This window comes from Achroia grisella, unplaced genomic scaffold (genome assembly GCF_030625045.1).
Source record: "Achroia grisella isolate CSIRO2021 unplaced genomic scaffold, CSIRO_AGI_Agris_v1 utg567, whole genome shotgun sequence".
Lineage (NCBI taxonomy): Eukaryota > Metazoa > Arthropoda > Insecta > Lepidoptera > Pyralidae > Achroia > Achroia grisella.
This window is the reverse complement of record NW_026712947.1, coordinates 323,881-435,871: the sequence shown is the minus strand read 5'-3', so window position 1 is coordinate 435,871 and position 111,991 is coordinate 323,881. Positions and strand designations below refer to the sequence as shown.

Genomic DNA, 111,991 nt, shown 5'->3' with positions numbered 1-111,991 from the left:
AAAAGAAGGTAAGTACACCATCCCTCCCAGTTTGTTACGCGCTCGTTGTTTATGAACGTCGAGGAGTTTTAGTGGGTAAAAACTCACACAGTACCCGTTTGCACCCTCTCATAAAGGCTAACGTTCTTCTAAACTCTTCTCTTCTTCTTTTTCTCTCTCTAAACTCAATAAAAGTTCTGAACATTCACCCATTATAAAAAAAACGTAGCTACACCATAATCATCCATCGAGACCCTCACCCATATGTCCCATGTTCCCTCGGACGGTGGTCTTGAGCAGTTCATTGAAGGCCTCCCAGCTGGGTCCGACGAGGCGGTCGCGGTGGTTCTGCCGCGTGAGGGAGCCGTTGGCGAAGCACAGCAGCGCCATGTACGGCGCGCCGGGGGTCGGCCCCACCAGCACGTGGCCAGCCGCGGCCGCCGCCGGGCCTTCCAGCCCCACCAGCACTGTGTCACTGGTACCCAGGCTCAGGCCCACCCAGCCAGCTCGCAGCCGGAGACCTGGACGGCCACAACACGAATCGGTGAATTGTGTATAAAATAAGAATATTGAGAACTAGGGTGAACGGTGTTCAAGTCAACGCGACCGTTAAGGTTATCGTAGATATTGAATAAAAGCAAGATTTTGTCTGATGATAAATTATCTAATTTTTAAAATTCTCGTGTCACAAGTTTCATTTTTAAACTCCTCCGAAACGGATTGACCGATTTTGATGAAATTTTATGTCTAATTTTTATACCCCTAAGTGTTTCTTCGACAATTTTTTTTAGAATCGGCCTTCTACCACCAACCCCTATTATCTAATAGTGATTTTAATTTATATGGCAAAACAACGTTTGCCGGGTCAGCTAGTAATTTATAAAATTCCTAGTCGTCAGTCTTCGTGTATGTCGCATCCGTCTGTTCTGTCTGTCCTAGTCATATGTCTTATAATTGACCGCTTATAAGTCACAATCTGATCACAATTTGTCACAAAGTGACAATTTTGTCAAAAACTACCGCAGCACAGGGTCAAATTATGAATAATATATAAAAAAAAAACATGACCATAAACATAAAAAAAGTACTCTAAAATTGTAAATTTAAATATAAAATTAATATTACAAGATTTTTGTAGGAATATCCAAGTTATAATCAAATATTATAAGGAATTACATAGTGAAATAAATAGGGATATAATACATATTTATATATTTAATATCTGCAACAAATAAAAAAGCTATAAATCTATGAGCAGCCGGGACGACGTGTCACTCGTATTAAATAAAATATAGGATCTAATAATATAATAAATTAATAATATACAATAATAAACTAAATAATCTTTATTCATACACTTATTAAACAGTTTTAAGTATATTTTTTATTACACCGACATTCATAATATAGATTTCACATATAGATAAAATTATCACAAAATATCTTATCTTTAAAAGCTATTTAATATGGATCTACCTTAAGAGGGAAGATAAGACTTGTAGCATCATGGTATCGAATATCAAACAAATTATGTACTTATAAGGCACTTTACGGTACTTTTCAACAAGATACTTGAGATTTTTATCTATATAGTACCCTACCCCAGTTAGGGCAGATATGTTAAGGGAATGTAATTTACACTGTTGAATTTTTTTTATACTACGATAGTGGCAATCGAGCATACGGCCCATCTAATGGTAAATGGTTACCGTAGCCTATGAACGCCTGAAACACCAGGGGTATCACTTGCGCGTTGTCGACCCTTAAGAAACCTTAATATACCCTTCTTGAAAAACCCCATGCTGTAGTCTCGTGGTTTCCCACGAGACTACAGCTACCTCCTGCCGAGGTGAAAACCTCAGTTCATTCCACAATCTAAGTGTACGCGGGAGGAAACTCCTCTGAAACCGCACTGTTCGGGACCACTTAGGTTCCAGCGTGTGAGGATGAATTCCCTGTCGATGGCGAGCGCTGCGGTGGTAAAAGGTGGCCGTTGGCATCATGTCGAACAATTCCTCAGAACACTTGAATTTTATAATTGTTAAGAATAAATAGATAAATAATTCAAAAAGTATATATGTTCTTTACCAGCGAGAGCTGAATTGTTGTCGCCTGTGAACGCAACAACTTTGCAGTCCGACTTGAACCCGTACCTCTGCACGTAGTAAGGGGATACGGGACCCAAAACGCTGGCGGTCGGCACCGGGGCGCCCAGCTTACTCTCCAGAGAGTCATCACCGCACGCCTGGAGATTAACACAAGAATCACTTACTATTACAATACGACCTCGATGGTTTAGCTTTAATTCCGATGATCACCGGTTCGATTCCTCGCTTATATATGATTATATGTATGTATCGATCTGGATTTTTTCTATGTATATTATGTATGAATTTACAAAAAAATCTATGTATTTATCTTCAGGTGACAGTAAACTTATAACTAAAACATTTTACTATATCGATTTGTTGAAAAGTTTTTTTTTATTTCGACGATTACTTTTAAGTTTTTTTCATATACAATAAATCTGAATAACCTATAAAAATCGGTATATTTTAATTTCCGATAACGTCACAACACTATTTAAGAATTGTAAATGTCACATTTGTCTGTGAGATAAAAAAAAGCAGACTAGTCACTATACCCTCCCACATTAATCTAACGTTCGATTATGTCCTTTACCTTCAGAGCCTTCTCGTTCCACTTCATGTTGTGTATATCCAGTAGGTTCATACCGGAGCCATCAGAGTAGTCAATAGGGGCTATTCGTCCCAGGAAGAGTGAGCACGCGAACGACGAAACCAGAGAGATGCGAGATGTGGCGTGGTACACGCGCTCCCGGCTGCGGTACATCTTGCGGATCTGAGGGCCTGTGAACCGCTCGTATGCTGTAGACCCCGTTATCCTGGCCAGCTCCTATGAACGGAATATTTATTTATTAAATTAATGCAATATAAACTTACAGCTAATTGCCAACACGTTTATATTTTAAAACTATTATATTTAAGTATATAAAGTCAGGTACATTCTTATTTTATATATTACTAGCTGTACCCACGAATTCGTCCGCGTGGAATTAAACTTTATTTTCCTTAAATAAAGATTTTTTCTAAAATAAAAGTAGCCTAAGTTACTCCTTATTACATCAGCTACCTTCCAAAAGTCACGTCAAAGTCTGTCCAGCCATTTCAGAGATTAGCCGAAACGAACAGACAGACAGAGCAAAATTATAAAAAAAATGTTATTTTGGTGCATGTACCGTATTTATATTAATATGCATGTAGGTAGTAAAAACGGTTATTTCAATATTACAAACAGACTCTCCAATTTTATATGTATAGATAGAAGGCAAGGCTTCTGCGTACTCTAAAAGAGTATATATGCTTTTTTTATATGTTTTTTTTTTGCTGATTTAATATAGTTATACATAACAAATTTTTAAGTGTAGGTCTACTCGTCATCTGCTTCTTTCTTATCCCATTTATTTGAGGTCGGCGTAACACTCGTATGTTTTTCTCTTTTTTAACTTGTGTGATACCTCAGGTCCTCCCACTGCTTCCTCGAGAGCCCTGCAGTCAGCACTAGTGCTGGAGTCCATCCACACCGGGGAGTCTGTCACGAAAGCCGTCGCGAGCTGCGTGTGCAAGAAGTCATCAGGGGAGAGGCTGTTCAGTTTAGCCTCTGAATCTTTAGACCACCATACTGAGCCGTGTTGCTGTAACATTTGATAGAAGAACATTTTATTCACGTTTCAATAGTATGATATTATATTTATTTTATTCATTTATTGCAGTTTCACAAAAATATAAAGCACATGCATACAGAGTGTGGTTGAGTTTTTACAATTTTTGGTGACGCCTTGAAAGGGCATGGCAATATGACACAACATACCTATATTATATATATATTCATATAAAACAGGACCCCATAATATTATAATTCAAATGTCAAAAATGTCTCCTATACAATATATAATAAATGTAAATTACAAAATCTCATTAAAAACTAAAACCTTCCTATTCAAAGTCAATCATTATAATGCCAATGTCTGTATTAAACCTAGTATAGGCGCTAAGGTTTTGTAATATTCTGTACTAGCCAACAAACGAAGTATTTTTTTGCATTTTGTATAACAAATATTTCAATGCAGTGAAATATATAATGCAGTTAATTAGCAAGAATTCTAAAATGAAAGTGAATTTCACGCGCGGCTTAATCTTTCATATAAAATATTCTACAAAAGGCGTATTATACTTTCATGTATAAATGTAACGCTGTTTTCGTCTGTCTTTTTATTTTTTTTTTATGTAATTGCAATGACGAACTTGCAGTCAGCTAGTAAATTGTAAATCTGCAGATTTTGACAAGCTGAAGAGAAGACACCACTAAATATGTGGTTGTAACTCACTCATGCATAAACGAAATAACTCCTTTAGAAAGTATACACACTATCCTGAGGAGATAATAACCATCGCTGTATTCTTGGGAGCAATGGTTTTAATTCCTTCAGTTGATGGTTTCCTTCAACTCTTGTCCCTGGCGGGTCTAGGAAGCGAACTTTGAAAAAGGGCTAGCACAACAGATCTCGGGCGCCACATATTCGTTCATGATGATAGGCGACGTTCTAACGAAACGGTGCACCCGCCTGTGCTAATGGTTTACGCTGGCGGGCCACCAGTGGAGAGTGGAGGATGATAAGATGAGCCCATGCTCATGCACAAGGAGCTAAGTGATCTAACCTCATGGTTAGATTACTTAACTCCTTGTGTTAAATTTGTCACGATAGTTTCCAGTGTAAACCGCGTGGAGTGCAACCTAATATGGTACACATGGTACTAGCATGAAGTTATTACTCCAGACTATTTACAATCCGCTCTGCCCTACTTATCATTGTTTGCGTAGGTTTCGGTATATGTATATTCTTTAGTATTTCTATGAATTGATAATACCCGTAATATCTGTTTAGACTAGAGGGACTATTAGGGACTAGATGCTATTGTATGAAAATATATAGATTTATAACCAACATTAACAAATTAACAAGCATACACAAAAAATAGAAAATAAAAAATACAAAGTTGGCTACTACTACTACTACTACAGGTATATAATGTAACTAGCTTTTGCCCGCGGCTTCGCTCGCGTTAATTTATCCCCTTAGGGGTGGAATTTATCATTTTGATAAATTTCGTAAGGGATGCCTACGTCATTGTAGTGCTTTATGCATGCAAAGTCTCAGCTTGATTGGCTTAAAATTGACAAAGTTTCATACAAACTTTCATCCCCTATTTTATCCCCTTGGGGGTAGAATTAATCAAAATCCTTTCTTATCGGATGCCTACGACATCTACCTGCATTCCAAATTTCAGCCCGATCTGTCCAGTGGTTTAGGCTATACGTTGATAGATCACTATGTCAGTCACCTTTGAGTTATATATATATAGATGTAAAAGTTTCAAGGAGTAACGAAAATTACCTGTGCAGCACCAGATAGAGCCTCGATGGTGGAGAAGTCAACGCCGGCCACCACCAGCATATCCATCACCATGTCAAGAGCCTTCACCCATAGGAGGGGTGGGGCCACTACCTCACCCCTCTGTTGGCCCCGCAGTACACCCCCGGCCGTCCTGTATGGACATTTTTATGGATGAATAGCTGTACCCACGACACGACCACGTCCGCATTGAATTTGAGTTTTTTTACTACAAGAAATAAAACTAGTGCCCGCGATTTTACCTGTTATTTTATTTTATTCTGTTGCATAAGTTATATTATTGTAATGTTTCATTTAAAACCAATCATTAGTTTTTGCGTGAACACTCACAAACTTCCTCTCAAATCGAATCATATATTCACCACCTTGTGTTGTGTTTATTCGCGACACTTTAGGGTACACAAATGTTCTTGTTAAAAAACATTTGTGTACCCTAAAATGCTAACAATAGGACAACCAGTCCCCTATTCATATTATTAATTGAATGTTCTTAAATCCATTTGGATTCCTATATATGTGTAATTCGAAAAGATTTTTCTTGTCGTCAACCAGATTTGAAGTCGTGACCTTCGGGTATATATCGGTGTTATTCGACAACGACGTTTTATCTTATACTATGTAACGTGTTATATATATTTATCATGCGAAATTATATTTTAGTTAAATAAATAAAACAAACTTAGTTTGTACTAGCACATTACAGGCAGGAGGTACTGATAAGATAATAGAAATGATTAAATTATACAACTTTACTTATTTAGGGATAGACGGCATTGATCAAGAGTTGCCAACTCCAAATTTGAAATAACAGGTATTGAAGTTGGAAAAATCAGGACAATTCAGTTTAAAATCAGGACGCAGTTATAGTCAAATTAATATATAGTGACTAAGTCACAGAAACAGATGGTAAATAAAATTAAATTCAATTAATTAAAATAGTCATATTTTTTAATTAATATATTTGAATATTTTCTTCTTTTTTTACTTTTAATTTTTAATAACCCTGGACTCTGCTCAAAACCTACTCCGTATGTTCCTGGACACTATAAAAAACACGGACATGTCCTGGGAAAACAGGATAGCTTACAACTCTACATTAATCAAATGTGTTGCGAGTCTGAATACTATTCAGACAACATCTCAGCACAAGAACAAGTAAGAAACTTGCTTGTTATTATTTTAAACACATACTGTGAATAACAAAAATATACTATTCAAGAGTGTTTAAATTTAAATTTATTTGAATAAACATTATTTATATTCTATTCTATAATATTTTAAATAGATAGTTACATAATAGTTACATATGTATAAATGTAGCAAAATTTATTTGTTTAAAACTTAATGTTATAAATTGTTATTATTATAAATTAAATTTCGAATTCCGATTGGTTACAACTCCAGTTAGTGTGTTAACTTTGTGTTCCACTGAAACAAATCTTACTACTAAATTAATAATCACAAGGTGTATTTTTTTAGGGGCATGCCCCTAGTTAATTCTTAGTAATGATTCCGTAACCTTCACAATGCTGTTGAATAATCACTTAAAAAAAGTTTGTAAAACTAATAGTTTATATTATATACACACTTACTGCAATTGCAAATATAAAACTAGTATATAAAACGCGTTTACATTCAGAAGGAATTATTACTTTATTTATTACTACTAATTACAAGGAGATTTTAGTTATTAATTCCGAATGTTTCTAAAAAAATCTACATATAGTAGCTTTTATACTATGATGGTGGCAAAGAAGGATACAGCCCATCTGATAGTAAACATTAACCATTACTTATGGATACTTGAAACACCAGTGGTGAAACTTGCACCTTGGTTGACCTTAAGTAACATGGTAAGATCCCATGATTAGCTAATTATACATATAAATAATGACAGCATCAAATTTAAAACAGTATATAACCCCTAAGAAATCATATATATCCTTCTTGAAAAAGGCTATGCTGTAATCTCTATAGAAAACTTTGGTAGGTAGTTTATTCTATACTCCAATTGTACGCGGGAGGAAGCTCCTCTAATACCATACTATTCGAGACCACTTAGGTTCTAGCAATGTGAATTCACTATCATAAACTACATTTTCAAAGAGTAAAATGGGCTATGTAGACTATTTATTTAAATAAATATATAACTCCATATAATAATATTATCTATGTAAAGCAGGGGCAGATTACGATGTAAGGATAGTTTTGAATATTTACCTGAACTCAGGAAGATCCACATCGAATTCAACATTGGCTTCATGTAATACCTCATAATCCTCACCGATAACAAGTGCTTTCAACTGAAAACAAATATTACATATTAATAACTAATCAACTAATTTTAATTTTATGTTATACATACATAAAATTAAAATTAGGTAGGTATTAAGTTCCATATTTTTGTATAAATTCTGTAATATTTTATTATACAAAACTGTTAGTTACATATAATAAATATAAATGATATGCTATTTAAAGAGTCAAATCTACAAAAACGTACAACATATATATGGACTGAGTTTTAAAAGTGAACAAAGTTATAGTTGCACAGACAGCGAGAAAAACTGCTAAGTTCCCCTGCCCACTCAATGAGCCGAACCTGACATTGATTTCAAGTATTTAATTTAACTCAGGAAATAGAAATACATTCTTATTTATTAGCCGACTGTTAAAATAAAGACTATTACTTAAAATAAAGTTAAAAAATTTAAACTACTTGTCTACCTAGTAATAAAACAAATGCAAAGTATTAGTTTTTACAAATAAAATTAACTAATTCCTATTGTTTTGAATATTAGAAGTTTGGGATTTCATATTTATATTTAACAAATAGTACTCGCTGTTAGTTCAATATATTCGAAATAATTTACAAGCATGTTGACAAAGGGTACAAAACAATAAACGTTGGCAGAAATAAAATTAAACTTACCCTCTGTGTACTAAAATCAAATCCTAAAAAAGTTTTTTTTCTAGTTTCGTCAGTCATTTCTTTATTTTTTTTAATGGATATTTTGACAGCCCGCGGGCAATGACACAATCCGTACGCGTTGCGTTCCGTAGACAGTAACTTTGAACGTTTCGTGACTAAATGCCGTCATACCATACATAATAATCATCATGAAATTATTATTTAACTCAGATCGCGATTTCACGATATCACTGTTCTGTTTTACGACGTCCAATTAACAGAATCATATTAGCTACACTTAAGTATTTAGAGTAATTCGATAAAGAAGCCATAATAAGTTTTTGTCAAGGTCACAGTTATCTTAATGTGTAATGAATGAGTAGGTAACAATATAATAAATATGTGATATATGTATTTTTGTTACTCGTAGCTTACAAATCACAACAAATAATAATGAAAAAGTGACCTATTTATTTCTAAAAGTGGACCGAGTAAAGCATATACCGGCAGTATATGCTTCACTCGGTAGATTCTAAATTCGATTTAATTCTTGAGCCGTTTGGAGCTATTGTATACTCTAAAATTATATACTAGATACGTATTAATTTCGTATTTCATGGTCATAGCCCAATTTATAGCATTGTAAATACCTACCAATCGACATTGTTTTTAATATATGTATGAGGTTTAGACTTAAACAAAAATTTGAATTTTAGAACAGTCCAAAATTTGAGATGATAATAATCGATAGAGTTCACTAGTTAGCTACTAACAGCCTTACTTTCTCTTCATTACCATTCTATTACCCTCCACTGATTAATTCAGCGTTGTGTCAGCTTTTTAGCTTAGACAGCTAAGGTAGTCAAGTGAGCCAATTGATTTTCATTCAGAAAATACCGCTATGATTACAGCGTGCATTTTCTGGCAGTCTTTGGACATTAATCATGCAATAAAATTTTTATTAAACTATGAAATAATTACAGAATTAATAATAATAAGCAAATTATTAAGAAACAAGATCTTTTTACTTCTTTTAATCAATAATCCCTGAATATTTTCTTCAAGCAAATAATAAGATACGATAATTTGCTTTCGTTTTTCTAAAAGCAAGCATAGTATGATTGTTTGTATTGGTCTGAGTGTTTTCTATGTATATTAAGTTCTAGCTGTACCCGCGGGTACACCCGCGTGAAATTTTAGGCTATGTATTATTCTGATGCATAAGCTATATTATTATAAAGTTTCGTTCAAATCTATTCAGTTGTTTTTGCGTGAAAGAGTAACAAACGTCCATACTTATAATATTCGCGTTTATAACATTAATAAGATATATTTACAAAAAAACAAATGTAGGTACGTAAGTATGTATATCAGTTGTCTAGTATCCATAACACAGCTTCTGTTTAGCTTGGGACTAGATGGCGCTAAGTATGTTGTCCTTTTTTATTATTATTAATTATCGTTTATATTACGATTAAATAAAAAAAATGCCTAATGCTGGTAAGTAGGTACTTATTATAATCGTATGCTAACATGCAAATTTGAACAGACGGCCATTTTCCTGATATCATGTACGTAAAAACAGTGCTTAATTCAATTATATACTCATGGCTGATTTTTAAAAACCTGTCCACAATATTGATAACTGGTGTTGTGCTCTTAGGCAGTTTTATATAACAGACGCTTTAAAGTTCTAAATAATAAATATTACATACCGATACTCCATTATTGCATAGTTCAGCAAACAATTACTTTAAAACAATTTTCAACCCGTCAGACAGATCTAAGAAACGAAAAAACTCCTAGATAATTTTTTTATAACAATTGTATGTTTTTTAATGATATTTTAAATTACAATTTGAACCTTAAATTGCTGAAAAATGGACTATGGTGGACATTATACAAAATATTAATGTCTATTATTTTATTCTTGAATAGCAATAGTTTATTGCTATTGCTGTTGTTTAAATAATAATAATCCAACCATTTATATAGCCAGGAAGAGAGAGAGAGAGAATGAAACAAAACATGTGTACATATTTCTATTATTTTAGCATTGAATAGCAAGTATAAAACTGTGTTTAAATAATAATCAAAATTTATTTTAAACAGAAACATGTGTACATCATTTCTGAGTTTATATAATCAGTACATACATATATATATATGTATATATCGACGTATATATATAATTCCAATACATACATATATATGCTATGATGTTACTTATATTACGTTAGTCTAATAAATATTACCAAAACCACAGATAACATAATATGACATACCAAAACAATTAAGAAAAAAAAAACAAAAAGAGCCTTTCCCTGCATTTGAGTCAGAGAGAGAGAAAGCGGGTAGTCTATGACATCTATATGTAAGTATGTAAGATTAAGTTAAAAACTACAATATTTAGTGTACAAGTCGTGTCAAGAAAGTTTAAAAATAATAAAACTGCTAGCGTACTGTACTCGTATTATAAAAGGTATCTAGGAATCGAAGTTCTGCTTAATTAGAGTGGCCCCTTGTCACGATTCGTTAGCGCGGATGACCCGAAATCACTTAAAAAACCTATTTGAAGTGCTAAAGGCGTAAATTGCCGTACCATTGCACGCCCTCGCTCAACGGGGTGACTGTGTAAATATAAACCTATAAAGCGCACCGACCGACTGAGCCGTGTGGATTTTCCATGAGATTAGCGATTTGCGCCCTTGTTAGAAGCCTCCACGATAACTATATGTGCCGCTTTATGTACCTACGCGGTGATTATGATGCGAAACCTTTCGGCCGTTGTCATTGAACTTTGGAATATTTTGGACTAGCTGCATCTCGCAGCGTTGCTCGCGTGAATTCGAATAAAATCGTTTTGGAGTTAGGGTATGCGTTAGTCCTTGGCGACGCGAAAGATCTTGTCCATTATACCTTTGGGTTGAGGTTGTAGATTTGGAGTAGTCAGTAGCCGGACTACAGAGAAACGCGTATGTATTTATATCATTAAATATATATTTATCCAAAGGACACAAAGTATTAATTTAATATTTAATTCATGTGTACCACATTTCAATCGAATCCATGCAGTGGTAATGTAATGTATGTTAGACTCCATTTTTCGCACTCAGCCTCTCATGTGGACTGTTATACATGTAGAGCCGAGACTACTAAAATAGCCAGTCAAGCTGTTCCCAAAAGCGCAGGTCATGTGGTGTCTTCACAGGCCTTACGGAGCGACCTCAGCGGTCCGAGGATTTGTTTTCGTTGTGTGGCCACTGCGGCTCCAGGATTATGTGAACGGCCGTTTCTTCGGCTTCAAATCAGTTCCGACAAATGGGACTGTCTGTAGCACCTATTGTGTACAAGTGTTTGTTTAAGGGATAGTGGCTCGTTATTGTCCCTGTCATTATTTTGAGATGTTGCTGTCCATACAGTGGTTCATATGTATATCCATACAGCGTGATAGTAGCAGTTGCACGGCACTAACCGCCTGATTTAATGACCCTGGTCTTCTGCACCCCCCTGAGGAGTGAAGGTTGGGGCCTAGGGGTGAGCTCCTTTTCTCCGGCATCAACTGGGGCACCGGAGGCAACAACCCCTGGGTAACTGGGTTAAGCTCCTGGGTCGGGTTCCTAAATATAACTTAAATTTTAAAATCTTAAAATTTTAGGAAAAAAATATATTTATAGTAACTTATCCTAATGTAAGAGGTAGTACCTAGGGAATGTTTTTTTATCTTTATTTTACCGCCTAATATCATGTAATGTATGTATTTTAATAGGTGAAAAACAAATGGTGCATCGGCCTGCGTGGACGGTGTACGCCGCCTGAGGGCACCCATAGAGGATGGATGAAGTTGTGTTGATGTTTTCCAAAGAGGACAGTGTGGACAACCTAACATGGTGCATGCTAGCAATGTAAGGCAATGCAAGAGGTATATCTACAGGCATCACGTGATAACGTGATCCTCATGTATTGTTGCGATTGCCGCTTACCCTCATCTATTACCCCGATTTTATTGAGAAACTCTTTCGATATGATATATTTAAAGTTTAGTTTTGTATTCTCTAATCAAAAACTATAAAACAATTTTTATATTTTTTGAATATATTTAAATATGTATCAATTTATAAATTTTTAAGTTTTATTACATATTTCAACAGATTTACAACCAAAAGCTCGTTATATAAAGTGGCCGACAAAAAAAATACTGAAACCATAGATATTACCTATACCAATTTTCAGACATCACCTCCTCACAGCAAATCGATTATGAATTATAAATTTAAGCATTTTATTATGAAGAATACTACATGTATTATTGCCATACATGTTTGTGAGGAGAAATAAATAAATCATATCAAACCAAAATTTTGTTTTAATGACGGCAGTAGTCTTGTGTATTTTTATTATTGAAACATACTCAGCGAAATGTGTGGGCGTGTCAAGTGTTGCGTTCACAAAATGGATAGTTGACAATACTTTTATATATTAAAAAAAAAGGAATAAATACATACATACAGGAATTAAATATAGGCCAAAATTGCGCCACACCGAAAGCAAGAGATATTACTTTACATTAAATATGTTTAAAAGTTTTATATAATAATAATATTTTATTTATTTCTCCTCACAAACATTGTACACATTATTATATTATATAAATTTTGTACTGATAAGATTGTAGACGATAGTCTACGAGTGTCGTAGCATTTGATAGTCAATGGCTCTACTTTATTTTGCAGTGATTTTTAGTAGTCGTATCGTGCGACTCATACCCACAATAAAATTATTCCCATTTATAATAAAATAATAACAATAACAATAATCATCTTTATTTGTCTAACAAAAACTAATACAATTGCTGTTTATATAATAATAAAATTTAAAAGTAATGAACGAGACAAAACGGTCTATAACTCAGAAGAGGCAGTGCGTCCACCCTCACTGCTATTAATGTTTGATATATTTTTCTTGGTCTATGTTATGCCTTAACTTTTAAGAAAATAGGATAAGCACCACTGAGGGTTCGAACCTCGGCTCAGGCCGTCGTAATATCGATCCCCGTTTGAATTGGACGGGGGATCGATCGGAGGGGAAATGAACTCTCTACTACTAGTGTTATAAATACACTAAGTACATGAGCAAAAGATGGCGCTGCTGATTCCGGAGCGTAATGCAGTGGCGCCCCCAATCAACTTTTTTATTATAGTCACGACAACTGACATTTTATTCCGTTAAGAAAACAATATTTATAAAAAAAAACATGATATTAGCATTTGTTTTATTTCAATCGGTATACAAAACGGTTCTGCTACAGCACAGATAACATAATATTACATTTCTACAGTGAGTTCAAGTAAATCAGCGTCTTAGCTTAATATTTTAGTTTTTTAAAATATTGTATTGCCAATCATTCCGCCCACATTTAAACCATAACCGCCAAGCACATGCCTCCGAAATCAGCCAACGCGCATGCGCCGCGCGGACCAATCATAGGTCACGACGCGCCCGCGCTTGAAACCGTTATAATGTTTAGAGAAAAAAAGAGTTTCAAAGATACTAGACTATAATGGCTACCGTTGTGATTACGTGTCTGATGTTTGTTTTTTATCGTTAAATTACTGTCATAATAACCCAAGAGTTTCACTGTAACGCTAGCCGAGTTAAAATATTATATATAAATAAAATAAATTGATATTGTATCGTCAGCCTTCAGGGTAATGATGTAATCCCGACCGATTTCGGTTACGGCGACTGTCTTCAACTCCGGTTTTGCCGTTGATGTGCTCGCCTGTGACTTATGTAGCCAATTTTGTTTCTAAAAATCCTCGCACGTTGCGGGCATGAAAGCACATCGTTCACATATTTATAGCTGATAGCCGAAGGTGGTCGGGTTTTCAGCTCGTCGCGTCTGGCATCCAGCTCAAGAAGCCATCGGTTTTCAAAGCCTTTGACGCTAGATTTAACAAGCCCTATCCACTACAGCCGTCCGGCCGTCTGCTGCTCCCACAGCGAAGGATTTATGTCGCACTGCTTCATGTGTCGCTTCAGCACATTTTTGTACCTGAGGTTTTGTCCGCCCTGCTTCCGCTTGCCTTCATCAAGTTATGAGTAAAAGATGCGCTTAGCTGTTCTTTCCTCCGTCATACGCGTCAGGGTAAGTATATGTAGGTATTTGATAATATTACGGCCTTCCTTTTTACCTAAGTGCCGTTTGACGAAAGTTTTCTGGAAATTCGTTTTATGGAAATTACGTAAGGTTTTACAACAAACTTCCAGAGCCTGTCCCCAATTTGCCAGATTTTTTTTCGGACTACTCTAATGCCGACTACTATATTGGCCGCAGTTGGCCTTTACAGCTTCAACAGTCGATAGACGGCGAGTGCAGATGGTACTTCAAACCTAACAAAAGAACTTATAAAGTGGCTGAAGGCTAACTCCCTCCTGACGGATACGACTTTATTCAGAGGGCACCGCTAGAGGTTCGGACCTCGGCTCGGGCCGTCGTAATTTCGATCCCCGTTTGAATTGGACGGGGGATCGATCGGAGTTGAGAATAATAAAATGAGCATGTAGTCACGTCAGGTAGCCCATCTTGGCAAATGGCAATTTACCACTAGTTTTCCAGGTAGATATCAACTTAACTTACTTTGCTAGTAATCATTAACAATCGCTTTCTACCCGGAATAAGATGTTTAGCCACCATGCTTAAAAAATTACTCATCCCAATTGCCAGAAAAACGATTCAAATGTCTTATAAAACATTTTCTTTGTAAAAACGCTTATTATAAAACTAAAGTATATGAGTGATAACAATGTTTTTGTAGTAGTAAGATGCCCTGATGCCAGTCCCTGCATCAGGACTGTCTTTCATCTATTCGAGGCCCTGGGGCCTGATAATGGGGCCCCTATATATGACCATAGTAATAAAGCTCTATATTGTTAGAATAGACAAAATCATTTTTTAAAATGACTCTAGAGATGTATATGGGGATGCCCTACCTTCAAAACAAACCAGGCAAAAAAAAATTTAAAAAGTCGTTATGTGATGAGGGGTTCCAGTTCTTGTTAGACATTTATAAAAAAAACAAATTGACCGTAGTCGGTAAGCAATTGTTAAGCTGATTTTCAGGCGAGAGGAGAGTAGTTATCGGTTATCCTTTGGTAATGGAGTAGTGGAGTAATGAACTGGACTACATTAGGGGGGTCCATATTATGATAAAAGTCCCTAAACAAATCTAAGAATTTAAAAAAAAGGATGTAATAAGAAGTGAGTGTAGCGTACATGCGTGGCGTCTGACGGTCGGCCGGCGGGGCCGGCGGCCGCCGCGCGCCGCTACGAGGATGCTGCGCCTCTTAAAATTGTAAACAAGAGCTTTTTCGATTGGTGGGCGGCAACGCGCACGCGCTGTATGATATGTACTTGTCACGGCGTATGTTTTTTTTATTTATTATAAAATATCCACTTTTTTTAGGACTACTCTAATGCATTGCAATGCAATGCAACTTTTCAAAACTACACTTTATAATTGGTAATTAGAAAAATTATTTTATAGTAGAATCATCAATTTTTTTGACATTTAAGATAATTTTAGTTGTTGATATCTTATTAATATTATAAACGCGAAACTTTGTGAGTATGGATGGATGTCTATTACTCTTTCATGCAAAAAAAATCAAACTAATTTTAATGTAACACTATACTTGTCTCAGTGTATGTTAACTTTACATACTAAGTAGTTTGTTACCTGTTCGCTTAGATCTTTTAAATTACGAAACGGATTTCAATGTATTTTTAGCAGTAGATAGTGATTCAAGAGGAAGGTTTATATGTGTAACACACACATATACACCCGTGCGAAGCTGGGCTTCAATAGTAGAGGAGTTTAATAGTATGAAACAGTAGTGTATAAAATCGAACGTACTCAATAACGAAATACTACTACTACCTGTATATGTAGTTTCATCACTTTATAATATGACTGATATAAAAACGTGGAAAATATTACAGACAACTAGACAATTTTTAGAGTACACATCCTATGTGGTTGTAGCTCACTCATGCGTAAACGAAATATTCCTTTGGAAAGTTTAAGTTAAGCTTGACAATAGTCTAAACTCCCCTATAAAAAAATATAATAGAATACTACCAAACTACTTTTTACTAAGTAAGACTTCCTCTTCCAAGAATAAGTAGAAGAATTATTTATAAGGCAACAATATTTAAAGTATATAAGAGTGTTTGTATTATTTCTTCTACAATGTAAACTACTATAGATGGCACCAGTGTACAACTACTTCGAATACAATTTATCTATGTTTTCATCTGTAACGCTTTCCATTTCATTTCATCCAAATTAGCTCAATGATTGATTTCATGTTCGCTATATTATTTTATAATATCTCTAACACGACAAACAGGAAGGTACAAGAATACGGACAAGGATAGATTTTGTGTAGAGACACTAAGGAAAATCTAATAGCATCGGTTCTTTTCCAGGATATCGAGAGCGACCAAAGCACAGTACAACACGAATAGAAATCATGTACCAAACCGCCTGGCTAGAGTAGATACAGAAAGCTAATTTCCTCATGTTATGGAAGAACACTTGGCACCGTGCCCAGTAATGGATGGTTATAGTACGAATATACTTGGTGATGAATACGATATTTGAGTTTATAGATACTTCGAATCATCATTCATATTGTATTTGAGCAAAATATGGGATCGAATGTTTCCAAAGATAAGAGAGGGAATCGATCCGGGGAAGCTGAACGCCGGCACGAGGTCTGTCGTTGTCGCGGAGGGCGGGTGTGCATGCGCGGCGGCGGGGTGCGGGGCGCGGGGCGGGGCGGCGGGGGCGCGTGCGCGCTGGGTCCGGGGCGCGGGCGGCAGACGCGCCGCGATGGTGGGCCGCGACAGCCGCTCGGAGAGCGCGGCGCGCCCCTGGGCGCCGCGGCATGAGTAGCGCGCCAGCCCGGCCCGGCCCGCGCGCCCGCCATGGCGCAGGCCGCGCCCGCGCCCCATCGCACCCACTCCTTCGCGAAGAAGACCTTCCACAAGCCCACGTACTGCCACCACTGCTCCGATCTGCTGTGGGGCCTCATCGGGCAGGGCTACGGCTGCGAAGGTACGCGCCGCGCATGCGCCCCACGCACGTCGATACCGGCTCCGCGCGTCCGCCGCCGGCACGACCAGCACGTTATGCAACCGGGTCCGGCGGCCGGCGACCGGCTCCGGGCGTGTCCGGCCGCGCGCCGCCCTGATCGATACCGCCTTCGTCGTTTCCGCCACGCGGGACCGCCACCGCCTCCTACCCTCGTCTCCCGATAGATCTAGATCCTCGCCGGTCCACGTGCCAGGTTATAACCCGGTGTGTTCACGAGTCTGCAAGGACACCTGTCTTTCGATGAATTCCACCCGCATTCTAAGTACATATGGAGTGTAACGTCGTAGCAGTGGACGGTAGTTCACCACGTAGAGATAAGGCATGTGACGGTGCGATGTACGGATCGATGCTGGGAGGCTCTAGATCAGTTGAAAGTCGACGGTGGCGAGCCGAGTGAACATTTTAGATCATATCGATCGATCTGTTTTGTAAGAGGTTTTTTCGTAGCGGTCGCGCGGGGCGGGGCGGGGCGGGGCGCGGCGTGCATCCCCCGCTCGTGTACCCATAGCTGTAAGCTAGATATCGTGAACGTGTCCCCACATCCCAGAAATGTGACAATGTGACGGTAAGTGACGAAGTTTTGAGTGGATGCACTGAGAACGCACATTTCCCAGTCTATGATTTCGGGCAAACAGGAGACATCTTGTTTTTACGCATTTTATTATGGTCCTGCAAGTTTTTATCTAAATATCTACAATACGGTGACTGATCAACGTCAATGGTATCCCAGGGGTATAACTAATCGATAACATTCTTATGGTTTACCTACACCCAATACTTACATAAGTTGATGCGTATCTAGGCATAGGGCTTTTGCGCACCAACGAGAACTAGCCATAACTTAAAAATTAATGAAGTGGTAACAAATTACACAATAGACCGATTTTGGAATAAGTTTATCGAACATAATGTCCCAGTACTATTGTACCTTTCGGTTTCATAATTCAGTCAATATTCAGAAATGCGATGCAATACTCACTCTAACACGTTTTCAACGCAACGTGGTGTAAATTAAAAATAAAATAGATAATTCATTAGACAATACCATCAAATTATTTATATGCGCATGAAAAATTTACTACGCAACACCATTCACATATTTCAACTTAAAAATGTAAAGTTACAACAAATAATTAAAAAGAGCATTACGCCAGTTTCTTGCTCGTTCTTGTGATGAGACAGCTTTCCGAATGAGCGATAGATTAGAAAAAAATAACTATGGCTATCTTTATTCAAATAAACTTAAGCACTTTTGAATAAAAAGTGCTTAAGTTTATTTGAATAAAGAATTTTCTATTCTCTTCAAAAACAGACACCTGGAAATGAAACATGTTTCATTAATGTAGCCAATCATCAGCTGCTTCTTCCTTATCCCCTTCATTTGTGGTCGGCATTCATATATTTTTCTCTTCCATTCATCCCTGTTCGCAGTCATCTCGTCATTTACTCGCTTTCTTACCATATCATCTTTCACACAGACCATCCATCTCTTTTTCTACCTTTCTCTGCCCTAATAACCATCCATATGTAACACCCTTTTTTCATTAATGTAGCCAATACACCGTAGTAAATTATATTCTCAAAATAAGTCACAGGAAATAGCTTTTCTTGGAAGGCTCAAACGTCTTTAAATACTCATATACTCCATACATATTATAACGTGTATGTAAAGGAATTCCATAAATAAAGGTTATAAAAAGAAATATTTTTAATCTGTATCCACATAAAGGATTAATTTTATTTCAAAATCAAAATGACTTTTTCATGTAGGTCTGTTACTGACTCTTATGATATGTCAGATCTACCGTCAGTTCTGAGTACTTTCGAGCTAAGAAGAACTGACAAGAAACTTATCCTAAAGAGCTGGTACATTTTTACAAAAATACAGATTATTTTTTAATTCTAAGAAGATAAGAGAATAGAGAGACCACCGGCATATGCTATTGCAGTTTTGTCAAAAGGAAATAGTCTAACCCGAACAGACAGTCCCTTAAGCAACTTCCGATCACGAGTACGACGGATGATGATTTCTTGGTTACAGACGTTAAATAAGCCTACTCGATCAGTAATTACTCTGTAATCTCTTATTTCTAACCTACGTCATCAACACAAACTATAGTTATTGTTCATTATGATTTTGGATGCGATAATTATAGTTTAATAACATTGCAATAAACCATAATTAAGACTAACATTAATAACAGCCTAAAATATCTGCTTTTGTTGGCTGTGTCTTATTTACTATTTTTTTTTATGTATAATAATGGAATCGTGCTCCTGACTGCGCTAACGGTTTACGCAGGCGGGGCACCAGTGGAGGATGATAAGACGAAAATGAGGTCAGGTCAGTTGGTCCATCGTGGTAAAGTCATCATGAATTTATAACGAAGGTTTCCAGGGATACCGCATGGAAGTCAACCTGACACGGTACATTGCTAGCAATGAGATTATTAATCCACATTACTAACAACCCCTTTCTGCCCTGTATTTACTATTTACTGTATTCAAGCTCATCAAATATTTTTCCTCATCATTACATAGTATAAAATAAAGTCGCTGTCGCTGTCTGTCCGACCCTATAAGCCCTGTATGCTTAAATCTTTAAAACTATGCAACGGATTTTGAAGCGGTTTTTTTAAAGAGATAGAATGATTCAAGAGGAAGGTTTATATATATAAAACATGTACACCTGTGCGAAGGTGGGGCGTGTAGTAAGTAATGTATGAAATATGACATGTTTTAGTAAAAGCGGAAAAACTTGATTTCTTGTTTGTAATGGATAAACTAAAGGAATATATATCAGGCTTTAAAAATTCATGCTGCTATAGAAATTATATAGCTATGGCCGCGGTTTCATCCGCATGAAATTTATAGCCTATAGGTTATTCTTCATGAAAATCAGTTCAGGTAGTTTTTGCGTGAAAGAGTAACAAACATTCATCCATACTCACAAACTTCGCGTTTATAATATTAATAAGATATTTTAGAAACAAATTTGGAATATAGGAACTATTTTGTTTAAAAAAGTGAGATTAGAATGGCACACTACAATGATTGCACCCGTATGAAGCCGGCGGAACAGAATAAAATTGCTTCGAAAATACTGTTTTAACTGATAAGATTTCTTGTTCACATTGTTGAAAAACATTGTAGCATATAAGATATATGTAGGTTTTAAAAAATGTTGGTCGATGGGTATTAATCTGTAAAAGTAAAGGAAATCCATTGAAAATTATCGATCTAGTCCCATCTAAGCAGAGCTTGTGTTATGAGTATTCATATAAATACTTAAATATTTATTTTGTAAATACATATATAAAATACATGAAAAACACCAAGACCGCTACAAACAACAGTACTGATGAATGATTATGCCGCAAGGAATCGAAGCCGTGACTATCGGAAGTAAATCGTTAGACGCAATTCTTTAACTGTCGGTAGTCCTCGTTGTAACATCAAATAATCATTTTAATTTCATCAATCATCCAGAAGAAATTTACATCACAACTTTTTTGGTGAGATAAAAAATATTCAGTTATATAATTAGAATTTGATTCATAAAGTTGTTGACTTTATGAATAAAATTAAAATTTATTATGTAATTTTCAATAGGTTTCATTCTTTTAGCGGTATCGCAAATTGTTTTCTCGGACCTATAGTATAAAAAAATAAATGCACTTGGCTAAGAATTGGCAACAATCCAGTTATTACTAGAAAAAAAACAAAACGTTATAGTGCATGTTTAGTAGTTGGTAATAACACAATATTAAAATAAAAAATATATAAGTTCAAACGAGCATTAGATAAGTATCACGCCTATTCTGGGCTGAATATATGTTCTAAAAATATCACACATTTAAAAATAACTAGTTTAAAAAATAAGCTATTTCACGTAATTAGAAATACAGGATAACCACAAAATCACCAAAAACAGCCTGATATCATCATTTTTAAACACTATTATTATCCTTATTCATGGATCTAACCGCTGTCAAATTCAAAGGGGGATCAAAATTACGTTTGAGCTGAGGTTCGAACCCCTAGCGATGTTCTCAGACTAAAGTCGTATGCGTCAGGCACGAGCTGGCCCTCAGCCGATCTATAAGTCTTTCCACGGATATGAAGTGCCATCTGCACTCGCTCCCTGTCGTTCGGTGAAGTTATAAAGGTCAGCTGTAGCAAGTAACATTAGATAAAAAAAGATCTTTGGGGCCAACAGCATCAGAATGGTCACAAAAATGTCTTCCATAGCAATTACTAAGAGTTATGATGATAAAATGATCAAAAATCATGAGTCATTATCAATTGTTGTTTCCCAATACTACTTTGCGTTAACATGCATAGTATCTACTACATATAGTAGTACCTACACATTTTCCTAATAACATCGTGAAAAGTATAGCAGTTGAATAAGAAATAGAAATAATAATTATTCAACTAAATGGAGTTAATTTGAATAAAGAATATTTCTATTCTTCAAGCACTTCTGAAAAGTCATATTTTTTATTCTACCACTCATTGGAAATGCAGACTCATCATAAGACAAACGGCCAAGAAACTTGTGTGTTGCTCTTTGAGATAAATATTATTTTAAATAAATAAACATACAGTAACAAGTAAGAGGCATGCGATAATCAACATAGAAACCGCTACGCACCCATTCTTAGTGCAATCAAATAATATTGTCAGCGCAGTAAAATTTAAGTATTTTCTACAAAAACATTATTATCAATCTTAAATTATCTTTATAAAATACAATATATTTGAATTTTTTTGACTTAAATTTTGTAACGAACTATAATTCGAAGTTAAATTTACTAATTTTAGTTAGTAGTTTTAGTTCACTAATATTCTAAATGTCAAACTGGACTTGTCTTTCACTTTACTACCTTTTCACAATTAAATGTGTATTATAATAATAATGAGAGTACCTACATTTAATTTTAAATTTTCGACCAATGTAATAAGAGAGGTATATTTAAACAATTTAAATCGATTACAAAAAGTAGAATACATTGTATGTAAAAAAATCAAATCTATAAACAATATTAAATACAAAACAAAATCATTGATTATTATATAATAAAGACCACAAAACAAAATATTATTTGTGTATTATGAATAAAACTACATAATAAAACAGACGATCTACGCGTAGCAGTTCGTAGCACAAGCTACAGCTCGTAGTAAGCAAGACCTCTCGTCTACACTCACGCTGAGGTCTACGTAGCATCGACGGCGACGTAGCTGTGAACCGCGTAGCTGCGTAGGTCTCCATATACTACAATAGCTTGTAACGCTTAGAGAGAGTAAATCAATTTACAACGCTACATTTTTTTAAATTATTTTGATACTTATTAGAGCTACAATAGTAATATAGTAATCTTAGGACAATTCACACAGCGCCATCTAGACCCAAGTTAATTGGCTAAAGCTTGTGTTATGGGTACTAGATAACTGATACATACACATAGATTTTTTTTTTGTAAATACATACATATTATACATAGAAAACACCCAGACCAATACAAACAATCATAATCATGAATACAAATGTTTGTGCCGGGCGAGGAATCGAACCCGCGACCATCGGTCGTAAAGCGGTGTGTTACACCGCTAGACCACCGAGGTCGTCTTGTAGTATTTAGAGAGAGAGTAACGTCATTTTTATTATTACATAGGAGATATTCATTTTAGAATTTCGCATTTTTTTTTAAAGTTTTAATATACCTGGACAATTCACACAGTATAATCTAGACCCAAGCTAAGCAGAGCTTGTGTTATCGGTACTACACAACTGATATATGTATACATAGAAAAACATATACATTTTTTGGTAAATACGTAATATACATAGAAAACACCCAGACAAATACAAACAATCATACTCATAAATGCAAATGCTTGACTATCGGAATTAAACCACTAGAACACTGAGGTCAACAAATCAAATGTCAAATCTTGATATTTGCATAAACTTTATGATATATTTATTGACTATTGACCCGCCGTCACCTGAATTCGTGTAACACATAACTTGGTGTTTGTATGTGTTAAAATAATATGTAGCCTATATCATTCTGTAATAAAATACTTTTTAATAACTATTAAAGAATTAACAGTGCAATGATTCCAGTGTTTATGTTTATTTTCCTTAAAACAAAAAGCTATCTATACGTTATATAATATAGACTCATTTTTTTATACTATGATGATGACAAATAAGCATACGGCCCATCTGATGGTAACTGATTACCGTAGCCTATAGACGCCTGAGATACTATATATACATATACAATAATACATGATGATTTCATTTGTTAAGTGGTTTTTTAAATTACAATAAGCAGTTAGTAGTACCCCAAGAGGCAATAAAATATTTTAATTACTTACAATGTAAAATTATTGTAATTTGTTACCTAAGTATATAATGTTACATGTAAATATAGATAACTGATAGGTTTATTATTATTTCAATTTAACTTGTCTTATTCATTACTATATTTTCCACTTTCATCATATATCTATACATATAAATAAAATTGAAGTGTCTGTTTGTAATATTGAAATATCAGTTTTTTACTACATGCATATGAATATATATAGGGTACATATACCAAAATAACATTATTTATAATTTTTGTCGGTCTGTTTGTTCCGGCTCATCTCTGAAATGGCTGGATCGATTTTGACGGAACTTTTTTGGCAGGTAGCTGATGTAATAAGGAGTAACTCAGGCTACTTTTATTTTAGAAAAATAAAGTTAAATTTCACGCGGACGAAGTCGCGGGAACTAGTTATAAATAAATGTGCCAAAAATGCCACGACATTATGTGTTATATATTCGTGTATTAATTTATTTTGTAGAAAGTAAAATGTTTTTGAACTTTTTTATGGAGAACAAATACTTAATCAATACGTACGTACGTAATCAGAGCTTGTGTTATATGTTATAACAATGATATAAATGCTTAGATGTTTTTTTTTTGTAAATACATGCATAATCTTAATAATATTACAAACGCGAAAGTTGGTAAGTATGGAAGGATGTTTGTTACTCTTTCACGCAAAAACTATTGAACGTATTTTGATGAACCCTTACAGTAATATATACATCAGAATCGCATGTAGGCTATAAATTTCACGCGGGTAAAACCACGGGCACAGCTAGTACACATATAAAACACCCAGACCGATTGATCAATTGACCATCGCCTCGTCATAACACTGTCTGTTCTTAATACAAACTCTTTGTTATTGTTTGTATTAAACTTGTATCTTTGTTTTGTTGAAATAAAGCAAATGAATAAACAAGATCTGACAGTGCAGAACAGTGCACACCCACACACACAGTGCACAATAATTCCAGCAACACATTATTCTGACTGGTTGACGTCCCAACACTATCTCGACAACATGTCGCCCGCCGACAATAGACAAACGCCGCAGCTCACAATATACCATAGACAATACCCGTCCGTAGTTCCGACACGCTTGAAAATGGAACAGCATTGTTGGCTCGAGAGAGATGATAAGGATGTTGTGATGTGTGTTATGGAACGGCTAACTTTATTGTTCGCGCCTTTAGTGGAGCGTTTTCTTTTGCCAAGATAGCGTAATTTTGAATGTCGGACGCTTTGCATTGTGCTGTTCTTTTCATAGGATGATGTTATTGTTATAGTCGCTTGCACCATAGATATTTTAACGCAGTTCATAGATCATAGAGAAACTGCAAGCAATGTTTTATGAATTAGAAGAGATATTCGACTCTAAATTAACTACAGTACACGAAACGGAACTTATTATAATTAAAAAACAAAAATCAAATAATTGTTGCAACATGGAGGCATCAATTTACAAAATAACAATACAATATTTTATTTTGTTACGTATTCAAGTAACAATGACTATTTTTGTCCATAACATTAATTAAAATAAAACTAGGATACTATTACATTGTTAAAAGTTAACAATAGTTTAAATTCTTTATTACTAATAATAGTAATATTATTTTATTAGTGAAATTCACGTAACTATTTTATATAACATTCATGTTCGAGTAATGACATACATACTAGTAAATAGTAAAATAAATAAAATAACTGAAAACGTATCGTATTACACGATAACTTTGTCAATACCACGCCGATTTTGATGAATATTTCATTTCCTCCGATTCTTACTACTTTCTCTTCTCAGATGTTTTTTAATTAAAAATATCATATAATCTTATCTTTCTTTCTCTTTCTATCTTTGTTATCCTTAATCTCAATTACTTTTAATGGCGTTATTCTTTTATTTATTTATTCCCTTGCTTACTTTTACTTGTAGTCTTGAATTGTTAAATTCTCATTTACTGACATTTCAAATAACGCCTTCTAAATTAAATTAGATACTTTACAGTTAAGTACATAGACATTTTATTCTAGAAGTAGCAACCATATTGCACTTGGGACTTTCTTAATTGAAAATCTACACTTCATAGAGCTGTTTTTCCTTACCGTACAAGCGAAAAACAACTCTATACGAATAACTATGAAGTAGAGAATCAAGTGCCCGGTGGGCGTCCCATATATGAGGATATAAACTAAATTCATATGTATCTTTTGTTCTATTATAATCTGCCCATAACAACGACATAATAGTGACGCATCTATTTCCGTACTGTTTATATTTACCTTATAAATTCTGAGAAAGAGATTTTGCATACCATAAAACGTGTGGGTAAACCCACATATGTAGGAAAACCTATCTATATACCTACAAATATATTAATTCAACTAACTGGACTATTTAAATGAACATGTACAAATGCTACCCCGCCTCTGCAGCGCGTCACATATGTTTGTGCAAGAGCGCACAGACGATTTCTGTGCTATACGGCAGAAGCGAATATCATCCCTATTAGGCAGAGTGCGGGCGAGTTCCAACAGTGTCCTGAAGGCAATTGCTTGTAAAGTAGACTGTCCCATTCTAAGACACTGGGTGGGACAGGTAATACGTCAAAAATTACATTTTTATTTAGTTTCCATTTTGTTTTATTTTTTATTACTAACATACTCGTAGGAACTAATCAACAAATTAACGAAAAATAAATAAGTGGTTAATATATATTTCTATTTATAATATGTATGTACAACAACCTCGGTGGTCTAGCGGTTTAGAACATCGCCTTACTTCCGGTGGTCGCGGGTTCGATTTCTCGCACAGCACAAACATTTGTATTCATGAGTATGATTCTTTGTATCGGTCTGAGTGTTTCTATAATATGTATTTATTTACGAAAAAAATATCTATGTATTTGTATCAGTTATCTAGTACCCCATAACACAAGCTTTAGCTAGCTTAACTTGGGTCTAGATGGCGTTGTGTAGATTGTCCTGAGATGATTATTATTATTATATGAGTCCAAGTTCTCGTAAACTAATAGGTTACTTACAATTGTGACATGAAATACTAGCTGCCCCGCGCAACATCGTCTGCGTCACATTTACTTAACATTTGTCATAATAGTTCGTCCAATTTACATAATATCTTATTAAATTATAGCCTATGTCCTATTCTGATGTATAACCTATATTACTGCAAAATTTCATTAAAATCCGTTCGGTAGTTTTTGCGTGAAAGTAACAAACATCCATCCATACTCACAATCTTTCGGCATTAAATTTCAATAAAAAATATAGCCTATATGTTATTCTGATGCATAGGCTATATTACAGGAAAGTTTCATCACATTCAGTTCGGTGGTTTTTGCGTGAAAGAGTAACAAACGTCCATACTTACAAAATTTCCCGTTTATAATATTATATATATATATATATTAAAGCTAAGATTAAGATGAAGTATAAATATGAAAATAAAATAGTCTAATTTTGCCTCTATGTAATATTTTAGACAATATAATACAAAGAGGCGCCGTATCGCCCGTTCTAAATATAAACCGCCTTGCACTTGCAAACAGTACCTATATAATGTAACTCCGCTGAACTACCATCCGGGGCTACGCCCGCTGTATGTAGGCCAGCAGTGACGTCACACCCTGATGACCCACTTCCAATGCCATTGAGGGACGCGCGTCAATGGTGCCCCCCCCCCTCACTCCGAAAACACAGCGCATTGCACACGGTGCTGTAGAGGACTCGGTCGGAATCGGTACGATTTCGTAATTGTTAACCGAATTTTTGCATTGTAAATTGTACTCTATGTTTTTTTAATAATAAAGTGTTTATTGCAATAACAATTTTGTGGGATATACAATGTTTCTATTGTACAGGCCTGTCCTAAATGAAAATTACATATAATATCGATTTGGTAACAACTTTTAGGATTACCAATACACCAATATTTGCACAATGTTCTTATTACTTAATTTAAAAAGTCATATACTCTATGAATGAATTCGTACTCTATGAATTAAGTAATAATCGTCATACATGAATGGACAGAATTGTAGACGGCAAAATGAACCTGTTACGAGTATGTACTTCTTGTCCTACATTAGATTAGGCCTGTCCCGATTTGATAATAACTTTTACAATTAACAGTACACAAATCGTAGCCTTAATTCCTATTACTTAATTTTAAAAAATTAGATACTCTATGAATTTTGTACTCTATGAATTATGAATATCTATGAATGAGAATAATCGTATTGAATACTACATGGACAGTATTGTAGACAAAATGAATTTCTTATGTACTTCCTGATCATAGTTATTCTTCCATTAACCTAGAATGTACGCTCCCACGCCAACAAAGTAACAAAGGGCACTTTCATTCAGCAACTGCACTCTCCTACAATACACCCGTATATATTATTTGCAGCCGCTGCTCTGGACGCCACTGTGCCGAGTTCAACGTCATACGTTGGCATATTTTGTGTCTATATTAATTCTTGTTTACTAGATATATTGACTACTCATGACTAAAACGGATTTATTTTTTGCCTAAGGAACTTAATAGTAAAAAAAATCTATCATAGAGTATGTACCGTTGAGTATTCACACATGATTATTTAAAAGAGCAACACGCAAGATTCTTGTTCATTCTTCTTGTGATGAGACAGATTTCCGTATGAGCAGTAGTTGAAAACAAGGATAACTGTGACTATTCAAAAGTGCTTAAATTAGGTTAATTTTAATAATGCATTTTCTATTCTATTCTATCTGACATTTTTGAATTAAATAATAGGAACATTGTGTAACAATTTGTGTAAGTAAGTAAGTAGGAGCTACACGCAAGTTTCTTGCTCATTCTGGTTGTGATTAGTTACTTTCCGAATGTGTGGTTGAATAAAAAATATGACTATTCAAAAGTGTTTCTTAGAATAAATATTATTTATATCCCGTAATATCATGTAGCTACCTATAAGTTAGATATAGCATGTTTATGGATTAAGTATTGCTGGTTTTTAGTCGTTTCAAAATAGCATGTAATTAGAAAGTCTTTGTTTCGTTTGGCGGGTGAGATATGTCAGTCAAATTAGGAGGCATATCATCTTAGTTCTCTATAATGGCAACGTGGCGTGAGTTGTACTACATATTTCACGTTTATGGTGTTCTTTTATAAAGAGGATGTTTGTTATTTGCCATTAGATAGAGAGGCTGTAAAGCCCAGTTGAGGCCTACAGCATAGAGTAGTCCTAAAAAATGTCATTAAGTTGTTTGCCGTTCCTGTAAAAAAAGTGCTTAAAACTGGTTGTTTCTTTAAACTCATCTACGTGCATTTAATATTGCTATTATAAAATCTTCCTATACTCTCATTGATAGTTGAAAAAACTACAAAAACAATAATTTGTTTTGATTGGTCATTAAAATAATGTTTGGCAATGAGCTATATATGTAGGTCAAACACGGTACTCGCACAATAGCTCTATTTATATAGTGTAATCTAAAATAACACGTTAGTATTCCTGTACGGACGGACAGAAATAAACGCAGTGTACGTATAGGTAGGTGGGTATGTTAGTTGTATTGAAATCGAGTTAACATAGTATCACGCCCTACTTACTATACTGCCGTACGCGTTTAAATGTAAAGGTTTAAACATTTAATATTACAATATTACCTACTGTGCTATAATATATGTTATATATATAATATATATATACATATATGTATATATAGTTATATATTATACTAGCTGACTTCGCAAAAACTTGTTTTGCCATTTAAATTAAAATCGCTATTCAAAAAGACGGGTTGGTGATAGAAGGGTGAAAATTTTGGATTGTATGTATTTTTTAATGCCACATTATAAATATATTTAAAAAAATTGACCAAAAATTAGAAATAATATGTTAGGGGTGGTTCACTTATCACTTAGGGGTATGAAAATAGATAGTAGCCGATTCTCAGACCTCTGAATATGTGTATAAAAATTCATAAAAATCGGGAGAGCCGTTTCGGAGGAGTATGGTAACTAACATTGTAACATGAGAATTTTATACGTATATAAAAATATATTAGGAAATTTCAATTAAATATTTATTTAAATTTAATTATTTATTATATCACTACAACATTAACATATATTTTAATATATAAAATACTTGTATCGCATTTTATGTTACCAAACTCCACCGAAACGGCACTACCAATTTTTATAAAATTTTGTGTGCATATCGGTTAGGTCTGAGAATCAGCCAATATCTGTTTTTATAACCCTAAATGATAAGAGCGACCACCCCTAAAAATTCTTTTTTCTTTATTTAACCAACATAATTATGTAATATACATAAACATATTATACAAAATATTAATACATTTTAACTACAATAGTATACAAAAAATATGAAATTATTCATATATTATTTATATAAAAACGATATTGTACGCATCTATCAACGTAATATTTTATCGAGATAACCAGCTTCAGATAAATTTCACATGAGATAAATATCTTGTGAATTCACTTGTTCAGAAAAGGGACGTCACGCCGTAACCAGGTCGCTCCAGCGCACCAAACTGTGTCACCCGTGACGTCAGAGGGAACGATGCGCGCGCTTCTCGCTTACGGATTAGCGTTTGCTTCGATTCCTAATTCGATTTTTAAAAATGGAACGTGTGTAATTGCATCCTATGCTATTATTTGTTTTTAAAAAACTTATAATTCATAGCGCTGACAATATTATCTGATTGTACAAAGAATGAGTGCGTCCAAAAAAAGATTCAATTGTCGTATAAAATACTTTTTTATAAAAAAAGCTTATTACAAAATTGAAGAGTTTGTAAATGATAATAATGTTTTTGTAGAAAAAAAACTTAAAATTCATAGCGCTGACAATATTATCTGATTACACAAAGAATGAGTGTGTAGCGGTTGCTATGTTGATTATCACATGACTCACTTGCTGCTGTGTATTTATTTATTTAAAATAACTTTTATTCAAAAGAGCAACACGCAAGTTTCTTTCTCGTTCTTCTTATGATGAGTCTGCTTTCTGAATGAGTGGTAGAACCAAAATATATGACTACAAAAGTGCTTGTATTGAGAACAAAGATTACTAGACTAGTTCTATTTCTACTAGCTAACCCTGCGAACTCTGTTCCACCTCAGAATTAAATATACATCAAAAGTTTTTTGAATTTTCGTCACAATAAATTTCGGAACGCACCCTGTTTGATAGATACGATGAGTTTGAATGGGAAAATAAAATTGTTGATTTGCTATGTGAATTGCTTGGCTTGGGTTTTTTATTGCTTATTAGAAATAATAATTATCATTATCAAGTTTAATTGTATATAGACTAAATTTAAGTTGATTTGTCATCTTAATCAGGTGACCTTCACTTATTTTTTTCTGAAAATTAGAAGCATGTCTTTGTTTTTTCCTCACACAAAGATGTTTGCATGGATTTTATTTATGTTTCTTTCGGGGTAGTTTTTTTTTATTAATAGAATCCGTAATGAATGGTTTCGAAAATGTTCAAATGACATATCTTATCTGTGGATCAAGGGAACCAAAATGGAGTTCCTCCTTAGAGGTAGCAAAGAAATTATTTTTTTAAATATACATCAATGTCAGCTACAATCACAGTTTTTGTAGCGTATCATCATAGCAAATGGTCCCTTTGAGTAATTTTCCTAAGAGTGGTACCTATTTCTACATAAATTATGTACATTTGACATTTGCAGTCCAAGTCCAATTTCCCAACACTACAATATAACCGTAAATATGTGAGTTTAAACGGTCCGTTAACGTCACGAGCGTCACGTTAACTGCCAGTTATTTTTAACTGTGTTTACAGTCATGTCTCACTCCATTCAAACACTATAATCTAAACTATTTATATGACCCTTATATTATTCGAATACTAAAACCAAATAAAAAATAATTACCGTCAAGCTCGGTAGTGCCTACTTTAATTAAATATTGTATGAATGCACTATATAGTAGTAGACTTTATACAAAATAGTCTGCAAGGGGTGCCCTCGTCTCACAAGTTTCATATGCCAAGGAATTAGTCTTGAAAGTTTAGCGGTTGAACACACCACTTTACATTCGATGGTCGCGAGTTCGATTCCTCGCACGGAACAAACATTTGTATTCATTAGTATTATTATCAATCTGGATGTTTTCTATGTATGTTATGTATTTTCAAACAGGATCTATGTATTTATATCACTTTCTAGTACCCATAACACAGGCTCTTACATCCCTCAATGGCTTGGTTTCAAATTTATACTATGTCTATGTTTTTGGGGAGAAAATAAATATATTTTTATTTTTTATAAAATCTTTGCACCATGCGAGAAATCGAACCCGCTACAATCGGTAGTAAAGCAGTCATTCATGTATATTGGCGATTGTTACCAGTTACAATGATGAAATTCGTTAGTTTGCCATTTCACTAAACAATATACTGTTTATTTGGTTTACTAACTCGAATTTAAGTGCACGTGTCGCATAGTTCGGGCACGTTCATCTTTTGATCGGTGCGTACGATCGTAAACCGTCAGTGTTTGTTGTTGTTACATTGTCTTCAATACTCCCGGACCTGGGATCGTACCCGGATATGGAAAGTGGTCCTTGGTTATTTTTAAATCTGCCGATTACCGGTAGTTTTAAGTATACCGTCGTAATTGTAATATGAAATCAATTTTAATGTTAGTTATATCCAGTAACATTTGTATGTTTATGCAATTAATATTAGCAATTGGTACCGTCCTTATGAGAATAGGTCAAAAATGACAATGCAATTAAGTAATTTCTTACCACTTAAGCAAATTTTTATAAAAAAATTTGTTTGTTTTCCAAACTAATTACAAAATGTATGTACCAGTAAAGTTTATTATTTTCTCAACTAGAAGGAAACGAACTGAATAGTAGGGATAGTTACAAAAAAATACTTGCTTTAAGTGGTAAGAAATTTATTTATTTATTTTTATAACTTTAATGCACATAATATTAAAGTACATATGGCGCATTATCTACCACTCAACCATGGGTGGTGCAGAGAATAATTGTTGGCGGTGCAAATATAAATATATTAAACGATATACTTAATATATATATGAATAAATAACTACATATAAATAATACACATAAACAGAAATAATTAAATATCATTGTCATTTTTGACCTTTATTAATATATAAACAAATAAAAAACTATTTATAATGAGTAAGTACCTTTTCATTCAACCGCTGTCACTAGGATAATTTAGTTTTAAATTTTTCGAATAATTATAATTTTTAATATTTGCAGGTTTGTTTTCTCTTCTTATAGCTGCTATATTTGCAAGTTGTTATTCACGTAATATTAATATTGAAAGTTTAGTCCGTATCACAAACCAATAAAACATTTTTTGTGTAAAATAGTGTACGTTATTGTTTTAAAATAAAAACAGATTGTTACATTTTTGAAATTTTTAGTTATTTGGGATTAAGGTGACAATTGTTATAAATTAAAGTGTTAATTGCTCTGTGCTCAATGTGCTAATTGCAGGGTTTCCATGGTCGTAAAAATACTTAATAAAAAAAAGATTGCAGTGTTCTCTAAGTGTCATAGAAGTACGTGTATGCACGGCCATCAAAACATTTTTTTAATTTGAATATAGTTGCAACAACTACTGCTTTTCCTAGAACACAATTCGAGCACAGTGGTGGTTAAATAGATATAAAATTGCTTAGAATCCGGGACAAATCGCATGGTACTATCTAGTCCGAAACATCTATGCGTACCAAACAACTAATCGAAATACTTGGACACATTTGTTTATGTAACATAATATACATAGAAAACACCAGGCCAGATACAAACAAACAAACTCATGAATACAAATATTAGTACTGTGTGACGAATCGAACCCTCGACCATCGGAAGTAAAGCGGTAGTTTTAGCGGTAGTTTAAACCGCTAGACCACCGAGGCCGTCATAATAATCATATTGACAGATACGAATGTTTCAAGACTTCAACAACGACCGCTAAAACCGCAAAACTAAACGGTATTACGTTCATAATAAAATATTGCTGGTTATTGAACGCAAACTAATCTAGTAAACAAGATGCAAAGGCAACCATGTATACAGCCAAAGCTCCCGATGGGATAGAGCACAGAACACCAATATCCTAGCGGAGGATAGAGGCAGAGCCACCCGCGGCTAAGTCAAATTCGAATGTGGAGGTGGGCCGCCATTGGCCCGAGCTTGTGACGTCAATGCCGACCTCCCGCCGCGCCCGCCCGCGCTCCGCGACACCCGCCGAAGGCCGCGCCGCTCGCTTCTGAAAAATAATTTTCGGACGGTATGATTTTTTTATGTTTGACGACCCTTCTTCGCTCTGTGGATAGTTTACACGATAACCACAGAATAATTAACACGTTTTGTAAGTGTTGCCAACACCCTTATGAGAATTAAGCCAAAATGGAATATATGTGACTATCTTCTAACGCGAACATAATATTTTAAAATTTTGCTATTTTTGGTTTTGAGTTTTGGGATTAGCAACTTCTCTCTAATACGTTACTACTAATATTACTACTATTACTACTAAATTGCAATTACACAGTAGTTGCGCAATCAATATTCTTTTTGATTGGGGGTTTTGTGCTATTGTCAGGTGCTTAAGACCTGTGTAACTGCGACCTGCATAGATCTATTGTGCTCGCCCTTTTCCAAAGTTCGCTGCCTAGACCAGGGACTAGAATTGAAGGATATTCTTAGGAGCGATGATTTTTACACTCCTACACTATACACTCTATACTCCTACACTCTATGTGTATACTTTCCAAAGGAGATATTTAGTTTTTCAGTCAGTGTCGTATATAAATGTTATAACGGCAGAGGAAGGCCGAAAAACAGATAAGAAACACTGTGCACTGTGGGAAAGATGATATTATGGCATGAAAGGGAGCAATTAACGAGATGACTGCGAACAGAGATGAATGGAAGAGAAAAACATATTACGCCGACCACAAATAAGTGAGATGAAGAAGAAGCAGATGATGATTATGATGATGGAATCTATACGATAACCGTGTTCACTTAGATGAACTACCTGCCGAAATTTACTCGAGAGACTACATAAATTCGTGCTTCAAAAAAGATATATTAAGATTTCGTCAGGGTTGGCAACGCGCACGTGACACCCCTGTTCTTTCAGGCGTCTATAGGCTACAGTAATCGTTTACCATCAGATGGGTATGTCAGAATGGTACGTTTGTTTGCTACCATCGTAATATTAAAAAAACCTTTACTGCTTTGAAAAAAGAAAAGCCGGTATAGTTTCCCAAACCAAATTGTTTTGTTTTAATTGAGTCGGATTTTCATATGATAATTAAACCGTAAAAATGAATAAAAGTAATAAATAAACTCAAATAATAGGTATTTAACCGATTTTATAAACTGCATATAATAATATTTTTTTAAATGTAGAGACCCTTATCATAATCGCACTCGGGCAAAGCCAGGGCACGTGTCGATGGAGATTCCTCACCAAAAAGTTATAAGGTGTTGTAATGTCATATTTACTGCATCATTATATTATTATTTTTTAATTATTGTATCTTGTAAATAAATAAATAAAATAAAAGAGGCTGTCCCCTCTTACTCTAACTAACGGACTCAATATGATAATCTAATAATAAGAAAGATTATTTGTCTTACTTTATGTTAAATAATTATAATAAATAATAATCTCAGGACAATTAAAAAAGCACCATCTAGGCCCAATTTAAGCTAGCTAAAGCTTATGTTATGTGTACTAGATAACTGATACAAATACATAGACATATATTTTTTTCGTAAATACATACATATTATACGTTGAAATCACCCAGACCGATACAAACAATCATATATATGAATACAAATCTTTGTGCCGTGCAAGGAATCGAACCCGCGACCACCGGAAATAAGGCGGTGTTCTAAACCGCTAGACTACCAAGGCCGTCACTTAATCTGTCCTTATTTCAATGAGCATAGGGTTGATATTAAGAAGTTTGCTACAATCACCCGGTAGTCAAGGGTATCAAGTGCACGCGATATCAACAGGTTGCTGAAGGCTTACTACCTTCATTATTATAGTACATAGAGTATTTTTGTTTATTTTTTTAATAATGACCGCATTGGCGCCAGTTTTGCACCATCTGCATATATTTTTTTAATTGTAATTTAACGAAATTTGTGGGAAACTAGCTGTACCGCCGTTCGTTCGTGTTATAATGACGTTGACCAAATAAAGAATAGTATAGCAATAATCTAATCCAAAACAGCCAAAATAAAAGTTACATCGTTCTAGCTCCAAAAATAATTAAATGATGATTTTCCAATCGAAACTATCATCCCCATTTTATTTTACACCCTTAAGGATAACATTTTTACATAATCTGAATGTCATATTTATTTATAGTTATACAATAACCGAAAAAATAAGTGTCAAGCTTCTAGCTTTATTTTACCCCCTTAAGGGTATTTTTTCGCAAACTTTGAATTACTATTTATTTACAGTTAATTAACAGCCTCAAAAATAAGTTTCAAGCGTCTAGCTTCAAAAATGATGATTCTTCCATACAATATTTCATTTCCGCTTTCAACCCCCTACAATCTTTTTAGCAATAAAAAGTAGCCTATGTCCTCTCTCAGGTTCTAGACAATCTGTGTACCAAATTGCATTTAAAGCGGTTCAGTAAATTAGACGTGAAAGCGAGACAGACAGACATAATTTTGCATTCATAATATTAGTAAGGATCATTGCATGGTTTACCCTAAATAAAAGGATAATTTCGTTTTTTGACAAGCTCAACAGATAATTCTTTGTGAACATAAATTATTATCAATGAAATTATTCTATTCATTCATTCATTCATAATTTAAGGGCCGCACTCTAGTCGGTGGAGCTCTATTATCCACGGAAAATAAAATACCAGATGACGAAATCTTCATAATTAACATATAACTACAATCTAATTCCTTATCTATACTATATCTATATTATTAATACTATAACTGAAGAGTTTGTTTGTTTACTGCAACAACAATTGTATTTTGAAACTAGCCGTACCCGCGACTTCGTCCGAATTTTACTTTATTTTTCTAAAATAAAAGTAGCCTAAGTTACTCCTTATTACATCAGGTATCTACCAATAAGAGTCCCGTCGAAATCGGTCCAACCATTTCAGAGATTAGTCGGAACAAACAGACAGACAGACAAACAGTCAAAAATTGTAATAAATATTATTTTGGTGTATGTACCGTATTTATATTCATATGCAAGTAGTAAAAAAGGTTATTTCAATATTACAAACAGACACTCCAATTTTGACGGCACTTTTTTTGGCAGGTAGCGTATGTAATAAGCAGTAATCTAGGCTACTTTTATTTTAGAAAAAATCTTTTATTTTAGATAAATGAACTTGAATTCCACGCGGACTAGTCGCGGGAACAGCTAGTAGATAATATATTGTGTTGTGTCGGCGACTGGGCCAGTGCTATGCAAACTGCGTGCAGCATGCGTGCACGCGTACTCTTGCAATTTGTCAGGACTCAAGAGATCTAAATATAGCGGTCTATTTACGGCCGGTCTAATTCATTGTGATTGATAATTAGCCGACTTGGACGAGGTTACGGTCAGCGGAAGAGATAATAAAAGGAAAGTCGCTATTATTAGACCTATTTTTATTACGATTTTATTATTACTTCCTGTATTATGTTATCTGCTCTATTTTTATGTCTGTGGATAATAGACAATGTGTCGACGTCGAAACTATGAACGGCAACTTACGTAGATTTGGTCATGTGGAATTTCCGAATATGACGTATTAGCTCTAATGGAAACATAGACTCAGGTCTTCGACACTGAACAAATTAAAGTTTGTATGAATACATGATATAAGTGTATTAGATTAGCTGTACACACGACTTTGTCCGAGTTAACTTTATTTTTCTAAAATACAAATAGCCCAAGTAACTCCTTATTACATCATCTACCTGCTAATAAGTGTCCCGTCAAAATAGGTCCAACTATTTCTAAGATTAGCCGGAACAAACAAACAGACAGACAAAAATTGTAAAAAATGTTATTTTGGTGTATGTACCTATTCATATTAATTCCACTCTTTAAATCTGGAGATAGATTTGAGCTAGGCAACTATAGACCAATTTCTATTTTGCCACTAAGTAAAGTATTTGAAAAGATTATGTTTAACCAAATGTTAAAAATACTTCAGGGATAACGGACTGCTTCACAGTCAGCAATATGGTTTCAGGGATAACGATGCACTTATTACACATATATTCGCTTCACAGTCAGTCAATATGGTTTCACTTTTGTACAAGCTCAAACATTATGGTATTAGAGATAATGACCTGAGTCTAATGAAAACTTATCTAGAGGATAGGGTGCAAACTGTAGATATTGATGGTGTAAAGTCTAAGGGAACTAATATAAAAATGGGCGTTCCTCAAGGTTCAATATTAGGCCCATTTCTCTTTTTAATTTATATAAATGACCTTACCTACATGGTAGAAAGTTGCAGATATAGTGTTATTTGCGGATGATACTTCGTTAGTGTTTAAAATTGGTCGCCAATGTAATCAATTAGACGATGTAAATTATGCTATCTCTGCTATACTAAATTGGTTCACATGTAATAATCTATTATTGAAAATCAACAAAACTAAGTGCATTAAATTCACGCTGCCTAATGTAAAACAAGTAAATACGCAGCTATTGCTTAATGATGAAATAGTAAATTTTGTTAATGATACAGTTTTTTTAGGAATAACAGTGGACTCGAAGTTACAATGGGGGCCCCATATTTCAAAATTAGCCAGTAGACTTAGTTCTGCTGCTTATGCAATTAGAAGGATAAGGCAATTAACAGACGTGGCGACGGCAAAACTTGTATATTTTAGTTATTTCCATAGCATTATGTCATATGGCATACTGCTATGGGGTAAAGCTGCCGATATAAATACTATATTTATTTTACAAAAGAGAGCCATACGTTCTATTTATGGTATGGGTTCTAGAGAGTCATTACGTCAATGCTTTAAACTATCTAATATCCTCACCGTTGCCTCACAGTACATTTATGAAAATATTATATATACAAGGAAAAACTTAGATAGTTTCAAGTTTAAAAACTTAAAGACTGTACAAGTAGAAACTTACGCAATAAAAATAAGCTAATTTTACCTAAATGCCGTCTACACAAAGTTAGTAATTCATTTTATGGTAATTGCGTAAGATTCTATAATAAACTGCCAGAGTCTACGCTAAATCTTACAGAGAGGCAATTCAAATCTTATATTAATCAAATGTTATGTAAAAAAGCCTATTATAAGATAGATGAATTTATAGATGATAGCAATATATAGCTAGAATAAGTTTATTTGCGGACAACGTTATAATTTTAATTTTCATACTGCTTTCTTGATATATGATAGCGTAGCGGCTTTTGTATTGATTGCCGCATGCATCCTTATGTAAAGTGCGAATACTGTAACTACCATATAGTAATTTTTGTAGCTGTGACGTGGTCGTGTGGAATGAGTAGTCATGCTCACTAAAATGTCCAGACATGTGGCGGCGTGGTGGGCCGGGTCAATGGGCTCCCTAAAATATGGTCGAGCGCAGTGATGGCTGGCTCATCCGTCATACTCGTGAACGAGTGCTGCTTGTAGGGACTGGTCTGCTCTTATCACTACGACTGATTTAATCTTATTGCATGATTATATTTGACCCAAAAAATTAGTGCTTGTTGGTAGTTTGTATTCACACGTTTCGACTTGTAAATGTAAACTTACAAGGATTATTTAAAAGAGCAACACACAAGTTTCTTACTCGTTCTTCTTGTGATGAGACAGCTTTCCGAACGAGTGGTAGATAAAAAACAAATTGTTATGACTATTCAAAAGTGCTTAAATTAAGTTTATTTGAATAAATGATTTTCTATTCTATTCTATTCTATGCATGTAGTAAAAAGCGGTTATTTCAATATTACAAACAGACACTATAAATTTATTTATATGTATAAATAAGAGCTAATTAAAATCAATACAAATAAATGAAAAAAATTACAAGTAGGTTGTTATATGGATCTAGGGGATTTGTTCCTGTAAGAAACTTCTATTTATAGCTAATTGTAGTAAATAATAATAATTCATGATAATTTTATCTTTATAATTTATATTTTTTAAGCATCAAGAGAATCTAGTCCCATAAGAAACAGAGCTTATATTATGAGTACTAAACAACAGATAAAAATACTTAAACACACGTTTGTTTAAATACATGCATTGTAGACATAGAAATACAGACTAATACTGTTTGTATTAGTCATACTCGTGAATATAAATGTTTGTACTGTACGAGGAATCGAACCTCGAATACGGTTTGTTGTTGTATGAAAGGCAATATGAAAGAGTCGAATTATAAATGCAGTAAAAACGAGATCACAATGTAATCGCCAAACTTATCATATCATAAAGTATCTAGACGATTTCTTTATGGATATAAATAATATGGTGCACTCGCCAGCGATAACGGAAGTTTGTCAGGAAACAAGTAAAAAAAAAAAATAGTTGAAAATTGGCGAATTACTTAGAATTAACCACGTTGTATTCCATAGGGCTCCAAGAGGAGGATTTGACATAGTGCATTTAGCGATTACCATAAATGTATATCAAATATTGCCCATATAGTGAATGTTTCATTAAATATAATTAATTTAAGTATGCTCTTTAAAAAATAAAAAAGTTCACTATTTCCTCAATTAACACGTCAACCTTTTTAAAACAAGAAAATCAGTATAAATTATCAATGCTGTGCTAAAATAAAAAGGCCAATTTCAATTTCCGCACTAATAAAAAAATGAAGATCGCGCGCGTTCACGAACCAAAGACAAACCTAATTATTTTTAATCTTTTAATGGTGGTGCCAGGCGGGCTAGTACCGTTGCCGAATCCCACGTCTATTCGCGGCCCCGCCCCGAGGTTATTTAAATATACCGTGACGTATTAACGTCAGCACTACACCACTAATACGTTTCCTTGATCCCCAACCGGCAGTGCCCTTCCACGATAAAAAAAGCCTCGTCTTTATTGATACGCCGCGGCAAATATAACTCCACTTTGTTTTGTATACCGTTGGACAGCGGGTGTGAGTACCTACGTCGATACGTTATGATACGTGCTAACGCGCACGCATCTACAAGTATATACCTTCACTTCCGGCTTATTTTTTCGCGCGCTATCTCATCCATCTTGTACGTAAACTTCTAAATTCAAACTTAAAAGCTCATTGAGTTCATTCCTTATTTTTTTTAATTTAATTTTTATTTTCTTTTTAGGTTATTTTTATTAATTTATGCACGTCATTTAATATACTATATATTTTAAATATGCTGTCTAGATTGGAAAAAATGTAGACATGGTTATGACACAAAAATAAATAAATTATTCTAATTATGACTATTATATATATTATTGAAGATAGAATCTACACGAAAAATTTTTGTGTCAATTTGGGAATATTTTCCTACCGTAAGACAAAGTCGAAAAGTGATGATATTTCATCTTTACTTCCGGCTTTTTTCGCACGCAATTTCATCCATCGTGTACGTGAACTTGCTTCTAAATTCAAAGTGGTACTTCCGGCTTATTTATTCGCGCGCTTGAGTTACTTCTAAATTCAAAATTAATAGACATTTTTCGTAGACATTTATGGACCACATATGGATATAATAAAATATCAGTTGTTTTGTCTCCGTAATACAGTCTCTGCTTCGCTTGGAACTAGATGGCGCTGTATGAATTGTCTATTACTATTATAATAAATAGCAACTAGCCCTAGCTTCGCACTAGCATAGACAAGAGAGTACTAATGAACAGTGTATTTGTTCCTGTTGCTTCGCGAATGCACTAATTCGGAGACAAACTACGCGAAGTTCGCAAATCTTTGGCTCCCACAGTTTGTTAAAAGCAAAAATGCCTTGCTACAAAAAAACAAGAACACACATTTGGGGGAAGCAAAACTTATAGGCATAAAGGTTATCAGCCAGTTACTGACTAGAGGAGAGGGAACTAGCTAGTCCGCAAAAGAACTGACCTATTATAAATTGATGGAACTACAATTTTATGCACAAGTCTTCAGTTTATTAGTAGATATATAATCTTCTGAAAGAAATTATACCTATAAAAATTATTATTAATTTCTATATATAATCAAAAACAAATAAACAAAAAAAATCCGTAAGCTGGTTCAAAAGAAGTTTAGGTACTTCTTGATATGAAACTGGTGGTGAAGATAGGAAAATAGATTTTTTTTTTAAATAGACACAGGAAAGCATTTTTTTTTATATTCTCTTCTCTAAATATATGAATGTAAGGGAGAGTTTTATATATTTACTCCTTTTAATAATATATTTTTGTCATTATATTATATTTTTTAAAGTCTTTAATTTTCGGTTCTTATTTGTACAATTAAGGTATATAATTATGGTATTGTATATGTATTAACTTTTTGTCAGTCCATTATCATCTGTAATATATTTATCAAAATTAATACATTTAATAAATAGCTTTATAGGGGGTGATAAATCGAACTACACAGGCCTATATCATATCGGGCTGTATAATTAACGATACACATTTTGCTAGTTAAGCACGGTCACCTGGACCATTCTAAACGATTAATGACAATAATAATTACAGTGTAAATTAGTCATGAGCATCATAGCTCAGCAGTTGGCTTGTCGACGTAGATACAACGCGCCGTAAGTTCGAATCCAGCTTATAATTATAATGCCAATAGATATTTCAAAGTAAAAAATATTTGTATTTTTTTCTAAACATTTATGTACGTCTATTTTTTTTTAAATAGTAGGTACTCATCGCTTTTTAAGATATGTCATGAAATTCAACTGGTATTTTTTTTTAATTCTAATACAAACCTAAAGTAATCCGACAGACAGCGGTAATCTCGCCTACTAGAACTATGACTCTTGACACATTTTTATTACATAATTCAAATATTACCAACGAAATATTGGGGCATACCATGCGTTGCCCTCCCTACGATGTCGATATTTAGTAATGTAACTACCCTATCTTTAATAAAAGTCGTAAATATACATATAGATGTTATATATATACATATATTTTAAGTAAATTAACTTCCGGATTTTAAGTCGAATCGATCATTTCTTCCACCGATCATCAAGTCGATCGATTATACAGAAGTGCATTGTTCTTTCCGTCGACACGAAAGTTGTGATACGCGTGATCAGTTAGTAAATGAGCGTAATACATCATTATAATGCGTATTCATTCCCAACATGAGTGTCTGGTGTCGCTAGATTGCGCCGAGATGGGGCATGCGCGCCGCTATCGATCCGACCGAGATGACTCTGAGAGGAGTGCGCGAATTGACTGCCGCGAAGCCGTGGCCACCTCACTACGTTCCAAGTTCAAAATCTGAATACAATTACGTACTCTGTGCCCTGCTGTACTTTATCTATGTTAAATACTATTTTTCCTTTGTGAAAATTAATATTGCCATGACTTTTACGGTTGTAAAATTGACAATTTCAGACATGGATGTATGGATTAGCTTTTGCTTATGCCCTTAAGAGATGAAGAGTACAAAAAAAAAGTATTTTCTTCTTAAAGTCACTCATTGTATCATAGACAATACATTACACTTTTTTTAATTATGTATACGGCTATTGAAACATTGGCCTAAAAAGATTTTTTTGCTTATCGCTCGGCATTTGCCAAGGACAACATTTAGTAACCAAGTTTAAAAAATGAATAATTTTATAGACTAAAAAGTACATATATATCCTTAGACTACATATAAAAAAGGTTCTGAATAATATTATTACTGTAAAATAAATTTATTAAATAGATCGATAAAATAATTCTTTTAATAACAAGTGCATGATAGTTCTATTATTAATAAATTATCGATTACATTTATCGATTTTTAATAATTTAAGTCTAAAATTGGTGACTAATTTTAAAGATATTGTACTATATATAATATATTGTAAAATATACTGTAAATATACAGGTGAAAAGTAAGAAATATTGTTTACTGCAACTTGCATTGACAAAAACATACGTACTCTTTAGCATATATGTTTTAATTTGATGCTGTCAGTATTTATATATAAAATTAATAAAATCACACAATCTTACCACGATTTATTTATTATTTACCCTTGATAATGACAGTTTAACATTGCCGATATATCGGGAACTCCGTACTAATAAATAAAACGTGGTCAACTTCTGTTGTTTTATTTTTTTTTTTTCATATTAAAAAATATTTATTAAATACTTAAGAAATGTATAGATGAAAAAAATAGTAAAATATCCATTTTATTGTTATATAATTGCGAAATAAAATATCTCTATCCGTTATTATAAATACATTTTTAAGACTTTCATCTCAAATATCATCTCGAAGAGGGTGAAATAAGGGATGAATGTACATGCAGACGAAGCCGGCAGCAACAGATAACATTCCATTTATAAAATATCTACCTGTAAACGTTATTTTGCCATATAAGTACTAATGTCGCTATTAAAAACAGGGGTGATAGAAGGGTGAAAAGAGAGAATAGAGTGATGCAACATTATAAAAATATACCAAAAAATAAATGTTAGGGATGGACAATCTTTATCACTTAAGGGTATGAAAAATAGATAGTAGCCGATTCTCATAAATATAAATTTCATAAAAATCAGTCAATCCGTTTCGAAGGAGTATGGTAACTAACATTGTAAAACGAGAATTTTAAATATATGTATAATAATATTAGGATAGTTTTATATATATGATAATTTTTATATTAACATCTAGTGGTACTTGGCACATTGAGCGAGTGTAACCGCAGCACATCCTGAACACCATAAACATTTTCCAAACAACAACAAACGTATATTTTCCTTGTAAATGTAAATTTCATCATATAACTTTCCCGGTAGTGTAAAATATAAATGCAGATAAACAAAGTTATTTTGATGGCTAAGTTTATGACTAAATAGGTATCTGGTTCGACCATAACGTTCAAAAGATATTCATTATTGACGGCCTCGATGGTCTAGCGGTTTAGTACACCGCCTTACGATCCGATGATCGCCGGTTCGATTCTTCGTACACAACAAGCTTTTTTAGTAATTAGTGTAATTTTTTGTATTGTATTTGTACAGACAAAATTCTTATTATTATTATCAGTAGTCTGGTACCCATAACAGCCTGTGTTATGGGTTGGCTGCTTACCTTTGGAATAGATAGCGCTGTGTGAGTTGTCCTGAGATATTATTATTATTATTAATTAGATCCCCCGTCCAATACAAACGGGGATGGAAATTACGAAGGCCTAAGCCGAACCACTAGCGGTGCCCTCAGACTAAAGTCGTATCCGTCAGGCAGGAATTAGCCTTCAGCCGCAAAATAAGTCCTTCCGCGGGTTTGGTGTACCATCTGCACTCGCTCCCTATTGTCCGGTGAAGCTGTAATAAAAGTTACCGATAAGACCTGGATACCGGTCTAGGCCAGGAAGAGGATAATTACTACGATAACCTCCCTGCCTATCTATAGGTCTTCTCAGACCAAAACTAGATCTTGTTTCAGCCGGATCTATAAGAATAAATATAATAGAACATTCTAAAGAATTTCAATGCTATTTGTCCATTACTATTAGGCCGCGTTAGAGTAGCAGGAAAAAAATCCTAAATTTCAAATAATTAAAAATAAACCTTGGCACCCTAGTAATAATATTCAATTTGTTTCAGTGTGCAACTTCATAGTGCACGAGCGATGCGTGGGGCAAGTGGTGACGCCGTGCTGCGGGGTGGCGCCGAGCCTTATCAAGGTAATCTCCACCATAACTCGTACCATATTGCGTCCAATTTACAACAGCAAAACGTACCCGAATGGTGAACGTCTACCGAGTTATGAAAAATGTATTAGGTCGCGAGTCACGACATTGAAATGAATTGCTAAGCTTACGAGTAAGCGGTGAGTGTCATGGCGTAGTGGTTTGTTATACAGATTATAAATCGTAGAGGTCGTAAGTTCGAATCTTGCTGACTTGAAAACTTTATATGTCATGTATTTTTGTAATTATTTATATGTATAATTAAGAAAATCAGACAACCTTACCATGTTTAATTGTTATAATTGATTTGCCGATATTAATCGTATATACATACACATCTGTACTAATATTATAAAGAAATACAGTTTGAAAGGTTGTAGGGGGTTAATGTCTGGATCTACTAAACCGATTTTGAAATATCTTTTAGTGTTACATAGCCCATTTATAGAGCAATGTTATGGGCTATATAACACCACGCTATGACCAAAAGGAGCAAAGCTGCAATAAAACATGTTGTAAAAGCTAGAAAAAAGTGACGCAAAAGAACATCAGTTAATTATAACATATATAATACCAAGTTAAGTTTCTGCAGCCGACTTTATACATAATGTTCTAATAAAAATATATTTTCAGGTTGCCTGTAAGCGATAAGGGCGCCTTTTGTCCAGCATATCTATGTTAACTTTTTTTAATGTGGTCAATAAAGAGATTGTTAATGTCTATGATTTACCTGACACTTGTTTTTACTATTATTATAATGTCTTCATTAATATAAATTTTTCATACATTTTATATTCTCGAAATTCAGCATTGTAGGTTAGAGTTACGGGTCATAGTTATTATCATACATTCATATAATTATTTTTTTCTTTATATTTTCTTCTCGGCATTCATCGGTATGTTTTCTATGTACGGGTCTAACCCAAGTACATAACAATGTTATATTTTTACGTGAATATATATTTTTTCTGATACAGAACCCAGTAGCACACTGCTGGTCGGAGCCGGCACACCACAAGCGGAAATTCTGCACGGTGTGTCGCAAACGGCTCGATGAACTACCAGCCTTACATTGCATGAGTGAGTACATAATCTATCTTCAATACATAACTTATTTATACATGGTTTGTTTACTTTATAAATACATAACTTGTTTAATATCAATTTTGAAAAATGATATTAAATAAGTTATGTATTAATAAAAATAAATAGTAGAAAAAATGTAGGTATTGATGTTTACATAGTATAAAACGAAGTTGTTCCGCTGTCTGGTCGCTTACATCATTTAAACTACGCAACGGAATGTAATGCAGTTTTTAGCAATAGATAGTGATTCAAGAGGGAGGTTTATATGTATAATACATGTACACCAAAAGCCGGGGCGAACAGCTAGTTATATTTAAATGTAAAATATGTATTAATAAACATACATCAATTTATTTAAAACTTAAAATTACTAAAACCTAAAGGTCCGTCTGTACATTATATTATTTTTGAACCGAAATTTTCAAAATCTCTCCCAAACATGAAAGAGAACGAAAAACTTGAAGATAGTTTTCATTTGAATCTAATATGTATTAATTAAGAACGAAATGCCTATGCTTATGTACGGTTTTTATGTAACAACTTATGTACCTGTACTACGTACTAGTATGCACAGTAAAGGTAATATTGTTTATTTTTACCCTAGAGACGTCACAGCAGGACTAATGGGGTCAAAGGTGACTGTCATGCACTGGAAAGTAAATGCTAGAAACTTAGTAGATATATGCTATTACTATACTACTGCAAAGTGTGCTATCCAAGTGTTATCCAAGGAAATTAATTTATAAATAACATATGCACTTGGGTAATTACCTCCCCATCCCCTCCTTCTCACTGTACAATGTACGAGACGAGAGGGCCACTAGTAGGATATAAAAAATAGTCTCCAAAGGGTATGATTTATATGGTTTTAACTATATGTACTGAAGAACTGTATACTATAGAAACTGCTTAGTTTGGCTAGATAGCGCTATGTGAGTTATTATTATTATGGTTGAAAAAGGAAACGAGTTGTAGTTTAGTAAATAATACTGAATACCTTATTTAATTGCTGTAATGGTTCAGATAATATGCTAATATATATCTATATAAAATAAACAATAAAAAATAAACTATTTTTTTAAAAACGCCATTTTGGATTTAAAGTGACGACTCAACAAACCCTTTTATTTAATATCCATATCATGTAAGTGCATAAAATAATAACTAATCCGCCATCTTGGGTGAGTTGACATAATAACGGTACAATTCAAGATGGCGGTATGCAAACTTTGAGCTCAATCTATTGAGGAGGAACTGCTTTCAATTTGCAGGTAATCTTGCAACTGGCATGATTTGTCATTGCAAGTTAAATAAAATTAAACTGGCTTATAAAATAGTGTAACATATACGACGTTCACAGTATGCGAATACTATGTGCACGGCGAGTGCGTGGACTTCGCGGCGGCGGACTGCAAGGAGAATGCGACGTACTGCGCAGGCAGCGAGCCCCGCCACGTACACCATTGGCGGGAGGGCAACCTGCCGGCCAATTCCAAGTGCGCCGCCTGCCGCCGCGCCTGCTGGTCCGCAGAATGCCTCACAGGCTACCGCTGCGAGTGGTGTGGCAGCACGGTGAGTCATTCATAGCCGTTCCGTCGCTACCACGCGATCATATACACACACGACACTGTTCTTGCCGGTGAAGACGACGACCTCAAGCACACCATACCGCACGATCAACCTGGCTACTGCGGGCACCCGGGCGTTCTACAAATTGATCCGACCTGTATACTGTAATACTCCTTAGTGAGAGATTTAACTAGAATTCTCTTCAGAATCGTCGTAATTCATCAGAGTAACTAGTAATTTCTGCTTTAAGAATTAGACCTACCAAGTTAGTTATATTTTTAAAAGTACTACAAATCTTCGTCTTTCATTTAACATCTTTAATTCTCCAGTAATTTCTGTGACATTGTATAACAGTCTAAAACAGTAATTTGGCATAAATTAATATAATTATCTGTTGCAGTGTCACGCCGGCTGCCGTGCACTTATCCCGGAAGAATGCAACTTCGGCATGCTACAGCCGATTTTCTTGCCTCCGTCGGCGGTGTCGATCCCGCGAACGGAGGTGCCCATGGAGGCCATCATCGGCGTCCATGTACGGCCCCCGCCCTCGCAGCGGGACTTCGGCTGCCGTAAGTGTCTGCTCCACAGCGTTGGCCGACATCGCGCCTCATCGCTTTTGCCCTACATGTGCCTCGCAATTCGCGAGCTTCGTTAGTTAGTCGCTTGTATCTTAGCTTCGGACTCTCAAGGCAGCGGTCTACTCTCGAACAGCTGAGGGGTAGCTCGAAACATATCATTGATTCTCCAATTTCTTGTAGGCGCTCAGCGCGAACATCGTCGCGTGACACTTCAACTTAGAGTCCTACATTGTTTTAAGCTTCCGTAGAAATAGGCCACGTTTAGTCGCATCATGAAATAGTATTTCCATCATCTGTAGAATTAGGTATGACTTTACGAAAACTAGCACCATTACGAACATACATAGACCACTGCATAGCGTTAAGACAAAATCCACCTGTAAGGCCGTCGTTGTGGAAAGACCTCGGCATCGATGCAGTTCAAGAGTAGCACCGACGCGCGACGCCTCTCGTACAAATGTCGACCGATCGGCCTCGGTAATTGAACGTGAATCGCGCGGCACATGAGCGTGGTAAAAGCGTGTGGGTGTGGAGTGTGAGCGGTGAGCGGTGTCTTTGGGCAGCGCGGGAGCAGCGGGCGGCGGGCGGGTGGGCTCCGGCGCGGCTGGTGACGCTGGCGCGGCGCCTGCTGCCGGCCGCCTGCAGCCCGCACGGCGGCGCCTCGCCGCCCTACTCCAGAGGTACCTCGCGCCGCCGCACCACACACCTGCACCTGGCGCCCGTCTCCGGCACGGCATGAACGTCTTACCTGCTCTAGTCAACTCTGCAGAACTATATTCATATCATTTTCCAACTACTTTCCAATTCTAATCTATTTAAATGACACATTATTTAACAGTCGCTTCGTATTTTAATGTATATAATTTTTCCTCTGAGTTTTACTAATCACACTGATCCGAGATCAATAACTAATTTGACATTTAATGTCAAAGTCATACAAAATTGTAGTCATTTTTGTATACTTATATACTAAGTAGCGACCGAGTATCATTCGATATTTACAATTTACAAGCAAGGGAGTTTAAACCACATAGTTCTGCCAAGTTTAACAGAAAACACCTACCGCTTTCGCTGTATCTATGCTTTATATAACACAATCAAGCACATAATAAAATATTAACCAAAACCCATCCACTATAATCCGCTCCAACTAATCTTAACTATTCACATAATATTTTATCATTTCCACCATTACGCATGCAGTCTACTGCTTATATGATATCTATGTATTTATTTTTAATCATACGACTGTCTGCGCCACTGTTGCACATCTCTCTAAGATAGCCTCCAGCGACGAGCCACAGGCACTGGTCTAAATCTATACTTGAAATAAACTTCTTGTCTTCCCTTCAAATTACTATTGAATCCGAATTTATTTCATACAACTACATAAAAAAAAATAAGAATAAAAATAATAATATGTGAATATTAACTTCTACTTCTTAAAAATAAGTAGATACTTAGTGAAATACAAATGTTTATTTAATTTGTATTGTTTGTATATGTATTTGTTGCTGACAAATTTTGCAACTGAATTTTAAGGCAGTCAACTCATAGAGCTTGTAATCTGCACTTTAATAACTAAATGACGCCCTTCCAAATCCAATATGGCGGAGCACCTAAAATGGCGGACTAATTATTTTGTAGTTATAGCATAGAAGTGCCATGTCAAATAAATGGATTTACTGAGGGGAATAAGAAAATACTCTGTAAGTATAAAGTGACACTTTAAATCCTAAATGGCGAATTTAAAAGCTTGTATTCAAATATTTTCATACATACCTACAGTATTTATTATTCGAAGTTAACATTCACTTATTAAATACTTTTTTATACAATATAATTATTTAAATAAAGCCAAACAATGTAGTTTTATGAAAGAGCACAATTATATTTTATTTTCAATTCTTTCCTCTCACGATAAACACGTGAAAGCCGACCAGCCCAAGAATACTCATGATGTAGTATTCCAACGGCGTTAAGGTAACATACAGACATATTGTAACCACATGGCAATCTCCTCTTAAATAGTGTTGCAAGTTAAAAATATTTTTTTAATGTCTATAATATTTTAGCTGTTGTTTTGTAAATATGTGGTTGAAGAAATCATTACGTTCTATAATAATAATGTGTAATATTATTATAGAACGTAATGATTTAAAAATAAGCAATACTTCCTAGATTCTTTTTTACAGCAATATAAATACATATTGAAAGGCTTTTTTTTGACTAAATTAACCCTATTTGACCGGAGTTGCGACATATTATTTGTATTTGCTGCATATACATCGATAGGTGGTCATGCTGTGTGCTGCTAGCATCCAAAGCTTCGATGTCTCGGACAAAACTGTAGTGTTACGTTTTATTGTAACGTTTGGTTTTAGATGGGACGTGTGTTGTGTTCTAGAAACCGCAGGATGGACTTGGCTATATATAATACATAATTAATCAATTTCATAGGAGCAGAAAAACAGGACTTACCTTACCAATTTACCTTTACCTTTAGCTTACTAAAGTGTTTTTTTACAACTAATCTAAACTATGTAGATGAAAGGTTTGAATGTTTTGTTTGTAATGTATAAACTCAAAAATAAAATATATATATATGTAGTATAAAAAAAATATCTCTCGCCATAGAAAGTGTCATTATCGGGGAGTAATATTGGAGGGAGTAAGTATTTATTATTGTCAATTATTATATGTACCGAGTTCTTATTCATTCTTATTATTTATATATGTATATATATCAGTATATGCATAGGTAGGGCTTACCTTTCTTTTGAATCTTATTGACCATCCTACGGCTTCTAACATTAAGATCTCACATATCGAGACAAATGAACTGTTTGTCGTGGCCTAGCTCACGTCAACTTGCTAATGAGAATTTTCATTATATACAAAAACTTCCACACATAAATCTAACTATACATCTATACTTAAGTACATATAGATATAGGCAGTGGCGTAACAATAAAGTTTCAGAGCGGGCAAAATATCAATGTCATGAGGCCGAAGGATCCCTGGTTCGAGAGACAGAGATTACAGGAACAAAAAAATTTACAAAAAAATTAAAGGAAGAGCCCTACCCAATTTGCCACGGGCCATTGATGGTATGTTTATACCAATACGATAGATATTCTAATGAAAATTTGATTGAGTTCTGTAGTTACTTACTACCCAACACCGATATTGGCCACAGATTCTCTAATTCCGAAAAACATAACGATTTTTCGAAAACTCTAAAACAAAATCTAATTTCTATAATAGTTCATGATAGTACCTTTCTTTTAAGCAGTTCTTTTTACAATGTTTACATATTATCCACATTGTGGAAATGTTTTCAAAAACAATCTGATATAAATATTTTATATATTGTAATTTAGGTAGTTATATAGGAATATTAAATAAAATTACTCTCTATATGTGAGATGCTATACATAATACCTTTATTAGCGTTTATTAATCAATTAATTAATGATAATAACCTACTTTTAAATAGCCACAAAAATAGTGCTTAATTAATTAATGTACCATTTCAAAATAAATATAAACTAAATAAAATTTATATGATGTCAAATTTTAGACTCTAAATACAAGTAGATATTAGACATGTATGTGTATATTGTAATACATATTATAATCCACTTCATCATTGTATAGTGTGATGTAATATTATTAAGTCTACAATCTATTATTCCGATGTTTAAGCTATATTATTGTAAAATTTCATTGAAATCCATACAGTAGTTCTTGCGTGAAAGACGTGCGTAACAAACATCCATCCACCCACACTCACAAACTTCCGCGTTTATAATATTAGGAAGATGTGGTTCTATCCATGGCATGCCATGAGCCTGGTCAGTGTTTCCAGCTTCCATATGGAAGGCTAGCGTTGGGATGTCGGGGGGCATATTTGAGCGATAGTGCATGTTGCAGCACGAAGCGTGAGCGAGGAGTTCAGCTCGGGGTGCGAGGGCCGGTCCGGATCCGGCGGCGGCTCCACGGGGGCGCCTGCCGACCAGGACCATAGACCTGACCATAAGCAACACAGGGATCGGACACCGGACGATAGAGATGAAGGTAACAACACTAATATCCTGAACGTAAAGCAACTTGTAGAACATGTTAAATAAGTCTTTTAGCGGTTATGGATCTTCTTATTTAAATAAGAACAATCAATTTTTTACAATAAAAAAAGACTCTCCATTTTGAATGTAAAAAATTACTTTAATGGCGAGTTCGATTCATCGAACTCGCACCTTCTTTGGTTTTTCTTGTAATCATGACTGGGTGTTTTCCTTGTATATATTTGAAAAAAAAACGTATTTAAGTATTTCTATCAATCACCCAAAATACAAGAACTTGGGATTCTTGGGAACCTTGAGACTAGATGGCGCTGTGTGAATTGTCCGAGGTATTATGTTATATACATATAATATATAACTCCACATTATAACCATCATGAGACGACCAATGGGAAGAATTATATTATTTATTTCACTAGGCCCATATTATAAATACCTTATAGACTAACGTACATATGAATTAATATTATAATACTATTACCTATATTGAAATTGATTCTGTGGTCACGGCACTGACGACGGCAATCTGCCACGCTTATATAGGTTTTCGCTTGTTTACTTATCTGGATCCACGTTTGCAGAAGTGGTAAAAGTGTATGATGGCGAGGCGGCGTGGAGCAGGCGTCTGTACCGGCCCGTAGTGGTCGGTCGGAACTGGAACGATCGCGAGCTGGTATCAGCGGCTCTACGCGCGTTCCACGTGGCGCGCGACCCCGAACAGTTCGAACTGACGGACGCGCTCGCCGGGGACGAACCCCCACTCCGGGACCCTACTCCCCTCGCCAGGGTCACGCGTCTGCCTAACAAACGGCCCGCACTCTTCTTACGGTTCAAGTAAGTTTCTGATTGAAATAACCAGTGGATACAGTAGTAAATATAATCTATTCTTGATTTCATTCTTAGCAATAACTATACTAATTTTAAATGTGATGGATTTACTTTTTATTCCACAATCAACGCCTGCTTACGCTTACTTAGAGCTTTATATTCTAATGCTGTACATATACTGCAGTTGGCTATTACAGCTTCACAGAACAGTAGCGGGCGAGTGCTGATGGGACTCCAAACCCGCGGAAGGACTTATGGCACGGCTGAAAGCAACTCCTACCGAACTGATACGACTTTAGTGTGAAAACACCGCTAGGGATTCGAACCTCGGCTTAAGCCGTCGTAATTTCGATCTCAGTTAGAATTGGACGATCGATCGGAGGAAAACTGCGTCATTGTCCCGTGATATTAAGCTACCATCTATAGGTCTATACGAAGATGCAATTACTTTCTATATTAATATCATTTTACGCCTCTTTTCCGTGTATAAAAATATTGGATGCACATTGCCGCATAAATAACCAACCATACTGTATTAGAAGGACAAAATTCTGACTTGCTCCCTTTACATTACTCTAAGCCATATTACTTTAAAGCTTCGCCGGATGATAGGGGGAGCAGAAACCTGCGGAACGGCTTATTCTGAGGACACCGCTAATCGTTGTAATTTCGATACCCGTGTGAATTGGACGGGGGTCGATCGGAGGGGGAGCGTCCCCATGATGGTTATAACATCAATTACACGTACAGGGAGCCGGAGTCGGGCGGGGGCGAGGTCCGCGTGTTCCCGGGCCGCGTAGCGGGCGCCGGCGAGACCTTCGTGACGGTCACGTGCTGCGGGGATGATGCGGTCGCCGACCTCATGGCCGCCGCTCTCGAACGGTTCGGACTGGACCCCGCCCGCGCCACGCACGACTACCGCTGCTCGGAGATCCTACTGGATCGTGGTGGTATGTTTTTTTATATACGACAATCTATCTAGTCTAGCACACCGCTTTTTCAATTATTTGCTCAGAGTTAGGTGATTTTTGTACGTGCATTTGTTTCTTAAACTTGCCTTGTTATTTACCAATCACACGAAGATGACGATAAGTCTGAAGTCAACTTCTGTTTTGGGTACATACGTGTGGGATAAAAAAATGGTCTTCGGTAAACGGTAAACATATACCGTAACTGAAGAGTCAGGTAAGCTATAAAATCTGTCCACATCTCTCTGATTCCTACCGATAAAAGATGCCGATATCTTTTATATGCGAAGTCAGAGAAAGTGAGAGACTATGAAATCAAGTCAGTAAGTGCATGCATCATGGGAAATTCTCTAGGAATGAACCACGCTGCTTACCAAGATGACCATGTTAAGATCGATATCACTTGACGAGACAACATTCGCTATTCTCTAGAACAAATTGGGCAAACATACTATCTTTTATGCACTGGAGACCTAGAGCTACATATCAGGTATAGTGAAATCTAACAATTGCTTGATACGATTGTTTAAGGAATATGTTCTTCCCGCAGTATCAGAACGAGTGTTAGAGGAGGAAGAGCGGCCTTGGCGTATCTTGGTACGCTTGGCCCGCGAGTCCGTGCGGCGCATGGAGCTGGCGAGGTTCTACCTGCAGCCGAGGCAAGACCCCCACGGGCCAACCCTCGCGCTGTTCGTCGGCTCTCTACCCCCCGGACTGTCACAGCGCAACTATGAGAACATGCTAGTCGAGTTTCTAGGCGCTGGTAAGACTTGTTAATTTTAAGTACGAAAAAATTTCTTTGTGTGTTAGTGAAATATTTTTAATTGCAGTTTAAATTAGAAGTGCCTAAGCCTAAAGATGACTGGAAACTTACCTGCAATGCCTCTGGTGTTGAGGGTGCTGATGGGCGGCGATAATCACCATCATATTGCAAGCTCGTTTATCCCATTATCCTGTGCCATTTTTTTAATAGATGACAGTGGTATGGCACCGCCTCTGGCGGGGCACCAGTGGAGAATGATAGAAAGAGCTTGTGATGTCAGATCAGTTAGCCGTAAAACGTGGTAAATTCACCAAGAATTTATCACGATTCAGGGAGAACCGCGTGGAAATTAACCTGTCATGGTACATTTCTAGCAATGGGGTACAAAGTATTAACAATTCCCTTCCCTCTACCCCGTGTTATTATGTGGTGGTATTTTGTTTTGACAGAAAACAAGTTCAAATCCATCGGGCCTATTTATTACGAGTATGGTTCGATGGTGATTACATACGAGGACGCCAGTAAGGCGGTACGCGCGTTGTACGCGCTCAGAGAGGCCAAATATGAAGATAAGCATTTATTAGGTTTGTATTATCTTATATTTTTACACAGTTCTCAGTTGGGTACCTCTTACCTATTCCTTGCAGTAACCTCTTCAAAGGAACAACATAAGGAGGATTTTCGTCTTCAGGAATAGCAACGTATGAGCGACTTTAAAGAAGTAATCTTTGTACATGTCGCCATGCAGCTTGCTTAGTATATGCTTTGGTTCGAGAGTAAGGTATAAGGCAGTGAAATTCCAGGAGGCATGGCAGCTAGTCTGCATTCGTTATGGCAACACTTGGGTGATATCATGGGTGCCACACCACATAATATTTTATTTACATTTGGTTTAAGATCAATAGTAATAACTCAGGACTATTCACACAGCGCCATCCAGTCCTTAGCTAAGCAAAGCTTATATTATGCGCACTAGACAACTAACAAAAATACTTAAAAACATTTTTTTAAATACCATAATTACCAGACAGATACAAACAATCATAATCATCATAGAGCGAGAATTCGAACCCGTTATCTACGGCAACAAAGCTATGTGCTAAACCACTAAACCACCGAGGTCGCCAATTTGAACATGTCGTGGTGTTGCAGTGATGCTGCTACCCAGCATCGAACCGTCAATGGTGCCAGCGGGCGTGAAGCCGCTGCTGGTATTCGTGAACGTCAAGTCCGGCGGCTGTCAGGGGCTCGAACTCATCTCCTCCTTCCGAAAACTCCTCAACCCCTACCAAGTGTTCGACCTTGAGAACGGTGGACCGCTGCCCGGGTTTGTACCTACCAATTTTGTACTAAATATTCTGTGCCTACACTTGTAATATTTCTGTCAACACTCGGCACCCTTCCATTAGTTTACATCTCAACATAACATAGATTTAACTCCAGTGTAAAGTCCACGTTTTTTTTATTAGGGAGTTTGGGCTATTGTCAGGCGTTAGGACCTGTAACACTGCGACCTGTATACCGTGTGTATTGTGTTTGCCCTTATTCAAACATCGCTACCTACCCGTACAAAAATTGAAGGATATTCTTAGGAGCGATGGTTTTTATCTCCTCAGGATATAGTGTATACTTTCCAAATAAAATATTTCGTTTATACATGAGGGGGCTACAACCACATAGTGAGTCCACGTTTTCAAACATTTTTCTGGTAATATTATACAGATATAAAGAGAGATAGATGTTTTTTTATACATAACATTAATACTGTTTACAAGTCATAGAATTTAAAAATAATGCTTAAACAGCAAATAGCCAGTTCTTATGTATATATAAAAATTGTTGGTGTTGTCCAGGCTGTACGTGTTTCGTCACATTCCCAACTACAAGATCCTGGTGTGCGGCGGCGACGGCACCATCGGCTGGGTGCTGCAGTGCCTCGACAACGTCGGCCAGGACTCGCAATGCTCCAACCCACCCTGCGCCATCGTGCCGCTCGGAACCGGTCTGTACACCAACCTACGCCATATAATTACTCTGTGATTACAAATATTACTCCTTCTTAGTAAATATACAAATATTACTCCTTCTTAGCAAATAAACCACAAATTTCATACAGAGTAATTTATCAGCAACTTGGAAATAGTATCACGTATAGAGCGTTACGCGATTATTCTTAAAAACTCGACTTTGACCGATCGGATTTTTTTTGAGTGGTAAACGATGGAGGCCTGACAGTCCACCTTCAATAAAATAGACAAGCCATTTCGGAGGAGTATCGTTACAAAGAGTGCAAATCTGATCTCTAAGATTCATTAAGTATTGAAATAAACTTCCGCAAAATAATACCTAATATTTTTTAATGTTACAATTTGAAGTAAACGTTGCATACTTAAAAATATAGATTTTATAAACTCCTCGACAATTACATCTTCACTTGCCGAATATCTATTCAAACATAGCTTTTATTTAAAATTAGGACAAACCATTTTATAAGTAGAAATACTTATTTATTTACTCTTTATTGCTACAGAAGTAAATTATAAAGAATACAAATATGTGCCTACACTTGTAATATATCTGTCAACACTTGAGACCCTTCCATTAGTTTACGTCTCCACTAACATAGATTTCAAGTCTACGTCCCGAGTCCGCATCGATATAACCACCGCGCTAGAATTAGAAATAATAAGGAACAAAATGAGACTGCATTTTACCTTACTTAATTTTTTTATGTACCTTAATATTACTAATATATAAATAACTAGCTATGTGAAATTTATAGTCTATATATGTTATTCTGATGTATAAGCTATATTACAGTAAAGTTTCATCAAAATCCGTTTAGTAATTTTTGCGTGAAAGAATAAGAAACATCCATACTCACAAACTTTCGCGTTTATAATATTAATTAATAAGATTAAGTTTGTTACCGTTTGACGTCATCAGGTAACGACCTGGCCCGCGTGCTCCGCTGGGGCTCCGGGTACACCGGCACCGAGGACCCGCTGTCGCTGCTGCGTGACGTCATAGACGCTGAAGAGATCCGCCTCGACCGCTGGACGGTCGTCTTCCACCCCGAGGACAAGCAGGATGAACCCAAGGAGCTGTCCAAACAGTTGCCAGGTTGGTGGTTATAACAAGTCTGCATGCCAAAGCAAATATGTTGGATTGTACGCTCCAGAGACACTGCATTGCTGCGGACCCATTACTTCTGGTCGTGGACAGACATAAATACTTGTAGGGCCCGCGGAAACGGGCATGCAACACATGCGGAGCATACGGGCGCCTCGTCGAAGGGGCTGCCATCACGAGATTCGGATATATACTATAATTTTATTAAAATATAGAATCTATAGAATACTTAATAAATTATAATAAATAATGTAACTTACCTATAAATACGGAGACGTAAACCGCGATAGATAAAAGTTGCATGTGGGCGCTGAGGACTCTAGCGCCGGCCCTGAACATGAAGTCGCTCCATAAGTCATTCCGCGGGTTTGAAGTGCCAGCTGCACTCACCTCCTATCGTCGGGTGAAGCAGAAAGGCCAGATGCGACCAACTGTATTTGAGTAGCCCGAAAAAAAAAGTCCGTAACCATTATTTTTTATTTTGTTTTGTATTTTGTTACAATACAAAATAAAAAATAACGGTTGACTGACTAATGTAATTCTTTTTCTACTTTTTATTTTTGTTGTTAATATAACAGTGCCTTATGTCTGTGCCTTTACCTTTATCTATTTATCTATCTATCTATACATATAAATAAAATTGGAGTGTCTGTTTCTAATTGAAATAACCGTATTTATATTCATATGCATGTAGTAAACATGCATATGAATATAAATACGGTACACCGTTTTATATTTATATATATACCAAATAATTATTTATTTATATTATACCGTTTACCGTTTATATTATACCGTATTTATATATACACCAAAATAACATTTTTTATAATTTTTGTCTGTCTGTTTGTTCCGGCTAATCTCTGAAATGGCTGGACCGATTTTGATGTGACTTTTTTGGCAGGTAGCTGATGTAATGAGTAACTTAGGCTACTTTTATTTTAGAAAAAATATTTTATTATAGAGAAATAAAGTTAAATTCCACGAGGACGATGTTGCGAGAAGAGCTAGTCTACAATAAACCCTCTGACAATCTTTCCGGCCCGTTGCACAGTACGAGATGTAGTCGGCTGACTGTACCTTATGGTCATATTACAGCGTCTGTGAGTACAGGGTCGCAGAGCGAGGATAACTCGCAGATCCTCGTGATGAACAACTACTTCGGCATCGGGATCGATGCTGACCTCTGCCTCGACTTCCATAACGCGAGGGAGGAGAACCCTAACAAATTTAACAGCAGGCAAGTGTACTACCAACATATACCTACTTAAGACCAGCTCCATCTTCACATTAGCAGTGGTTTTTTTTAATTAAATACACTCCATGTACCTACATACAGTCATTCTACCTCAGGTAGACTGTACAAAGTACACTGCCTAACTTCCAGCGATCGTAGGTTCGATTTTCTCGCGCCGTACAAACTAATCTATACATATAAATAAAATTGGAGTGTCTGTTTGCAATATTGCAATAAGCGTTTTTTACTACATTCATATGAATATAAATATGGTAAATACAACAAAATATCATTTTTTACAATTTTTGTCTGTCTGTGTGTCGGTCTGTTTGTTCCGGCTAATCTCTAAAATGGCTGGACCGATTTTGATGGGACTTTTTCTGCAGGTAGCTGATATAATAAGGAGTAACTTAGGTACTACTTTTATTTTAGAAAAAAGAAGTTGAATAATCACGTGGACGAAGTCGCGGGAACAGCTAGTACTAAATAAAAATTCCTGAGAATGATTATTTGTATTATTCTGGGTGTTTTCTATTTATTTATTATATTTATATATGTATTTAAAAAATGTGTATAAGATTTTGTATCACTTGTCTAGTACCCATAACACGAGCTCTGCTTAGCTTGGAACTAGATTGTGCTGTGTAAATTGGCCAGTGCCAATATTACTTGATAACGTGATATCTGCAGTGCTAATCATGTACATAGGCGACGGTTACCACTCACCATCAGGTGAGCAATTAGCATGTTTTACCAACTACCTACCATTATCTTGATCACTACATAGTATAAAACAACAAGCTGTGGAAGTCTGTCCGTCCCTAAGATTTAAATCTTTAAAACTATGCAACGGATTTTTTAAATAGATAGAGTGATTCAAGAGGAAGGTTTCTATATATAATACATCTACACCTGTGCGAAGCCGGGACGAGTAGCTAGTATAAAATAAAATAAAGTTTACCATTGTCTCAACGAATCACGGTGGTATTACAGGTTACGCAACAAGGGTGTGTATGTTAAAATGGGGCTGCGCAAGATGGTAGGTCGTAAGATGTGCAAGGACCTTCACAAGGCCGTCAAGCTGGAGGTGGACGGCAAGCCAGTCGAACTGCCTGCCGTCGAGGGCATTATAATTCTGAACATACTCAGGTAAATCTACTATTTTTTTATCTACTTTGTGATAAAGGACCGCGTGGGGGCGGGGGGGGGGGGGTCGTTAGTAATGTGGACTAATAATCCCATTGCTAGCAATAGCATTGCTATAATCCTTGGTGAATTTGTCACGATGGGCTTACTGACCTGACTTCATGTTCATCTTATCATCCTCCACTGGTGCCCCGCCAGCGTAAACCGTTAGCGCAGGCGGGTGCACCCTTCCATTATCATTCATAAAAAAAAATGACCGCGTGGGTATCTCTGTTGCTCCTCATTTAGTCGCCAAGTACTTTGCTATGTAAGTCGTGATTAGAAATAGAAATATTATTTATTTAAATAATGTTGCTGGCAGTTTGTTTATCATTCTTTTTATATACATTTTTTAATCTCTTTTTTTTTATATCACTTTTGACTAGTTCTCTGTGAGCCCTTTTTGAAAATATACACTTTTATTACAAATGATTTGAGTTTTAAAATAGTATTAATTTTGTTAAAATAGTAGTTGTGTTCCCTCTCCAGTCACAAATAACCTCAATACAAGCACTTTTGAATAGTGATATTTTTTATTCTACCACTCATTCGGAATACAGACTCGTCGCAAGAAGAATTATCAAGAAACTTGTGTGTTGCTATTTTGAATAAATGTTATTTTAAATAAATAATTACACAAAAACAATTAAGAGGCATGCGATGATCAAAATAGAAACCTTTAGAACTCATTCCTTGTGCAATCAAATAATACTGTCAGTGCTATGAATTTAAGTTTTTTCTACAAAAACATTATTATCATTTAGAAACTCTTCAATTTTATAGTAAGTACTTTTACACAGAAAGTGTTTTGTACGACATTTTAATATTTTTTCAGGCAGATGTAGAATAGGCTCTGGTAGCTTGTTGTAAAACCTTACGCAATTACAATAAAACGAATTGCTGACTTTAGTTAAGCAACATTTAGGTATAATCAGTTTGTTATTATTGTTACTGTTTGCAGTGGCGCAGTTAGGTAACCAAGAACCCTGGGGCACCCTACATTAGTTACCTACTACTTACCCTAGTTATTTAAAACGCACATATCGCTTTCCGTCAAATTGACAACACTGACAACCCACAGAAAGAATTTAGGGGAATTCCGAAGGCATAACTTACGAATATCTGTCAACTGAGTTGCCATTAAAGTCAGGTTGCAACCTATATATAGTATAGTCATATTTATTTTGAAAATGGGAGAAATTTAACGTTCAGGTCGAACGATCGAGATTTTCTGTTAAGGGTTCGAGGGCCCTCTGAGCTTGAGGGCCCAGGGGCACTGCCTCGCCTAACCCCCTAGGTAACTACGCCACTGCTGTTTCGGCTGAAGGATGAGATACTATATTATATATTACTGATGACAATTTTGTCGTAGAAACAGATTTTTTAAACGAAACACCAAAATATTATTAATATTATTATTATATGAAATAGAAATAGAAATAGAAATAATCTTTATTCAAATAAACTCATTACAAGCACTTTTGAATAGTCATATTTTGATTCTACCACTCATTCGGAATGCAGATTCATCACAAGAAGAATGAGCAAGAAACTTGTGTGTTGCTCTTTTTAATAGATGTTTTTTTTATATAAATAATTACAGTATAACAAGTAAGAGGCATGCGATAATCAACATAGAAGTCGCTACGCACTCATTATTAATGTAATCAGATAATATTGTCAGTGCTATAGATTTAAAGTTTTTCTATAAAAACATTATTATCGTTAACGAATTCTTCAATTTTATAGTAAGCTTTTTTGCAAAGGAAGCTTATAGTAAGCTTTATATGGAAGTATGGATCCCTAAATTAAAGTGTATGTACCCGTCCGTCAGCTGGGGCTCCGGCGCGAACCCGTGGGGTCCCGAGAAGGACGACCAGTTCAACAAACCCAACCACTGGGACGGCATGCTCGAGGTGGTCGGCGTCACCGGCGTGGTACATCTCGGACAGATACAGTCCGGACTGCGCGGGGCCATGCGCATAGCACAGGTACATAGAATAGAACAGAATAGAAGATCATTTATTCATATAAACTTACATTGAAGCAATTTTGAATAGTCATCAAATTTTTTCAATCTACCGCTCATTCGTAAAACTGTCTCATCACATGATAATAGGGCATATAATCTATATATATATAAATAAAATTGGAGTGTCTGTTTGTAATATTTACTACATGCATATGAATATAAATACGGTACATACACTAACATTTTTTACAATTTTTGTCTGTCTGTCTGTTAGTCTGTTTGTTCCGGCTAATCTTTGAAATGGCTGGACCGATTTTGATGGCACCTTTATTGGAGGTAGCTGATACAATAAGGAGTAACTTAGGCTACTTTTAATTTAGAAAATTCTCTAATTAACTTTTTTGTTAAATTCCACGAACCGAAGTGGCGGGTACAGCTAGTATAGTATAAATTTGACGGCCTCGGTGGTTTAGCACGCTGCTTTTTCTCCGATAATCGCGGGTTCGATTCCTCGCACGATGCAAACATTCGTATAATTGTTTGTATCGGTCTGGGTGTTTTCTATATATATTATGTATTTCTATATATATCAGTTGTCTAGTACCTACCGTGGGACTAGATGGCGTTGTGTTAATTGCCCAGGGTTATTTATTTCTTATTATTATAAAACATTACAGGGTGGACACATCAAGATCAACCTGAAGAGCGAGATCCCCGTGCAGGTGGACGGCGAGCCGTGGGTTGCGGCGCCCAGCGAGGTGGTGGTCCTCAAGTCCGCCCTCAAGGTATAGTACACGGCCCTCAGTCTGTGTGTTTGTGTGTGCATGTGCTCGCTTCCGACCGCGGCCGATCAGACTGTAACCAACCAAATCGTTAGATGTACATATATATGTACCTACGGGACATTCGCTTCATCAATTGATTGATTCTTTTTTTTTATTTAGGATCACCAATTGTTATAATCATACAATTTATTACATGTAATGGGTTATGATCTAAATGAACAATTATTTATAGGCGCAAACGGCACGCAAAATAATATAGGAAAGTTATACAACAAAAAAAATTACTGTTTCATATTATGATTATGCTTATTATCTACTACTGCGTGTGTGTGTGTGTATGGGTGCGTGCGTGTGTATGATAATAAGTTTCATTTGTATTTTAGTACATATGTGTAGGTAGGTTTAATTGCAGAATATTTAGACCAATATAGTGGAATGTGAGTCTTTACCCATATTGTGTAGATGTACACCATATGCCACAGCAATAAAATATGGCTCATAGATTTGGAGAATCACTGACAGAGCAAAACAATTATTTTTAACTATGATGAGAGAGTGGTAGTTCATATTTACGACAATTAAATTAGGAACTTAATATTGACGAAAAACAAACATTATAATAATATATAAACATAATAAGGAATACAAAATGTACTTTAACCATTTAAAAAATTCTTTAACTTCTATACAGCTATATTATCAGATAGTATCATAGAGTTTATTTTTTTAAATTAGTAATCTGTGCCATAGCTCCGGAAGTCAAAGCTGTAATTCAGTTCAGCTGTAAAATCAATCTGGGTAGAACGCATACTATAGCTGCAGGATGTATGCAAAAATCATGACTTGATTTTATCAAGTATGTGTTGTATTCGTATTTATATCAATTAAGTATATATAATATTACCATGAACAAGGGTTGATATGATATGTAGTGATGAATTTTATATAGGCTGGCAATACTATAGTCTGCTTTTTAAACCCGGAGACAAATTTGACGTTTCCGATGTTGCCAGGTTTTTGCATTTTTTAAATAAGGTTGTGGCACTATCGGATATTAATATTAATTACCCATTTTAATAGGTTATTCAGAAATAATGTGAGTGTTTAAATAAAACGCATTAACATAAAATTAATAAAGTATAGGTATTCATAAATATATGGTTGTGTATTCTATTCTGTCATATATCATAAAAAAACAACAATTTAAATATTTTGTTATTTGAAAGAAAAAAATATACAACATTTTTTTCTTTCAAACAACAAAATATTAAATGTAGCTTAATACTGTAAATATTACTATTTGCACGGAAACGAAAAAAATGTATTTTTATGCTGTGTACTACGACGATAATAATGGAAACACTAGTATATATACGTAAATATTAAAATGATGTTGTGGAAACGTCATTTAAAGCTTTAAAACTAATATCTTAAAATAAGTTTCCGAATAAACAAATCGGTATCACAGGTGTATCACTGCTCCGCTATAGGTGGTAACATTATTTGAAGTCAATTTAGTCTCCCGGATTAAAAAACAGACTATAATTAATGTATTTAGATTAGACCCGGTAGATAAAAAGTAGTTGATTAAAAATATATATATGAGATAGATATGATTTATATAAATAACGGTACGATTGATGAAGCGGCTCCTACGGATGATACCTGATATTCAAAATTCCCGAGTCACGTAACGCCCGAGCACTCAAACTCCACGCAGCACCAGTACTCCACTAGTTCATGGCCGCGTCCCCGGGCCGCCGCCGCCCGGACCTCGCCCGGATCACGGCCGAACCGGCCGACGGCGGCCCGGCGGACGCGGCAGGACCTCAGTAAAAGTTCCGACTCACTGCGTGCATACCCCAGACACTCTGGCCCGTTAGTATAGGGCTTGTATAATTTAAATCAGACACATGATTGCTGATTAATAGACTATCATTACGATAAATAAACTTAAATTTTGGAGATTTTAAGATTTTGGCATATGTAAAAATAATTCAATAAAAATCGACCGTCAAACCGTCCGGCAAAACCGCCGGACGGACGGCGACAGCCCTGGAGGCTAGACGGCAGAGTGTCGGGGGAGTAGCGATATACGCGGCGGAAAGACAGCGCGGGCGGGTGCGCGGGTGTGCGGGCGGCGCGGGCGTCACGTGACCGAGCTGTTGTGTCCGCTGTCGGCAGGCGACCATGCTGAAGAAAATCAAGCGCGGGTCGGGCGCCGGCGCCGGCGGCTCGGCGGCGGCGGGCCCGTGACGCCCGCGCCCCCCGCGCGCCCCCCTGCTCACCCGCGCCCCGCGCCCCGCGCGCGCGCAGGCCACCATGCTGAAGAAGCGCGGCAAGGTGCGGCGCCGCGACACCGAGCCGAGCCTGCCCGCGCCCCCCCCGCCGCCCCCGCCGCCGCCGCCGCCCCCCCCGCCGGACTCCTGAATCTGGCTCAGCGAGCGCCTCATCTAGCGCCCGCGCCCGCCTCGGGCTCAAGGCCGGCGCGCGCGCTCGGCGCTCGCTGGGAACCCGCTAGCCGGACCGGCCACCGCCGGACCGGACACTGCCGGACCGGACACCGCCGGACTGGCCCTCGCTGGACCGGCCCTGGCTGGACCGGACTGCACCGGACCGGCCCTCACTGGACCGGGCCTCGCTAGACCGGACCCCGCCGGACCGGCCCTCGCTGGACCGGACCCCGACGGACCGGATCCTCTAAAAATCGCCCTAGTTGTAGTCACCGTTCGAAAGATGTACTATGACACAGTGTAAATAAATTATTAACAGAAGTAATATATAATAAAACTTATAATAATAATAAATTTATAGAACTAGTATTTGTTTTATTTTTTAGTCTGATATGATTTGAGAATGTGTAAAAAATAAATAATGAAATAATATTTTGTCTTTGATTTCGTTCCGTTCTAGTATCCCCACGACGCCCATGTGCACACATTTATATATATATAAAGAGGAATAGTTACATTCTTGGTATGTTTGTAAAGGACCAACTCGAAAAATAATTTACTAATTAAATAATCAGACTTTGAACAGATTCAATATTACATAACTGTATATATAAAACTAGCTCGCAAAGGATATGAGTGTATGCTGGGACGAGGTTACGATGCTATATTCAACGTATAACTTTAGATATATACATATATAATGGTATAAAATAATTAGGCGTATAACAGTCAACAAATATATAATACTAACGTATAAGACATTGGACTGTGTGAAAGATATGATAAGAAAGGGAGTAAATAACGAGATCACTGAGAACTGGGATGAATAGAAGAGAAAAACATATTACGCCGACCACAAATAAATGGGGTAAGGAAGAAGCAGATGATGATGACCAACGGACGAGACATATGTCGCCTACCGAATTCAATTGTGTTTTCCCACCATCCGGAAACCCATTAAAATATGAAACCAAAATTTCATCCAGTCTTTAGGCTTTAGTCTTTTAGGCAATCCATGCATTATCAACAGTCCATCTTACTAACATTATAAACGCGGAAGTTTGTGAGTGTAGATAGATGGATGTTTGGTACTCTTTCACACAAAAACTACTGAATGGATTTTAATGAAACTTTCCAATAATATAGCTTACTAGCTGTCCCGGCAAACGTTGTTTTGCCTTAAAATAAAAAAAAAATTAGGGGTGGACTACCCCTAACATTTAGGGGGATGAAAAATAGATGTCGGCCGATTCTCAGACCTACTCAATACGCTCACAAAATTTCATGACACTCGGTCAAGCCGTTTCGGAGGAGTATGGGAACGAAAACTGTGACACGAGAATTTTATATATAAGATATCAGATTAACATAAGCTATGAATTTCACACAGGCACGGCTAGTATATTATAGTAATGTACCTATATTTAATATATCACTATGATGTACCTATTATATGTGCAGATAAAAAAACAATATAGACAGGTATTCAGTAAAACACATTAGATTAATTGAAAATATCTTTATTTAAATTATTACTTAACCTAAGGCATTAAGTCTCACATTGCTGTGACTAGCTACGTTTCCTTCACTGGTTTCAAATTATAGGAAAACAACATATCACAATGTTTTAAATAAAACTCGAATAGCAAAATAAACTAACATTTGGCTTCAAGTATCTGATACGTTCTCAAACCAATAACTGTATATAATAATATGTTGCTATAATAATAACAAAAAAAATACTTAAGAACTAAGTTTTCGAGTAATGTTACCAACAAAAACTGAGTTTTTGTTACTCGACACTTAAATAAGTGAGCTTCGCGGTCAATTTTGCACAGCCACTTCATCCGCTAAGAATTACCAAAATAATTTCCTCATTTCCAACCCCACATTATATCCATCGTTTTCTTACATAAATCGATGCCATAATAAACATATTTATTATTAAGATATATATCTCCTTTTGATGGAGAGGTAAACTTGTCTTTCGTTCTATAAAGTTGCCAAACAATGACAACTATAAAACCATAATAATAATAATAATTATTATTATTATAAAAGTAATCATCAAAACCACCTTATTATTATTATTCCTAATATTATAATTAATTATTATACAATTAACCCCTTTTAACATAATAATTTTATGGCAACACTTATGGATACGTTGTTTTGCCATGTACATATAGTATCTACTAATATCGCTATTTAAGAATAAGGTAGATGGTAGAAGAGTGAAAATTTAGGGCTGTATGTATTTTTATTTAATACCATATCATAATAAAATAAATTAAAAATAAAACTAAATATTTGAGGTGGCACGTATCACTAAGTTTATGAAAAATAGTCTAGTTCCTATCAAACCTAGTGAATATACATACAAAATTGTATAACAATCGGACAGCCATTTCGTAACCGTTACAAATACTGTCTTTATATCTCATAATAATAACAACCCTGAAAAATATCTAGTCCCAAGATAAGCAGTTTTTTATGGGTACTACTACAATTCTTTAACGGTACATAAATGTGTCGGATAATATACTTGATAGGGTCTGTTGGTCTATTTACTTGTACGTTATAACTAAACTGAAACACTGTCATTTACTTCAATATGTTAAAATTGGCTAATAAAAATTTTATCTGGTAATACTATTGGCGAAGATTATTAATTGGCATAACTTTTATATGACGGATAATCCGTAAAATTATTAATCATTCCATATAAAAATAAAAAAAATCCGTATCCTGAAGTTTAATAAAAATATATAAATATATTAGATAAATATCCCTTTAAAAAAAGGTTATATCCATTACATCATAGTACTCTGAATGGTAACGATTAGTGACAGATACCACTTAGTGCGGTCATGTAGATAGGCTTATCTGTCATTCCAAACTACAGATTTTGAAAAAATATCGTTTAGATTGCGCTGGTATAGGATAATATCGGATAGAGCCAGTCTCTTGTGTTAAATCCTTAAAAATAATGATGACCAATGATATCGACTCCATGTAATCCATATCCGTATCCGTATCCGGTGTAATAATCATATGAATCCTGTCAACATCTTCTGACGATCCGCAGTATAATATAACATAAACTTATTCTTCCCAACCATTTTAGTAAATCGAGTTGCAAATACAAAACTATAGTACTCTTCGTTAGTCATTACTTATAATGATGATTCCGCTGTTTACAACAAGAACGATCAAGAAAATTGCGTATTGCTATTACTATAATCTGAATTGAATCTGAACAAAAATAATATAAACGGCAAAGTTTTTTTGCTCCTACAATGTCAAAACCGAGTCAAAAATTGGTAGTAAGTATTTTAAAAACCCAAATGTAAGAAACTAATTTAACAAATCCTCGGAAAGTTGAGGTCGCTCCGTGAAGCATGTGAGGACACAGGCTTCTGCGCTTCTGGGAGGAGCTTCGCTGGCTACTTTGGTAGTCTCGGCTCTACACGTACAACGGCCCAGAGAGGCTAAATGCGGAGAATAGACTCCATATTACAGTACAAAAACCTAAGTCCAAAATCAAATCTTGGGCCCCTTAAAAGAATTTGCTACAGCCATGTCATAACCCGTCCTGCTTCACTGTTAGTCAGGACTTGATTATGTAAACCAGTAGCAATGCAGATGTAAATCGAGGTAGTTGACATACATAAGAATTTCTATAGTAATAGTTTATGATTATACATATATCTTATTAATACACGCGAAAGTTTGTGAGTATGGATGGATGTTTCTTACTCTTTCACGCGAATTTTGATGAAACTTTACAGTAATATAGCTTATACATCAAAATAACATGTAGGCTATAAATTTCACACAGGTGAAATCGCGGGCACAGCTAGTAAAAATAAATATTGCAATTACAAACAATGTTCCGATTCGCAATTAAAACTGTTAAAAGTCAAAATAAGTTATTCATTTAGGACCCTTTTACTACGTCAATATTATTTAGCACTATCCCTACCGTCCATTTCAGCTAAATACTTAAATTGAGAACAAATTAAAGAAACTCTTGTACATTTTATGTACTGGAACATTTTAATTAAGGCTGTTTAGATAAGTTAGTTTTAAAACTAAAACCCGACTACTCAATGATCTCGCCGAAATAACTATAAAACAGGGAAATGTAAAATCTGATATTTATAGGTATATCGTATGCATTTTACACTAATACAATAATGCAACAGTAGTAAACGATAATAAATTTTAGGGCAAAGTTCATAACGCTATACAAATAGAGGGCACCATATGAACATAATTATGTGAAAGTATAAGACCTGTATGACAGTTAAAATATTCCTATGTTCTATTCCAACGAAAATCTGTCTTACGACGGCCTGAGCCAAGGTTCGAACTCCTAGCGGTGCCCTCAGACTAAAGTTGTTTAATCAGACAGGAGTTGGCCTTTAGCTGTTCTGTAAGTCATTCCATGGGTCTGAGGCGTCCTCTGCATTCACCTCCATTATTCTTAAGTGAAATATTATAGACCAGCTGTCTTATAGCACTAGAATAGTTCGAAAAAAATCATAACCCTTCATTTTTGCTTCGCCGTAGTCGGGTAAAAGTAAAATAAGACTCCAACAACATTACACAATCAAGCCTCAACGGCAGAAACTTTAATGCCTGTTAGTACACTTAAGTATATTAAGCTCAGTATCAACTACACATAAAACGGATAGCTCTTCTACCGGATACCGGATATCCGGCCAAAAATATCCGAACGCCGATTTAGAACATAGCCAATAGGAGAATCGCACAAACGTAAACGTTCATAGATAACGAACGAGCGCATTTCGGATACCGGAGTTAGCTTTACAACTATTTGAAGTCTATACGAAAATGACATTGAAATAGACCATTTACCTATCAACGTCATTTTCGTATTAACTTTGACACATGAACATTCATTTTTAAACATTTATACCAGAACTATTGTTACCAAGAATAGAATGAAAAGATAGTCCAAAAAGGATTCTGTTAGTGAACATTATGAACACAATTTTGTAGCACAAAGAGTGTAAGATACACTAAATCTCAGCGTTAGTTTGCCTCGACGAAATCTCTCGCTGCCTATACAATATATTTATGTACGTATACAGCCATAGAGATATGCACATACATGCTCACAGTTTTCTTAACAACAATCTTTTAAGATACACGTTCAATACAGAATATACTCGTATGTAATTATTAAGAACTGTAAGAATTACGGATGGGTACATAGTATTCTGACTAATATTAATATTCCAGGACGAATATCGAATTTTATGAATATTATCAGAAATACATTTAACTTATATATTAATATTAATTCCATGCCGGATATCCATTTAATGAATATTACCATACATACATTTCATGTAATTCTATCTACAATCTAAATATGCAAGAATATATTAATTATAATAATAACAACCCTGGACAATTCAAAGCCGCTGTCATCTAGTCCCAAGATAAGCAGTTTGTTATGGGTACTAGACAACTGAAATATATACTTAAAAACAATTAAAATACATACATACTATATAAATAGAAAATATCCAGATGAATACAAACAATATTCATAAACACAAATGTTTAATCCTGCAAAAGAAAAAAACCCGCGGCCATCGCAAAAAGACAATGTGTCCGAGGCCGTTAAATATATAAGAAAAAAATATAATACATAAAGTTATCCGACATTGATACTTATTATAGAATAATTGATACATATTCATACATAGTATAGAATAATTGATACATATTATATATCAACATTGCAAGACATTTCATGAACTATTTTTAAACTGGTAATCACATCAAGTTACTTATTTTCTATATTATTAGATGTCTTTTATTCGACAGAAGTAAACATTCTACTTGAAAGGTATGAGTAGATTATCACTATTTGACGATGAACACTGTTTAGCTGATGACAGTACCTTAAAAGAAAAGATTTTATTAATAATAACACTTTCAGTTAGGGGCTGTCCATTAATCACGGTCGGCAAAAGTCACGAAATATCACAAAAGGGGAAAGGGGACTGTAGTAACATATCACGTGTCATTTTTCGTCAAAAGCACGATTTCTAAACGGAAAAGGGGCGTGAAGTGGCCTGACTTTTCTAAATGGATGGAATTTTATTACTTTTTCGCGCAAAAAAACTTCCGAACGGATTTTAATTAATGTTTACAGTAATATAGCTTATATATCAGATTAACGCATAAATTTGTGGGTAAAATCGCGGGCACAGTTAGTATACATTGATGATACTTTACAGTAATATAGCTTATACACCAGAACCACGGATAGTCTATAAATTTTAAGCGAATAAAACCGTGGGCACAGCTAGATAGTTTTTTTTTCAGACTACTCTGTACCGCAGCTGGTCATTACAGCTTTACCGGACGATAGGATGCGAGCGCAGATGTCACTCCAAACCCGCGGAAGGACTTATTAAGCGGCTGAAGGCCAACTCCCACCCGGCGGATAGGACTATAGTCAGAGGGCACCGCTAGGGGTTCGAACCTCGGCTCGGGCTCTCGTAATTTCGATCCCCGTTTGAATCGGACGGGGGATCGATCGGAGGGGAGCTGGTCAGTATACAAGGTTATTATTGTTTTGGTTTGGGCTATTGTCAGATGCTAATACCTGTAATACCGGGACCTGTATAGATCTATCGTGCTCGCCATACATACCTAGGTGTAGGCGTGCGTGTTGAGCAGCGGCGCCTGCGCCTCAGTGGTGTAGCCGCGCACGCGCGAGAACGCGAACGGCGGGAACTTGCCCGTGCTCAGGTCGAAGTGCGTCCAGTGGTCGCGGCACTCCCGCGGCGAGCACACCGAGTACCCGCGCCACCACAGCTGGAAGTTACGCCGCGACTTCACGTCGCGCAGCTCCAACTCCTGCACACGACCTACTCATCACCGATCGGTAGTATTTACATTCGTGTACCATTACAATGGTAGTGTATTATTACAATGTTAGTGTATTATTACAATGTTAGTGTACTATTACAATGTTAGTGTACTATTACAATGTTAGTGTACCATTACAATATTAGTGTACTATTACAATGTCAGTGTACTATTACAATGGTAGTGTATTATTACAATGTTAGTGTATTATTACAATGTTAGTGTACTATTACAATATTAGTGTACTCTTACAATGTTAGTGTACTATTATTACAACGTTCATATAATAATAATCTCAGGACAATTCACACAGCGCCATCTAAACCCAAGTTAAGCTAACTAAAGCTTTTATGGTTACTAGATAAGTGATACTAATAGATAGATTATTTTTCGAAAATACATACATAATATACATATAAAACACCTAGACTGATACTATAGTGATACCGATAGTGTGCTATTACAACGTTCGTGTATTATTACAACATTCGTGTACTATTACGTTTTGATTGAAGAGTGAAATAAGACTAACAATACATTTATTTATAACAATTCATCATTTATGTATCAATCACAGAGCAATCCATATTACTTGATAAAAAACGTATACCCGCTAGCTAGTAATACTTACAATGTGGTAGGTCTGCTCGAGCTGCTCGTGGGGCTCCTTCCGCCGCGGCCGGAAACGCGTGTTCGTGGCCTGCGCAGGCTTCTTCTCCGCATTTGTCTTTTTTACCACAATCACCACCTGACAACCATATTTTCATACATTAGCGATTGTAACGATTAATTGAGGAGCGTATACTTGTAATATTTCTGCCAACACTCGGGACTCTTCCATTAGTACTTCTCCAGATAACAAAGATTTAAGTTTAATGTAAAATCAGTCCACGTGACGACCCCGCGTCGAATGTACGCTTTACTAAGCCATGTGGCACACTAGCAAATAAACTTACTAATGTACAATAAACAGTACAATTATTTTATCTGTATACTCACTACCTACAGACTACACATAAACAATATATTATGTAGGGAGACCTCATCACATCATATATAACGATACAGTGGTGAGCTCTAACTACCGCGCTGCAAGGGAATGAAATTGATAGTAATGTGTAACTAATTAACTCATTGCTAGCAATATACCATTGTCAGGACCTCCACGCGCTTCTTGTTGGAAACCATCGTGAAAACCATGGTGAATTTACCACGATAGGCTAACTGACCTGACCTCATGTTCATCTTATCATCATTCACTGCCCTGTGCCCAGCTAAAACGGTAGCGCAGATAGGTGCGCCTATCAAATTCATCCATTAAAAAAATATGACTACATTGTAATACATATGTATTTATATATATATAGACGTAACTTATCCAGCTAGGTAGATCCATTTCGAGAAAGAGGTCAATCGTCGAATCCAACTCGGATGGGCAGCGTTCGGGAAGCTCCGATATATCTTTTCGTCCAAATTTCCGCAGTGTCTCAAGACGAAGGTTTACGACATTGGTCGTGTTGCCAGTGATGACTTACGGAACAGAGACGTGGTCGCTAACTATGGGCCCCATCAACAAGCTCAGAGTCACTCAGAGGGCAATGGAGAGGGCTATGCTCGGAGTTTCTCTGCGTGATCGAATCAGAAATGAGGAGATCCGCAGAAGAACCAGAGTGACCGACATAGCCCGAAGAATTGCGACTTTGAAGTGGCAATGGGCAGGGCACATAGCTCGTAGGACAGATGGCCGTTGGGGCAGTAAAGTCCTCGAGTGGCGACCACGGACCGGAAGACGCAGCGTGGGAAGGCCTCCAGCAAGGTGGACCGACGATCTGGTCAAGATCGCGGGAAGGCATTGGATGCGAGCAGCGCAGGACCGATCGTCGTGGAGATCTTTGGGGGAGGCCTATGTCCAGCAGTGGACGTCTTCCAGGCTGCGATGATGATGATGATGATAGACGTAACTTGAATCCCCTCCAAAGAAACACATTAAACAATTAAAACTTTTGTCATATCAAATCGCGGCTGAAGTAGAAAAATCTATTAATATACATATACAATGAGAAATGAAACACAACAGAAGAAAAATAAAATATGACTTTAAATATAAAATGTACCTACCCTATCACCAATAAGCCGGTAATGTCCGGTCATGATCCCGAGCGAGGCCTTCGGCTGCCTGTAGCGGAGGTGCGCCACGCACGCCGCCGGCTCCTCAGCAGTGGTCCACATCAGCACCAAACCCTCAGGGAAGAACCTGCCAACAATAGCAACGTTAACGTTAACAGCAACCGTTGGCGTCCGAACCCCTCTAACTCTTTAGATGTTTTTATTATTTTTAAATTTATATTTTAGTTATTTTTCGGACTACTCTAATGCTGTTGGCCGCAGCTGGCTTTTACAGCTTCACCAGACGATAGGGGGTGCTTATGGCACTTATGGAGCGGAGCACTTACTACAAACCCGCGGAAGGACTTATGGAGCGGCTGAAGGCCAACTCCCGCCTGACGAATAATACTTTAATCTGAGAGCACCGCTAGGATTTCGAACCTCGGCTCAGGACGTCGAAATTTCGATCCCGTTTGAATTGGACAGGGGAACGATCGGAGAACGTGGACGGGGATCGATCGAAGGAATATTTTTTGAACTGTTTTTATAAATGTCATATTTTTGTGATATATTTCCCATAGTTGTTTTGAGTACAAGATGAGTTCTGATTTGACTATAACGGTCCTACCTACATACTGTCTTTAAATAGAACCAATAGTGCACAGTTCAGTTCGGTTTAAATTTTCGAAGTGTAAAGTAGGTACATATAAATAAAAGAAGTTCATAGTCGTCATGTTACGTTTGTTGCCGCTACGGAACATTAGGTATCAGATCCAACCAAAGATAGACTAAAAGTCGTGGGTGAGGTACCCAATGGTTAATCTATATCAGCCGCCAAGCAGCTTGCTTTATAAATTGTATTTAGATTGCAGGATGAGTTTACGCTGTGAAATCACATCATAAAAGTCATTACATTTTAGTGCTCTGGCATGGCAACGAATGTTTGGTATCACTGGTAAGATATCCGATGGTCCGTCACCTTATTTGGCATTCCAACTACATAAAACAATATAATACACTTAACAGGACCTAATAGATTACATACAGTATGGTTTCAGAGAAATTTAGTGTTAAAATACATTTTTAACCGCTGTTAAAATCGTTAATAACCGACTATGCATCTATAATCTCGTGATAGTCACCTGAGGTACCGGTAGTAGTCGATGAGGTACCACGGCCGGTAGAACTGGTCCTGGAACGAGTTCTCCCCGTGGCGAATGTAGGTAGTCTTGCTGATGTAGCAGCCGTGGAGCAGCAGGCGTGGCCGCTGCACGTACATGTCTCGCCAGGATTGATAGCCGCCGCCGCGGGGCAAGCCGCACTCAATACCCCATGTCCTGCGTCAACATGCCATCATCAATCATCATCATCATCATCGCACCGCCCGGACTAGTAAAACTAAGGGGTGTGATCTTTGACGCCCTCGGTCGTCTAGCGATTTATAACCGCTTCACATCCGATGGTCGCGGGTTCGATTAATCGCAATCGTTACAAATGAGTTGTTTTTTTTGTATCCACTATTTTTTTTTATTTAATTCAGGATTTTGTATTATCCCTCCACTTTCACTTAAGAATGACATGTTTAAAATTAAATTAATTAAGTTCGTTAGCCCCATGTTCTTTTTTTGAAAAGTAATAAAATACATTGAAACAAAGAGGTTGATACTCTTGTAAATAACAATAACTAACGTCTTGGACAGTGATTGAAAAAAATAGCGCAATACTCACTTAACACACAGCGTGCGCCATATGTCGGGCTCCCGGGCCGCGACGTAGAACCCGCGGCAGACGGCGGCGGCTTGTTCTAGCGACATGGCGTCCAGCTCCGAGCTCACCACCCATCTCAAGATCAGCAGCACCACCTCGTACGGCAACCACGAGAAGTGAGCACCCTGTATACAATGCATTTTCTTTGTTTTGTTTTATGGTTGATAATAGAATGGTGCACCCGCCTGCGCTAACCGTTTATACTGGCGGGGCACCAGTGGTGGATAAGATGAGCATGAGGTCAGGTCAGTTAGCCCATCTTGACAAATTCACCAATAATTTATCACGACGGTTTTCAGGGGGAACTGCGTGGAGGTCAACCTGACATGGTACATTGCTAGCAATAAGATCATCAATCCATTTTTTAGGGGAGATTATCTGAAATGAGCAGCCTGTACATAATTCATATATTTTTTATAGATGAATGGAATGGTGTACCTGCCTGCGCTAAAGATTTACGCTGGCACCAGTGAAGGATAATAAGATGAGCATGAGGTGTTTCAGTTCAGTTAGCCTATCGTGGTAAATTCACCATGAATTTGTCACGATGGTTTGAACCGCGTGGAGGTCAATCTGACATGGTACATTGCTAGCAATAGGGTTTTTGGGGTTATTAATTGGGTCCACATTACTAACAGTCCCTTTCCCCCGGGGAGATTGCTTTACATAAAATTAAATAAACCTTAGTAGGGAATTCTGGCACGCAAAATGTGCCTTTTCTGGCGAGGATCCTCTGCAGCCGTGACATCAGGTCCTCGCCCTCCACGGCGTCCTCGTCGTCGCTAGTATTCGCATGTTCCACTGTCAGCACCTCTTCTGTTTCTAATTCCACTAAACAGAAAAATAAATAAATAAATAATTGACGGTCTCGCTGGTCTAGCGGTCTAGCATACCGCTTTACATCCGATGGTCGCGGGTTCTTCCTCGCGCGGCACAAACATTTGTATTCATGAGTATGATTGTTTGTATCGGTCTGGGTGTTTTCTATGTATATATTATGTATGTATTTAGGAAAAGAAAACTATGTATTTGTATCAGTTATCTAGGACCCATAACACAATCTTTTATTGAGATTAATAGATATTCTTCAAGAAATCAACTTTAACATATAAATCCATGTAAACTTATATATTTTATATATAATACATTAAATCTATTGAATCGCCTTCAAGTACATATTATGCTATATTTTTTCGGATAGTAAACAACGTCATCTAGATTTTGTGTAACTGAAGATTGCGGTTAACAAAAGTGAGAGCAGATAGCGACATTTCTGGCTGCTGAACTTGCGGAAATGGCTCGGCTGTAGCACAAACTCGCTCTTTAGATCAAGAGCATCAAAAATTAAAATTGCCCTGATGTTGTCCAACCTCCGATAGGAGTGGAACTAACTTAACTTCTCTCTCTATCCCGGCCTTACTTAGCCCATCTTAATTAGGGTTGTCTCTCCTAATCATCCTTTGCCAGAGACATTGTATCTGGATCGTCATTGGGTCTAAATTTTCACGCGTTAGGTCTTTTTTGATGGCGGCTATCCATGTGTCGAGGTCTTCCACGGTTCCTTTGTTTCGGATTGACGTTTAGTATCTTAAAGTGGATCTACTTAACTTAAAGTTAGAGTGGATCTAACTTAACTTAAAAAAACTAAATTTTCTATACCTTCCGGTGTATCGCCTCTCAGTTCTGAGCTCTCGTACAGTCGAGTTTCGATGTCTGGTAGAATCTGCATGGCCCTCTTGTAATGTTGGATGGCTTCATACAACTTGCCGCCGCGCTCCATCTCCACACCTCTCAGGAACAGTTGTTTTGCCTAAACCACATGTAATTTTTGTGTCAATAATACTGGACTGTCAAATCTACTATCAGTTCAGAGTGCTTTCCAGACAACAAACTCAGCTTTTAAACTTTTAAAATGAGCTAGTAAAATACAGTACAATAATATTCATGAATATGTAAAATTATTGAATAGTTTAGAAACACAATTTCACATATTTATTATTCCTTACCTTTTCTTCATCAGTTTGGGGCTCAACCTCAACCTCAGGTTCAGGCTTTGGTTCCCGCGTCGGAGTCGGGGTACACTCCAACTCTCTCTGCCATTGTTGACGGAAAATGGTTAACTCATCTTCACCATCTTTGAACTATTAAAAAAAATAAAAATTAAATGTTAAAGTAATCCACAAAAAATAACAGATTGAGAATGATAGCAATTGCAAAGAAATCATTAAAATCAGTGGAAAATTAGCCCAGTTATTATGGTATAAGAAATATATTATATATACATATAACTAGCTGTGCTGTTATTCTCATGTATAAGCTACATTACTATAAAGTTTCATCAAATTCCGTTCAGCAGTTTTTGCTTGAAAGAGTAACAAACATCCATCATCATCATCCATCCATACTCACAAACATTTGCGTTTAGTAAGATTGTTAAGAGCTTGAATGTTGATATATTATTGTTAACGGTTTTTATATAGTTAAGTACAGGAACTATTCGTCAGATTTTTGTGAGAGATAGAAGTAGACTTTCCATATCATAAATACAGGGTTATTGTGAACGATATATGATCTATCTATGCATCCGTCTATACTTTCATATTCACAAACTTTCGCGATTATAACATTAGTAAAATTCATCAACTTTAAAAATGATAATATATATCTCTCTATAACTCTATCCTATTACCTGGGAATTATCCTGTAATTCCAAAGAGGAGAGCTTGTCACTTGCATCCTCAAAGTCTTGTGAGGAGGATGGGTCCTCCTGCTCTTCTCCCTCGCAGTCGCTACTGCTGACACCGGCTCCCGAAGCCACCGATGATGCCTATAATATGCATTTTTTTTATTGCAGTGACAAACAGTATTATGGCCAATCTCGTGAGTGGTAAATATATAATAAGGTAATCCTCTACGTTACGTTGGCGGTCCAGTAAATCTATACATATAAATAAAATTGGAGTGACTGTTTGTAATATTGAAATAACAGTTTACCTACTACATGTATATGAATATAAATACGGTACATATTCCAAAAAAATACTTTTTACCATTTTTGTCTGTCTGTCTGTCGGTCTGTTTGTTCCGGCTAATCTCTGAAATGGCTAGACCGATTTTAACGGGACTTTTTTTGGCTGGTAGCTGATGTAATAAAGATTAACTAAGGCTACTTTTATTTTAGAAAAATAATATAAATTCCACGCGAATGAAATCGCGGGAACAGTTAGTTTAAAATAAATATACACAATTACATTCATCAGTTCGTTTAATGATAAAGAAATGGTGGACGCGCCTGCGCTAACGGTATACGCTGGCGGGACACCAGTGGAGGATGATAAGAGTATGAATCGTATCGTCACCAGGAACTTATCACGATAGTTTCCAGTCAACCTGACATGGTACATTGGTAGCAATGAGTTTACTACTGCACATTTCTAATACACATATCGGGGTCTAGAATAGTGGATATTGGTTAGTTAACAATCTATACATATAAATAAAATTGGAGTGTCTGTTTGTAATATTGAAATAACTATTTTTTACTACATATGAATATAATTACGGTACATATACCAAAAAAATTTTTAATATTTTTGCATTTCTGTTTATTCCGGCTAATCTCTGAAATGGCTGGACCGATTTTGACGGGACTTTTTTTGGCAGGTAGCTGATGTAATAAGGAGAAACTTAGGCTATTTTTATTTTAGAAAAACAAAGTTAAATTCCACGAAGTTAAAACCAATTGGACTAAGTCGTGGGAACAGCTAGTATATACAATATAGGTACAAACAACGTATGAGTAACATAATGTGTGCATCGCCGATTCCCAGATATTGTCCAGGGACTTAGAAGGATACACGCAACAAGATTACTGCAGTCAATTAGCAAAATTACATTGTCATATCTCAGCTTACAACCGAAATTCAGCTTTCAAAGCAAGCAGCTTCGTGAATGAAGATGAGACAAAAATGGCCACACAGTCAACTTAATACAACATCATGTAGGTATATTATATACAGTATATTAAATAATATTGATATATAGGAAATGTGTTTATGCATATTTCCACATTTATATGTTCTTCAACATCATGTTTCAAACAGTTTCAGATTTTATGTATGTAAACCACCAGAGGCTCATGAATATGAATGTGGCAAGGCAGGAATTGAACCCATGAATAAGATGCAACCATGCATTTAATTTATCTTTTTTGTAAAACATCTTGGTTAATGAAATAAAATTTATTATTATTATTATTATTAACCTATTACATTTTTACATTTGACATATTATTATATTTACCAAAACTAAAAGGTAGATGAGAGGTTGTAGAAACAGAATAGTTTATGTAGATTCTATTCCTGATATGTACATTTATTTTTAATCAAACAATTATAACCAATTGGCTCTTTATGTCATTATCTAGGGCTGATTAATAATGGAAACTCAATTTTGAAAATACAATCTCGCACATCATGATCAAATTGATTTGAAAATTTCTTAGGGTAATGGTACTTTTGTATTTTATTTTTAATGAATAAAAGATAATATAGATAGTAATGGTATGTTGCACCCTGTAATGTTGATGGTACAGGCTGATAGAAATAAAGTCTTTAATATATGTATACTACCAAGCTTAACATACAGATAGCAAACATGGTCAAATCAAAGAAGCATATAGACAAAGACATGCCAAATCACTATAGAAAGGAATGGCATCGGGGTAAAATTATAATATTGTAACACAGTGGGAGATATAAAGAAATAAACCAGATTTATAATGTAGTAGTATAATGTTTTTATAGAAAAACTTCAAATCCATAGCACTGAAAATATTACCTAATTACACTAATAATGAGTGCGTGTTATACTGTAATTATTTATATAAAAAAATATCTATTAAAAAGAGCAACACACAAGTTTGTTGCTCATTCTTCTTGTGATGAATATGCATTCCGAATGAGTGGTAGAATCAAAATATGACTATTCAAAAGTTCTTGTAATGAGTTTATTTGAATAAAGATTATTTCTATTTCTATAAAACTCGATTTAAAAAATATTCCCCCCAGTTGGTATAAAAATAATACGGCTGGGCAGGACTGGTTTCTGGTTTTAAATGTTACAAGACTGTTTAAAATGATGTCTATTGTTTATAATGTTTTAAAATAATAATAAAAAAATATGTATAATTAATGATTGTGTTTATTTATCTACCGTAACATCGTTGATGATGTAACAACTAGCCCCAATTGGGAGGCAAGATGTTACAATCGACTTGTTTAGTTAAATTTCCAAGTCGTGAAAAAATTACATACATTTTAATAATTTTTCAGTCATATTTTAATAGCTGAATAGACATACTGACTTTAGAAGTAATCAATGTGCAATGTGTAATTTGTTTCATAGCTTTTGTCATATTAACATTTATCTAAAAATTGTATAATGTACCCCCGTCCCCTACAGTAAAATATCTAAATTGGAAATGGACAGGACATACAATGCAATGAAGGGAAAATAATTGGATATAGTTGGTAAGGGTTGTGTATTCTAGACAGACCAAAAGAATCAGAGGAAGAACACAAAAAAGGTGGGAAGACAACTTAAAAGAAATAGCAGGTCCTTCGAGAAGGAAGGCCAAGGACAGAGAATTAAGAACATCTCTAGAGGAGGCCTATGCCGGTTGACAAACTGTAGATAATATTTACATTTAATCATTTACACAACTAGGTACTGAACATGAATATCATAATTAATTATTCTTTTTAATTATTATGTAAAAGATGAGTAAAACCATAAGAAGTATGTTGAATATTCCATATTAACAAGCTTATGTATATATATATATATACATTGTTACTTATGTATTACGGAATATTGAACATACTTTTGTATATAGACCACTCTGTAAAACAGGAAATACAATGCTAGATTAAATGAACACATATATGAACTGGCTGCACAACTGCAGTAAGATTCTCTCGACTTAAGATGTGACATCCAAAGCACTAGTGGAAAGATTATCAGACAGCACTTTGGAGTTGACTCATTGGACTAGCCTCATATATTGAAATAAATTCAAATAATTTTAGAAAAAGAATCATCTGATTGGACTATTGTATAAAAATAGATGCCAATTAGCAGTATTCAAAAAGAAAAAAATGTAATAGAAGTAACAGTTATAAAACCTATTATTATATTATATCAAATACTACAGATACTTGAGAATAATATATGGTATTTATTATCAATTAATATCATTGTGATTAAACAATAATTTTATAAGTTTTTACTCTATTAAATTTATTTTAATGTTTATATAATTTGTTAAACTTATTATTTTTCCCAGTCATATGTAAAATTTATTTAATGATTGAAATTGAAACCTTCAATAGATTGTTCAAAATATTGAATACAATTGTTGATTAATATTATTGACAATTTAAATCATACTGCTATTGTCATCACTAGACAGTCTATGGCCAGGTTAGAGACCTTATTAGTAAACAATAAGGTCTCTAACCTGGCCATAGACTGTAGGCCCTTTCTGTAAGTTTTATTGGACTGGAGGATAGGAATGATGACAAGTCCCCATTACTAACAATAGCCTTCCTAACTAGTTAATGTTATTTAAAACAGATTTATATAGAAAAGTGCATCCATCTGATAATAGAAAGAATATGGAGTCAGTCCAATCTGGTGAATTCACTCAGTATTAACAATTAATGCTTTTGAAAAGTAAACCATACGCAAACCAATAAATACAAACAATTTTATCATTCCCAGGTTTTTTTCAGGGTGATGGGGATTATAAAGGAAAAAAAGGTTCCGTTCAAAACAGGATGTGTAAAATTGTAACTAATAAAGTCCTAATACTTCTAAAAAATACAATAGTAATTTCACATTTCTATTACTGTACTGATGTTTTACTAAAATATAGAGTAACATTGTAACAATACAAGAGCATGAAATAAGCCATATTTTGAAAACAGAAAAATCTATTTGCAAAAAAAATTTACGTAAATGTTTATTTTGTGGCAACTGAAAAAAAATATAAACATGATTCTCACCATTTTTATAATATTAAATTCTTATTACTTTTCTATTATAAAACGTGAAAAATCATTAAAAGTACATAGAATTGAAATAGAATTTAAAAAAAATTAAAATATTTGGTTTATTAATTTATGGGACACAGATGGCTAAATGACAATGACATATTTTCAAAATGTGTAAGTATATAGACTGTCAATATAATTCATACCGTCAGTCAATATCGCACATTGCCAGCCTTATCTGTGCCTACTCTATGATTTTAAAATATGCAGAAAGTACTCTGTGATTAATGACGAAATGAAGTCATACATTATATAGAATTTATCAATTTATTCAATTTACTGTATTATAAAGGAGAAAAAATTAAAACCTTGTTATTTTTTTTTATAAAATGAAATATTCGCAAACAATAATAGATAGTATATATATCTATTGAATTAAATAAACATTCCATTAATATAGATTGACCTGCTTGAGAAAATATTTTCAAAATGGTAAATACTTAATATATTTATTAATATTTTCTTTATTAATAAGTTTTTTTAATTCTATCTGTTACTACGTTTTGAGTATTAGAGGTATATATATTAATATTAGTATGACACATTCGTTTATCATTTTTTTGTGATATTTTACAATTTTCTAGATGCAATTCATGCTGTTATTCAGCCGCCAAGGTAAATTGCGGTTGCAGAAATGGTACGTGGCACATCCAGATAAATTGAAGAAGAAAATCACACGTGAATTAATCACCACTGTCCTGGCTAGGAAACCCAAGATGTGTTCCTTTTTAGAGTGGAAAGATGTCAAAGTTGTCTACAAAAGGTAACTTAATTTCAATTTATACAAAAAAAAAATATATTCGTAACATTTTTTTGGTATATTAAAGGTAGAATATGCTTCTAGGAATAAGGTTGCTTGTACCATGTTTTTTTGTTGTTTAAAATGTTATTTAGTTATATATTAATGTACATAGAAACCAATACAGACCATCATCACTCATGAATTTAAATGTCTGTATCATGAAGAATTTATAAGAACCCATACAGGGTTTTCATTGTAAAGCAAGGAGGTATGCTAAACCACTACACTGCCAAGATCAAAAATGTTCATATCAATAAATTATGATATTCAATCAATTCAAATTCAAAAATCATTTATTCATGTAGGACATTTTAGCTGCTTATAAACATCACATTTTTGCATTCTAATTTTAATTTTTTCCCTACTGTCTGCCAAGATCAAAAACTATTTTTTTTAAAGTTCATATCAATAAATTTTATATACAGATGTTTTGAATTTATTTAAGGGTAATCAATTCAAATTCAAAAAATATTGCTCATTTTTGCCATTCATGTTGTTCATTTTAGCATCCAACCTCTTCAAAACCTTGCTTAATGATAGTATTTTTATGTACCAATTTTTCTTATCCTGTGATATTTGATGGTCTGCAAACATATGTATCACACAGCTTATGTCTAGCTATGTGTTTTTCATGGATGATTATGGAATGGGCCTCCCATCTCCATCATATGATGTCAGGTCAGTTAGCCCTTACAAATTTACCAAGAATTTAACACCAAGGGGAACCACATGGAGGTCAAGTCGACATGGTACATTGCTAGCAATGGGATCAACAGTCCACATTATAACAACAATCCCCTTCCCCCTCTCTAAGTCATGTAACAGTTTTTTTTCTTTCGCTAAGTCAGGTCAGAAATGTATTTTAATTTAGAAGGGTGTTTTGCCTCTAAATTAAAACACATTTACATACAAACAGTGAAGTAACACTATAATATAAAAGTATTTATCTACAAACAATGAACTATGTGACTGTTAATTTAATTTTTACCTGTTGAGGTATTGTCTAATTAAAATGACTCTAAAATCTTTTTAGGTATGCATCACTCTACTTCTGTTGTGCCATGGAACAGGAAGATAATGAGCTACTCACTTTGGAACTCATCCACCGCTATGTGGAACTCCTTGACAAATATTTTGGAAGTGTAAGTAGTAATTCAAATATAGAATACTTCATATATAATAATAATAACCAGGGCAATCCACACAGCGCCATCTAGTCCCAAGAAGTGTGCTGAACAGTCTCTAGAAGAATCTAGTCTCTCTTTTAGTATTACAAACTAAATAATATACATATTTTCTTCACTTTCTGGTATTATCCTGTTTACACATAACAATTCTAGATACTTTTTCCTTATATCATTTATGTTTTGTAATTTTCATTTGAACATACCTCTGTGATAAAATATATTTTACCGTTTATTCCCCTTAGCATCATTCCACTGCCTTCTTTAAGAATGACATAGATTTTTCAAATTCAAAATATCCTTATTCATGTAGGTCTATTACAGACTCTTATCATATGTTAAAAAACTACCGTCAGTTCAGAATGATTTCGAAATGAGAAGAACTGACAAGAAACTCAGCTCGTATTCTTTTCAAATAAATGTTGTACATGTTTACAATAATACACAGTCATTAAAATTCGAATTTGGTAGAATAGAACGACCAACAGCATATGCTATTAAAAAAACAAAAAATCTAATCAGTGTTCGCAACCTGAACAGACCAGTCCCCACAACACAGCACCCGTTCACGATTATGACGGATGAGCCAGCCATCATTGCACTCAACCATATTTGAGGGAGCACATCGACCCGGCTCACCACGCCGCCACAAGTTTGAGCGTTATAGGGAGCATGACTGATTTACGATGACATGTATTTAAGATGGGAAAGCCCAACATATACTGCAGATTCAGTTTTCAAATGAGAAATTTCTGTAATCTCTTACAACTTTACTATAACTCCCTTTATAGTTTACATACTAAACATATTTTTCTGTGTCCTTCCAGGTATGTGAACTGGATATAATATTCAACTTCGAGAAGGCCTACTTCATATTGGACGAGCTGGTCCTCGGTGGAGAGTTGCAAGAGACCAGCAAGAAGAATGTTCTGAAGGCAATAGCTGCACAGGATCTGCTGCAAGAGGTCAGTAGCCAGGATAATGAACTAGTCTAAAAATAATATCTCTAATTCGTCCCTGGAGATAACCGCTCCACTAAAGTATCATCTTATTTAATTGAAAAATAAAACATTTCTATTAAAATAATAGTAATTTACAACAGGTAACAGAATTTGAGCATTCATTTGTTTTTCTTGCTAATTTTATTTGAAAAAGAGCTACAAATCAGTAACAATATTTTTTCAATTATTCTTAAATAAACTGAAGGCTAAAATTTGCAATAATTAATAATATATTCATACTAGTCAAAAACTTTGCAAATATTTTATATCATTAAAAGATGATTGTCAATTAATCATTTGTACTATTTAAAAAAAAGGACAAATAAGCAAAAGCAGACTTTAATACTTTTCAAAATTGAATTAAACACATATTTATAATTTTTATCTTAAAAGTTACAGCAAATTAATTTAAAGATATATGTATATGCAAAACTCTATAAATATAATATAGTTTGTGCAAATGTGGATCAGTTCTTATTAACTTTTGGATTCAAATCATCCAAAGGTCTACTCAATGTTTATTTATTTTGAAAACATCACTTGTAAGCACCCACTTTGTTGATTCATAAACATGATATAAATGGATTTTCATAATAATACTGGCAAGTTAATGAAAATATGACGTGTCAAGGAAGGATCTAAGGTTGCAGTGATGTTATTTAACAGTGACTTAAATAACTATTGTCTCCCAGTAGATCTTCACCATTTTGTGATCTCAGTATTGATATTGAGTATATGACTATGAGATCAAAGTCTCTCTTACGTGTAATATTTAACTATTAGATTTTTAATTAGAATATACTTTAGTATTTACATATCTTGCTGTTTTTTGTAGTGAGAGTTGTGATAAAATTTCTAATGTTAAATTATTGTAATGTATTAAATTGGACCAATAGGACAGTGGCCTCAGTAGTGCCTTTTCATGTTGTATTAGAAGTTTCTAGATTGTTAGGTGCACTGCATTTAAGTGTAACAATTTGATGTTAAATAAAATATAACATATCAGCTAATAATTGTTATGTATAACCACATATACAGATTTTCTAATTTCGTACCACAAGCCTGCATTAGGAAACGTCTTTAACCTTTTTCTGCGTTGTGCTTTATGATTCCAATTTTATTAAAATAACCTTTTAGAAAAATTTCGGATTTTTTTTCTAATATTAAATATCTGTTCTTTTTCGATCAAGATTAACTCAATCTAAGATCTTGTCTCACTAATATATGGATATAATACATTTATGATGGACCAACATTATTTTTTGTGTATTTAGATAATGATTTTTAATATTCCATGTACTCGAGCACAGGTAACTTCTACAGTTTGAATATAGCAACAATATTACTTCTTAATTAACATCTAACATGTATGTTGTGTTTATTTGCGTTTCTATGACCTCTTTCTAACTGTAAGAATATTTTAGGCCTGATGACTATTTTAATAAACTGCCTATTGCCTATATATTAAATCCATTCTAAAAGACTGCCACTGTGTTGCTTATGTCTTATTAAACGTTATTTTAAGATATTTTTCTAATGCCGGCGTTATGTTATCGAATTTTGGAATAATCTGTATTTAACATTAAAACACTCCACATGATATAAATATTAAATCCTTTTCTTGCCTTATTAATACTTAGTACAAAGTTCCCACTGCACCAGAACACTAGTCTTAAATCGTCTGGAGTTCTAGTTTAGAGCTTGCCATACCAGAACTAAAATTAGTTGTGATGCTTTCTAGTGATAAGAGTTAACAAAAAACTAATTTTCAACGTGTAATTTATATTTTATTCATTTTCTTTACTAACTGCATATTTGAAACTCGTTAATAGCTCTCAAATTGACAAGAAATTAAATTGTACTTAGGAAAAAAGAAAATAGCTACAGAACGTTGTTATTGCGTGTCCTAAAACGCTTGGGTTTTTTGTCTATTAAAATATTCTCCGAAATTGGACAATATTTTAATAGACGCTACGTTTAAGGGTAAATATAACATCGAACATGTTCCTTAATTTTGTGACCTGTCCGTTTACTATTTATCGTCTCGTCAGCAGGGAGTGGCTGAGTAGATATACCTTGTATTCTGCACATTGCTAATATGACTTTTTGTTTTCGTGTGATATATGCATGCTCTGGTGGCGGGCAGGACCTGAACGATGGGTTGTTGCACTGATGCAGTCTTGCACATCCCCGGACACTGACGGGAACAAACGCTAACGTGTACTCTCACTGTGTGCTCATACGCTTGCTTAGTACAGTCACCACCGAATATGTAAACACTTTTGTTATCTAAGACCGCCGCTCAGAGTTTGGCTTTCTGACAGGTCGGGATCGACCAATCAACTGTTCGTTTTGGTATGTGACCAAATAATCTCGAACAACGCAGTTTGATGTTGTTTGACTTTTAAAAACTATTGTTTTTATATTTGTTAATAATTTTAGCCCAAAAATAATACGTGTATTGTAAGTTGGAATAATTTAATTGTTAATGTTATTACTCTTTAATGAGGTAAATAAAAGATATTTAAAATTTTACTGTTAATTGTACGTCAGTTCAAAGTTACTTCGTCCATTCGATCCCAACCTGTCTGAAACAAACTCTGAGCGGCCGGACTGTATATTTTCGTAATTATCTCATTACTAGCTGATACGCGCAATTTCGTACACATCATGCTTACTTGACATTTATCAATATATTTTGCCCAATTTACATAATATCTTTTTAAATTATTGTCTATGTGTTATTCGGATGTATAAGCTATATTACTGTAAAGTTTCAACAAAATCCGTTGAGTAGTTTTTGAGTGAAAGGTAAAAGAGTAACAAACATTCATCCATCCATACTCAAAAACTTTCGCGTTTATAATACTAAGTAAGATTTCTCGTATGTATCATATATACCTATATGGTTTTAGAGTTAATTTAATTTTGTGATAGGAATTACAAGTATTTTTTGAAATGGTTTTCATCCTTAAAATATAGTAAGGCATAGAGGATATTGGTATTACAATAATGTAAAAGCAGCTAAGCTTGAAACATAGTAAATTTTTCTCGTATAAATAAGAAGAAGAATGAAGAATCATGAGGCGATCGATGACTTTAGTACTTTTTCAAAATAACATTGTCGACAACTTAAAACATTTTCACATATTTAAGAAATACTGTTACTAAGACAAGGTAAAAGTGTTTACATATTATAGGTCGCGATCTTAGCTAGAAATGCATTTTGTATAAATTAATTTTGGCTTTATCACAAATTAGACATAGACAGCTTTTGCAATTTATATTTCATTACACTCATATACAAATAATTTACAAACGCTTTACTAATACATATTATATTGTACAACACCAATGCAGGTTTATATTCACTTTCTTATATTGTATTAAATTTTTTGTATGCATATATATAATTTAGTTTTAATGTGCAGAGCATCAAAATAATTTTCACTTTTTTATTACCAACGGTATATAAAATATAATATTTTTATTAATTCTTGACATATAGTCTGTCGATTTAGACACCCTCTTACATCCGATGGTCGCAGGTTCGATTCCTCGCTTGTATAATTGGTAGATTTGGTATAAATATTCGTATGTATTGGTGTGGGTAATTACTACACATTATGTATGTATTTACAAAAATATGTATTTAAATATGTCTATCAGTTGTTCAGTATCAGTAGCACAAGCTCTGCTTAGTTTGCAACTAGATGGCGCTGTGTGAATGTCCTCAGTTATTAGTGTTATTTTTGTTGAAATGAAATAGTCTTTCTAGTAATTATAATGCGAATTCACCTTATATAAAAACTTGACTCTTTTACTACATTAATAATAAATCAGATATATATGTTATTAAAATCTTAATATTCATTAAACAGTTGTCCAGTTCATATTGATATCTCATAGATGTCATAGGTGTATCACATATGTAAGATTATTTGTAGGTTAATGTAGATGCGTCCATTGTAATTTAGTTGTTATATATAAATGTTGCTTTATATTCGTGTTAGTGATATTATTGTATTGAAGGCAAAATTTTACCATTTAACTAACTACGATATAATAAATTACTAACTACCCGTCCCGGCTTTACACGGGTGTACATGTATTATATATATAAACCTTCCTCTTGAATCACTCTATCTATTCGTAAAAACTGAATTAAAATCCGTTTCGTAGTTTAAAAGACCTAAAAGAACAGACAACGGAAGCTACTTCATTTTATATATGTAAAAATTAAAAATATATAATTAAAATTGAATTAAAATTAAATTAATTAAATCGATAGAATATATACATAGAATAGATAGATAGTAAATCAAAATATGTTCTATTATATAATTTCAGCTGATATATTCAACGTGGACGATGTGGGTAAAATTTAGAATAATTATTCTTAAATGAAAAATTTGTGGCATTACATTCCTTTGTGGGGGAATAATGTGTTACTTTCTTCGGTGTTATTTAAAGATTTTCCCGAGATTTAGCACTCGTTATATAGCATATTAATAGTATAGTAGTTATTTAAAATTACTACATAAATAAAATGTTTAATTAGGATTAATAAATTTTGATTCTCTATATCTAAACCTGTTTGAATTCTAATTATTTTATATTATGACAAAAAGTATATTCTGGCATGATACCAAAAGCAAATTCGAATACAGGCGCCTGTGATATAATTAGCTATTTATTTAGCTTAATATAATGAAAAATACAGTATGCAAACGTATATACCTTCATTCAATTATAATTTAAGAGCCACGGTCTTGTTAGCGGACCTCTTGCCATATTATACATACCTTATTAGGAGTATATTTAAAATGTTAGTTTGATGGTAAAATATTGCCTGCATTGGTGATGGGCTGGCTGTTAATGCATTTACTGTAATGGGATGTGGAAATATATTGTTTTTAACTAAATAACTGTTTTCTTGCATGTACCTACCAAATTCCTAGCCGTGGAGATACGCCTATTAACTGAATTTGATGCGTTCAAATTGCAAAGATTGTTTTATATTTATGCTATGATATCTCAAACTATTAAGTGCCATTAATGTTCTTAATTCATCTCAAATTGTATATATTCATAATTTTAAGGTAATATTCTTTTTTTCTAGATTATTTAATAGGTTTTTGTTAGTCACTTGATTTAGGAAAACTCAGGAAATGATTAAAGAATAAAAAAATAGTTATTAATTTAAAATTACTTGCATTAAATCCAGTAACTAACAAAAACCTATTAAATAAGCATAAAAAAGAATATTAGATATAAGTTTTTATTAGTTAGTTAGTTAGGATTTAAGAATACTCAGGAGATGAATAAAGAATAGAAAATGCATATGAGTAAATTTATTATTAACTATTGCTTCCGGATTCAGCAAGCAAAAAAGGCTAAATTTAAAAATTTGCTAAATTAGCTTAAGTGGTCGAAATTTGACATTTGACTCTATAACTTACGGACTCTATAATATAGTTTGGCTGGGCTGAATAAAAAGATATGACTGAAAGAAAAAATCTAAATTGTAATTGGAAAGGTCCCTTCGAAATGTAGTTTCAGAGATCTGTTTCTAGTATATGATCTGGTGCTACACCTTTAAGAATAGTTTATCAGCCCAACAGTAGACAGATGAAATATCCTGTCAATACACCCTTTACTTTTCAGGTATTACTAAAAAATAATCGTAAGTGGTATATATATGTGGAATATATTTGGTAACTTATTAATTTCTGTTGAGTAGGTGTAGGTTAATTTGGCTATAAAAATATTTAATAAGCTTCCCGATAATATACGGACCCTCTCTGTAATATTATTTATAGAAAACTGCATGAATGGCTAATTTTGAAATGTTTTTATTCAATTAAAGAGTTTATGAAAAATTTAAATTATAAACAATTATTTTATGGACCTAAGGACGTTTATATGAACATTTGGAATAAGAACATACAATAATATATATTAACATATAGTTGTGGGAAATCTCCTAGTTTAATACTTAAATATTTGTACGCTTGATATATGCAGATTTTATAAAGGCTAAGTTTTCATAACATCTTATACTCGTAATTATTTTTATTATTTGTGTTTCTAATATTTGATGTTACTCTTTTATCATGCAATGGTTTTGAGGTGCTTTAAAAATTTTGTATATACACCAGAAACTGCTGCTTTATCACCGTTAAATTATTAGGTTGTGGATACACCGCATCATTGTGGGATATTATTATTAAATATTCTATTTGTGGGTATTTCTGGTGATAAGAAGTTATTCTTTTTACAATTATAAGATTGTAAACACTAGTAGCTGTGTTCGCTGCAGAGGAATACACCAGTTAGTTTAGTGAATACAGAGGATACTGTCTTTCCTCTAAATTTCAGTGCATGAAGATCTCCATAGACATTAGCGAACTAATTATATATATTGTATCCACATACTCTAATATCGTAAGCTATTAAATTCCATTATTTTCAAAATAATCAGAATACATAAAATAATAATGATGATATATATCAATAGATTAAAAAACATATTTAGAATATTTATTCATAATATAATATGATTTAAAATATACTATTTACCCATTAGGACAGTGCTATTCAATAATAAATAATAAAATAAACCCTGGAAAACTCACTAAAACAACTGCATCTAACTAAACAGAGGTAATATGGAGGATGCTAGACAATAAAAATATAATAAACATACGTAAATATCTACCATTTTTTAAGTTATCTCTATATCTTATATAATATACTTTACAGGAATAAACTAAATAATAATTATAAATTGATGTAACAACATCAATTTCTTCAACAAATCTTTAGCCGAAAAAGAATTATATATTTCAAAATACTTCCCTATTGTAACTTCGGTATATGCTACGATAACAAAAATAATCATCATAATCAGTCCAGTTTTAGCGAAAATATTGTATATAATGTAAAAATGCAGTTAAATTAAGGACTTCGTCTTCGAAGTCAGTTTGTAAGATAAGAGTTTCCGGATTGTTGTGTTAGGACGAGACGGTGGATGCCGCGCTCCGGGAGGTGGGCCTCCTATGAGGGCTTGGACTTCGCCAGCAAACATCCGCACCTATACAGCACGGATATTGTACCTAATTTCTACAAGCCTGCCATAAAGATGGCGACTCTGTCTTCCCCCATTGGTGGAATTATAACTGCAGCGAACTGCGTTTATGTAACAACTCTTAAAATGTTTTAATTGAAACAAATTAAAATCAATTTGCGATTTTGTACGAATTTGAAAGTTATAGTTGCAATATTGTTACAACTCACTCCTGCGACTGCAACTGTCAAATAATACTTACATAGTCACAAATATGTATTTTAATCTGTTACAAAAAGCGTTACATAATAAAGTTCCAGATTAATATGCATTGTGCTAAGTATTTGTTATTATATATATATACGTAATAATTTTTATTTTTATAAAATGTTAGAAAAAAATAATTGAAGTTATCCATAAACATATGAATCTGAACTAACAACTTTACTGGGCATTTAATAGGTAATACATATTAGTAAAATTACCTAATTAGATATACATCTATGTTGTAGCCCCTATTTTCTAAATACATACTCTAATTTCATATAATTTTAATTTCTATTATTTTCAAAGTACTTAATCAATTTTCAAGCAGTAATTTTTTTTTTTAATTTATATATGATTAGAACGTGTTCAACTAAAGTACCTGTATCCATATACAGGTTCTTCAGTTGAACACGTTTTGATACAAATAATATATCAAAACAATAACTATATTGCCTTTAAACGATCAAAATTGACGAAAAATAAGTAAAGTTATTTTTGGTATATATCTAATTTAATAAGACAATTATTTTATTTACCATGTCTTTAAATATCTTTAATTTACATTCCATATATGATTTATTTGTATAGTATACCTACAAATAATAAAACAAGAACTAAACAAATAATGTATTTAGGGTAAGCCGTTATCTGTAGATAGGAACCTAATTTTTGTTTTCATTTTTCATATATAGTAATTACGTTTTTTACAATCAACGAATTTATTTAATGTTAAGCAATTCTTATACTATTACAAAAGGATTTTCTACTTGTAAGTAACAATGTAGTACTCTTCGATATTTTTATCTACTATTTACCCCTGAAAATAGTTTTTATGATTAAGAATTTCCAATAAAACATTCCGCGTTTACTATCGTACCTATATTTACTGTATTTATCCATAGATTCTAAACTGAGAAGCTTAACTGTTATTTAAGAAGAAATAGTAAGTGTGTAGGTCAATATACACCTAATATTTACCTATTATGTAAGGTATAACTGAAGTACTTATTTACAAACAAACCCAGGCTCGGTCATAGGTCTTTTTCCAAAAATCTTAAGTAACTTGGACAAAGTACTGTACTGTAATAAACAGTGATTGTATTATACAAACGAATGACTTGAGATTACTTTTAAAACCAAAGCGAACTATATTCATAAATACAATATTAAAGATAAAATAACATGTACATACACATATATTTTTTAAACAGATTTTTAATATAATATAATTATTGTTAAATTTATAACAACTTGTATATTATTGAATACTTAAAGACTTATTGTTTGTTATATTTTCTTTGCATAGTTTAACGTTAATTAAATGATTTTATGCGCATTATTATTATATCTGTTTTAGTTTATTAACATATAAAAACTTAAACATCAAAATAAGAAATAGATATTTTGAAGAAAACTTACCTACTTGCATTTTATTACTGAGTACTTTTTTATAACTAGTTTAAGATTACAAAATAAGGATTTTTCTATTTGTTTTTTTATAATATATTTTTTTTAATCAGAAATTTTAGATGTACAGCAACGTACCTACATGTATGCTGAGAAGTTTTTTATAATTAAATAAAATGTCATACCTACTTATAACAATATCAATTTATCATAAGATTTGTTACCTAAATATATCAATAAATGTTTTTTGTCTTTTATTGTTTTAGTCTTTTATTGAATGCAAAAATAAAGTATGTGTATTTCGAAGCCTGATAATAATAAAAAAAAAATAGTATAATTAAAAAATAATTAGGCATTGGTATTTTTTCATACAGCTGAAAAGCGATGGCTCGGTCTAATATGGCCACGAGCGACACTGGCTCAGTGATGACCCTTGTTGCAGGAGGAGACTCCGCAGGGCTTCTTCGAGGACCACGGGCTGGGTTAGAGCGGCCTACCACCACACCACTGTCTCGGCGACGTAACGGCGTGACATCATAATGGATATTGACTAAACGACAGCGACATATTGTATTTTACTGTTTCTTTTGATTCTCTATTTGGGTATATTGTCTATAGGTCCACAGAATGGGTAGTAAAAATTGTGCGTTACATAATATAACCTAGATTTTCCATTAATTAATATTTGAGCGAAAATATTATCAAATAACAAGTACGAGACGCTAAAATACTGCTACATAATATATATATACTGTATGTTACACGCGACTTCGTCCGCGGCGAATTTAACTTTTTTCTATTAAAACATATCAAATATCCATAACATTACCAATCCAAAAAAATAGTGGAAGTCCCGTCAAAATCGGTCCCACAATTTCAGATATTAGCAAGAATAGACAGACAGACAAAATAAATAAAGTATTGTATTTACTTTAATAACCATTTTGAAAAAGCTGTTAATTTGAAATTACAAACAGACACATTAATTTCATTTATTTGTATAGGTAGACTTACTGCTTATACAACAGATAGTGTTTAATAATACGCACATAATTATTTTAATAATTTTCATTATATCGTCGCCGTTCCTTTACATGAGCATAGTCACGTGCAATGATTACTTTATTAATACGTCATCTCATTGTTTCTCATTGTTACATAAATATCAAGTCCGCTGCCTATAAATGTTAGCGTCAATCAATAACAGTTAAATGGTACTGATTATGTAATACTGTTGCAATGGATTCTTATTGACAGTTGCAGATAGAAACAAAATAATAATAATAATAATATAACTTTACCGAAGACTTATAGGCTGACTCCTTTAGCCTTTCCCTTTTTTTTCGGACTACTCTAATGCTGTTGGCCGCAGCTGGCCTTTACAGCTTTACCGGACGTTAGGGGGCGAGTGCAGATGGCACTCCAAACCCGCGGAAGGACTTATGGAGCGGCTGAAGGCCAACTCCTGCCTGACGGATACGACTTTAGTCTGAGGGTACCACTAGGGGTTCGAACCTCGGCTCAGGCCGTCGTAATATCGATCCCCGATTGAATTGGACGGGGTATCGATCGGAGGGGATCTTTCCCGAGATGGAAAAATCGAACCAAAAAACCCTTTATTGCGCACACTTTTTAATAAAGAACTATAGAAGTACAGTACAAAATAAAAACAACATATGGTTTGCAACTACTAATTTATGCATAGTCGCAAAAAAAATCTCTATAATAGAAAGTGTTTGTCGTAAAGCCAAATATGTTAAATCCAAACGTATAATTCTAAATTATTTTATAACGGTCTACCGTAATAGACCCCGTATTTATTACTTGCTAAATATCTGTCACAAATTTTTCTACCACTCGAAATCCTTACTAATAATATAAAGTACTATAACTCTGTCACGTTTTCACGCAAAACTATTGAACCAATTTAAATTAAATATGGTACACAGATAGTTTTTACCCTGAGAATGAGTATAGGCTACTTTTTAATGCGAAAAAAGGGCTGAGTGGGGAGATGAATATGTTGTACGGAAGTATTGTCGTTTTTAAAGCTATAAGCTTATTTTTTAGAGAGCTTTTAATGATTAAAAATGCTATCCAGTTACGTTGGATTCCACGCGGACGAATTCGCACGCATAATTAATAATTGTTAATATTTTTGAAGGTACAAAGATATAACTTTACGCTACGCTGTACGCTTTTTTAGCATAACAAAATAGCACACGTTTATGAAAAGTACATAATTAATTTTTAAGTTTGTATCTTAAAACACACATACTAGTATTATTTTCTGATTTTTCCCTTAGATATATGTTTATTATTAATAGTATTATTATTTGTATAACCGCAGATCAGAATTTATTTTTTGATACTACGATGATGGCAAACAAGCATACGGCCCATCTCATGGTAAATAGTTATAGTAGCCTATAGACGTCTGAAACACCAGGGGTGTCACGTGCGCGTTGCCGATACTTAAGAAACCCTAATATACCCTTCTTGCAAAACCCCATGCTGTAGTCTCTCGAGAAAACCTCGGCAGGTAATTCATTCCACAATCTAAATGTACGCAAGGATTTTTTTAGCCTTGGTATACCTTTGTTACATTTAGTTATTTTTAAACTTTCGGTTTTAATATACATTATTTATATTATTAACCAGGTCTTAACTCTAATAATTTTATGGCAAATAAAGATATTTACCTCTCTCGACGTTTCGACTAGGTTGCACTAACGTCCTGAGAGGTAAATACCTTTATTTGCCATAAAATTATTCGTGTTAAGACCCGGTTAATAATAGAAATAATGTTACAATTTCTCAAAGTTACAGTATTTTTTATCTACTATCATAATTATGTCAAAATGTTAAGTATGTCATGTCTATTATTTCAATACAAATATGAATAGATAGTAAGTTGAACGTTACACGTATTATTTAAATAATTTATTATATTAATTTCGCTTCCTATAATTACTAAAAAGTATTTGAACGGCAGTTGTGTACTTAATTTGTAGGTATTATAGTTTTGTAAGTTGCACTTTATCATTGTAGTGACTGCGTGGGGGCAATATGGCGCTCCTTAAAATTTGTATTAAAAATCGTATGTACTGTAATAATAACTGAAAAAAATTTGCAGGCTGGAATTGTATATTTGTCTTCCATTCCCGCCCCAATTGGTCCGAGATAGTTTTATAAAGTCGGTTAGAAAGTAACCGAGTTTATAGATTACCTGTATGTTTTCATTCTGGCTGCTTAAGGAATGAAATGATTATAGTCTTTACATTTGATTTAGTTATAAAAATATCAGCCAACCCTAAATAAAATAGGTCTTTACTCTATAACTTTACATGTACCTATTAGATATGTTTTGTCTATGGAACTGATTTAATAAATAATCTTAGCATATTTAATTCTTATATTTTTATCAAAATCACTTCTTTATAATAAGGCAAGTATATAAAGAATAATATAGATATTTACCTATTATAGAAGTTATTGAATTTTTCCTAAGAAGCAATCTGAAAATGTAAATTTTATGGACTGCGTGATTAATGAACCTAGTATTATTATTTATTAACTTTAAAAACCTTTCAATGTACCTAATTGTTTGCATACTTATTGCAATAAAAGACATGCCAAGATTGTTTGTTAAATAAGAAAAAAATATAAATATATCCATTTATCTACTTGTATTTTTATAACTACTTACCTATAAGTATTCATATATATATATATATATATATATTACACAGGAAACGGTTTGTGCCAAAAATATGATGTATTGTATATTATGGCTGTATGTTGGCCCTCTGACTTATTTTTGCAGACAGTTGCAGAAAGGGTACAATAGGAGAATATAGTTATATCATAATAATGAAGATTTCAATTTTATCTAATAACCAACTAAAATCCATGGTAATAGAATTTCTCCAAGGAACATTTAAATTCATGTTACTAAATATACGTTGCTAACAAGCGAAATTTCTATATATATAAGATTCAAAAAAATTATTTTGTTTAAGACAAAAAATTGGATCATGTGTGTTCATAGTTAAATTCACATTTAATTTAATATATAATAAAAAAATATTATATAAAGTTCGACTGCATTTAAATCTAGTCGAACTTTTCATTACAGAAATAGGATTTTATAAAAAAAACCCTAAAACTAGTGATAATATTCAGTATTATCTTTAGTTTTTTTTGTATAAAATTCTAAGTACGACATACCTTTGTCTAGACTCGGAGACTTCTCAACTTTTCTACTATATTTTGTTCATGTATGATTTTTTAAACAATTTGTCAGTATCCCATAGAACGGCACCACGCATGTTAAATTGTACCCTACCTAAGGAAAGTTACCCTTTTTGTATTACTGTCTGTAATTGTAGAGAATTGAAATATAACAATTTTTATTAATGTATTGAATCTTTCCATATCATATTTCATATCCCACTCGTAGAGCTACTATCCTATGTATTTCGAAGGTAGTTAGCAGAACTGTTCTTCCTAAGATCTCTTTTTATCTATTTACTGGCCTAAAAACATGTTTTCTAGGAAAATAATGTACACAATTAGATATGTAATTTTGGAGTAATAAAGTATTATGAAAAAATTGTACTTGTTAATCCCGATTCACAACTCTTATTTCCTACTGCATAAGACGCGACATGTGATGTTACGGCTGCCATAGCTCATGGTATAATACAACAGAATCTTAGTCTCTAGCTAGTACAGCCCTAAACTGACCTTTCACGATGTGTCCTAGATTAAAATTTTCTAGTTTGTAGAGTATAAAAAAAAACAACTTACTATACCAAAAATATATTTCATACAAATTCACAATAGTAAAGTAATATCCATTAATTAATATTAAAGCCGTAAATACATTAAAATATAAGACATTCAGACAGTCTTTAATTTACATTCTTATAATTAAATTCTATCGCCAAAACAATACGGATAAATCCAGTACCCGCATTGTGGCTGTAAATAATTCTTATAATAGAATATTATAAAATAAACTATTATTAATATAGTTAAACGGGTTTTAACACGAATAATTTTATGGTAAATAAAGGTATTTACCTCTCTCAATCACCTTGTGATACGGCGAGTGCAACATTCAAATTCATATTACGAGAGAATCGTTTTGGATTCAGTTTTTTTATGACTCTATAGTCAATTCTCCTTGGACATACAACTACAACCGACAACGTAGTCCAAACGTCGAGAGGTAAATAAATTATTTGTGTTATAAACCCGTTTAGCTACATTAATAATATGTACTAAACGCGAAAGTTTAAATATAAAGACTATTTATTGTTTGTTAGCTTTTTCCGATATGCCGGATTTCCCTTCGGGTGTGGTTTTGAGGACGGTAGCTGTGGGGGGCGCGGTGGGCTGCGAGGCGGGGGGCGAGGTCGTCACGGGCGTGGGCTCGGCGATGTTTTGCGTCTCTTTCTCCTCTTGTTCCTTCTCTTTCTCGTGCTGTTGATTCGTGACATTGGCGAGGTGTAAAGCAGCCAGTAACGCCGCAATGTAACGACGTACATCAAACTCTATACCTGTAACAAGTATAAAACCTTTATGGTATACCATTGACTGATAATTATTTAATTATAAATATTGACGGCTGCGGTGGTCTAGCGATTTAGCATACCGCTTTACTTCCGATGGTCGCGGGTTCGATTCTTCGCACAGTACAAATATGTATTAATGAGTCTAGTTAGTTCTAGTTTTCTATGAATATTATTGTAAATACACACATTTACAAAAAAAATATGTATCTGTGTATTTATATCAGTGATCTAGTACCCACCACATGCTCTGCGCCAAGCTCTGCTTATCATGGGATTAGGTGGCCTTGTGTGAATTGTCATGAGATATTACTGTTATTATTTGCAGTATTTTTTTATTATATTTTTCTATCCGCAATCAGCCGTTCCAGCTATAAACAAATTCTGTGTTTTTTTTGCGCATTAGGAGAATAATTTTACTAAAAATTTACGAGTATGTTGCTTACCCGAGTTTCTGAGTTCATTGATCTTGTACGCGAGGTTGGCCCACACTCTCCTGGCCGCTACCGCGCTTAGTCGGCCGACAGTCTGCACCGTATGCAGTGCCGGATCATTGCTGGCCAATACTATTTCATCTGTAAACAAAATACCATATAATGTGTATGCTGAACATGACTAGACTTGTCGACTCATTTACTACCCTAAATTAAGAGGCTAATGGGGATGAACTAAGGACCCCTTGCTAGCAAAATACCATGTCAACTAGAACTCCACGAGGTTCCCCCTGGAAACCATCGTGATAAGTTTCTGATGAATTTGTCACGATCAGTCGATCCGAACTGACCTGATCTCGTGCTCATTTTATTACGCACCACTGATGCCCCGCCACTGTACACCTGTAGTGCAGGCGAGTTCACCATATCATTATCAGTCAATAAAAAAGTCTCATAGACGAAAGGTCCGTGAGTTAAAAACTTATACAGTTAGTCAAATATATATATTTAACTAACTCGCCGGTAATGGAAATACCTATAACAAATCATAAAAATATACTGCGTGATTGGGCATACCAAGTGTGCTATCATAACGTGGACAATAGCCAATTCTGACTATCCCCATTCCTCATTAAAATCTATATTCAGATATTTGTGACAATTTCATGGTGAATTCACCACGATGGGCTAACTGACTTGACCTCATGCTCATCTTATCGTCCTCTACTGGTGTCCCGTCAGCGTAAACCCAAAACGCAGGCGGGTGCATCACTCTATTATCATTCAAAAAGTAAAATATAAATGCAAGTTGGACTACTGTTATCCGCAATCAGCATCTCATCTGCGCCGTTGTACATATAGAGCCGAGCCAAGCTCCTCCCAGAAGCGTGACTACTACGCTTCTGGTGGCTTAACGAAGCGACCTCATCGTTCCGAGGATTTGTGTTCGTTATATGGCTATACATTATCATCTATAAGATACTTGTGTTTGTAAAGTAGGAGACACTTACTGGTAGGCTCAGGCTGGGGGCCGACAGGCGGCAGGTAGTGGTCGAGGAGTTGCATGACGTACATGGCGCCGGTGTCCACGCTGTGTAGTGCCTTCTGTCCGTATGCGGTAGACAGCAGCGCATTAGCCTTTGTCCAGGAGAGCTCCTTTAGTGATTTCACGCGTTGCTCGGCAGCATTACGAGCTCCGCACACCTACAACAATCATAGAAAACATTATAGACTATTACTAAGTACCAGTAATAATCTTATTAATATTATAAATGCGAAAAATTGTGCGTATCTCACGCACCTCTCACGTAAAATCTACAGAGCAGATTTTGATGAGACTCTACAGTAATATAGCTTATACATCAGAATGACATATACTATATATTTCACTGAGGTGAAACCGCGGGCACAGCCAGTAAATGTTAAGGAAGAGAGATGGTTGTAGACGTTTATAGACGCAGCCACAGCGCGCAGTGACAGAACTGATATATAAAACAAATGTATAAAAGGAATTCTCATATTTTAAATATGGATAAACGAATATACAAAACTACCAGGGACTCGTTATCGGTCTACCATAAATGGATTGTATTTTTTTATTATGGCTTGGCACAAAGTGCATTTGCCAAAGTTTGGAAACGGCAGGTTGGGTAGAAAAGGAATTAAATGGACCAGGTAAATTAGGATATTTATTTAATATTTATACGTATTTAATTATCCAGGGTTACATTCGAAGTCAAAGCCGATTTATCAACATTTCAGCAATAAGTAAATATCTACTGGAATGCAATTTTCGTTATTCATTTTTTGCATACGAGTCATAATGAAATCATATACCTAGATATGTGATAAATGTATTAATTTCCTTGTCATAAGTGATAAATTTATCAGTCTTTATCAGTATGGAATATTTTTTAGTTTAAACCAACTTTAAAATAGGACAATTTCGTATTCGATTGCCCTTTAATTATTTCTGTATCGACTGTCTATATTAGTTGCCCTATCCTATGACAGGCTCGGTCGTCTAGCGGTTTATTTCCGATGGTCGCGGGTTCGATTCATCGCACGGCACAAAATTTGTATTCAAGAGTATGATTGTTTGTATATGTACGTAGTTACGAAAAAAATCTATGCATAATATTTGTATCAGTTGTCTAGTACCCATAAGCTTTAGCTAGCTTAACTTGGGTCTAGATGACGCTGTGTGAATTATTCTGAGATTATTATTATACTATGGACATCATTTTATCGAGTTTCATTAGTCATTATAGAAAATTTACCTATTATATTGGCACGTTTTGAATAGAAAGCCCTGGGACATGGTCTTAAGTCGATATATTCCAATTTCGTACGCTATTTGATGATTCTTTTTGCAATCAATATTTACTAACTACCTACTTACACTACTACCATAGAATCTTCCTAGCAATAAACGCTGGGGTTTTTTTGGTACAAAGAAATATATAATAATAATAATTTATTATTCAGACGATTTAGTGATAGCCGGCGAGCGATCTTTAGATAACATAATATGCATTAGATAAAATAAAGAATTTGTGTGAAGGTGAACAAAAAACATTTTAACATCAAGGCTCGTTATAAATAATGCGATAAAAACTTTAACACATAAGCAATTTGCGTTAATATTTCACACGTAGGTATACAATATTTCACAGCACCGAAATTATCAAATTATATTTTTTTATTTTGGTATCGAAACTTACGATTCAGTTGTGTGTATTGATTTCATATGCGTGAAAATTATTTAATTCTTAAAATGCATATAGTCGACGGCCTCTGTAGTTTAACAATTAAGCACACCGCTTTACTTTCGATGGTCGCGGATTCGATCTCTCGCATGGTTCCAACATTTGTATTCATGAGTATGATTGTTTGTATCGGTCTGGGTGTTTTCTATGTATAATATGTATTTACAAAAAAATATCTAAGTACCTATATTTATATCAGTTGTATAGTACCCATAACATAAGCTCTGTTCACTGTGTCCGTGGGACTAGATTATGGCAAGGTTACTTATATATATGATAGTTATTTATTTAATTCTTATATTAGTGATTACATTATACATGTAAACCTTCATTAGGAATGAGTGTGTGATATTATATAATGATAGAATAACAGACCCAACCATATCATACAATCCACAACCATAAAACAAATCTTGGATCTTTTAAACAACGCAACAGATTTTAATGCAGTTTTTAGTATCAGATAGAGTTATTCAAGAGGAAGATTTACATGTACACCCGGCGAAATTGGGGTGTGTAGGTAATATAATGATAAAATGAGCATGAAGTGAGATCAGTTAGCACATGTAGGCAAATGGCAAGTGCACAACCACGATTGTTTCCAGGGGAAGCCGCGTGGAGTTCAACCTGACATGTTATATTGCTAGCAAACTAGCAAAATTAGCCCTCATGACTAACAACCCCCTTCCCCCTGTAAGAATTTATTAAATATGTGGAATGATATCGAATATTACCCACACACACAATATCGCAAAATTCGCTACAATAATATTGTGGATATATTGTTCTTTTAATTTTCAGTATAAACGCAGTATTTTAATTAATAATTACGATGCAAATTATGCAAGATTTGATGCACGAATGTAGAAGGAAGCAATGCTAATTGATACTAATGAATACGTTGCAATTTATTCTTTATTTATTGTTTCGATGCAAATATGAACCGATTATAAAAGAAATTAATTTTAAAGTTTCTTTCAGCGTTGAAGTATACATTTCTTTCTATACTATTTATACATTTTGTATTTCATAAGTTTACTGTATAATCATTTAATATTCAGACTACTCAAGTTACAACGTTTCAAGTTACATAATGTAAGCACTTGCACTAAGCACTGCATAATGAAAGCATTTCAATTGCTAATTAACAAAAACCTCAAATTTGATTTAAAAACTGACCACAGGACTGTGACGATATCTCCTATACCTCGAAAATACAATATTTTATATAACACTAGCTGCGCACCCGAGACTTCGTGCGCGTGGAATTTAACTTTATTTTTCTAAAATAAAAGTAGCCTAAGTTACTCCTTAGTACATCAGCTACCTGGTAATAAAAATCCCGTCAAAATCGATTCAGCCATTTCAGAGATTAGCCGAAACAAACATACAGACAGACAAAAATTGTAAAAAATCTTATTTTGTTATATATACCGTATTTATATTTATATGCATATATATAGTAAAAAACGGTTACTTTAATGTTACAGAAAAATCTTTTAATTTAGAAAATAAAGTTAAATTCCACGCGGACGAAGTCGCGGGTACGGTTAGTAGTTACATAAAACTTAATTAAAAAAAAACTAAATCTACAAAAACCTTTACCATAGTTGTACAAACGACATGTGTTCTTTTTTAAATAAAAGATAACATATGACCTAGTGTTCTACCCTCAAACAATTTATATTCAAGTATTGTATTTCAATTTACCTATATACACGTATGTGTGTATGTGAAACAAAAGGTAACAAATTTACGACCCCTTACAATTAACTCTGTAGTATCATGAAAGTTTAAAATATCTTACAATGTCATATAAACAAAAAAATCCACAATTAGATAAGCAGAATTATATAGATTCCGGTTCATTGCTCAGTTGTCGTAAACAAGCGCCTACCATACAATCTTATCAGTTGGTCATGAGTTTACATCCTGCTTGATTTGCCGCCACGGTGGCATGTAGAACAATTATTTGACATTATAACCTGTCCTAAAATATACGATAACAATTTTGTACATAATATATAATCCTATATATAAAATTCTCGTGTCACAATGTTAGTTACCATACTCCTCTGAAAGGGCTTGACCGATTTTTAGGAAATAGGACTCAGTAGGTCTGAGAATCGGCTACTATTTATTTTTCATACGCCTAAGTGATAAGGGTTGTCCACCCCTAACATTACTTTTTTATTTTTTGGAAAAAATTTTTTATTTATATTTTTTTATTATGTGTCATTAAAAATAAATACAACTCTAAATTTTCACCCTTCTATCACCAACCCCTATTTTTATTGCGTTATTAATTTATATGGCAAAACAACGTTTGCCGGGACAGCTAGTATTTATATAAATCAAATAAAAAATCATTTATTCAAGTAAGACATTTTCGCCGCTTATGAACGTCAAATCAATTGCAGTTCTATAGTCTCGCGAAAGATAGGGGTAGGCGGTGTCTCTGGAAAAAACGTTTTTGTTGCAGTTGAGAGGGGAAGGGAGCTGTGGTATATATCACTGAAAATGTCAAATCTATTTGAGTGTTTAATTCGTTAAGAGTTTGTGTGAATTGGTTGAAATACCCACGATAGTCGAGGTTGGTCGCTAATCTTATATATAAAATTCTCGTGTCAGGTTTCGTTCCCATACTCCTCCGAAACGGCTTGACCGATTCTCATGAAATTTTGTGAGCGTATTGAGTAAGTCTGAGAATCGGCCAACATCTATTTTTTATCCCCCTAAATGTTAGGAGTAGTCCACCCCTTATTTTTAATTATTTTAAGGCAAAACAACGTTTGCCGGGACAGCTAGTATTTAATAAAATTCCCTCAATGTATCCTCTGAATTAAAATACAGAGTATTGTGGTTATTGATTCCAACCCATTGTGACTCCCTGTAGAGGATTATTAGTAACGTGTACGGATAATCCTATTGTTAGCAATGTACCATATCAGATTGACCTCCACGCGGTTCCCCCTGGAAACCATCATGATAAATAACACGAATTTGCCACGATGGGATAACTGATATGACCTCATGCTCGTATTATCAACCTCCGCTGGTGGCCCGCCAGCGCAAACCGTTAACACAGGCTGGTGCACCGTTTCATTATCATCATTTAAAAAACTTATTGTGCTTTGTGATAATGTAACAGTCGCGTCGCGTCAAGTGGCTCGCATCCTGCTTATGCGAACTTTGAACCGAACGTAATGCAAGCAATATTCTGAACGTTCTATTCACACAATACCTTGTATGTATTACAATGTATGACACATCTATGTATACCTCATATTGCATCATTTTATTATATCTTACATGATTTACTATTTATATATAGATATGAATTCACACAGCGCCATCTAGACCCAAGTTAAGCCAGCTAAAGCCTGTGTTATGGGTACTAGATAAATATGTCTAGTACCCACAACACTTGATGAGAGATATCATAACGAAGGGTCTCCACAATTTCACCCTCTTAAATTTTATAGCCAGCGGTGAAGCGTTTAAAGGACAGGCTGCGCTGTTGTCCATAGTACATCAGCTCCTTGAATTCCATGTCCAACAGTGGACTTTAATGATAATACGTAGAATTACCCAGACCGATACAAAAAACAATACTCATGAATATAAAAGTTTGTGCCTTGCGAGGAATCGAACCCGCGACTATCGGAAGTAAGGCGGTGTGCTAAACCGTTATGCCACTGAGGCCGTCAAATAATACAAAAATTACCTTAGTTACATGTGGTGAGATTCTTGACAAAACAGCCTGTTTGGTTGTCTCCACGATGACCTTAGGCTCCTCGGTGACGAGTGGGACCCGGCGCTCCAGTTCATCAATGGCGTAGGCGATCTTCGCGTCTCCAAAGGCTATTGGGGTCGCCAACAGTGGAGCTGCTCTGGTGGCCGCCAGGGTCATGCTGGCTTCTGCTGTTGATAGCGCCCAGTCGAGGAGGGAATGTGCACCTAATGACCAAAGATAGATATATAAAATAATCTTTATTCAGATAAACTTAATATATATATAAATATACCAGTGTAGATATACGTAGTAGACCATAAGAGCACATGTTATATGCAATGATGGTTAAATGTTAAATACATTGCATTCCATACCTTAATCATATATTATAGTTAATTATTAACAGGATACAGTTACTGCAATCATGAATAACAGGAAACAACTCATTATGTGCTCTGAAGGTTAACAAGTCAGTAAACTTTAGCTAACCTATGGGTTAATAGATTACTATTGGGTTATATATATGTAGAAATAGGAGGGTAGGTGAATATTTGTAAGAAAATGTGATTTCAAATAGGTCAAAATTCTTAATTTTTTAATAGTAAGTCCATCAAGATATGGTTGAATACTATTTTAGAATAGAATAGAATAGAATAGAATAGAAAATCATTTATTCAAATAAACTTACATTGAAGCACTTTTGAATAGTCATAACATTTTTTTTTTTTAATACATTGCATTCCATACCTTAATCATATATTATAGTTAATGCTGTCTCATCACAAGAAGAACAAGCAAGAAACTTGCGTGTTGCTCTTTTAAATAATTTTATTATTACTTTATATTTAAGTTTAAGTGTGTGAATACAAACCACCGATTAGCACTAATTCAATTAAATACTTTAAAGTAAAAAAAATATGGTTGAATACTCATTAAATTGAACCATGTTTAGCAAGAAATAAAGTGGAAATATGAAAATACTTTTTTATTATTATACACTAGCTGTGCCTGCAGTTTCACCCACATAAAATTTATAGCCCATATGTTATTCTAATGTATAAGATATATTACTGTAGTTTCATCAAAATCCGTTTATTAGTTTTTGCGTGAAAGAGTAACAAACATCCATCCATACTCACAAACTTTTGCTTTAATAATATTAATAAGATTGCACTATTTACATCATCTGTCCAATACTTCAGTACTAAGAATGCCGGCTAATTACCAAGTAACTCACTGTTTTAGATAACCTGGAAGAGATCTCTTTCAGACAAGACCCTTGCTCACATTCTTTTCATTGTTCATGTGCTATTACTAAGTTACAAGTGCAATAAAGTACATATATCATCAGTTAAATAGAAAACCATTAAACTATTAAACCATTTACAAGTAACCCTGTATGTATTAAACTACTTTGACAGACAGTTTTGATGTTATGATATGGTGCTTAAAAAAGGGTGAACACAATAGATCAATGTAGGTTGAAGTGCTACAGGAATGAGCACCTGACAATAGCCCAAACCAACTAATAAAAAACAATAGTGCTTAAAGGTAATTTTCAGAATAAATGGCAAGTCTCCTAGTGCTAAATAACATAAGTTATTGTTGATATGAGTACACAATGATACTTGAGTGTGAAATAAAGATATAAATGATATTCTCACCTTTGACTTTAGTATATAGGACTCCGAACTGATCAACAGCTGCCCCAATTGTCGGTAAGGCCATAGCCTTTTGTAAGGACTGCAACTGTGGCATGGCTGCTGCAGGATTGGAATTCACTTCTGTCGCCATCTAAATAAAAAAAAAATGATAACATTATGAAATAACTATAAAACAATGGTATCACTAAACACAAATATTTCATTTCACTTAAAAAGAACCATAAATCACAACTAAAAAAAATGAAGAAAATATTTTATTACAATTCAATATTATACATATATATATAGCCAATCAGTACTAGAAACATCCTAAAACATGCAGTATTTTTTTTTTATAATTTTAGACACAAAAATGTGGGTAGTTAGTTAAAAAAATGATAGTACAAGTTTAGATTGTTCCAGATAAAAAAATTGCTCAATTGATAATTACTTATTTGTGATAAAGGTAATTATTAGAAAGGACAAAGGACGACAAGTGACTCGTAATAAATAAATTCATAGTCGAATACTAAATTATTAAACTTTACATACACACCTTGTAATAATTAATAGTTTCAGACTTCAAATACGAATAATAATTAAATTATAAAGATGATTTGAAAGTTCTTTAAATTGTGATCAATCAATCGTGAACAATTATATCAGAAAAAAAAACGATATAAATTACACTGTATTACGTTTGAAATCAAATATGGAACTGACTTGTCGGACGATGTGAACGTCGTCTATATAGTATAGAGATTAGATAATTAGGTTGGTAGCACTTGGTAGCGCCGCGCCGAGAAACTGTTTTGGAATTGACCCACGTTATTACGATTTTGTGACTCACTGTATGAAACCAACAGCTAAATAATTACCTAAGCAATGTTGTTGGACTTTGGTCTTTGATCGATTCGAGTTCGACGACGAATTCACTGACGTAATGCAAGTAATTCAGATAAATATGTAGACAATAGTGTACTTGCAAACATAAATAAGAAAAAACTAGTATTTTTCAGACTATAGAAGTACAAATTACTATATAAAGCAATTGTTATTATAGTTTTAAAACATTTTTCTTGACAGTGTTACCAGGATGTAGTACCCTTTATTTTATTTATAATAAAAACTTTATTTAAGATATGAAATATTAATTCAATTACAGCAGGATTAACTAATTTAATTCCTATTTACTTAGGGCCTTATTATTTCCCTAATAGTCTATTTTGCCAATTTAGCCCCTTAAACAAGGACCCTAATTCGAAAAGATATTTACCTATGATGTAGTACCTCCTTTCACCATCATCAATAATAAAAATAATCCTGGACAATTTACACAAGGCTGTCTAGTCCCAAGCTAAGCAAAGCTTACTATGGGTTCCAAACAACTGATAGAAATAGGTAGGTTTATTTTTTTGCTAATGCAACATATTATAAGGACATAAAGTAAAATACATAAAATAATACAGCATGAATACAAATATGTGTATCAGCAGGATACAAATTTCAGAATCGAATCCAAGACGAATGGAAGTACGGCGATAAACTTTAGTTTTTTTTTGTAGGATGAATATAAAATGGCGTACTAGAGGCACAGACGGGTGTCTGTGCCTCTAGTAGAAGATAGACTGAAAGGCGGAGTTGGGCATGTTAGACTCTTCAGAAATCATAT

At 34.7% G+C, this 111,991-nt stretch overlaps 5 protein-coding genes across 9 annotated transcripts in view; 2 read left to right on the top strand and 3 right to left on the bottom strand.

Moving 5' to 3' along the window:
- LOC131848660 (xylulose kinase) overlaps window positions 1-8,522 on the bottom strand; it is a 15,425-nt gene extending 6,903 nt beyond the window's left edge. Inside the window, exons 1-7 of the mRNA XM_059198580.1 lie at window positions 8,406-8,522; window positions 7,694-7,776; window positions 5,456-5,606; window positions 3,518-3,694; window positions 2,662-2,895; window positions 2,068-2,224; window positions 240-500 (exon numbers count right to left, since the gene is read on the bottom strand). Of these exons, the coding sequence (XP_059054563.1) occupies window positions 240-500; window positions 2,068-2,224; window positions 2,662-2,895; window positions 3,518-3,694; window positions 5,456-5,606; window positions 7,694-7,776; window positions 8,406-8,462 (1,120 nt within the window). The 5' untranslated portion in view covers window positions 8,463-8,522. The remainder of the gene's footprint in view (window positions 1-239; window positions 501-2,067; window positions 2,225-2,661; window positions 2,896-3,517; window positions 3,695-5,455; window positions 5,607-7,693; window positions 7,777-8,405) is intronic.
- An 8,839-nt stretch (window positions 8,523-17,361) lies between these two features.
- On the top strand, window positions 17,362-66,925 carry LOC131848616 (diacylglycerol kinase theta). Of its 3 annotated transcripts, XM_059198537.1 has the most exons (19): window positions 17,362-17,506; window positions 45,797-45,876; window positions 46,860-46,962; window positions 48,329-48,540; window positions 48,938-49,106; window positions 49,679-49,795; window positions 53,052-53,195; window positions 53,782-54,034; window positions 54,779-54,978; window positions 55,547-55,759; window positions 56,209-56,343; window positions 56,912-57,086; window positions 57,613-57,761; window positions 58,706-58,882; window positions 59,990-60,131; window positions 61,122-61,277; window positions 63,148-63,304; window positions 63,963-64,070; window positions 66,387-66,925. In XM_059198537.1, exons 1-19 carry the CDS (start codon window positions 17,377-17,379, stop codon window positions 66,498-66,500), a joined length of 2,934 nt encoding a protein of 977 aa, XP_059054520.1. In that variant the 5' UTR covers window positions 17,362-17,376; the 3' UTR covers window positions 66,501-66,925. The 3 variants fall into 3 exon arrangements, with proteins under 3 accessions (XP_059054520.1, XP_059054519.1, XP_059054518.1); XM_059198536.1 differs by lacking the exon at window positions 49,679-49,795 and having other exon boundaries at window positions 60,005-60,131; XM_059198535.1 differs by lacking the exon at window positions 49,679-49,795.
- Window positions 66,926-72,265: 5,340 nt separating this feature from the next.
- On the bottom strand, window positions 72,266-84,504 carry LOC131848674 (F-box only protein 9). Its single transcript, XM_059198599.1, has 11 exons — window positions 84,382-84,504; window positions 80,004-80,141; window positions 79,321-79,455; window positions 78,974-79,124; window positions 77,997-78,145; window positions 77,276-77,439; window positions 76,690-76,884; window positions 75,560-75,695; window positions 74,073-74,189; window positions 73,223-73,429; window positions 72,266-72,465 (listed from the first exon to the last, which is right to left on the bottom strand). The coding sequence occupies exons 1-10, from the start codon at window positions 84,382-84,384 to the stop codon at window positions 73,223-73,225; spliced, it is 1,395 nt and encodes a 464-aa protein (XP_059054582.1). The 5' UTR covers window positions 84,385-84,504; the 3' UTR covers window positions 72,266-72,465.
- A 160-nt stretch (window positions 84,505-84,664) lies between these two features.
- Window positions 84,665-96,987, top strand: LOC131848673 (AP-1 complex subunit sigma-2). 2 transcript variants are annotated; one of them, XM_059198597.1, is made up of 5 exons: window positions 84,665-84,861; window positions 85,014-85,192; window positions 86,265-86,373; window positions 87,243-87,380; window positions 96,602-96,987. In XM_059198597.1, exons 1-5 carry the CDS (start codon window positions 84,859-84,861, stop codon window positions 96,644-96,646), a joined length of 474 nt encoding a protein of 157 aa, XP_059054580.1. In that variant the 5' UTR covers window positions 84,665-84,858; the 3' UTR covers window positions 96,647-96,987. The 2 variants fall into 2 exon arrangements, with proteins under 2 accessions (XP_059054580.1, XP_059054581.1); XM_059198598.1 differs by lacking the exon at window positions 96,602-96,987 and adding an exon at window positions 94,437-96,466.
- Window positions 96,988-100,967: 3,980 nt separating this feature from the next.
- Window positions 100,968-111,321, bottom strand: LOC131848618 (lipid storage droplets surface-binding protein 2). 2 transcript variants are annotated; one of them, XM_059198538.1, is made up of 6 exons: window positions 111,198-111,321; window positions 110,341-110,470; window positions 108,668-108,900; window positions 103,183-103,375; window positions 102,185-102,313; window positions 100,968-101,726 (listed from the first exon to the last, which is right to left on the bottom strand). In XM_059198538.1, exons 2-6 carry the CDS (start codon window positions 110,468-110,470, stop codon window positions 101,479-101,481), a joined length of 933 nt encoding a protein of 310 aa, XP_059054521.1. In that variant the 5' UTR covers window positions 111,198-111,321; the 3' UTR covers window positions 100,968-101,478. The 2 variants fall into 2 exon arrangements, with proteins under 2 accessions (XP_059054521.1, XP_059054522.1); XM_059198539.1 differs by lacking the exon at window positions 111,198-111,321 and adding an exon at window positions 110,925-111,170 and having other exon boundaries at window positions 110,341-110,472.
- Window positions 111,322-111,991: the final 670 nt, after the last annotated feature.

Coding starts and splice junctions, on each gene's coding strand:
- LOC131848616 (XM_059198537.1), top strand. CDS start 17,377: ATGGCGCAGGCCGCGCCCGCGCCCCATCGCACCCACTCCTTCGCGAAG. Junction 46,963..48,328: donor ACCAGCCTTACATTGCATGA/GTGAGTACATAA, acceptor CGACGTTCACAG/TATGCGAATACTATGTGCAC. Junction 49,796..53,051: donor CTCGCCGCCCTACTCCAGAG/GTACCTCGCGCC, acceptor TGCATGTTGCAG/CACGAAGCGTGAGCGAGGAG.
- LOC131848674 (XM_059198599.1), bottom strand. Junction 79,125..79,320: donor CCCAAACTGATGAAGAAAAG/GTAAGGAATAAT, acceptor CATGTGGTTTAG/GCAAAACAACTGTTCCTGAG. Junction 73,430..74,072: donor TCGAGCAGACCTACCACATT/GTAAGTATTACT, acceptor GGTCGTGTGCAG/GAGTTGGAGCTGCGCGACGT.
- LOC131848673 (XM_059198597.1), top strand. Junction 85,193..86,264: donor GTCAAAGTTGTCTACAAAAG/GTAACTTAATTT, acceptor AAATCTTTTTAG/GTATGCATCACTCTACTTCT. Junction 86,374..87,242: donor TTGACAAATATTTTGGAAGT/GTAAGTAGTAAT, acceptor GTGTCCTTCCAG/GTATGTGAACTGGATATAAT.
- LOC131848618 (XM_059198538.1), bottom strand. CDS start 110,470: ATGGCGACAGAAGTGAATTCCAATCCTGCAGCAGCCATGCCACAGTTG. Junction 103,376..108,667: donor TCTCACCACATGTAACTAAG/GTAATTTTTGTA, acceptor TGATTGTTGTAG/GTGTGCGGAGCTCGTAATGC. Junction 102,314..103,182: donor CCCCCAGCCTGAGCCTACCA/GTAAGTGTCTCC, acceptor TTTTGTTTACAG/ATGAAATAGTATTGGCCAGC.